A 121896-nucleotide genomic window follows, 5' to 3' on the forward strand; every position below is an offset into this window, starting at 1 on the left:
GAATGTGAATGTTTCTAATGTTTCGGGAATGTGAATGTTTCTAATGTGAATTAGATGTTTCTGCTGCAAAAGCGTAGTTGAGCACAACTGCTCTCTCAAGCTAAGATGCAGTGTATTTATTTCATGAAGCACATAAAAGGTAGAAGCTTTGATGGACAACAATTGTCTATCTATAGAGTCCAGTCCTGATACCAGTCTCTAAGATCAACCAGGGTTTCCTGGCTTCTTATTGGAAAATACCTCCCCCACTTGTTTCTGTCTCTTTCAGGTCCCCCCCCTTCTTACTTCTGTGCCAAGTGAATTTACTCCTGAGTAAGCTTCCTTCAACAAGGGAGGGGGGCACATTCTTTGCTAAAAGTACCCGACATTATTTGAGTGGGTATATCAACTGAAATAACCCTATGCTTATAAAATATTCTCTCCCAGATTCTCTTCCTATCTTATCTTAGGAAAACTGTTCTTCCTTCAGAGAGTTCTGTATAAAGCTGAGTACTTTTATTTTCCTCTTCCTTAGTACATGATAGGAGCACTGATTGTGCTCTCTTCCCCAGTAGTGCCTGTGTACATAAGTACCGGTATGTGTGTGTAGTACAAATCTTGCTGTGAAATCCTGCTATGAACACTGTATTTTAGGGTTGGACTAGATGACCCCAGAGTCCCTTTCAGTTCTCCCAATTTGTGGCTGTGTGGAGGGTAATTCTTAAATTCTGGTGTGGTGATGGAGTTGAAATTCAGCCTAGCTTTGCTCTTTAGTTTAAAGGTGAGAGGTGAAGCTGTGATGTTTTGAAGCACAACTGGTAATATCAAGCATTTGAGTAATTACAGTGTTTATCATTTTGTCTACTATTTAAAAATCAGACTTCAAAGTCAATTCAAAGTTTAAACACATACAAATACATATGGGCCTTGACCAATCCTGTACATAAAGGGGGCAGGAAAAATTTTGTCTGCAAATAGTAAGGCCGAAATAACTTAAAATGTTAAAAAAAATAAAATCCTATGAATTCTGACTCTCTGGCCATTTTTTCCCATATATAAGGGCGTGGCATTGTTCCGCAAATGGCCAGAGGGATATTAGCCCTTTCCTGTACATAAAGGAAGCAGTCGCTTTGCTTGGGCTGAAATTGCTAGCTTTTGTTGGTGAATACTTCAATTGCTGAGTTTCTCTTTTTTGTTTAAATCTAACCCTCTTTTAAAATCTACTCCTTACCCTTCCCTTATTCAAATTCTAATTTTGCCAAAAGATGCAACATTTCAATAGTATAAAAGGTTTGCTGAGACATGAACTCCACACATGCACAGAGACTAGATCAGCCAAAAAAAAAAGGATAGGAAAAGAAAAGAGAGAGAGAGAGAGAGAGGAAGGAGGGGGAACTGTGGGGGGGGGGAGGTTTATGTAAAACTTGGAACCATTGAGAGAAATCACCCTTAATGTGTCTCAAGTTTGAAATCTTAACATGCCAAATTCTTTTCACAGGTAAATATCAAAGCATTCCACCCCTCAATGGGATTTAAATCACAGACTTTGTTTGTGTGCATTTTAACAGGATATGTGAACCCCAATAACAAACTGTTTGTCCCTTTTTCCTCCCACAGCAACTTTCTTTCTGTTCTATGAAACAAGTCTGAATCCCTACTATATTAGTGACTTCTATCTCTTTGTGGCTTTGACACTTTTAGAGTTACAAATAATCTGTTTTCACTTATTTAATCCGTTTTTCCATGATGTCTATGAAGTTAATCGAAGCACAACCAAACATTGTTTGTGGAATGGTGTTTGTTTACCTTTTGCCTGAGCATTTCTTATTAATTCTGTCATTTTGGCTGGTTCAAGGTACTTCCACAACTTAAATTGCCATTAAGTCATTTCCCAGTATTTTGCTATTAACATTCTAGCTGATCTTGTCACATCAAGAAACACTCTTTTATTTTCATTGTTACTTCAGATTTCTTAAAATTCTGTGTCTTAGCATTTATTTATTTTGGTTCCTCATAGGTCATTGTGTGTGTGTGTGTGTGTGTGTGTGTGTGTGTGTTTTATTATTATTTTAACTGTGTCTTTTAAGTCCACCCTGCCCTTACAGGATATCACTTCTACAAGTGTGTTATTACAGATCCAATGAAAAGCTTCGCCACCACAACAGAAGACACCAAAGTTTTCAAAGTGGCCACAGCTATCTCTTTCAAAGGATATAGACTGTTGGGGGAGTGGGGCTGACAAAGGGGGGTGGAGTTGAATTACAAGGACATTTTCTGACTTTTGAACCTCAAGATACATACATAAAATATCCCAATTGTCTCAAGATATGCAACTGATATTTAAGTAGTTTGTTTGTATTATGTGTTATTACGTAGGAATGTTGAAATGTGTCTGACAGTGTGTCATTTCCACAAATGGGGGGGCTATTTTTGTGGCTATTTTTGTGTGTAAGTGTTTTATGTCTAATGTCTTATTCCTTACACCCCAGTGGAGGATCCTCATACATTTTATACCTTTTAACAGATCAGGCTATTATGTAGTCCAATGTTTAGACTTAGATGAATTTATAACCATATTTCGTTGTTTCACCTGGCACTCTGCCAACTTCCCTACCCATTTTAAAAATGTGCTAAAACTCACTTTACCAAGGAGAAGCTTCTAAGATACATGAAGGTGGATATGCTTTGGTTTAGCAGGAATGATCCCTTATACAGTTAAATTGACTTATTTCGACAAGTGCCCTTTTAAGAATGGTTTTCTTTTAACAGATTGGTTTGAAGAGTTGAGAACCATGGGGAAAGATAAATTCAAATTGGACTCAGTTTGAATTGGGCAAGTGTATCCAGGCTGCAATTAGCTTTTGGTCCTTAAAGTGCAAGTGAGCAACTTCCCATGACTGCAAGACTACAATAATAAAACCCCATAGGAAGCCAAGGCAAGGACATTTCCCTCAGGACGTGTCCAAACCTGTGGCAGCTGTGGTGAGTGCCAGGCAACATGGTTAATATGAAAGCCCTAAGTGGATTCACCAGGGATTGCCACTACTGTGAGACCACAGAAAAGCTACCTTGACACCTGAGAACACAAAAATGGCGGGGGACAAAGCAAACTGCATTTTTTTTTCAGTCAGTAGTGGACCTTCCTGCTAAATGTAAAGCATAGACCACATTGAACAAAATACAACAGGTGTCCTTTATGCGATATCCTATATCCAGCTATCTGCACTACTATACTTGCAAATGGCCTTAAGAGGCATGGCTTGCAAGTCCCCTTCAGGTTTGCACAAACCCACACATCTAGTACGATAGATACAAAATTATTATTTAGTGCCTATCTATATAACATACACATACATTGTATTGGTCCGTGTTGCTCCCTCCTTTGCTGCCCTGCTCAACCCACCCCCTTTTTCCATTGGGCCTATTCCCACTCACAGGGCACCCCTACATTCACTGAGATCTAGGGTGCGGAGAAAAGATTTGCAAGTTCTTACAGAACTTTAATGCAAATCTATCTCCGAATGGGGGACTGTTACGGAAGGGGGGGCATGTCTTCTTCACCTTCTTCTTCGCTACAATATATCAATTTATTTCCAATTGTGAATGTCAAAAGGGACTAAAATCTATAAAATTCATAGAAAATCAGCGTGCCAGTTTGCTCAATTACTCTAGGACTCCATCACACCTCCCCTGTCCAGCATAATCCCTCAAGCAAGGTGTCAAGACCCTAATCCTTTCAAATTGCTCTGATCAGCCTTTCCTCCAGACAATGTCAGGTGGCAGACTATGCATATTTGGGACCATTGTTTTCTCATCCCCAGGAAGTGTTTATCTGTGCATATCTCCAGCTCTGCATATTCCCCCCTCCCTCCTCCATATGTTAATCTGTGTAACCCCCCCACCTTCCTGAAGTGCTGATCTGTGTAACCCCCCCACCTTCCTGAAGTGCTGATCTGTGTAACCCAACCTCCCTTTAATATATTCATGATGTAATCTGTGTAACCAAACCTCTCTTTAATGTATTCATGACGTGTTTTGCACTGTATTCTGGGACATGGAGGGAGTTTCAAAAACTCATGTCACCCCTTTCTCACTGTTCAATCTTGCCTTGAACCTGTTGCGCAATAAACTTGGATCTTCTGCAGTTTGCTCCTGTCTCCGGCTGAGCTCATTTTCCTCCGCAGGGACCCACGGACTTAGTCCGATGAGCTGGGTGGCAGAGCAGCCTCGCACCCAGATTTTAGCCGTAATAGTGTCCATATGTTACACTTCTTCTTAGATTAAGCTACAATATTTAATTTCTTTCTTCAGGAAATTCTCCCTCAAGATTTTGGTGTATTTACATACATTCAACTTCATACGTTAAGTTCTTTCTTGACTTAAGCATTTATTCATTTACTAAGCCTGGCTAAAGAAACTTGAAAGACTGAATCTTCCTTTTGGACGCAATTTGAATGAGTTTTCTGTTTGTGGCTTCTGTAGTAGATCTTGTACAATTTTTGGATTATTAATGTAAGATTTAGAACGTAGAATGGTTTGGTAGTGTTTTGTGTGCCACTTATGTGCTGCTTATTTTATATTGGTCTATTTTGAGAATTGGCAGCATAGGTACGTTTCTTTAGTACATTTTAGCAAAGCTAAGCAGGGGCAGGTATTGTTTCAAATTGGATGAGGAGCTACGTATTGAGATTTCTGTATTGCAGAGGATTGGACTAGATGACTCCTGGGGTCCCTTCCAATTCTATGGTGAATAGCGGTTACATATGTAACACTTTTATGTATTGAATTTTTTTAGTTTATCCTATCATCCCGCAAAGATGACATCATATGTCTGCGTTTTAAAATTGCGCCACAATACACAGTGACGTCAGAAGAGAACTCCGTCGCCCGGCGGGCAGAAATAACGCGCGGTAGCTTCGGCAACGCGTATGGACGCTGTCCGACCCCTTCTCATTTTCCATCTCCGCCTCTTCGGCGAAGCGAATGCCTACGATTGGATACTCTTCATTGTCGCTCAAAAATGAACAGCCAATAGTCTTCCAAAACATGGAGGGCGGGATTTCGGTTCCATCCAATAGCGTGCCAAGGATGGAGGGGCATTTCCTTTGAGAGCCCGCAGAGCTGAATTGACTGGGAATACAAATGTAAAATTCAACCCATGATAGGGTGACGGAGGTGGGGATAGAGTATATCTAGCCAATGGCTATAAGAAAGAGGTGGGTTTTAAGGGCAGGCGTTCCCAATGCTTTTTACTGAGTGGTCTAATTATGAATGTCTAATCCAATGGGCAGCAAGAGAGAGGATGACTGATAGAAGGCGATTTCAAACAGGAGTACAGAAGAGGTGGGGCGTGCTAGAAACAAGCCAATTAGCTTCAGGAATAGTTGAGAGTGACATCCTAGGCAGCCAATGGCATTTGAGCCGCCCCTGCAAGGAGTCTGCGCGAACCCCGCGCACCCTTCAGAGCAGAAGCCGGGAGATAAGATGGCGGCCGCCGACGGAGATGACTCCCTTTACCCTATTGCTGTGCTGATCGATGAGCTGCGGAACGAAGACGTTCAGGTACGGCCCGCGTCTACGGAAGCCTCCCCGGGCGTAAGGGAAAGCGGCCGGAGTTTATTCGGGCAGCCGGGGCCCGAAAGCCGCGCCTTGGGTTACAGTAGCCAATCAGCGACCGCTTTTCATTCGAGAACCCTGCGTGTGAGCGATCAGAAGCTCAACCGGATTGGCTGTAAGGATTTTCATTTGAGAAGGCGAGGAGCAGGGTGTTGGCTAATGGAAGGGTCCGTATTATTTAGTGACTCCCCTTCGTCCGTGTTGCGAGCAGCCACGTGATTGGCTGAGCGACCTGTTTGTCTAGTATGGGGGTTAATCAAAACAATCAGGAGGAGGGTCGCCTTTTCCTTTAATAAATATATTGATGGAATGGTGGGAGGAGGCTCCTGATTTGGTCGAGCCTCGCCTATTCATTATACGGGTGTTTCTTGACCAATCAAGGAAGCGTCTTGATCTGATCTCCAGGGGAGGGGTCTCCTGCCCGTCATGCTACGGCTTTTCCAGGGGGTTGTTAGGCTAAGGACATAGACGAGGAAGTGGTGCATAGCCTATTGTCATGGAGGGGAGCCAGTCATGGGGGCGGGGAGATATCAGTAGGGGTGCCATCTTTGAGGTAGCCTTACTATGTATGTGGGGTGCGTGACTGCTCCCCTTCTCTCTCTCTCTCTCTTATCTACTTGGGCTTCTGGTTGTAAGGAATGCATAGTTTTGGAATTTGTGATTGTTAGCTAGCATGGTGCCTGCCCATTGGGAATGGCTGCATCCCTCAATACCTCCCATAATATAGTACTTTGTTTGGTGATACAATAGACGTGTTTGGGCCCCAAACAGCTTCAGTGATGGAATTGTTTGAGGGCTAGCAGAGATGGCAACCGAGGTGCATCTAAATTAGCTGTTCCTTGGTATTTTGTATGTAAAACAGCTACGCTGTAAGCTGTTGTTTGTAGAACAACACAGAACAAGGTCTCTGCCCTGAGGAGTTAACAGTCTAAAAGCCAGTAAAGGGTTGGGGGAGGGAAATGGAAAGGTTCATTGGAAGAATACGTACATGTGCTATTTCCCAGCTGTGATTTGATGTGATGAAAAGGGCTTCAGGGTGTCACTTAGGGGTTTTCTGTTTTGGATGTAAAATGTGTTTTAATTGCTTGACGGTTGTAAACCGGCTTCCCTAACTTACTTTTATCCCTTGTTATCGTTGTTGATTCTTACTTTTTAAGCTGTTGTCCCCTGTTGAATTTAGAGTGTAAGACCTACCTCTTCGTGTAAATCAGTTTCCCATGTTACATTACATTAAGGTATTATAGAAAGGTATGGGAGATGGGTGGGTGGGCGTGTGCAGTGCAGTGCATACATGTAGCATGAGATAGGTGTTATTAAGGCTCTCCATCTTTATTAATTTAGAATATTTGTGAGTTGCACTATGATACATTTTCTAGGGGGCTTGCAAGAAAAAACAAGAACAAGTTATAATAATTTCTGTTATCAATATAGTAACAAAAGCTTCAGAACTATATATAAATATAAACTGAGCAGAGGATCACAACTATGCAACATTAAATTAAATGCACCACAGAGGAATTAAAATTTTGCAGAGTTATAACAGTAGATACTAAAAGCCCTGGGAAAAAGGAAAGCTTTTCCAAGTGCTGGAAATCTCTTAAAATAGATGCCTTCTCTGGGGAAGGCACTGCACAGGTGGTGATGGTGAGGCTGCTGAGAAGGCCTTTCCTTCCTCATTTGGCAAGAGCCCTTTGAGAAAAGCATCAGATGACAACTCAAGGCATATGTAGGTACCGGTACATGTGGGGAGAGGTGCTCCTTCAGATGCCAGTGTCAAAACCAGTACTTAAAATTGGGCTCAGGGGTGGAACAAAAGTCAGTGAAGATTTTTATCATTTATTTTATTCAGTTTCAATACCACCCTTCATCCGAAGGTCACAAGGCGGTTTACAATACAAAAACAGAAAAATACGTATCATAATGACAAACAAAAATATGATGGAGTACTGGCATAATATACACACCTGCCCCAGATGATACAGAATATGGCTACAGGGGTACTAACTGAAGTTTCAGCTTCAGTTGCAGCTCCTCTACATATGATACACATTGCAGAAATAAATTCAGTAAGTTATCAGGGCTTGAAAGCTAGCCCATATATGCCCAAGGTCATAGCTAGTGTGCCAGCCTAAACAAGGGAAATTTTTTTTCTCTGTGCGATTTCTACAGTAATAATATTATTAAGAATACTAGAAAAACAAATCAATATTGTTCTCTGCTACATGGCTTGGGCCAGTGACGTGTTGGGACTGCTCTGGCTGTCTGGTCCAGAACTGCCCTTGATATGGTGGGTGTTGGGATCCCCTAGAACAATCCTGGGCACTCTCAACAACAAAGCTGAGGTTACCTCTTGATACGGGCAGCGAGACCGCTGGACGGCAGGGTGGGCAGTATAGCAGCAGAATTTCCAGTTTGTCCTAATTGTCTTGCACAACGTTCCAACACAGCAGATTGCCACCTAAATAGCCTGGAGGAAGACCACATAATTCTCTCCCCCCAGCCCTCCAATCTATTCTGATTCCAAACCTGAGTACCCAGGGGGGCCACAGCTGGGAGAGAGTAATTTCTCCAAGCTCACCTACCCTCAGTAATATAGTTGAGATCAACCGTGCTAAAGTAATAGATTGGAGGAATTTTACTACAGCATCAGCAGACCAGAGGCCAGTTTAGCAAGGTGGCCAAAGATATTTTCATTGAGGGAGAGATTGGAAGAGGGGATACGTGTAATGTACCTAATCATCTTCTCTGGTATGTCAGACACTCAACACCAGGGGTCTGCAACCTAAACCAGTGCGGAGCAGATCAGGGAGCGCCTTCCATGATGCTGGCCAGTTTCCCATTGGCTGCAGAAAGCTCCTGCCGCCAATGGGAAGCTGCGCATGCCTCCTTCGCACCAGAAGGAGCGCCAGAAATAGCATTTGTGTGTGTGTGTGCGTTCGCATACACACTCCGGCCCACCTCGACATATGCGGGACCATGAAACGGTCCAAACCCCAAAAAACTTTGCCGACCCCCTGCTCAGCACCATTCCACCCCCCTTCACAGTAGGCAATCTTGTAGGGGTATCCCTGCCCCTCTCCAGGTCATTCAAAGAGTTTCCCTTTACCCAGCAAAGCAAGAACAACTATGCTGCTTTGGGGGCTTTCCTTTTAACTATTCAAAACAGTGGGATTCACAAGCAATAGTTTAATGGTACCACGTGCAAAATGAGTGAAGAAGTAAACTGAAAGTGATGTTAATGAGAAAAAAACACCTTTTGCCCTCAACTATTACTGGGCCCGCCTAACTAAACTCATTGTTCTAGATGGCTTCATGATATTATCTCACAGTCCCCTCAGAAATGAAAATAGATCTGCCCTTTGGTGTTGCTGCATGATGATGATCTGGCACCAGTTGTAGTCTTCCAGAAATCACTTTTCTGACAAGGATGGTGGATGATTAATTGGGTGATTCATAACAGGAAACAGCCCATCTCAGCAATTGGGTGTTTTATTTATTGAATTGTATAGATAATATTTATGTTCCACTCATACAGTATTGCTGCTCCCAGGACAGCTGCTAATACTTTTTTCTTTTCAAAAATGGGCTGGAAGTTAGTGCAGTTGCGTTAAAACAGACAGATGTTTCTATTGGCTGGTTCCACTTGGCAAACTAGCAGGCATGTTTTTGGAAAACATAGGTAGTCCAGTATTCCTTGCAGCACATTACAGCAATCTAGTGAGTGCACAGCTAATTATGTTCAGGCTTTCTCTGCCCAGGAAGTGTCCCATTTGGTACCCTCAATTTGCCACACTGGCTGCATATCATAGTGTAAAAATGATAAGTACACCATCCACTTTTGTGGATTTATTTGCAAAGTACATTTGTTCTGTATGTAATCAAGAGTGTTACAGGGGACATCTCTGAAATATTTCCTCCCATTTCTCGCTCCCCCAAGTTATTGGCCTGCTTATTTCAGAGTTGGAAAAAGCCATATCTCCCATGGATCTTTTCTTGAGCATCATGCATGTTTTCTGACTACATACCACTTAAACTTGCTATTGCTATATTGATTGTAATCCAGTGGCATCTTATGAAGAATCAGGGTTGGCTGGCAAATTAGTGGCTCGCCTTTAAAAAATATGTTATTTTGATTTCTTTCTCCCCTATGCAGCTTCGTCTGAACAGCATCAAGAAACTCTCTACCATTGCACTGGCCCTGGGAGTTGAGAGGACGCGCAGTGAGCTTTTGCCTTTTCTCACAGGTAATGAAAAGACCAGGAACTCTGATTTTAGGGAATAAGAATTGAGTCTAGGGGCTGTGATGCATGTGAGTTTGAATTGCAGCTTGGGCGGTACCCCAAATCCCTTTCCCAAAGCTGTAGTGATTTCCTTTTTAGGGCTGCAGTATATACGTGCTCAGCAGCACTTGAGACTCTTGCAGAATTTTAAATCCTTTTCAAAGCTTTGCTGATGAATGCAGCCTTGCCAAAAGAAAGGGGCTGCGTCCTTGTTGAATTTAGTTGGTTCAAGATTGTGCTGATGGGATTGTTTGTGCCCAAGGTGTACTTATTTCCTGCACTGGAGGGCAATAGTTCACATCTTCAAATTCTCACATCTTGTTAGCTTCCAGATTCTGTGCTCTTGACAATGCAGATTTTAGTCTTGATTTGCTTTAATTGCTTTTCTTTCTCCCCACAGACACTATTTATGATGAGGATGAAGTGCTACTTGCTCTGGCGGAACAGCTGGGAACCTTCACAGCTCTGGTTGGGGGCCCTGAATATGTCCATTGCTTGCTGGTAAGCCCAGTGAATGACTGGGGAAGAGTGCTCTCCACAGTGGGAGAATGTGAAATGTTCTAACACCTCTGTTCCTTTCAAACTTTGCTGGGGGGAAGTGTTGGTCATTAGCAGATTTGAGGGTGGTCCTAGGTTGGATTATGCTGCCCACTAGTGAAAAGGATATGTTGTAAAATGGTAGCATGCATCCACCCTTTGCCTGCTTCTAAAGTGCAGCTTAATGGTATATGGAATGCCTTTCCCATTTGCTTCCAACAATGTTGCCCCAAAACAACAGATGCTGTAACCTTGTATTTGGACCCTTTGCATGGTTGACATCCACTCTCACACACCAATACAGGTCGCACCCCTTACTTTCCAAATCTTCTTCCTTCTCTTTATACTTCTTTGAAATACTTCTGTATTTACATAAATCGCACAGGGGCCAAAGATTGTAACAGGGGCATGCTGTATTAGAAGACTGTTTTCTTCCTTGAGGGATTTGCTGATTTATTATAAAAAATATTTATAAATTGTATTTTGGCCCTGGGGGGGGTATCCAAGGCAGTGTACAAAACCAAAATATCTAAACTTAGTTTCGTGTGTGTGTGTGTGTGTGTGTGTGTGCGTGTGTGCACACGACAAGCCTTGCGGAACCCTGCTCCTCCTGGCGACTCATTAGATGACCTTGTTGAGGACTGGAATAACCGGCTCTTGGCAGCCATTGATGAGATCGCACCTAAGCGCCCTCTGCGACCCCGTCGAAACCGGGCCCCTTGGTTTACTGAGGAGCTCCGGAAAATGAAGCGGGATCTCAGACGGCTAGAGCGAGTATGGCGACGGACTCGTGACGGAGCCTCAAGAACATCTTATAGGACGCTTATGAAAGCCTATGAGATGGCTATGAAAGCTGCTAAGAAATCTCACTTTGCAGCTTCCATTGCATCCGCTAGCTCTCGCCCGGCACAACTTTTTAGAATAATTAGGTCAATAACGTCCTTAAGAGGACAATCAAATTTAAGCACAAATTCGACCCACAGCTGTGAGGCATTCGCGAGTTTTTTTGCGGATAAAGTCCTATTGCTCCGCCGTGACCTCCCTCCCAATTTAGATACAGTGACTGAACTGGAGGCCCCTCGAATTACTTCAGGTCCAGTGTTGGACCATTTCGATCGGATACTCCCTACTGATGTGGATAGATTCCTCCAAGTTAGTAGGCCCACCACCTGCCTCCTTGATCCGATTAGGGAGTGTCCAGATGTTGCGCGGACCCCTCTGGTTGAAATTATCAATTTGTCCCTTGACACGGGGACATTCCCAGGGGAACTGAAGGAGGCAGTGATGTGTCCACTCTTAAAAAAAACTTCATTAGATCCCTTAGACCTATCCAATTACCGCCCAGTTTCAAATCTCCCATACCTGGGTAAGGTAATTGAGAGAGCGGTTGCTGAGCAGCTTGGTAGGTTTCTGGAGGAAACATCGGCATTAGATCCATTTCAGTCCGGTTTCCGTCCTGGTTTTGGGACAGAGACGGCTCTGGTTGCCTTAACAGACGATCTCCGTAGACAACTGGATCGAGGCGGGTCAGGACTGCTGATCCTTTTAGATTTGTCAGCAGCCTTTGACATGGTCGATCATGATCTTCTGGACCACCGCCTCGCAGACGTGGGGATACAGGGCATAGCCCGTAACTGGTTGTGCTCTTTTATCTCTGGTCGGGGACAGAGGGTGGCACTAGGGAGGGAAATGTCGTCGCGCCACTCCTTGGTGTGTGGAGTGCCGCAGGGCGCAATTCTCTCCCCGATGCTTTTTAACATCTTTATGCGCCCCCTTGCCCAGATTATCCGGAGCTTTGGGCTGGGCTGTCACCAATATGCTGATGACACTCAGCTCTATCTGCTGATGGATGGCCACACCGACTCGGCCCCAAACACATTGACCAGATGCTTGGAAGCTGTGGCTGGATGGTTTCGTGGGAGCCGATTGAAACTAAATCCTTCGAAGACAGAGGTCCTATGGCTAGGTCGGGATGGCATGGGGATGAGGGACCAACTCCCTTCTCTTGCGGGGGCCCAATTAGTGCCATTGCCTTCCGTTAAGAGTTTGGGTGTAATCCTTGACGCCTCCCTTTCCATGGAGGCGCAGGTTACAGCAACAGCCAAGGCGACATTTTTCCACCTTCGCCACATCAAGCAGTTGGTCCCTTACCGTTCCCGCCCTGACTTGGCCACAGTGATCCATGCGACGGTCATCTCCAGGCTTGACTACTGTAATTCGCTCTACGCGGGGCTGCCCTTGAAGCTGTCCCAGAAACTCCAGCGGGTACAGAATGCTGCAGCGAGGCTCCTCACGGGGTCTCTGCCATGGGAGCATATTCACCCAGTGCTTTTCAAGCTGCACTGGCTCCCGGTGGAGTACAGGGTCAGATTTAAGGTGCTGCTTTTGACCTTTAAAGCCCTTCACGGCCTGGGACCCTCGTACCTCCAGGACCGCCTCTCCTGGTATGCCCCACGGAGAGCCTCAAGGTCCATAAATAACAACACCCTAGTGGTCCCGGGCCCTAAGGAAGTTAGATTGGCTTCGACCAGAGCCAGGGCCTTTTCAACTCTGGCTCCGGCCTGGTGGAACGCTCTGCCTCATGAGACCAGGGCCCTGCAGGATCTGATTTCTTTCCGCAGGGCCTGTAAGACAGAGTTGTTCCGCCTGGCCTTTGGCTTGGAGCCAGTTTGATTCCCTCCCTCCCCCCCTCTCTTTTCCCCTTCTTTTCCTTCTCCTCCTGCGATGAGGCTACATTTTAATATTTTAATGTTCCATTATTTTAATTGTTGTGTTTTATTTTTGTTTTTAAGTTTGTAATCATTCATCTTGTTTTTATTATTGCTTGTAAGCCGCTCTGAGCCCGGCCTTGGCTGGGGAGGGCGGGGTATAAATAAAAAATTATTATTATTATTATTATTATTACTGCCTTGGGGACCCTTGCTAGATTATCAGTAAACTAGATTATGAATGGAGCAGAACATGCCTAGAAACCTGGAGAAGTGGAATTAACTCACATACTAAAAGCTATTAAAAACCCATGTGGAACAGAAAGCTGACATGGAGCCAGTCTTGCATTCCCTTGGGAGGAAGTTGCTTAGACAGGATGCCACATCTTTAGATGATTTATCTAGCTTTCAGAACATCACATTTTTCTTCAAATTTCCCCCCTCCATTTCTGTTATTACTTACTGTAATAAGAAACCCGCAAAAGGTCAGGCAGTAACACATTTGGTGTTCAACACTCTTTGGTATGCTAAGCGGCAGACATTGCATTTAATGTGTAATGTATCCTCCCTCTTTGTGCTGCAGCCTCCGCTTGAGAGCCTTGCTACTGTTGAGGAGACAGTGGTCCGGGACAAAGCAGTGGAGTCTCTGCGAGCCATCTCCCATGAACACTCTCCATCTGACCTTGAGGCCCACTTTGTTCCCCTTGTGAAGCGCCTGGCAGGAGGTGACTGGTTCACCTCCCGCACCTCTGCTTGTGGCCTCTTCAGTGTCTGTTACCCTCGAGTCTCCAGTTCGGTCAAAGCTGAGCTCCGACAGTAAGTGAGATGCTTTACGTAAAGGTCTGGAGTGGGCTGTTGGTTGGGTCACCCATGTCAAAGGGTGAGAGACACCAATTCAGAGGGCTCTGTATTTCCCAGCTAACAGTCCTTATCCCTTTCCTGCAGGTACTTCCGGAACTTGTGCTCAGATGACACTCCGATGGTCAGGCGAGCAGCAGCCTCTAAATTGGGTGAATTCGCAAAGGTCTTGGAGCTGGAACATGTCAAGAGCGAGATCATCCCCATGTTCTCTAACTTGGCCTCTGATGAGCAGGTCTGTGTGATGGCACCTTGCTTTCTGGGAGAGGGCTGGGCCACACTAGATCACCTGTAACCCACCTCACGTCTCTCATACAGGACTCTGTGCGTTTGTTAGCTGTGGAGGCCTGTGTTAATATTGCACAGCTCCTGCCCCAGGAGGACCTGGAATCGTTGGTGATGCCAACACTACGGCAAGCAGCAGAGGACAAATCTTGGCGGGTCCGTTACATGGTGGCTGACAAGTTCACGGAGGTTAGTACTAATCCATGTATGCCTCAGCAGTGCTTGTGTGGTATTCGTTTTATTTGAAAGATAAATAACTCAGACTTTACACACATTATTTCTTTTTTAGAAAAACCTCTCAATTCAACTTATTAAAAAAACGTTGCAAAAACTCACTTTGTGCTCTTATTCCTCTGGTCAGAAGCAGTGTCCTTTCCTCTTATTTCTACATTTCCTGGGTATTTCTCAGTTGGAGCACAATTCTTTTTGGCAGGGATCTATTTGGGATCATCATATATTTTCCCTTTCTTGCCTACAGCTCCAGAAAGCTGTCGGTCCAGAAATCACAAAAACCGACTTGGTCCCAGCATTCCAGAACCTGATGAAAGACTGTGAAGCTGAAGTGCGGGCTGCTGCCTCCCACAAAGTCAAAGGTCAGTTGCAGTCACAATGCCTGTGGTGGCGGCTTCTTCTGTCCAATTGTTTGGAATCAAAGGGAACCCAGATTCTCTGAGGGCTGCTCCTGCCCCATCCGTGTTCTCACTTATCTGAAATCCTGTAAACAGCTGTTTGTGTTTTGTGCTACAAATACTGCTATTTCTGTTCTAGAAAAGGTAAATTTGACACTCAAATAATTCAAATATTGCAAATCAGATTTTTGTTGTATATACCTTCTGTTCCCTCTACGTGGCTTTATTCTGAGCTTGTTAGAGGAACAATGTAAGTGATAGAAAATGAATGCCTATAAGAGGTAAAATGTTTAAAGGGAAAGTGAAATGGCTCTAACATTCAGAGCACTCATGGTCTGTGTGCTGGAGCCATTTAAAAATGGCACCTACTATTTTTCAAGCCTTATTTACATAGCTATGATAGCTGGACACATGCTTAGAATGTAACTGATATACAGTAAAATACAAGCCTTGCTTCCTGTGATTTGGTGTGGCTGTAGTACAGATACAAGACTCCACACATAGGTCAGGAAAAAAAGGTAGCACATGACATAGTTCTATAATGCCGCAACAACTCAACTAACCTTTAAACAGCCAAATGACAGTCTCTATAGAAATGAGAGACTTGTCTAAATTCAGTTGCAGGAAGATGTGTTTCTGGAGGTCAGTAATTTGTACATTATGGTGGGTTAGGACGTCTGACAGTGGAGTGATGATGCCTAATGGACTACTAGATTACCTTAGAGCTCATATCTTCCTGATGGGCTCCTTTGTTAGCCAGATAAACAGCATTCCCACTGCACCACTTTGGTTGTGAAGCCCTAACAATGTGATTACTGTTTTTCCTTAAGAGTTCTGTGAAAACCTGTCTGCTGATTGCCGTGAAAATGTCATTATGACCCAGATCTTGCCCTGCATTAAGGTATGTTCCAGGACGTGACAATCCCTAGTGAGTCTTGAGCTTGTTTTTTGAAGCATTTGTCAGCTTGCAATAACAGTACAATTAAGGGCTGAAGAAACCATGGAGGCAAGTGTCTCACTGTTAAAGCAGGGGGCGACTTAACTATTTGTTTGTTTATTAAATTTATATACTGCCCGTCACCTGACAATCACAGGGCGATTTACATTATAAAGTCAGCAAACTTTTTCAGCAGGGGGCCAGTCCACTGTCCCTCAGACCTTGTGGGGAGCCGGACTATTTTTTTTTGGGGGGGGGGGGAATGAACAAATTCCTATGCCCCACAAATAACCCAGAGATGCATTTTAAATAAAAGCACACATTCTACTCATGCAAAAACACCAGGCAGGTCCCACAAATAACCCAGAGATGCATTTTACATAAAAGGACATATTCTACTCATGTGAAAACACTATGATTCCCGGACCATCCGCAGGCCACATTTAGAAGGCGATTGGGCCGGATCCAGCCCCTGGGCATTAGTTTGCCTACCCATGGTATAAAGGTTGCTTGTAATAGAATAAGGAAGTAAGACAGATGTGCTTTGCAGATGGGTTGAAGAGTTACTGTAGATACGTTTGTGTTTAGTGTGTCCCATTTGCGTGTATTTTATGTTTGTCGGCCACCCAGAGTGCAGTGTTTCTGGTTGGCCTCACGGCAAGCAAGTAAATTTCTTTTTGTTTGTTTTTGTTTTAAATACTTCTTTTTGCCATTCAGGAACTCGTGTCAGATGCCAATCAACATGTAAAATCAGCTTTGGCATCTGTGATCATGGGATTGTCTCCCATTTTGGGCAAAGACAACACAATCGAACACCTTCTGCCTCTCTTCTTGGCTCAGCTCAAAGATGAGGTGAGTGGTTCCCCCCCCCCCCCAAATCATGTTCCTTTGGTCCACTTGTTAACAGTTCTGTGTCAAACTGTTCAGCATTAGGAGCATTTCCCTACCTCAATCTCCTGAAGTTGCATTATTTCATGGCTGCTTCACTCCCTTGCCTCAGAAGTGCTAAATATACCCTTCCCCAACCTGGTGTCCTCCAGATGTGGTTGACTTACAACTCCCATCATCCCTGACCATTGGCCTTCCTGGCTGGGGCTGATGGAGTTAGGATCCAACAGTGTCTGAAGGGCACCAGGTTGGATACTGGGGGAGTTGTTACATAAGATTAGCTGATTAGTTTCTGCATACTGCAAATGTAAATTAACTCTGCGGTCCCCCGTCCCCCCGGAATTCTGGGAACTCGGCTGGAGTCATAAATGACCAATTTCTCTAAAGAGAGGCCATAGAAAAGTAATAGAGTACATGCTTTATATGTTTAGGGTTCCAGGTTCAGTGCTAAGTAGCTGGGACTGGAAAGATTTGTGAACAAACTCAATAATGAACGGGATGGACCTACATAGGTTCCTACATAGTACCACCCTAGCCTTGACTTTGGTGTTCAAGGGCTTATATGACCAAAGCAGGTCCATTTAGATTAGGGTTGGTGTCTTCCATCTCTGAAATGGGAGGCTGTGCTCCCAGTATGGTCTGAAGGCGCATACTGGTGCTAAGCAAGTCTGAGTCTTGTCAGCGCCTACATAATTGATTGCCTGGGAGCCACATGTATGCCACCTTGGGATTTTTGATGGAAGGAAGCTGGGGTAGTAAGAAAATAAATCAAAGCCACCTCTCCAAGTCAAAGGTTGCAAGCCTAGGTTAGGTGTGGTGGAAGAAGATATGCAAGTATTTGCAGTTGTCTAGAAGAGTGGGTGGATTTTAGGGGTTGCATCTGGGAGGTGGAACTGCCCTCTGATGTCACTGTGTTCACATTTCTGCAGTGCCCGGAAGTCAGACTCAATATAATCTCTAACCTGGACTGTGTGAATGAGGTGATTGGCATCCGGCAGCTGTCCCAGTCCCTGCTGCCAGCCATTGTGGAGTTGGCAGAGGATGCCAAGTGGCGTGTGCGACTGGCCATCATCGAGTACATGCCCCTGTTGGCTGGGCAGCTAGTAAGTGCATCTTTGGCTTCTTGCGTATGAGTTTGACATGCTGGGAGAACACAGTGATCAAATATTCTGGGTCAGCTGGGCCTGGGTTGCCGCAGGCACATTGTTTGGCTTTGTGAAAGCTTTTGTATGTGTTCCGCCTTGTGGGAACTGCTACTTACTGCCCATTTGCTTGGGGAGTATTAACCATTCAGCTTAAAAACCTAGAACTTTTCACAACCTTTGTACTGGTTTGCTCCCTACCTGCCATATGAGCGAGACCACTTTCTCCGTGTTTTGTTTCTGACTGTGAGAATCCCATAAGCAGCATTAGCGCAAGTTAATCTGAGCTCTCTGCAATTTCCCCTCTGTAGGGTGTGGAATTCTTTGACGAGAAGCTAAATTCCCTTTGCATGGCATGGTTGGTGGATCACGGTAAGGCTCTTAAGTTGAAACATTTTCTTTCCTCCCTTAACCCTTTTTCCCCCTGTTGTTACATTTGCATTTGTTCAAATGAAGGAAGGTTGAATGCCACATTTGGACAAGAATTAGAGGTGCAGTCTCTCCGTGTTAAGAGAGGTGATTTTTATCACCCTTATTTGTAGGGAAAAGGGCTGTAGAGAGGAAGGGAGACCAAGAGCACATGCTAAAGTGGCTCTTTGAATTATGGCCCAGGTGCTTTATATCTCTTTAAATATCAAGCACTTTATATCCAACTAGTGATCTCTAACATGGAAAGTATATTTCAAAGCTAATGGGATCCATTATGAAAGCTCCTGTTCCAGCAGAGAGAATTGGCTCATCTAAGCTTTTAGTGCAGGAATAAAAGTTGTATTTTTTTATCTTGAATGGGAGAGTTCTTTTTCAGCCACGGGAGCAATTAAGCTCAAGTTCAATGCTATTATTTCACAATGATGGAGAGGCAATGTAGCTCGTTTCCCTGGTGGTTTGCTGCATTAACTCAATAGCCTGGTTTACACGTGCTATAGTTTATATAAGCCACAGAAAACCTCGTGCTTGTGGCACATCTCAGAAGCTTCTGCTTTGTTTTACATCAGATAACAGACTAAATTGTGGTTATTAATGATGGTTTTTTGAAAGCATAGTTAAGGTTAACCATTGCTTGTCCAAGTTCAGATGACACTGCAGGCTGTGGCAAACATACAAGTGGTAGAAAAAAGGCTTCTGAACCACTTTGCTGCCACACCAGAGGGGAAGCATGAGACCGTGAAGCCTTCTGAGGCTTGCTCTTGTAACACTAAACTATGGTTTAGTGCAGGTAGCCAATGTCCCAGCAACACCTGAAGAGCACCAGTTCTTCCCTTCACATCTAGGCAGCATGGCCAGTGGTTAGGGATGATGAGAGTTGCAGTTCAGGAACATCCAAGTGCTACCACATCAGCTACCCCTGGTTTAGCAATGTCTGAACCAGACAAATGTGTATTCAATAACAGACGTTCACTAATTAAAATTTATTTTAGTCATTTTGTGTGGAGGGGGAATAACGTAACTAAAATTTAAATATCTGGGGCTATTAGGGGTTGTTGAAAAACTGCGAGGCCCAAAAGCTTTATAAACAAAAGCCACTGCTTTTTTACCCATTTCCTTCTGCCTTAAAAAAACTAACAAAAAACCCTTCAGTCATTCAGTGCATCCAGAATGATTCAGAAGTGAACTTGTGCCTTTCAGTCTCGGCTCCACCGAATAAAATGTGTGACCAATGACCAATTCAAATTGTTAAATGAGCTATCAATTTATGAAATCTGTGAAAGCCTATCTTCCCTCATTTCCATCCCAGAATATCACTGCTAATTTCAAATGTTTTCGTGGAAGGGATGCTTAACAAATGCCATGTTAGAGTGGATGTAAATTGCCAGTGGAAAGATGCCTATTGTTCTTTGGAGCGGAGCTCTGAAATCTGTCGCACCTCCATCTCCTGCTTTGAATTTTAATGGGGCAGGAAACAAGTGACATGTATAAGGCATAGGAGTACAATCCCAACTCAGTCCTTGCAGCATTTGTGGTCTAAAATTGAGCAGAGCTTCTGTTGTTTTCCAATGCAAAGCATATAGGGCTTTTGACATAGAGCCGCTAAGGGCCTACAGTGATATCCACTCCTCCCATTGACCGAATTTGGTTTGGGCTCGGGACTTTAGCCAGATCCGGTGCACGACCTTAATAAGCACCCACACATGCATGAAAATCTTGCAAACTTGAGTGTGGGTGGGTGGCTTCCTTTGCCAAATGTGCTGAAGAAGTTGGACAATAGCATTAGTTCGGAGTGTTCTCACCTTTTAACCTGAGCTGACACTGCTCTCCTCTCCAGTCTACGCTATCCGAGAGGCAGCTACCAGCAACCTCAAGAAGCTTGTGGAGAAGTTTGGCAAGGACTGGGCCCATGCCACCATCATCCCCAAGGTGCTGGCCATGTCCAACGACCCCAACTACTTGCACCGCATGACCACGCTCTTCTGCATCAACGTGAGTTGGGGCAAGGGTGGGGTAGAGGAGGAAATGGGATGAACTCAGGGCAAAGGGAAGAATGTGTTCTCCACCATGCAAGAGCCGCCATACTGCATTAAAAATGTTCTCCTTTTCTCCTCTTCCATCACCTATAAGTCATTAATCGTTCTAATATTGCCACATCCCATATTCTGTTAAATGATTTAGACCTAGAAGGAACTTCAGTCCCATTTGGATGCAGCTAAAATTCTTGCTCCAGATAATAAATTGCTCTCCAGTATTTTAGTGGAATTTTCCATTTCTGCATGATTACTTCATGTAACTGTTTTCTGATTCAAAATTAACTGAGGTGCATATTTTAAATTTTGTGTGCAGATTTTTTAAAAATTTTAATTTTGTGTGCAGAACTTTAGATTCCCCCCCCCCGCCATGTAAACTAACTTCAGTGTAAACCACTGAGGAAGAGGAGGGTGATGGGGGGCATTGGAAAGGGGTGGACTTCTATGCCAGGTACAAAAGAGATACCCCACCCCTACCCCGATGAGATTTTCTGCTTTTCAAACTTGAGAGTAAAAACTTTCAGGTTCCAGATTCCCCCCCCCCCCTTAACACACAAGTTGGATTGTCTGTCTTTAAGTTCTGTTGAAATCAGTGGTCTGAAGTTAGTCCTTTCCATTCATTTTCCATGGGTCTATTCTGAGGTTGATTAGCACTGGATACACCAGAGTTCTTCTTTTTTTATCACCAAGTACTCACAGAGCTGTTTTGCATAGGAAGAAGCTGCCCAGGGAAGTCCGTAAGGAGACATTGGGTTGTCAGTTGCTTTAGATATTGGGCATCATGCTTTGAGAGGAGGAGGAGGAGAGTCCTCAAACTCCTCCTTTATTTAGTGCTTCTAGGAATCCTATGGGACAGATTAATTATGCTCTTTCTGTGAAACACGTTGAGAAAATTTAGGGGTGCTTGTTTAGTGGAAACCCCCAGTGGCGAAACCTCCCATGCTTTCTGAGGGCTAGGGCATGGTTTTAGCTCCATCGGCAAGCATGGCATTCAAAGTAAGGAGCAGCACAGACTTAGCAGCCAAGGGAAGCTCAAAGTCTCCTACGTACCCTGTGGACCCCACTTGATCATGATCCAGTTCCATTGTGCCTTTTCCTTTGCTAGGTGCTGTCAGAGGTGTGTGGGCAGGAGATCACCACCAAGCACATGCTTCCCACTGTGTTGCGGATGGCAGGCGACGCCGTAGCAAACGTCCGCTTCAACGTGGCCAAGTCCCTTCAGAAAATTGGACCAATCCTGGACAACAGGTAGGACAGTTCACTGGGGGCACCATTGCACCTGACGCCTTTATGGCAGCAGTCCCGAAATTCCTCCCAATTGGAGGATGCATTTATGGGGAGGAGGGAAGGGGAGAAGCACTTGGGGCCTTTGAAGACCTTTGGATTTACTGCCTTTGCCTTCCACTCACTTTTTCCTACTCATCCCTCTGCCACTCTTATCCCCGCAGCACCCTTCAGAATGAGGTGAAGCCAGTGCTGGAGAAACTAACACAGGACCCCGATGTGGATGTCAAATACTTCGCCCAGGAGGCGCTGACTGGTGAGTCAGGAACGTCCTTTTCCCCAACGGGAACAACCTCACTTTGTGTCAAGACAAAGCACTTGCTTCCCAGCTTCCCAACTAGGAAGGATGTGCTTGTCAGCTTGAAGCTTCTCCTCTTAACCTCTGTTCCTGAGTTGCCTTGCAGCTTGCTCCTGTCCCAGATTTGAGACAGGTACAAACTCTTGGAAGAGTGCCCAAGTGTTTCTCCTGACACTTGAATTCTTCCAGCCAAAGGGAAGAGGAGTGAGGAGGAAAAGGAATTGCTGCTGCAAGGGGAGGCTTTCTTTACCAGCTCCTTGATCTGCAGGGGTGGGAGGGAGAGGTGTACATAAAAGAGAGCTTGGATGGGGAAGCATGCAGACGTGGTGGCTTGCTTGAATTTGGAGCAAGGGCTGTGAAAGAGGAGCCCTCCTGGATGAGACTAAATGCCTATCTATTCCATCCTCCTGGTCCCCACTGTGGCGGACCACATGCCTGTAGGAAGCTCACATGCAGGACCTGGGGCATGTTGCTGCTTCCCAGTAGCCTGGAGCCACTGATCATGGAGATAGTTTATAGCCCTTATGACTACTGCTTCTTGATAGCCTTAGTGTTATATTATATGGTCATGAATTCCACTATGTGCAGTGTAAAGTATTTCCTATTGTTTGTTCTGACTCTCCCACCTTCCAGCTTCAGTAGATGGTCCTTGGAGAGGGAGAGAAATGCTGCTCTTTCCATTTTCTTCACCGCACATCATTCCATAGATTTGCTTTCAAAACAAAAAAAGGCCCAAGCATTGCAACCTTCCTTTGTTTTGGCAGTAGCTCTCACATCTTCCTTCAATCCCCACCCTCAGATAGTTTGATTTGTCCTTTTTGTAACCCTGGAGCTGAATATTTGTCAGGTTAGTTTGCACAATCCATTCGATTCCTCCTGGCTCAGTACTATTTTCTAAGTGGGTGGACTGACTCCACGGGGGGAGAGATTGGTGGTTGAGGTGACAGAGAGATTATGGCTGAATGGCTTCTGATGACTCATGAATACCTACAAGCTGCCGGCTCCTGTCGCAGCCATCAGCCAACAAGGACAAGAGGGTGGAGCAGCAGCCCTCTTGCTTCTCCTGGCTGTACAGTCACTTGTCTCTGGACTTGATGGTCCCTCACAATAGATGTTCATAATTGCGTATGGGATTGTTCATGCAAGAAAGAAACCCAACCATCTGGAAATCTGGCAGTGGAGGAATTTGTATGCGACTTTCTGCAAGTAACCCTTAGAATTTAACTCGTTTTCTTTCTCTCTTTTCACAGTGTTGGCACTGGTTTGAGCCCTAGGAGCCCCAATGCTGTTGTCTCTTCCACTTGGGCCCCAATTGGACCGATCTTTCTCTCCCCCTCCCCATTTCCCTGCATGTCTATGACCAGCCCCCACCCCAAGTGGATCCATATGGTGATATTGGTCAGTGGCTGACTCTGGAGTCCACCTCCCTCTTCCACTCTTAGCTCCATGTTCTGAAACCTTCCTCGGGCAGCTGTGATACTTCCTCCTATCTCATCTTAGCCAGGTTCCATCTTTAGTTTTGTTGTGCCACCAGGTGGCAGCAAATGGCAGCCTCTCCCTCACGTGTGCCCCCCCTCCAGTCCTGCCTCCTGGTGGAAGCTCATGAGAGGCAGAGTAGCCCCTTCAAACCTACACTTGGCATGATCAATGTGAACACTGGGGAGGCAAAGTGCTTGGGGCTTCTGTAACCTTTGGGCCACGGTTTGCATGAGAACTTCCCTACAGTGCTGTATGTAGCTGTGCATGAGGTATTGATTTGGCCTTCCTCTTGATGAACTTTGCTCAGTGGGCAGCCAGATTGCCTCTGCCACTCTCCCATCCCAGCGATTTAAAAAATCCCAGGGGATTTTAAAAGTCCCCTCCATTGAGTGTCTCTAACAGCACTTAATCAGATAGAGCATCGGTTACAAAACTAACTAGTTCTCAGGGGGTTCCTTTGTTAGCAAACTTCTCTTATGCTCTAAGTTGAATGCAGCAGAGGCTTCTCCCCTCCAGCCCCAGAGAGGGGAGGAAGGGTTGCTTAAATCCCTATTGTTTTAATTTCTCACCAAACTCACTACTATTCTTTCTCAGTTCAGGTCCCCCTCGTACCCTGTGCTGGAAGGAGTTTCTGTAGATAGCATGTTGGGAGCAGCAGCTCTTTGCAGAAAATATTACTTTGGGGCGGTGAAGGATATGAACCCAGCAGGAATTGTTGTCTTGCGTCCGCAGCATTTGGGAGACTGCCTCTAGGCTAAAAGTTTGTCAAACACACACCCGGTATCTCAGCCAGGCTTTTCAAGCTTGGCCCTTCCTAAATTTGGAGGGGTAAAGGGATGCTTTTATGAAGACATCAGTCAGCAGGAGGGGCAATCAGGTCACTGTCTCCTGCAATGCTTGGACTATCCAGTGTGGCTTATTAGCCGATTGGAATCTCCAGCATCTATCATGAAAAACCACCACCAACTTCCTCTTCCCCTCCCCTTAGTCTGCCCCGATTATGTCCTGACCCCTCTTTTTTTTTTAGTTCCCAGCTGCTGCCTCTGTGGTTCTTGCACTGAACAAGTATCTAAGTGTGTTTTCTAACCACACACCCCTTAACACAAACACACACAAACACCCTCTGTTAGTGGCATGTAATTTTAAAACTGTTGGATTTTTTTTAAAAAAATTTTTTTGGTGTACACTTGTTTTTCCCCCCTCCTCTCTACAATTAATAAAATGCTCGATCGTTATTTGGCATCTCATTCACTTTGGGCTGGGGTGACGGGAACAGAGTAAAACTATTTAAGACAGGAGTGGGGGAAACTTGGGCCTGTGGGCCTGAATTCAGTCTTCCAGGCTTCTTTATCCATCCCTCAAGATGCTTCACACACACACACAAACACCAGTTAGCCCTGCTCTGTATCCTCCTAGAGTGCTTTTGCCTGTATGGAATGTGTACTTGAACTGTGATCATGCCTCTTGCTCACCCAGATGGAGGCAGGCTGGGGGTGGGAGGGCAGGAGAGATGTAGCAGTTTCTGGCCTTTGCACTGCTGGGCAAAAGGCACATTTGCTGCTTCACCCACTGGCCCCACACAGTCCTTGCAGGATGCCCACAACAGATCGTGGCTTTCCAGAAGAAACAGGTTCCCTGGCCACTGCTTTAGTGAGAAGTAGTTGCAGGGACGCAGGTGGCGCTGTGGGTTAAAGCCTCAGCGCCTAGGACTTGCCGATCGAAAGGTCGGCGGTTCGAATCCCTGCGGTGGGGTGCGCTCCCGCTGCTCGGTCCCAGCGCCTGCCAACCTAGCAGTTCGAAAGCACCTCCAGGTGCAAGTAGATAAATAGGGACCGCTTACCAGCGGGAAGGTAAACGGCGTTTCCGTGTGCTGCGCTGGCTCGCCAGAGCAGCGATGTCACGCTGGCCACGTGACCCGGAAGTGTCTCCGGACAGCGCTGGCCCCTGGCCTCTTAAGTGAGATGGGCGCACAACCCCAGAGTCTGTCAAGACTGGCCCGTACGGGCAGGGGTACCTTTACCTTTACCTTTAGTTGCAGGAAGCCTGTCGCCTCTAGGGTATAAGCTATGAATTTGTATTCACTTCTGTACATTTCAGTTGGGCTTTGTGCAAGAGAAATCATCCTGCAGAATCGGGACCCAAGACTCATAGGTTGTGAACCCTAAGCAAATACTTCTCTGCACTTGAGAACAAATCCCTCCTCTCTATATAACAAGCTTCTGTTATCTGGAGAGCCTCAGGTTTCCTCTTGGTGTTTGCCGACTACATAGACTCAGATATCGCCACTTTGCATGTCGTCTTCTCTGGATGGCTTAATTATTTTTAGTGCCCCTTTCTTTATCCCATCGCTGAACTACAGTTGACAGTTCCTGTTGTTGGAGAGGAACTCAACAATGGAATCCAGTTAACAACCCGTACTACAGCACTATTGGAGGGCTTCATTTCTAAGAATTGCAGGCCTTTCCCCAGATCTTGGCAGGATGGGAACAGTTATGGTTGGGTGTTAGAGTGAATAGGGGCTTCTGGTCCCGCCTGCCTTAATGGAGGCAGCCCTCAGGACAGCAGGGGATTGGCAAACGAAAAATAAGGATGACATGGTAAATCACCCTTGCAAATTCCCTGCAGGGCTGGGGAGAGTGGGCTTCACTTGCAGTTTGTCCAAGTACCTGGCTCTCGCTCTGGCATGAGATGAGGGAGGCGCTGAGTGCAAAAAAAACCTCACCTGGTGAAAACCCTCCTACACCATTAAGAAGCAGAAGGTCGCTGTTTAAATGGATGTTAAATAGGCTTTAAAGTACTGGTGCATGATGGGAAAGGATTGCAACAACATACTGTGGAATATACCAGTTACATGGATCAAAGGTTTGAATTGAGAAGATTTTCTTCGGAGTGAGAGATGGGGCGAGGGAAGCCCACGTTTTCTATATTTAGGATTCGGCAATCCTCTCGGGAATATAAGATAAAAAGAGATTTACAAGTGAGGAAGGGATGTTGGAGTAATACTGGTATTAACAAGCAAAAATGGAAACACTGAAATGAAAGGGGTCAGGGAAGCTCAAGTATGACAGTATTGGAAAGGCAAGAGTAGTTCCCCTCACCTCCATTTAAAAACAACAGATGAGGAAAACTCAGATTTGTGTGTGCTACTGATGGAACGTAATCTAAGATAAAGTTTAATTAGGCCATAAATCTCTTGCTGGAAGGAAAATAATTTGGGGGCTGTGATAAGACTGCTGCAGAGTTGGAAAGGATTAAATCATCACGTTCGAAAACTGCCCGCCTTTTCCTAGGCTGAGGGAAATGGTGAAGATCTGCAGCATGTTTTACTAGTGAGGCAGAATGGTTTCTAGCAGACTGTTGCCTGCAACATTGAAGTGAGGGAGAGAGAGAAGACCCCTGAGAAACTTCGAGATTCAGTTCTGCCCCAAGTCACGATGGGAGAAAACAGCAACTGGGAAGTTAGAGACAACAGCATATATGGACACAAGGAATCTCCATGGATATAACAGTTTTAACACGCAGGGCAGAATAAAGATAATAGTTTGAGTTCCTTATTTGAAGCTTTATAAATTTATATATTGTAACATCACGAATGGAAATCATTAATTATGTAGCTGCTGACTAAGGGATTATTATTATAACTAAAATGTAACTGACATTAATTAAGATTATGGAACACAGTGACATAAGATCAGAAATGCACCCAAACCATGTAGGGAGCCACTTTAACTAAAACGTATTAATTGATAGTTGATTGGCACTTTGATAATGGTATATAATTTGGGAATTCTTACTGTTATAATTTGGCTATTGTTGGGGATATATTGGAAAACTAATTTTAAAAATATATATTAAAAAACCACAGTAAATTGGGGAAGGAGGGGGACGTTCTGTCCTTTATTTTCTGAAGAACTACCCCCTTCTATTTTCCATGTACTCAGCTCTGTGTGTTCTCTCTGTTTTGCTGAGCAAATATTCTTTGCATCTCCCTTGGGAGGAGAGAGCTCTTTTAGAGCTGGAACAGCTTCAGGAGGGGCTTTGATAACAAACAACTACTATTCCTTGGTGTCACTGCATTAAATTTTCATTTATTTAGCCCATTTTTTGTATTCTGGTCATGCTTTGGCAGAATGCTTGGAAGAGAAACCAACAGGTTTTGCCAAATGTCACTGTTAAGAGATAATAATTAAAAAAAAATCTGGCTGTTATGCAGCTGGGCTTAATTTTCAAGCATCTGGTGGCAAAATTTAACTGCTAGAGCAGTGTTTCCCAACCTTGTGCCTCCAGATGTTTTTGGCCTACAACTCCCATCATCCCTGACCACTGGTCTTGCTAGCTAGGGATGATGGGAGTTGTAGGCCAAAAACATCTGGAGGCACAAGGTTGGGAAACACTGTGCTAGAGGTTAAGGCAAACAACTGGACCTGTTGGGGGAATTATGAGAACATTCCACCAAGGAATGTGGGGTATTTTGCCTGAGAGGATCAGCAGGGGGGGAGGGTATAGGATATTTTGTCATGGGCGCGAAAAACCCCCACATTCCAGCTGTTGAAGGTGTATCTCAAAGGCTGTGCCCTAACACCCATGATTAGTGCTTCTGAGCATGCACAAAGTGCCTTCCCACTTGACCCTGAAGTCCGAAGTGAGGGGGAAGTTTCAGGGCCGACAATGGGACGTAACACAGCAGTCATTCAAGAAACAGAAGTTGTGAGTTGATGTCATAACCAGAAACCCACCAAATTCACCCCACTTAGCTTTCCAGGTGGGCACGGGTGGTGCTGTGGGTTAAACCACAGAGCCTAGGACTTGTTGATCAGAAGGTCGGTGGTTCGAATCCCTGCAACGGGGTGAGCTCCCGTTGCTCAGTCCCAGCTCCTGCCAACCTAGCAGTTCGAAAGCATGTCAAAGTGCAAGTAGATAAATAGGTACCGCTCTGGCGGGAAGGTAAACGGCGTTTCCATGCACTGCTCTGGTTCACCAGAAGTGGCTTAGTCATGCTGGCCACATGACCCGGAAGCTGTACGCTGGCTCCCTTGGCCAATAAAGCGAGATGAGCGCCGCAACCCCAGAGTCGGTCACCCTTTACCTTTTAGCTTTCCAGAGAGGAGCACAAAAGAAATCTGCAGTCTTTGTAACATTTGCTTTATTGACAAGCACACAAGCAGATCACGAGTGGAGGCAAACAGGCAAGTCTTCAAGGCAACAATCTCCAGAGCTACGTGGCCTTCAGCCTAAGGTGCTCTCCCTTCAAGCAACCCTAGCTTATTCTCTCCCTACCCCCTGCTCCTCGCTAGGACCCTTTCAGCTGTAAAAGCCCTATCATATGCAGACCACCTGTCTCTGCGGCTCGAATTGCCCATTTAGGAACATCTACAGCCATCAAAGGAACACTTAAGGCTCTCTGGATAACAATCCTTGAGTCCAATTAGGCATCACTGATAGACCATGCTGAAAGCCCCATTTGCAGTGCACAATGAGCTTGCAATATTCTAACCAGAGGATATGGGAAATGAGTGGACTCATTCTATGATTTCTAGACTCTGGCTCAGAGGGATAAGCTGTTGTCAAGCTGGAGGCATTATGGTTCTTTGTTCAAAACTGAGTTGAACTAGAGGACAGGAAATCCCAAAAAGGCATTTCTGAAGCTGCTTTCGCAAGTCTGGCCCTCCTGCCTTGTGTCACATGGCAATACAAACTTAGGCTTGTTAGCTCTTAAAATTAATAGCTGTGCTGGTAACAGGGCAAGGCCTGGGGTGGAGCTTGTGGTTTTCTCAGATCTGGAAGTAGAGCCTACTTCAAAACCTCCCTATTCACAGAGAAGTAAGCAAGCTGTTTAGATTTGAAAGCCAGTCTTGTTCCTTGCATTTCTGGCAACTTCCCCTCCCCTTTCCCAAATCAGCCAGGTCAGTACTTTGCTGATTAATGACATCAACTAATTCAACTGTGAAATGTAACAATAATTAATAAAAGTGTTGTGGATTAGGGAGCTCCGTGCAAAGGGGAAAGGCTGGCACATGTCAAATCGCTGGGCCCTCTGCCTATACGGAGATGCTGGCAAGCAGATATTCCTTTCACTGCAATGTGCCTGAACAGCATGCAAATAATGGGACCTTCGCACTCTGCCTGGAGCCAGTCCTGAGACCTGTGGGTATAGGGTGGGTTACAGACGCTTCAGGTTACAGACTCCTCTAACCCAGAAATAGTACCTTGGGTTAAGAACTTTGTTTAAGGATGAGAATAGAAATAGCATGGTGGCGGTGCAGCAGCAATGGGAAGCCCCATTAGCTAAAGTGGTACCTCAGGTTAAGAACAGTTTCAGGTTGAGAACGGACCTCCAGAACGAATTACAGTGGTACCTCTGGTTAAGTACTTAATTCGTTCCAGAAGTCCGTACTTAACCTGAATCTGTTCTTAACCTGAAGCACCACTTTAGCTAATGGGGCCTCCTGCTGCCGCCGGAGCACGATTTCTGTTCTCATCCTGAAGCAAAGTTCTTAACCTGAAGCACTGTTTCTGGGTTAGCGGAGTCTAAACTGAAGCATATGTAACCTGAAGCGTATGTAACCCGAGGTACCACTGTAAGTTCTTAACCCGAGGTACCACTATAATAATTAAAAAGGTACACTGGTGATTTTTCTTCCTCACCTCACTTCTCAACCATGCAGAGTTGGCACCAGCGGATTCTGGGGGAGGAGCCTAAGCCAAGATGGCCAAGATCCTGGTTCCTTGGGGACCACTGACCTGAAAGCAGGAGGAATCAGTGGCAAACCTATTGCTACAGGTGTCTTAGCAGCAGAGCCCCCACTCCGATGCATTTGACTTTGTCGCTGGATGCTGTTTTCAGCACCGAGAGTTCAATCTGGGTGCTGGCCAGAGTGCATTGGGCAAGATTCTCTGGGTAGGTCCTTGCCAATGTCACAGCTTTCCATTTTCTGTGGGCCCAATCCAGAGGGAAAGATGAGCAGAGGGCGCCACTCCTTTCTCGTTGTTCATGGCCTCACCAGGAGCAGGTGAGCATGCTGAACAACTAGCTTTTGCCTCCCCTTTGCCAACTCTAGCCTGCCTGCCTGCCTGCCTTGCTTAACAACCCACCCCAGGGGTGGCCCTGCCCATTAGTTTTCTCCTCCCGAGTGCTGTCCTTGCAGAACTCAGCAGCTAGGAGGAGGAATGAACTCTGGGACACTTGCTGAGAAAGCAGCAAAGTCTACAGTGTGGGCTGAGCCTTGCGACTCTTCAGACTTCCAGCTACATCTCTCGATCTCGTTGCCGCTGCCACAAACCCTGAAAGAGACAAGGCACACTTGACGCATGATGCCACAAATTGCTGCCTGCTTAAAAGCCCATGCGGAGGAAAAAAGGAGAGCAAAAACTGCTTCTATCCTTGCTTGATAGAGCCCTAATGCCCCTCGTAAGTAGTGTTCCTTCATACACACTCGCAAGTGATTGCATAAGGGGTGATGGGAGTTGTGAGGGGAAGCAGGAGGGAAACAACCTCATTTCTGGAGGGGGTATCAGAGCAGGCCCAACAGGAATGGCCCTACGATTGGGCAGAGTGAGGCATCTGCCCTGGTTGGCAGTGGCCGTGAAGCTAACCTGCTGTATCCGGCAACGGTGGAGGCTGCAGTTCCTCTCATAGCTAGTATTTCAGTTCTCAGCTGCCACTTGGGTTGAGTTCTGTTCATTGGAACGGTCAGTGCAAAGTCATCTTGTCCTTGGCAAAAGGCAGCAAAACGTCCTGGGCATCGCATGAGTCAGGCATCAGAGACGGCAGGCACAGTGTCGACAGCAATGAGGTGGGCAGTGTTTCCTGTTACAGGTACGCAAAAGTCATTTCTTTTCATCTCTGTAAACATCGGTTTTGATGAGCAGGAGCCTCAAACAATCCCACAGAGATCTTGATTGGTAATCAAAATGTGCAGATGCAAGCTGAAGAGAAGTCGTGGGGGGAACGGTGTATAGAAAGGGAAATTATACTCCTCTTGAAACAGGGTTTGCAAAGGCCACCAGCAATGACAAGGGACTGAAAGATCATTTTGAACATTCTTCCATGTTGCATATAGGGTTGCCACCTTTATCCTGGCAAAATACAGGATTGGGTGGGGGGTTGGAGGGAATTCCCCCCCCCAAGCTGGTGCTGAAGTGTCTTCAAAGCAATCCATTACAATCTATTTCAACCTAACAGGATGGCCTCTCTGGAATTTGTTGCACATACATACACATAAATTTGCAAATCTGTCTGTGCTTGGCTATACAGAGCTTAAATACATGACCTTTCACACACACCTTTCAAACAGATGTGTTTAGAGCGGATCTCTTAACTTGGCACAGATTGAGAGAGAACACCTGAAATACAGGACAAAAGTGTATCAATACAGGACGTAGCGTTTCACATTGAAATACGGGACAATCCTGTATTTATGCTGGTCAGGTGGCAACCCTAGCTGCAGGTGTTCAGTGCATCCAGACAGCAGTTTCTTCTGTAAATATCAAGTTTCTAGCCCTCATTGTTGCAAGCAAAACAAAAACAAACAAAATGCAATCTGGGGATGTTAAAAAGCTGAGAAATTGAGGTTGCTGGTGTTTCAGGGAATCCAGTTCCCCATGACCCATCACCTCTTGGTGAGAAAATCCTGTTCACACTTAATTGCCTTCCTCAATCCAGCTGCAGTAGATGTTCTCTCTACACCAGGGGTGGGAAGCTGGTGATGGTCCTGATGTTGCTGTGCTGCAGTTCCAATTATCTCTGAACATCAGGCATACTGAGTGGGGCTGATGGACTGCAATGTCATCTTGAGGTCCAATGGTAGTAATAAATAATAATAATAATAATAGTTCTCCCTGTCTGCTCTACACACACACACACACACACACACACACACACACACACACACCCAACACTCCCTTATCTTTCAGTCAGCAGCTGGGTTAGGATGAAACGGTCCCCCATTTTTGCATTCCCCCTCAATAAAAAACATTTGCAACGATCAGATAATTTGCTGGACCACGAGTTAGCTCAGCTGGTTAGAGTGTGGTGCTAATAAGGCCAAGATAAGGGTTCAGTCCCCTTATGGGCCACCTGCATATTCGTGCATTGTAGGGGGTTGGACTAGATGATGCTCGGGTTACCTTCCAACTGCATTTCTATGATTCTATGAAATGCCCCTGGGGATTATAAAGAGACACAAGTAGACCAAATTTGAAAAATGAGGAATTTGCTCAAAAATCACCAAATGCACTTTGTGTATGAGAGAGAAAAGAAATAACCCAAAACCACACAAAAAAAGCAGGTGCTGGTGCTGAATCAGTTAAGACAGACTTAAAAGCATTTTGAGTTAAAAGCATTCAGAGATAGACTGTGGCTCAGGACTGAAGCAGCTGCCCTGAATGCAGCAGCTCTCAGGTTCACTCCCTGGGATCTCTACATAGGGTTGAGAGAGACTCCCTTTCTGAAACCCTGGAGAGCTGCTGCCAGTCAGTGCAGGCAGTAGTGAGTTGGATGGGCCAATAGTCTGACACAGTGTAAGGCAGCTCCGTACATTCCATGCGAGTGATTAAAAAGCACCCCCACCCCAACTTATTGGTACACCATTAAGAAAAAAACAACTCTTTACGAAACACCTATAAAAACTGTAGCTTGCATGCACTAATTTAGAAGAGGCACACACAAGGAGAGGGGGAGTTAGGCAAGACAACTCCCTGCTGAATTATACTTCTGTGTTATTCAGTGGGTAGTAGCAATTTTGTATTCTTCGCCTCCAGCCTCCATCTTTGGCTGGCCATGGTCTGAAAGTGGGGCTCTCCTGCTGGGCCCAACTTCACCACAAAGCAGCGACATGGCAGGTTTCCACACTACAAAAAGCTGCTCTGACACCCTGTAAACTAAATGTTCTCAAGTTGTGGTTCATGAACCATTGGTGGTCCACCAGCTCCATCCAAGTAGTACATGGGAAAGTTGCAAAAGGGTCAAGAAGATGTACAGTACTTCATTTTTCCAGGGATGGCAACAGAGGCTATTTTGAGCAGCATCTTCAAGAACAAATGCAGAAGCAGGCGAATTGCTGAATAGGATCCGAGGGTAAAGCTGGCAAATGTCACACCCAACTTCGCAGAACTTTGCTCACTAAAACAGAGACAGCCGTTGCATTAGAGAGGCAAGGATCTGGTTGCCTTCCAGATGATGTTGTCCCTGCAGCTTCCATTGCCCCATGTTGGCAGGTTCTGATGGAAATCGGAGTCATATCTGGAGGGCATCAGGTTGGGGAACGCTGCCCTGGATTAAGACCAATTGATCACAGTAGGACTTAAATCTCAGTAGATATGGATCAGGGCATACCAAGGGGTTGGTAAGGACACAGGCGTGGGGCAGGGCACAAGAATCATGCCTTGCCACTCTGGCTCAGAGTGGCTGAGTCCACCTGCCCATCTATGTGCTCTCCAGGCTTCTCATCTGCTTCTCTGGGTGTCCAGGCAAGGCACATAGGCTCATCTGGGTGCCTTGGTGGAGGAATTTGGCTGCTGGCATGGGCCATCACAGAGCAGACCTGACCCCAACGGCCATGGAGGAATTCACTGGTGGAGCGAGCAAGCGTTCTGAGTTTCTGGCTCATGGTCTCTCCCAGTTTTAGAGGTGCCAATACAGCTCCTTGCCAAGGGGACAAGGGACGAGGGGATGGGCACCAAAGCAGCTCCTTGCCAAGGGAGCTTAGGTACACCTCTGGGCAGGATTACACAGGACACTGGTGATCAGGACTAAGAGGCATCAAGGAGGGCTGAGTTGTGTGCATTTAAAGCCCCAGGTTGGCAGAGTTGTGTGCATTTAGCAATGCTGACAAGACAAGGGCGGAGTAGAATGTCTTACCTTGTGTCAGGGACTAGCTGGAGAGGGAGGAATGGTGGGAGGCACCAGCCAGGGAACCCCCAAGGGAAACCCCAGAGGAAGAAGGCTCAGTTGGTGGTGGGCACTAAAGAGAGGTCAGCAGGAGAGGCAGGGCTGGATGCTGAAGGGGCAATGGAGTTTAGTGAGCAGAGAGAGCCGGTGACAGGAAGCAGTTCAGACTCCAAGGCTGAAGCGGGGGGGGGGGGGTCAAGAGGCTGCTGAAGAATCCAGAGAGTCTGCTTCTCCTACTGTGACAAGCTCTCTTCCCCCTGGTCTCCAAGAACACACAGAATAAAGAGAATAAAGAGGAGGGCAGAGACCAGAGGTGCACAGACACAGTTTGAGACTGCTTGGAAAACATCTGGGAGAGGAGGAGCCTTAGAAAGGGTGGGAGACAGGGACCTTCAGTCTGGGCAATTGCTCCATAGAGGCAAGACCTGCTGGGAAGGGTTGCTGAGTTGTCTGCCATTTCCTTGAATAAAGCGTTGACTTTACTGGCAACAGAGCCTTGTGAATTTCATGCTGACCTGTACCTGACTTCAGCCCTGACACCTTGTGAGTCTCAGCCTTATTTTTAAAATGTCCAGTTTCTAGCCCTTGTGATTGCAAAAAAAGACTTGAAGATCAATGGGCAATATCTAGGGAAATCTCAGGATTCAAGAAAGGGAAGCCTGAGCAGGATTTCTAATTGTCAGAGTTGAGCTTTCAGTACCTAATTCCTTGTCCCTCCTTATAACGAGCAGGAATAGGATAATTCTCCTCTCTTTTTAACCTTGAAAAAGACGTATGTCAGTTTTGCAGAGTTGAATATAGGCTGCAGAATGTCACTGCATGGGACCTTGCTGCAGAATGTTGTTGTATCTAAATGCACAGTATACACAGGTCTGTGTTTAGAGATCCTCTCCTCTCCAGCTGCACAGTCAATGGAGCACTGTGATGAGATACGGTGACTTTAAAAAGAAGAGTGCCTTCTCTGGTTTCTGCAACACTGGCAGTTGCTTATCTCAAACACTGGTGGCCACTGGTGCCTCTTCAAAAGCTGTCTTGAAGACCTGCAGCAAGGACCTCCTCACTGCATCCTTGAACTCCTGCCCCACAAAGACATAGAGCAAGGGGTTGATGCAGCTGTTGAACAAGGCCAGACACTTGGAAAGAGGGATGGCCACCAGGTGCACAGCATCTGGAACAGCATCCATAGAGATCCTTGCCAGAGCCAGGGCATGGTAGGGCAGCCAGCAGAGGAAGAAGCAGAAGACCACCCTGGTAACCACCAAGAAGGGCTTGCTGGACTTGTTGAGCTTCTTCTTGTGCATGGTCACCACCAGGATGGTGTAGGAGATGGAGATGACCAGCAAGGGCAGGAGGAACTGGTAGAGAAAGATGCAGATGGTGAGGACTTCTGCTTCCTGCCAGTCCTGGAAGATGTCCAGGTTGTTGCAGGAGCTCCGGTTATTCTTCTCCACTGAGATCTCAGTGAAGAAGTAAGAGCTGGGGACGAAGAAGGTGAGGGAGATCATCCAGAGGAGCCCGCAAGTCCCCCATGTGAGGCGCGGGGTCCGATAGTTCTGGCACCAGACGGGGGCCACCACCAGCACGCAGCGGTCCACGCTGATGGAGCTGAGTAGCAGGACACCGCTGCACACGCTCAGCCCAAAAAGGCAGTTGGCCACCTTGCAGGCCACTGAGCCAAAGGGCCAGTGCAGGTCCAAGGCCAAGTTCAACACTGTGACGAAGATCAGGGAGGTGGAAGCCAAGTCGGCCAAGGCAAGGTTGAAGAACCAAATGGTGTTGGAGGTCCAGCGGAGCTTCCAGCCGGTGACCCACAACACTATCCCATTTCCAGTCACCCCAGCTAGGAAGATGAAGCTGAAGATCACTCCAGTGATGATCTTTACAGTGCTGCGCACAGTGGCTTCCTCCAGGACCAGAGAGGATGAGGAGACATTGCCTGCTGGGCTTGTTGACATCTCCCTGCCAAAGAGAGAAGGAGAGAAAACCCATTAATTATAATTTTTATATAGTGCCATCACTTATGTTGGGGTGGAGAGCACATTGGTTGGGCTCCAACTCCCATCAGTCCTAGTCAGCGTGGCCAAAGGTCAGAGATGATGGGAGCTGGAGGGACACAGGTATCCCATCCCTGTACTAGTGTATCATGGATGGCCAAACAGTCGCAGGTGGAATAGGTCATGGGTTCCCAAATTGTGGTTCATGGACCACCAGTGGTCTAGCAGCTTCATTCAGGTTGTCCACAGTGTGTGGATTTGTAGTTGAAGAAAAGAGATGGTGCATTCCTTGCATTAATCATACACACTGGTTTTGATTGTATTTTTTATTGCTTCTTCCATTTCTTATGTTGTATTTTACTGCAATGCAATCTGAATTCTAGGGAATGCAATATTTAAGAAAGAAAAGAAGCAACAGTAATGCAATTTAGAATCATGCAGCATCTAGCACAGTACAATTGTTGCAAAAGGCAGAAATAGTGATCCACCAATACCCTCTGCAATTGTCAAGTGGTCTGTGGGGAAAGGAGGTTTGGAAACCACTGGAATAAGTTGTAGCGGTGTGAGGTTCCCCCTGGATCTATGGGCCCGGATGTGGCACTGAGTGGGGCGTGAGCTCGTCCCTTGCTTTCCTGCAGCACATAGTTAAAACTATGGAATGTGCAGAGATGGCCACCAGTTTGGATGATGTTAGAAGGGGATTAGACAAAATCACGGAGGGTACTAGCCATGGTGACTATGCTCTACCTCCACTGTCAAGTGTCAGTGTACGTATGAATGCCTGAAGCTGTGAATCACAGGTGAGCAGAGTCTTGATGCCCACAGGTTCTGCTTGCAGGCTTCCCCAAAACATCTGGTTGGCCTCTGGGAGAATAGGAGGCTGGACCAGAGGGGCCTTTAGTCTGATCCAAGAAGGTTATTCTTAAGTTCCTGTGCTGAGTGCTCATTGCAAAGCCACATCAAGGCTAAGGGAGCTGTCCAGGGTTAGGTGCTGCAATTTCCACAATAACAGCACTTTCTCATACTCTGGACTTGGGGTACATGAGGTCCTTGGCCATCACTGCACCACCTAAATGATAAGCACCATCAACTTCATCATTATTTTGAGCAGGGATAAAAGGGCAACAAGGTGTGTTCTGCATCCTCACTGCAGCTTTACAAACCCCCCACCCTCCTCTTTCCGTTCACAGCCACTCTATCCAATGCAAGAGTCTGCAGGCCAAAGGGAAAACTCAGCCCTCCATGCACTCAGCCACTAAAATCTAGGTGGCTTGTAAGAGTAGAATAAGGAGGTATATGGGTGGGTGGTCCTTCTAGCTTTTCCTGTAGTATGAGTTGCATGGAAATGCAAACAATTAGACACAACACACCCATGCTCTCTTATCTTGTCTTGATCATATTCATATGGTGTGCACATGGAAAAACCCACAAGAGAATTAAGATTAACATTTTTGTTTGATCCACCATGCATTCAGCATATTGGTAATTAATTGAGGGATCTTATCTCTCTTCTCTTTCTTGTTTCCCTTTTGTAAATTTGTCCTTATGATTTGAAAACTTCAATAGTATAGACAGATAGATATAGATATGGATATGGAAAAAAAGAAGGCAGACTTGTAGGGGGTGACTAAGGGCACACAGATTGGTGGGGCGGTGCCCAGTTCACCCTATTGGACTAAGCCGCCTCTAGGATCTACAAGTGAGGGGGGGGGGGAAAGGTTGCCTGACTGGAGGGGCCAGGGTTTCTGGGTTTTCATCCAAAGGAGAACCCCGTACCTTTTCAGTTCTGTTCCACCACTCCTTTCACCCACCCACCACCCTTTGCAATTACTTTAAATATATATATGAGTAAGTGAAATTCTCAAGGGCAATCTCTGTTGCTCTGGTTACAGCACAACTTCTTTCTAGCTGGGAATATTACGCAGAGCAGAGGGGAGGGGAGGGAGGAGTGTGAGCTGGAGGGCAGCTTGGATGAATGAAGCACCGTTCAAAGCAGAAAGTTGCATAAGGGGTTGTAGAGATGTTCTGTTGCCAAGAGATGGGAAGAGGCAGAGCAAGCAGAGCTGCCATGGTGGGAGTTGGTCAGTGATGACATGTGCCAAGCCCTCATTGGGGCAGTTCGCCTGCACCCAAACCCCACAGTGCCTCTCTCTCTAAATTCAACATTCATGTTGAAGGCAAACATGTAGGAATATGTTAATGTCGTAGATCGGGGGAAAGGTACTGGTGGATCTAATCTATCCTTTCAGATTTGCAAGCACAAATGTAGAAAATCGTGAGAGCTTTTTTGAAATCATAGCACATTTATTTTTATTTTCTGCATTCACAACCCACCTTTCCTGTAAGGAACTCCAGGTGACATACATGGTTCTCTTCCTCCTCACAACAACCCTGTGAGGTGGGTAAGTGTCTGGCCCAAAATCACCCAGTTTGCTTCCTGGCTGTGTGGAGATTTGAACCCTGGTCTTCCAGGTCCTAGTCCGACACTCTAACCACTGCACCACACTGAATTTTCAGCTTGTAACATTGTTACTAGCGTTCAGAGTTCAGTTGTGCAATGATAATGTTGATGGTGGCGGGGGTTTTAATATAAGACTATTCTTGAATCCAGAATTTTGGCATTTCAGATTTGGAGGAGAGAGAAAAAAACTGCTGGATTTCTATCGGATGAGAACTTAGGTTTTCGGCTCTGCTTCTTGCATCCCTGCTGGAGATCACCATCTGTATGCAGTCTTGTTATGCAACACTCCTGCGGCTGTATAAATAACATAGCTATTGTTGCGTCTGGCCTGCTGGGGACGGCTGTAACCTAGAAGCTCTCTGCGTGTGGGTGGTACACATTGTGCAACCTTTCTCAAAACTCATTCCAGCTGCTGTTTAAATGCCCAGAGACATACAACCTGGAAACAGCAAAATAAAAAAGGTGTGCAGGTAGCTGGGGGTTGCAGGACCACCATTTTTACTAACCCCCTGCTCTTCTGCTGTTAACAGCAGCCCAGCACAGAAGTTAAGCAGGGGAAAATTCCACACTCTGTGTCAGGGAAAACTGTTCTCAACCGACTATATGTATTGAGTACAAAAAGCCAGGCCAGTGAAAAGAAAAGTCACCAGTCCGCAGGAGGTTTTGAAAACGGCACCTTTCCTCCGTTTCTTGATGATACATGAAAAAGGAACTGGACCATCGTTTTGCAGCAAAATGCCCATGTTTGCATTTTGCACCCTATTACTTTAACATCGACTTCGTTGGGCTGGTCATGTTGTTCGGATGCCTGGAACAAGCACGAATTCAGGACAAAAAGGCAAAACGAGCTAAGAGGAAGGCACGTTTGGCAAATCCTCACCGTGATCAACTCCCGCCCAGAAACCTATGTCCCCACTGTGGAAGGATGTGCGGATCCAAAATTGGCCTCCACAGTCACTTAGAGACACACTGTTAAGACCTCAGGGAAGACACTCTTACTCAGCTACCAGTGATCGAAGAAGAAGAAGAAGAAGAAGAAGAAGAAGAAGAAGAAGAAGAAGAAGAAGAAGAAGAAGAAGAAGAAGAAGAAGAAGAAGAAGAAGAAGAAGACTTTTGCAACTGGTTACCTTACCAGAATTGCACTGCATGCCGTGATGTTGATGGGACTCTAGGCACAAGGGCAGGAATCCGCAGGCTGCCAGATATTGTTGGACTACAATCAGTGGCGTAGCGTGGGGGGGTGCAGGGGGGGCCGGCCGCACCGGGGCAACATCTGGGGGTTAGGGTTAGGGGACGCAAATCCACGGGTTAGGGGGTGCAAATTACTTGCCTTGCCCCGGGTGCTGACAACCCACGCTACGCCACTGACTACAATACTGTCACGCGACAAATACATCATATTCATTTAGTAAGGCCTTTAATGTCATGACACCGCTAATGTGGAGCTACTAAATTAGACAGGCACCTCCAATTCTGGTGTTTCACCCAGCGGTCTGACTGGATATAACGCACCTTCCTTCATCGTTTACAAAGGCAGCACAGAACAGAGTTAGCGGGGTGCATCTCTGTAGAGAACTAAGCAGGGGGAGATGACTGCGAAGATGCTGCTTTTGCGCCCCGCTAGTCCCTTCGTGTCAATAACTACGGCCGAATTTCCAGGGCCCCGTCCCGTCCCCCGACCCCCAGCTTTCTAGAAAGGGAAGCGAAACCCCAAGAGCACGTTTGCCCCTTCAGATGCGCGCCGCAATCCCTTTCTGATCCAATATTTCCGGCACCACCTTAAAGACCGGAATTCTTTACATTTACATGGAGAGCGGAGAGAAGTCAGAGAAGTGATCAGGCCAAGCCACGGAGGGCTTGTAGCGCGAGCTGGAACTGTTCAAAGCGCAGTGTGCCTCTTCTTTTTTAAAAACTTCCTTATTTATTAAAGCTGGGAGGAAACTGGGAAAGGGGATTCTTACTGGTGCATGGAGGCAGATGTTCAACCGGTGTGGTTTTTCTCAGCATTCCCTCCTCCATGGGGGGGGGGGTGAGCTCGACCTGTTGAACTATGCTGCCTCTTATGTCTGGATAGTTCAGTTGACTAGAGCGTGGCGCTGATAACGCCAAGGTTGCAGGTTCAATCCTCGTATGGGTCAGCCGCTTATTCCTGCATGGCAGGAGGTTGGACTAGATGATCCTTGGGGTATCTTCCAATTCTGATTCTATGTAGCCACCGGTGGTGGGTATGTGCGCCAATACTGGCGCTCGGTTGTCCAGGCAGCGGGCGGGGCGCGCCTCGCCCCTGCTATTCAGCCCGTTAGCTGCCTCCAAGCGGGCGTCTCCTTCTGCATGAGGCTCATCAATCAACCTCCCCGCGACGGGGCGGGAGATCTGCAGGCAGGCTCGCCCGCTCCCATTCCTGCGCCCTCGTCCCCGGTGGCGACGGCGGGAGGTTTGCTAATAATGACGGATTAGGATGAGCCAGCCGGCCCCGCGGGCCGCTTTGGGACACCGGAGCCGTCGGGGGAGCGCAGGGCCACGTGCTCCGGAGCCGCCAAGGCCCATTAGGAGCGCTAATTGATGCGCGCCCAGCTGCTTCAACGCACGCACAGCTAACAAACGCCAGGCGCGCCGCCGGCGAGCTGTTAATTCATTAAGCGCTTTCTCTCCAGACAAGGCGGAGGAAAGAGTTGGCCGCAGAGGAAAAGGTTTAATCGAGGCTTGAGAACACAGCGCGACGCCCTCCGATTTATTAACTCCCGCTCTGACACTGGACGCCACTCCCGTCGCCTTGGTGAGAAGACGACGAAGGGATCACGATCCTTCGGACTTTTCGTCTTAAAGCCGTATCCCTACCTCCGCCTTCCCTTTTGTAAGAAGGGTATCCGCTCCAATATCTATTGCCTAATAAAATCTAATTGTGTTATTGCACTGATCAGTGTTGCTGGGCAGAAAAATCTTGCGCTGCTTAATTTTTCCGCGGGAAAGAAAATTCCCTTTTATAAGTTCATTAGTAACCATGAGTGGGTGCCAGCTGTGAGTACAATATTAGGCAAGCTTTGTACTTTCAAAGTGTTTAGCCTAAATACAAGTAAAATAAACCTTGTTAAATTAGATTACTCTCTAGGGCAGGTAGTCAGGATAGTGCTCTCCAGATTTCACCCCCATTAGCCCCAACCAGCAAGTGTCAGAAAATTATGGGAGTTCAATACATAAGCAGAAGTAGTAAATATTTAAAGAACCAGAAGGGGAAGTTGAAGGAACTCACGGGTTGTTTTTTTCCATTTTCTTTTATATGACAAATGTTATATTGTGTTGTTTGATTCAATATAAAATTGTAAAAAAAAAAAAAATCTCCCCCCCCCCCAAAAAAAGGAAAAGAAATTATGGGAATTCAACATCATCTGGAGGGTCCACGTTGGCTAACCTTGTTTTAGGGCATCCCTCCACCCCCGATGCAAACTGGTTTGTTTCTGATTTGTTACACTATGGAAATTATCCTAATTTGCATGACAATATTATCTGGGCATTTTCCCAGTTCAAAATTTTCCTGAAAACCCATATTGCTGACATTTATATCCCTCCTTTTTCCCAAGGTGCCCAATTCAAGGTGGTTATATTGATATACAAAGCATGCCCATGCAAGTAGATAAATAGGTACTGCTGTGGCAGGAAGGTAAATGGTGTTTCCTTGTGCTCTGGTTTCCATCAGTGTTCTGTTGTGCCAGAAGCGGGTTTAGTCATGCTGGCCACATGACCCAGAAAGCTGTCTGTGGACAAACACCGGCTCCCTTGGCCTGAAAGCGAGACAAGTGCCATAACCCCATAGTCGCCTTTGACTGGACTTAACCATCCAGGGGTCCTTTACCTTACCTTACCTACAAAGCCGCAAAACAGCTTGTGTCCCAAACAACTGAAGGAGTGCCTTTGCACATACAGAGCTGCCCAAATGTTAATGTGAGTGGGGGAGACTCTTGCTGATGGTACCACAATCTTTTGGGATCCCAGGGACAGTGGTGCACAGGAGAGCCTTCTCTGTGGTGGCCCCTTGCAATGGAACTCCCTCACTTCAGCGAGCTACTTGGCACTTTCATTGTACTCTTAGGACTCAGTTTCATCTTGTCCTCTGCTTTCACCCCCAGGGAAAACCACTCTTTAGTGCTCAATTGGAGCAAACAACAGTTCGAGTTTTCTCCGTATTGACATTTGTTCTGATTTAGCGCTAAAGAGTTGATTTTCCCCAGGAAAGGAGTGGTGCGAGGGGAAAGCCACTCTGACCTCTGCCTAGAGTGGAAAACTACTTAGATATGTGCTTCCCCTCCACTTCTGCACTCTAGTAATTTCTGTCTTGTTTTAATTACAGTTCCAAGTGACGTTTTAGTGATATACAATGTTTGAGCCAGGGCTTTTTTTCAGCCAGAACTCAGTTCCAGAACTCAGTTCCAGAACCTCAGGTGGGCACCACTGCCATTATAAGAGAACAAGGAAGGCATTCATGGTGAGATTCCTGCATTGCAGGGGTTGGACTAGATGATCCTTGGGGTCCCAACTCTACAATTCTATGATTCTCTCTCCATTTACGCTGCCTTAAGTAGCAGCATACTAAACAGAGCAGAAGCTGCTCCACATACTGTAGAATTCCTATACGGAGAGCAATTTACCTGCAGGGAACAGAATTAACCCCCCCAGGTGTGAGAGTCCCTCTCCCCTACACACCCACACCCACCCACATACCAAACAGTTTCACTGCGTGAAAATGCTTTCTGGGCAGAAATTTTGTGACCTGTGAAGTTGCTCTTTAGAACAAGCATTGAAGGGTCCCAAGATCTAGGGAAGAATTGTGGCCTCTTTGCCTTTGGGTTTCCTTAAAGAAATGAAAGGAGAGAGTGGATCCTCCATATTCAGAATCAGTGTGCCCTTGTGGGATGCTAGGTGGGAACAAAGAACAAGGGGTTCCAATTACTTTCTTGCATTGATTGTGAGTTTCTCAAAGACATTTGACTAGTCGCTGTTGAAGGCAAAGCACCAGGCAGCATGGACTTTAAGTCACATCTAATAAGATGATTTATATAGAGTTCCTTTTGGCAGCAATCACATACTCATTTACCTGGGAATAGGTCCCACTGAACTTACTTCTGAGTAGACATGTATAGGGATTAACAACCCAAACACATACGTCCGTCTCTGCCTCAGTTTCCCCATCTATGAAACGGTCCTATTACCACCTGTTATCTGTGGCCACGTTACAGCACCAGATTTCTAACTCCCCAAAGCACCTCCAAAAGGGGGGGGGATACACCTGCGTGTTAAAAGGATGCATCTTATATATCCTTTTCTAGCACAAGGGAGTGTGTGCATGATCATGTATGGAGGGGGAAAAGAAGGAAGACCAAACACTGTTCCTACCCACTTTTTAATTTGGACCTAAATCCATTGAAAGAGATGGTTTTACAAAGTTGGATCTCTCCCCAGTTATGGTTTTAAAAAGGTAATTACTCTTGTAATAATTTGGTGGATAGGGCTTTAGAAAGGCTTTTGTCGTCAGGTTGTTAATTATTATCCATCGTTAGAAACAGGTGGTTTTACAAAGTTCCGTACCTCCTTACGCATGAAAAAGGCGATTATTATTATAATGACAAGTTCGTTGGAGATAGTCTTGGAAAGGCTTTTGCTGTTACACTGGTTAGTCATGTCCGCTCACTTCAGTGGGTCTACTCTGAGTAAGACTAGCATGGAATACAACCCATTATCTCTCCATCACCATCCTAAGGAGCTGGTGTACAAGAGGGAAAGGAGGAGGAGAAAATCCCTTTTGGGATCAAGCTGTCTTACCTTGCTGCAGGTGTTGCCAGTCTCTTCAACAGGTTAGAAAGGTAGTGAGTTCTGGCCGCCGCCTCCTCTGTCCATCTGCCGGCAGAAGGTGTGGGTGATTTTCTGCTAGCTCCAGAAGAGTGGAAGATGCTTTGATCCCGACCCAGTAGGATGACCTGAGCCCAGTGCTGTGGGCAATGAAGCTAATGCTCCGTCTATTACAGAAAAGCCCCCAAGTACTGAGTGTCAGAGAAGCGGATTAGCTGTTCCCTGCAAGGTGATGCGGGGCTCGCTGGCATATCTTTGTCTTCCTGTGCGTGAGGGAGATGTGGAGCGTGTGAGACACGGGGAGAGAGCACGAGAGCAAGTGCTGAAGCTGGAAGGAGCAAGCCGGTCTATAAGGTAGCAAGAAACTCAGCTGCCCAATAGAATTGATGCAATAGGGAGCGGGGGTGTCTCCCTCGCAGACAATGGATGGGTTAATGCAGCCTCCCCCAGCGCAATGTTTTGGACTACAACTCCTGTCTGCAGCAGCCAGCATGGGCAATGGTCAAGGGTGATGGTTCCTGCCTCAAAAATCTGGAGGGCCCCATGTTCAAAGGAAAGAAGAAAAACTGTGCTAGTGCACCCCCCCTTCCCAGCTCTTACTCTGCCTTTTCCTCTCCTTCAGCTGCACCATGGTGATGAACAACCCTGGACTTAAAAGAAGGATGCAACACAGGTGCAAGTGACAGTTGAGGCATTAGCTTGCTTTCTGATAATCTCAGTGATAGTTGTTGTCAGTAGCATCGCAAGGGGGGCAGGCAGTGTGCCCTGGGTGCCGTGTCTGGAGGGGTGACAAAAAGGCACCCCACGGGGTGCTTGCCCCACCACCCCTGGGCGCGGCGGCAGGAGCAGCCATCGTGCCCCTGCAGCCACATGTGGAGGATCCTCCGTTCGTGGCTGCAGTCACAAGAAGAGGATCCGCCCCCATCCATACAGCATTTGAGGGGCACCAGCACCAAACCACTATGTACAACGCATGCATGGTGCTACACACATGTGCTGTATGTAGCGCTGCAGCACATGTGCTGTACATAGCAGTTTGCCCCCGGAGCCGCCCGAGTGCTGTGCAGACGGCGCAGGATCCCTCAGTTGCACATACAGTGCATGCGTGCAACAGCAAGTAGAAGAACAAAGGACAATAGTCCCACTTCACGGAACACAGTAAGACAAAACATTCTTCCAGTTACAGATAGGTAGCTGTGTTGGTCTGCCATAGTCAAAACAAAAAAAAATTCCTTCCTGTAGCACCTTAAAGACCAACTAAGTCAGTTCTTGGTATGAGCTTTCGTGTGCATGCACACTTCTTCAGATACCACACTGAGGTCCAGTATCTGAAGAAGTGTGCATGCACATGAAAGCTCATACCAAGAACTGACTTAGTTGGTCTTTAAGGTGCTACTGGAAGGAATTTTTTTGTTTTGACAAAACATTCTGTTTCCGTCACTTCCCACTCTGTGGAGTCAAAACATATACCGTCATGTGAAAGACAACAATCCCATGACTGCAATCATGGAGCAGGAATTCTAACAGGCACAAAGTGTGTGCAGCCAGTGGTTTGCCCCGCCCTGGGTATCAGTTAGCCTTCATTTGCCCCTGGTTGTTGTTGTTGTTTTTGGAGGCATGCAGGGGAGGTGATGATAAAGATAACAACATGTCATTATCTTGCAGCTGGAGGACACCGCCCTGTTGACAATTTTATAGCCTCCCTTTCGCAAACAAACCACTTACAACAGGCATAGGCCAAACTCGGCCCTGCAGATGTTTTGGGACTACAACTCCCATCATCCCTAGCTAACAGGACCATTGGTCAGGGATAATAGGAGTTGTAGTCCCAAAACATCTGGAGGGCTGAGTTTGCCTATACCTGACTTTCAATATGAAACCACACTGAAATGCAGACAGAAAAGAAATGATAAGATGATATCCTGGATAGCTCAGTTGGCGAGAGTGCAGAGCTGATAATGTCAAGGTTGCAGGTTCAATCCCCATATGGGACAGCTACATTGCAGGGGGCTGGGCTAGATGACCCTGAGGGTCCCTTCCAACTCTACAATTCTATGATATGGGGCAAATCACACTTTTACAAGATTGTTGTAAGGGCCAGTGGGCTAACTCAGTCCAGTATACCTGAAAGAGTGTCTCCACCCCCATCGTTCAGCCCGGACACTGAGGTCCAGCACCGAGGGCCTTCTGGAGGTTCCTTCACTGTGAGAAGCGAAGTTACAGGGAACCAGGCAGAGGGCCTTCTCGATAGTGGCACCCGCCCTGTGGAACGCCCACCCATCAGATGTCGAGGAAATAAACTACTATCTGACTTTTAGAAGACATCTGAAAGCATCCCTTTCTAGGGAAGTTTTTAATGTTTGATCTTTTGTTGTGTTTTTAGTATTCTGTTGGGAGCCACCCAGAGTGGTTGGGGAAACCCAGCCAGATGGGTGGGCTATAAAGAAATTATTATTAATTATTATTATTATTACAAATTGCATGAAGAAATTGGAAAAATGCATCATCGTGGTACCAAAATACTTTTCCTTGGCTACAATAGACTAACACAGCTTCCCCTTTGAGCTGCACTGACTTCAGAGTAATCAAAAGTTGCCTGGAGGGTTCTATGTAAAACTTACCTTTTTGCCTTAAGAGGAGTCCTGGGCCTTTAACAACCACTCAGCATGCAGAAGTTCAACAGGTACAGCTTTTCCTGCTGTGGATGGAATTTTAGTGCTGGAGAAAGTTTCGGTTCTTGAAATTCTGGCTGCTTTTGAATGCTCAAGAGTTTACACGGGAGGGGGGGATGGTAACACCCACTTCCCACATAAACATTTTGCACAAACCACTTCCTGCCATTTCTTTCTTGCTCCTCTATTACCATGCTTGGGGTGTTAATAGTTTTCTCCTGACAGATCATGGTCTACAACAGGAAACAGAGGCAACCCTCTTTGAGAAAAGGGATGGCCTGTAAGAAAGGAGGACTGTTGTCTTTTCCCCTTACAAAAGCAACTTGCTCTTTTAACGGATGCCTGGACAGGAATGATCTAACAGGGCAGCAGCTTTGTCCATCTCTGCCTCTCTTTCAGGGGAAAAGCAGCACCTGTAAATTTTCTGCCTGAAATATAGCTGGTAAAAGGTCGAAGCTTTCTTTAGGGAGGGGGCCAGGAGATCCTACATGGAGAGGGAAGCAAAAGAGCAAAGAAGCATCAGATCAGCTGAGGAGGAGGTCTAAAATACTAGGGTGGTTGTTGCCAACAGATCAACAATAAAAGATACAACTAGTCTGCTCCATTCTTGTGCCTTAACAGCAGCTTGATCTGCAGAAACCTGAAGGTCGAGCTTTTCATATGACAAAGAGAAACACGATAACCTGATAATGCTTTTGGAATAAGCTGCTGTCCTTAAAGGCGCAGTAGCGGCGATTGGCAAACCAAAGGTGGCAGCCCTGAAAATACATTTGGATTCCCTTTGTTTTTGAGCCTTGGCATTCCCTTGCTGGTTTCTGCTGGTGCTGCTCAGTACATAATAGCAGTTTTACGGCTGCCTAAACACCAAGAATAATGGGAACTGTAGTTTACCCTTCACAGAACCACAATTCCCAGCATCCTTAAACTACAGTTCCTAGGGTTCTCAGGACAGGGTCCTTGTCAGCATCCATCTGTCTCAAGAGACAATGGAGTGCGCCTCCGGGGGTGAATTCAAACTGCTGGAGAATCACAACACCTGTTGTGGCTGCAGAGACTGGTAACTTGAAACGGTTGCCTCCCACGTTATTTTTGCCGTGTTTGCCTGAATCTCTGTGGTGCTTAAGCACCTGCTTTTGTTTATACCTTTCCCCCAGTACCAATTCCTGCTTTTCAGCCAACCAAACCCTAGCAAGAGCTAAGCTTGGAAGTTCAATGACTTTTCCTGTTCCTCTGAACAACTCTCTCATATTTTCAACAGCAGCCAGCGGATAGAATCTGAGGCAAAAACCCTTCCTGGTTCCAAATCGCCCAATGCTTCATGTTTAGTGTGACTCACTGAATTAGTTCCTTGAATCATTCTGAAATAAAAATAAAACATATATATTCTTATTCCTCTGGACAATTCTTTAAGGTTTTCAATGGGAGCCAAGGGGGATAGCATCTGAGGCAACATACCGGCCTTCTTCCAAATCGCCCAATTCCTCATAGTTAGCGCTACTTACTCTGAATCACTTCCCCAGATAATTTTTTAAAAGATGTATTCTCTCTGGAGTTTGTATTTTTATATTTTATATTTATTTATATTTATGAAACCCTTAGGACTTCTCTCCAAGGTACAAGACCAGGCCTCTTTTGTGAGGTAAAAGTAATGCAGTTGCCTCAGGCAGTGATGCTGGGGGGAATGTTATTTATTTAGCTTTTTATTTTATTTTATTTGAAAGGGAAGGGGGGGGGGAGCTGTTTGAATTTAGCACAACTAGAAGCCAGTTAGATCGGACCAAAGGCTTATCTGGTCCAGCTTCCTGTTTTCCCACAGTAATTGAATAGATGCATCTGGGAAGCCCGCAAACAGGACATCTGTTCAATAGCTAGAGACAAACCCTCCAAGTGTCCCTATTTTCCTGGGACAGTCCTGGATTTACAGAAGCTGTCCTGGTTTCTGATTTGATCCCAGAATGTCCCTCTTTTTCTTAGAATGTCCTTATTTTTATTGGAGAAATATTAGAGGGTATGGTAGCAGGGGCGTAGGAAGGGATGTGTGGGGCTGCTGTTTGCCCCGGGTGTCATCCTTGAGGGGGGTGAAAAAATGGCACACCGTGGGGGGAGGCACTTACCAAGGGGCCTGGCCTGCAGCATGCCCGAGTCATGCATCTCTCCTGGGAGTGACGCAGTGTGTCACAGTCTGGTTCATGGGAGATCGAAGTCCCAGCTGGGTACATCGGGACCGGGGGCAAGATGGCGGGGAGGGAGCAGGAACGGGAGTCCAGAAGCCAGGAATCAGAAAGCCAAGAGTCTGAGGGTCAGAGAGCCAGGAGTCAAGAAGCCAAGGGTCCAAGGATCAAGAAGCAAGGAGTCACGAAGTCAAGGGTTCAAGGATCAAGGAGTAAAACACAGCAGGAAACATGCTGCTGTGGCAAAGAGCCGAAGGGAAATGCTGACCTTATATCCCTTCCTGGCTCTTGCCACCAGGTGTTGTGAGTTACCAATAGGCCTCACCTGTGCAGCCGTGCCTTGCCTCTTCAGAACAAACTTAGGAAGGCCCCAGTCCTGCAAAGTCCTACTGGTCACAGGGCCTGGCTCCTGCATGCACTCCTGGGGACCCTGCACTGTCCGAAACGGCAGCGTGGGATGTGCATCTGCCAGGCAGACTCTGTGGGCAGCTTGCCACACTACCCCCCTGGGCGGATTGCCGCAGCACCCCTGTGGGTGGCACACCCCGCCCATGCTGCTCCGGGTGCCAGAGCAGCTAGCTATGCCCCTGTATGTTCTTATTTTCACTGGATAAATTTTGGAGGATATGGAGTTATCCGTCTCCCAAGCCATCGAAAGGCAACCCTATATGGAGAAGTTTAATGTTTTATTATGTTTTTATATATGTTGTCCAGAGTGGCTGGGACAACCCAGTACATTGTGTGGGGCATAAATAGTAAAATTATCATTATGGAAGAGGAAGAACAAGCAAGTAGTAGCTCCTTGGTGTGGAGAAGACAGATAAATGTTGCTGGGCGACAGAGGAAACTGCTCAACGCCTACTTTGCCTCTGTCTTCCAGACCCTCCAAGTGTCTGTATTTTCCAGGGACGTCCCTGATTTAGAGAAGCCATCCTGGTTTCTGATTTGATCCTGGAATGTCCCACTTTTCCTTAGGACATCCCTATTTTCATTGGAGAAATGTTGGAGGGGATGTAGTTATCTGACCCCCGAGCTGTTTGAAGGCAATCCTGTACAGGGAGGTTTTCCAAAAAAATGTTTAATGTTTTATTATGGGATGTCCCTATTCTCATTGGAGAAATGATGGAGGGTATGCACACTGCAACTCATGACGTTGCAGCATGGTGCATGCATGCTGGGCACCCACAGTGGGGGTCCTAATGTATCTACAGTGGTACCTCAGGTTACATACGCTTCAGGTTACAGACACCGCTAACCCAGAAATAGTGCTTCAGGTTAAGAACTTTGCTTCAGGATGAGAACAGAAATCGGGCTCTGGCAGCGCAGCTGCAGGAGGAGGCCCCATTAGCTAAAGGGGTGCTTCAGGTTAAGAACAGTTTCAGGTTAAGTACAGACCTCTGGAACGAATTAAGTACTTAACCTGAGGTACCACTGTATTCATCTTTTAAACCTCTTGGTGCTAGTAGCCTGCTTATGTCAGGAATTGTGCTTGCAGATTAAAGACCTTTCTGTGAAGTTCATTAAGAATTGCTTAAGATGCATTCACAGGTGGTGAAATTTGGTGGATGCCTCCTCATTCAGAAAAAGAAAAGTTTGAGACAGTTCCTCAAAAAGTTAGAGTTCACCTCGAGGTGGAACCACAAATTACAGTCATTGAATGTATTTAATGTCTGAAATCTGTGGACGCACCTCTCTTTTGCCACGAGAGGGCAGCATGCTTATGTTCCATTTCATCTGTAAAGAGTGGCAGAGCTTTAATGTTACATCTAAACTTCAAAATTAAACATCAAGAGGGTGGCATGTTTGCTGTTCATAGATCTGCCTTGCTCATTCATATATAAAACGTGTGTGTGTGTGTGTGTGTGTGCATGGTGCTCTAATTTTAAAAAATAAAGGCAGATCTTTAGGTATAAAAAAATGGATGTACCGTGCTATATTAGAAGCAAAAAAATTTGTTTTGATGAATTGGAAGAGCCGCAAAAAGATTCCATTGAGCACATGGGTTGATAATATGTAGATTAGCTACATACGAACGAATTGCATGTCGACACAAAATAAGAATGTATAAATATGAAGAAATCTGGAACGAACATTAAATAATAATAATAATAATAATAATAATAATAATAATAATAATAATAATTTATTTATACCCCGCCCATCTGGCTGGGCCTCCCCAGCCACTCTGGGCGGCTTCCATAAAAACCAAAAATACAATAAAATATCACACGTTAAAAACTTCCCTGAACAGGGCTGCCTTAAGATGTCTTCTGAATGTCAGGTAGTTGTTTATCGTTTTGACATCTGCTGGAAGGGCATTCCACAGGGTGGGCGCCACTACCGAGAAGGCCCTCTGCCTGGTTCCCTGTAGCTTTGCTTCTCGCAATGAGGGAACCGCCAGAAGGCCCTCGGCGCTGGACCTCAGCGTCCGGGCAGAGTGATGGGGGTGGAGACGCTCCTTCAGGTATACTGGACCGAGGCCGTTTAGGGCTTTAAAGGTCAGCACCAACACTTTGAATTGTGCTCGGAAACATACTGGGAGCCAATGTAGGTCTTTCAAGACCGGTGTTATATGGTCTCGGCGGCCGCTCCCAGTCACCAGTCTAGCTGCCGCATTCTGGATTAGTTGTAGTTTCCGAGTCACCTTCAAAGGTAGCCCCACGTAGAGTGCATTGCAGTAGTCCAAGCGGGAGATAACCAGAGCATGCACCACTCTGGCAAGACAGTCCGCAGGCAGATAGGGTCTCAGCCTACGTACCAGATGGAGCTGGTAAACAGCTGCCCTGGACACAGATTTGACCTGTGCCTCCATGGACAGCTGTGAGTCCAAAATGACTCCCAGGCTGCGCACCTGGTCCTTTAAGGGCACAGTTACCCCATTCAGGACCAGGGAATCCTCCACACCTGCCCGCCTCCTGTCCCCCAGAAACAGTACTTCTGTCTTGTCAGGATTCAACCTCAATCTGTTAGCCGCCATCCATCCTCCAACCGCCTCCAGACACTCACACAGGACCTTCACTGCCCTCACTGGTTCTGATTTAAAAGAGAGGTAGAGCTGGGTATCATCTGCATACTGATGAACACCCAGCCCAAACCTCCTGATGATCTCTCCCAGCGGCTGCATGTAAATGTTGAAAAGCATGGGGGAGAGGACAGAACCCTGAGGCACCCCACAAGTGAGAGCCCAGGGGTCTGAACACTCATCCCCCACCACCACTTTCTGAACACGGCCTAGGAGGAAGGAGCGGAACCACTGTAGGACAGTGCCCCCAGCTCCCAGCCCCTCAAGACGGTCCAGAAGGATGTTATGGTTGATGGTATCAAACACCGCTGAGAGATCCAGCAGAACTAGGAAACAGCTCTCACCTTTGTCCCTAGCCCGCCGGAGATCATCAACCAGTGCGACCAAGGCAGTTTCAGTCCCATGATGAGGCCTGAATCCCGACTGGAAGGGATCCAAATGGTCCGCTTCTTCCAGGCGTGCCTGGAGTTGTTCGGCAACCGCTCGCTCAATCACCTTGCCCAAGAATGGAAGATTTGAGACTGGGCAGTAGTTGGCCATTGTGGCCGCATCTAAAGATGTTTTTTTAAGAAGCGGTTTAATAACCACCTCTTTCAGTGGGTCTGGGAAGGCTCCCTCACAGAGGGAAGCATTTACCACCCCACGAAGCCCATCGCCCAGTCCTTCCCGGCTAGCTTTTATAAGCCAGGATGGGCAAGGATCCAGGAGACAGGTGGTTGGTTTCACTCGTCCAAGCAGCCTGTCCACATCCTCGGATATTAAAGCGATAAGGCGGATAGTCGTGGGAAGTAGGGGGAGGAGAGAGAGGTGGGAAAATATTGTTTAAAAAGGTGTAGTCATAGGTATATCAGTGTATTGAAATCTGAATTGTCAAATTGTGTTATTATTGTTACTATGTTTTTTGTTGTATGTGTTTTGCGGTTGATGTTTGTATCGAATAAACGATTAAGCAATTTTTTTTAAAAAAAGGTAGATCTGTTTGTGGGGAGCTTAATGTTCCCATGTGACTCTTCAAGCATTTTCGCTCTCTCCAAATATCATCCCCTGAAGGAATTGCTGCTCCGGTGTTTCTAAAGGCCAGGGAAATGAACTTGATTTCCAGCAGCAGGAGAGAGGAATTTCTTCTTGAATACACATTGTGTGTGTGTGTGTGTGTGTGTGTGTGTGTGAGAGAGAGAGAGAGAGAGAGAGAGAGAGAGAGAGAGAGAGTCATCAAAGCCAGAGTAAAGGCTGGAATTTGAGGTATCCTTTGTGTACATTACGACAGAGGACAAGATGGTTGGACAGTGTTCTCAAAGCTACCAACATGAGTTTGACCAAACTGCGGGAGGCGGTGGAAGACAGGAGTGCCTGGCGTGCTCTGGTCCATGGGGTCACAAAGAGTCGGACACGACTAAACGACTAAACAACAAAGTCGGTGCCTAGAACTTGTAGATAAATCTAGCCACCAGAGGGCATGGTCATGCAGTTTTTAATAGCAATGGGCAAGCTTCACATACAGAACAAGAGATTCTATATAGGGAAAGTGTCTAATTCTTACCATCGTTTTGGGTAAAGGGAGACGAATCCTATCCCACCTCATCTCCCTGTGCTCCACTGCCTCAAGTGCTTTTATCCCAACTTCCGGTTACCATCCCTGCAAATACCCTTTTGAATTATATACCCAGCACATGGAACCTTACAAAAGGACAATATGAATGGACTCTGTGCCCGTACCACAGAAAAAAGACTGATACTCATGCAATGCACGATGGCCCCCTTCAATGTTGGGCACAACTTGGAGCCTCTGCTTCTGGTGGCTGTGGAGCCTTCCTTCAGCTCCAGCTCCTGCCCCTCTTCCCTGTATTGCAACCACAGTCATTTCTGCAGAGTCCTTATCCTTAGTTATTACACCATGCATAGAACTAGGGTTGCCATATGTCGGAAACTTCCCAGACATATCCAGAACACCACAGTTGGAAACAGTGTCCGGGCGGAAATCGCTTAAAATGTCTGGGGGAATCTGAAGGCATGGCAACTAATGTTGAAAGTGTCGATTTAGGCAATCTTCTTTTAAAATAGCTGCTGCTGCTTCTTTTTTGCAAAACTGCTCAAAAAGCTCAACACCTTTTTTTGTCTGGATTTTCACTGTTTGAAACATAGCAACCCTAACAGAACCTTAGTACTGCATGCCTTCCATGTCAGCAGCTGTCCTGGGTTTCAGATGGGAGACATTCCCTGTCCTACCTGGGAGCTTCTACATTGAGCTGCAGCCTTCCTTGTGGATAGTCAAATGCTGTGGGCTCCCATTCATTTCTATATTTTCATTTGACACCATAAAATTGCCCAGCTTCAGAATGAGGAATATGAGTTGGGTTTGTGCAAAGGAGTCCACATAAAAGTCCTTGCTTCTGTATTCTGTGGACCTTTGACTACAGGCAGACTGTTTTTACTAGGCTGGTGTTTGTTAGGGTAATAATAATAATAATAATAATAATAATAATAATTTATTATTTATACCCCGTCCATCTGGCTGAGTTTCCCTAGCCACTCTGGGCGGCTCCCAGTCAAGTGTTAGAAACAATACAGCATTAAATATTAAAAACTTCCCTAAACAGGGCTGCCTTTTTAAAACAGGATAGCTGCTTATTTCCTTCACATCTGAAGGGAGGACATTCCAGAGGGCGGGCGCAACTACCGAGAAGGCCCTCTGTCTGGTTCCCTGTAACCTCACTTCTCACAATGAGGGAACCGTCAGAAGGCCCTTGGTGCTGGACCTCAGTGACCGGGCTAAACAATGGGGGTGGAGACGCTCCTTCAGGTATACAGGACCGAGTCCAAACGTTGCTGGGATTTATTTTCCGAAAGGTGGTGCTTTGCCCTGGATCTTAGGCAAGTCAATCAAAAGCTCAACAACTTTCGGAGCATCCTGGTTTTTACTTTTTGAAATATGGCAACCCTAGTGTTTTAGTGTTTGTTTTGGTGAGTTTTCCTTCCTCTATTTCTCTACACCTGTGCCTTAAGCAGCAACCCTCTGCCCTGGCTTCTGTAGCCACTTGCTTCTGTCTCTTCTGCCTCTTTCCTCTTCCCCTTTCTTTTTTCTCCTTCTGCAACTCTTGCCCACTCTCTCTGACTTTCCTCAAGATTCCTCCACGGAGGTGCCCAGAGGAGGCTACACACCTCGCCTGGCCACCCAGAGCAGCAGATGAGAGGCCTGGGGAACAAGCAGACAGCTGGGTGGATTCCTAATCCCTTTGAGACACAATTTTTGCACCCCCCAGGGGCCAACCCCTAGATACACCCTGCTCTTGATTCACAGGTGTCAGGCAGCCCATTCTCAGATCCCTTCTTCTGCAGCCATTTGTTGCTTTTGGAACCCAATAAGAGGAACCGAACTGTGACAGCTCAGCTGGTCTCTTCCCTTCTTTGCACCTGACCCTAAGGGGAGACACAACTGAGTGAGGTTTCCAGGGGTTGCTATTTAAGCTGCAATAAAGAACCACTGAGCACAGTAGGCTTTCTGACCTCCCCTTCATAAAAGAAAACGCTCAAGGTGGGTCTCCTTGGCAGGTCACCTGTCCAAGGGCATCACAGCTGGAAAAGGATGCAAGGGGGAAAGAGCTTGAAGCTTCCAAACATTTCCAGGAAGACTGGAAGTTTGGTCTCCTCTATAATGACAGCAACAATCCTGATCCTCTCCCTGCTCTGCAAAGGTAAGCATGACAAGATGGATGTGTTCTTGGTCAGAAGGGAGATAGTACTCTGGAACAGGATAGTACTCTGATTGAAGAACCGGGTTTGCTGGCATTTGAGGGGTGGGTGCTCCTTGATTCAGCCTTGCATCTAGATTGCCAGGAGGTGATGGTGGTCAGGAATGCCTTTGCCCAGCTTAGTAGAGATGCTTGGTAGGGACGCAGGAGAGGGCCTTCTTGGTGGCTGCCCCCAGACTTTGGAACTCCCTATCCTAGAGAAGTTAGACTGGCTCCCTCCTCATTGCCCTTCCACTAGCCGGTGAGGAACAGACTTTGGGAACTGACTGTTTTAAATGAAAGGACTGGTGCTGTGCTATTTTTATTTTGTTTGTGTGTATATATATATATATAGAGAGAGAGAGAGAGAGAGAGACAGACAGACAGACAGACAGACAGACAGACAGACAGACAGACAGACAGTGTTGTTGTTGTTGTTTTAAAAAATATTAATGTTGTTGTTTAATTATTTGGGATTTTCCCCCTGTACTTTCAACTGTTCATATTTTATCTGTAAGCCACCTTAAGTCCCTGTCAGGGGAAAAAGTGGGGTATCAATAAATATATTATAATAATAACAAGCTGGTGTATCAGCTATGCCCATTCCTGTGAATTAGAATTACAGCAGTAATTCTAAACATCAGATAGTCGTTTATTTCCTTGACATCTGATGGGAGGGCGTTCCACAAGGCAGGCACCACTACCGAGAAGACTCTCTGCCTGGTTCCCTGTAACCTCACTTCTCACAGTGAGGGAACTGCCAGAAGGCCCTCGGAGCTGGACCTGTGTCCGGGCTGAGTGATTGGGGTGGAAATGTTCCTTCAGGTATACGGGTCCGAGGCTGTTTAGGGCTTTAAAGGTCAGCACCAAGACTTTGAATTGTGCTTGGAAACATACTGGGAGCCAATGTTGGTCTTTCAAGACAGTAAGTCTTCCCCTCAGTTCATCCTTGTCATGCTCCAAAACTGCTGTCCCTACATTCCCTGTCCCTTTATTGGCTCTATTGATGTTCATTGGGCTAATAAGGAGCTATGGAGATTACTAGGACAACCAAGAAACGGTGTGTGTGTCTGACATCATATTCCCCTCCCCGATATCTGTGCTCTCTCTGACCTGGCAGATCGAGCTCTGATGCATCCCATGACCCCCTCAGATGCCTCCCCAAGGACCATAGGACTGTAGCCTCATGTACAGAATGGGGGTGGATGGCAAACTCGAAATATCAGATAATTTTAACCCATTAATTTCTTCCTCTGGCAGGAATGGTGAGTCAGCTAAGCCCTAGCTTTACATTGACAATTCCTGCCTCTGTCTATGTGCAGAGAGGCCTCTATGTTCACCCTCCCTGCCAGTTCACCTACAACAATCAGCACCAGAACAGTTCGGAGAAGCTATTTGGTTACTGGTTTAAGAATGCGGAGACAAGACACTATCTTCCCTCTTCCAAACGCTATGTCAAAGGTGATCTTGTGGCCACCAACGATGAGAGCCGGAGAATCGACCCCTCCATCAAGAACCGTTTCCAGTTAGAAGGGAACCCAGAGCAAGGCGACTGCTCCTTCAGCATCAATGATGTCCAGTTAGAAGATGAGGGGCAATACTTCTTTAGAATTGAGAAAGGACAGGAAGTCCTCTATAGCTATGTGGATGCTTCATTTCAGCTTCTTGTGACAGGTAGGTGGGTTTTCCATTCCTCCTCTGCTTACTGCTCCTTGTTGTTCAGGGGATGGTACAGGGCACTCAAGCCCTAAGCCTTTTGCAGTGGACCTGGTACTGTAGCACCCTGCTTGTGGTTAACGCTTAGCTGGAATGAAATATTCAACGCAGCAATAGAGAAATTAAAATAATAATTTATTTGTCAGACAAATAAATGATAGGCACAATGGTATATGGTTACGAAAGCTCTGCCTGCCCTCCAGCCCTGATGGCCAGCACTTATATTTCCTCAGCCCAGCCCCCTTGCTCCTCCTTTGGCTGCCTCTGTCCAATCAGCCTGGTTGAAATTCCTATTGGCTGTTTCCTAGAACCAATCATAAAAGATACACCCATTTCCTATTACCTTTTATGGGAGACAAAGAGCTATATTTCCTTCTATCCATAAATGGCAGACAAGTAGCCATATATCTTACATTTGCCTCGACAAGGCACCTTAATTACCAGATCACCTTTTGCCCCTGCTGCCCCTGCATCCCAAAACAAATGGCTAAAACAGATGGCTCATGGTATTAAATTGATCTTGGGTTCACATTCTCACACACCATCAATGAAATAAGAATCTAACATAAGAATCCAACATTTCTTGCTTTCTAAATCCTTTGCATAATTACATTAAGCCAACAAATCTCATACATAACATAGATAGCTTTTTAGAAGAAAAGGCCTTTGCAAAGTAAAAAAGGAACTCAGTAAAAACAGCTTCAAAAAGAAGCCTCTTCAGTTTACACTCCCCTTTCCCAGCCAGCTGCTTTTCCCGTTAGCTCTTCCCAAAATTTATTGCCCTTAGGAAAATATGGCTAGAGTCTGATGAGAGGCACATGGTATTATTTTCTGTTAAACAATAAATCTTACTATTTACCAACTCTTAATTAGTGTTTTTGCAGCTTGATTGTATTCTGTAATATGTAGGGTCAGTGTAACATTTGCTCCCAGCCTGTAATTCCCTTTTACAACTTTGAGAAACTTGTCTCCTGCTACTGCTATAAATCAGGGGGGCCCTTGCTCAGGAGAACAGGAAGATAAGCAACTGCCAGAGTACTTAGCCAGCTGGTTTCTGCCTGGCATGAAACATACAAACATTTGCAAATATATCTTTAAGCTCATTTTAAAATACAGGCCTTGATCATATGCCTCAGTACCTCTTGCTCCCTTAATAATTCAAATTATTTTGCTTATTGGTTGGTTAGATGCAGTGTAAAACATGATGCTGATGTAAGTCCAGCCAGGCACCGTCTTGATTTCCCAGAGCCAGCTGGGAATTTGCACATGCAGGTTTTATTCAAGTTTGTGTCATGTACCTGTGCCTTGCATCCCATAAGTTTCTCACAATGCCCCTGGTTCCTTGACTAGTTTGTTTTTATTTGATGCTTCGTGGTTAGAGAAAAGTCTTGTATATAACTATGTCAGGTACAGCCTCGCCTCTCCCTGGAACCAGAAAAGAGAGAGAAAAATGCAAATTGGTTTGTTTGCATAAGATGCTTACTTGATTTACAGTGGTACCTCGGGTTCAGAACTTAATTCGTTCTGGAGGTCTGTTCTTAACCTGAAACTGTTCTTAACCTGTAGCACCACTTTAGCTAATGGGGCCTCCTGCTGCCACTTCTCTGCCACTGCACGATTTCTGTTCTCATCCTGAAGCAAAGTTCTTAACCCGAGATAATATTTCTGGGTTAGCGGAGTCTGTAACCTGAAGCATATGTAACCTGAAGCATATGTAACCCAAGGTACCACTGTATTTTGGTTCATAGAATTGTAGGGCTGGAATTATCATGATTATGTCATGATTATGCAGAGCTCTCCACAGAGTAGAAGGAGACAGGTCTCTGCCCCTAAGTGCTTGCAATCTGTAACTCCCTGGAAGAAGGAGGACAGCATAATGGAGTCCAGTTATCAACAGGGGAAGAAAGAATATGCATTATTTCAGTTACAGGAAGAGTAAGATGTGAGGACTAGGGGTTGGGCCGAGGACTTCAGAGAAAAGGTGGGTCTGGGGGAAGCTTCCAGAGTAAGTCAAGAGAAAGAGGAACCTGGAATCGCTGGAAAGAGGAGGGAGTGCTTGGAGACCCCATCCAAAACCTCCTGGTCAACTGAGGCCAAAACATAGAACAGCTCTCCATGGAGTCATCAGCGCAGCGTGGAAGCTGGGCTTGCAAATTGCCATAACACTCTGCTTAGCTGACATGGGCAAAGCTCTCACCTGCAAAATCAGGCATCCTGCATTGCAGGCAAAACACTTGCTATTTGCAAGTGGACTAAACAGGACAAAAGGGTCTCACAACCTATATTCCTAACACTATACCGCTGCTTGAATTTTGTGTGTTTAAACTCCGCTCTCGGGGGGCTCTCTCCCGCTGGAGTGTGCAAAGCCCCATGTTTCAAATCAAGGTGCCCAGCCAATTCTTTCATTATTTGCCCCACACACGTCAGTCACAGGGATTCATATTTTTCTTCCCACATAAGAACACTCTGCTGTTTCACATCCTATTCAAACACTATGAAGTTGGGGGTGGGGGTAGAGGGAGGAAGGGAGTTTGGTGATTCTACAGAGGTCCCTGAAAAGTTCACCACAGTAAACCCTCTGTAACAAAAAAAGAAAAAGAAAATTCTCATAAAAATTAATCAGCATCCTAGGGTGAATTTCTCCTAATAAACATACTTTTGTGTGTAATATTGACTAGTATAGTGGGTTTTTTTTTTTAAAAAAAAATCTCATTATTTTTCTGTAATATTTCCATTTTCTATACATTAGTTGGCTGGAAAGCTTCATCTCGAGGATTGGAGAAGAGTAAATTTTGATGGGCAGCTTAGTTTCAGCTTGTGGGTTGGTTCAGAAAGTGTGAATTAGGTAGCTTGTTAAAATACCAAGAAAACCAATCCCCTCCTCAGCCCTAGTTCCAACAGACTCTCAAGGCATCATCTCCTTAAAATAATCCCAGCAGCATCTTATTTACGGGATCGCCTCTCCTAGTATGCCCTGCAGAGGACCTTCAGGTCCATGAATAACCATAGTTTAGAGGTCCCGGGCCCTAAGGAAGTCAGACTATCCTCCATCAGAGCCAGGTTCTTTTCAGTGATGGCTCCGACCTGGTGGAATGCTCTGTCCCATGAGACTAGGGCCCTGCAGGATTTAATCTCCTTTTGCCAGGCCTGTAAGAGTTATTCTGCCTGGCCTTTAATTTGAATTCAGCCTGATCTTCCCCCCCCTTCTCTTCCCTCCCCCTCCCCTTTTCTGAAGATTACCCGCTCTGAGACCCCACAGCTAATTCTCCCCTGGCCTCCTCGCTGGCCCAAGTAGGGCTAATTCAGCCAGCTAGCCCTGGTGATTATCTCATGCTTCTTAGATGGATTTCCCCTAAATTGATTTCTGAACTTTGAATTTTATTGTTATTCATGTTTTTATACTGTATTTTATGCTGCTATTACAATTAAGTGTTTTAAATTTGTTGTTAGCCATCCCGAGCCCGTTTTTGGAACCAGGAAGGGCGGGGTATAAATACAAAATTATTATTATTTTATTATATATTATAATCTCTGTGTTAGATAACATTTTCAGCATTGCTTGTTGTCATCTGCAGTGTGCCCTCTACTGCTCTCTTGCGCCATCACAGACAGAGATTCTGTCAGTGTATATAATTAATTCTCCCTTACTCCGCCCCCTCCTTTCCAGATGTCCTTGGGCTCAGCAGCACCCGGACAAATGCCACATGCTGGCACGAACACAATGGCTTCCTCTGTACCTGCTCCCTGCACCCCAGCCCTCCAGGCCAGCTCCAGTGGCATTTGGGTGGGGAGGTCCTCAGTGGGAATGATACTAATGGGAACCTGCAGGTCTCTTCCTGGGTCCGAGGGAAGGAGGCCACCAGCTTCTTAAACTGGACAGGAACCCTAGATGGAGACCTTACCATCATCTGTCTTGGGATAAGCCCTTTTGGAATCCACGCTCTGCAGTTTCTGCTAAATTCCACTACAACAGGTAATGAAGTGGACGCCAGACTTTAGAGGTTGCATCCAACTAAGTTCTACTCAGAGAAGTCCCATTGGATAGACCTAAGTGGATCAGGTCCATTAATGTTAATGGCTCCACTCTAGGTAGGACTGGTCTTAGATACAACCCTAGGAATTTTAAGGACTGCTTAAGCACAGTGGGGGTACAAATGACTATTTGTGGGTACAGCTTGTCTAACTGATGCAAGAACCTTTTAATGAACACATACAGGCCACATTTGATCATCTGATCGTTGTTCGTTCCTTCCTTCCTTATTTTATTTGTTTCCCTCTTTTCCACAAAAGAAATCATGCTCAAAGCAACTTGTAACAACGGAAACAGGAATATAGTGGTATCTTGCTTCCTGAACTCAATCCGTTTTGGAAGTCCATTTGACTTCCAAAATGTTAGCAAACCAAGGTATGGCTTCTGATTGGCCCCAGAAACAATGCCGACAGACGAAAAGGACATTTGGCTTCCAAAAAAAATCTGCAAACCGGAACACTTATTTCCAGATTTGCGGCGTTCGGGGGCCGATTTGTTTGGGAGCCAAGCCGTTCAGAAGCCAAGGTACCACTGTGCATCTCAAAATCAAGCGTTACAAGAGCAATTTCATAATAAAACTGCAACATAATAGCAAATATAACAGCATATTTTAAAACCACAAAATTCCAATACTATAAATATAGCAAGATTGCATTAGCAACATTACATCTCCTGGCAATAGGAAAAGTAACAAGAGAACACGACAGTTTCACCAGTTTCACTTGCAACTGTACCTTCAGCAAAAGCACAATTTCAAAGAGTCTATTTACTCGGGCTACTAAAGGCAACCCAGTTTACCTCGGGATCAAGGCATTTTTCTGGGACCCACATTAGCTTCTGCATTTGCATTGCAAATTACATGGCTAGTTTAAGCCAGTTGGAATATTGCTTTTTAAAAAGAAGTTAAACCAGGAAAGTGAATTGGAGATAAAACGAAGGATACTGCTTCTCTGCAGGGATTCATTTGTTTATTCTGTTTATGTGTTTATTCTGTTTTAACCAGTCTTCATAAAAATAAAAATAAAAATCCCAAGAGCAGTTTCTACCTCCCTCCTGTTAAATTAACAAAATACACAATAAAGCAGTAAAACGTATACTGACAATCAAGTAAATAGTCCTGCCATTACAGAATCCAAACCATTAAAGAAAACTAGGGCAGAAATCCTAATAGAAAACCAAACTGAACCACTCTGGCTTAAAGAGTTGTGTTTTCATGGTATGCTATGCCTGAAACTCAACAAGGAGGGAGCCAACTGTATCCTTAGGGGGAGACAGTTCCATGGATGGAGTAACACAACTGAAAAGGTCCTCTGCACATTACAGCGCCATGAGCTATGCTCATCAGTGGGATCAGAGGGTCTCCTCTGCAGATCTTAAAGCGCAGGCTAGCGGATAGTGAGAGAAGAGTTCCTGCAAGTATACGATACTTGCTAGAGTGCTTCTCTGGCTTTTTGGAACCAGAGCACAACACTTGGCTTTTCTATTTGTTGTGATGAGAATGAGAGTCTGAGCGTTGGGCTTCTGCACTGCTCAGGCATCTTTGTATGGGAGAGAAGGAAGCTCAAACCTTTTGTTTGGGGCTTATAACAAAACCACAGTTTCCTGTTTGGAATATGAGGAACTGTAGTTTGTACAAACCACAATCACCAAGATCCAGATTCCCAGATGCTCTCATGGTGGTGATGGTCTGTACTGGAGTCCTGGGGTTCTCTAAACACTATTGTGCTTCTCTGATCTTCTATTCAATCTTTCTTTATCCTCACAGGAGCCCATAATGAGGGCCTGACTGTAGAGTCTGGACAACTGAACGATAGTCTTCTCTCCCTGTTAGCCCTTTTACTGATGAAGTAAGTGGTTCTTCTGGCTTTGATGCTTGCCTTGGCAGTCAGTTTGACTGAAAAACAAGACAGATATTGAGGAAATGACAACAGCAACAATCAGTCAATCAATTCATTACAATCAATAGGTTAGAAATAAAAAAGTGTACTGTACACAAGAATCTCAGAGCAAAACAGAATTCCACATGCAACATAAGAGCCATCACATAAAACTACAGTAATTTTGAATTAGTCTCTGAACATGGTCGTTCATTGCTACTTGTAGAAATTTAGCTACTGCCAGTGACTTCTCTGGGTCTTAATCTTCCATTAGGTATTTAACATAAAATGGAACTGACCTCCCTACAAGTTTGGTCAGCAAAGGGTCAATGGTATGCTGTTCATCTCCAGCAAAGAAATTACAGAACAGGAAGACATGTTGTATAGATTCTACTTCCCAAGTAGGTGACACAGGTGGCGCTATGGTCTAAACCACTGAGCCTCTTGGGTTTGCCTCTCCGAAGGTTGGTGGTTCGAATCCCCACAATGAGGTGAGCTCCTATTGCTCTGTCCCAGCTCCTGCCAACCTAGCAGTTCGAAAGCATGCTAGTGCAAGTAGATAAATAGGTACCTCTGCATCAGGAAGGTAAAAGGCGTTTCCGTGCGCTCTGGTTTCCATCACAGTGCTTTGTTGCACCAGAAGCAGTTTAGTCATGCTGGTCACATGACCCGGAAAGCTGTCTGGACAAATGCCGGCTTCCTCAGCCTGAAAGGGAGATGAGTGCCCCAATCCCATAGTTGCCTTTGGCGGGACTTAACCGTCCAGGGGTCCTTTACCTTTACCTTTACCTTTTACCTTACTTCCCGAGTACTAAAAGGGAAAGAAGGATGCCACTGTACCTGTCCTGTAGCACAATAGCAGTAAGAATTTACCAACCCTCCTCCTCAGTCCTCAAAGCATTGTTTTCCAAGCTGGAAAAAAGTATAAATCAGCTGCATATTAGCAAAATATTGGAGTATGTCACCTATTGAGCTAAAATGACAAAGGCTGTGATTGTAAGTTCAGTTAACTAGAGACTATGTTCTTAATTAGGGGATGCGGGTGGCACTGTGGTGTAAACCACTGAGCCTTGGGCTTGCCGATCAGAAGGTCGGCGGTTCGAACCCCCACCACGGGCTGAGCTCCCGTTGCTCTGTCCCAGCTCCTGCCCACCTAGCAGTTCGAAAGCACATCAAGTGCAAGTAGATAAATAGATACCGCTCTGGTGGGAAGGTAAACGATGTTTCCGTGCACGGCTCTGGTTCGCCAGAAGCAGCTTAGTCATGCTAGCCACATGACTCAGAAGTTGTCTGTGGACAATCCCGGCTCCCTCGGCCTATAGAGCGAGATGAGCGCTGCAACCCCAGAGTTGTCTGTGACTGAACCTAATGGTCAGGGGTACCTTTACCTATGTTCTTAATTTGAGCTTGGATTTTTGTCACTGTTCATTGAATATGTTGTGAGCCACTTTGAATGCAAGTGTGAGGGAATGGGGCGTACAAATACAAACTGATGATCCACACCCGGCTCTTCTTATATTCTTAATCTCTCCGTTGTTTTGTTCTGTAGGGTGTTGATATGCTGTTTCTTCTTTTTGACACTTTTTGGGATCCGAACAAGAGGAAAGCTCCACTGATGCAAGAGGTTCCAACGAAGTGCTAAGAAGGATGCATGTTTTTCCTCCATGGGAAAGGCAATGCGATCACATGCATATGTGGCCATTCTTGAATTCTGCTGCCTCAAGGAATGACATCATGCCAATGCAGAGAGAAGCTCCAAGGCACACGTACAAGGTCACATGCACCCAAGATTAAACCGAATGAGCGGCAGCTTTGGGGGCTCATGCCTCTTAATTACAAATGTAGATTAGCCTTGCATTTCCATACGCAGCCACGTACTGGAATAGTTTTTACCAGACTTCATGCACTCAGCTTGTAAATATAAAGGTAAAGGTAAAGGTACCCCTGCCCATACGGGCCAGTCTTGACAGACTCTGGGGGTTGTGCGCCCATCTCACTTAAGAGGCCAGGGGCCAGCGCTGTCCGGAGACACTTCCGGGTCACGTGGCCAGCGTGACATCGCTGCTCTGGCGAGCCAGAGCCGCACACGGAAACGCCGTTTACCTTCCCGCTGGTAAGCGGTCCCTATTTATCTACTTGCACCCGGAGGTGCTTTCGAACTGCTAGGTTGGCAGGTTGGTTGTAAATATAGCATTGGTTGGTTGTAAATATAGCATTGGACTATTATGTGACCAGCCCACATGAGGTCATTCCAGTGCCGGATTTACGTATAAGCTAAACAAGCTATAGCTTAGGACCCCACTCTCTTGGGAGGCCCCCAATGTTTTTTTTAAAGGAAAACAAAACTGGATGTACATTTCCAAAATATAAGATAAAAAACAAACAAATTAAAACCTACATACAGCAACAGTGTTTTGTGTTGTGTAGGCTCCTATGAGACTCTAAGTTATTGAAGGTAATGGGGGCCCTTATATGTCCAGCTGTCCTTTGTCAACAACAAATTGTCTCTGTTTTTTCTGTTGAATATATGCTATATTTATGGACCTAATAGGTATCTAAAGCTATTTGCACATGCAGAATGTAGGCACCCTATATATAGAAATGAGCAAACCAGTGATATCAGGGAGCAGGCTAGCAGGCGGGGCCCATTACTTACATCATAGGAGCCTACACAACACAAAACACTGTTGCTGTATGTAGGTTTTATTTTATTTGGGTTTTTTATCTTATATTTTGGAAACGTGCATCCAGTTGTTGTTTCTCCTTTAAATTTTTTGGGAGGCCCCCAAGAGAGTGGGGCCCTAAGCCAAAGCTTGTTTAGCTTACATGTAAATCCAGCACGGACTGTGGTACACTTCTGGTCATGTCACCTCAGGAAAGATCATGCAAAGTTGAAAAGAGGAACCAGAATGATGAAGCGGTTTTGAGAAAAGATGTGTAAGACGGGATCTGATGTAAGTTTACAAAATTGCACGTGACATGGAGAAAAGTGGGAAAGGAAAAGCTTTTCTCCCACGCACATAACACTTGAACTTGTGCACATGCCTGGATAGCTCAGTTGGTTAGAGTGTGGTGCTGATAACGCCAAGGCTGCAGTTTCGATCCCCATATGAGATGGCTACCTATTCCTGAATTGCAAGAGGGTGGACTAGGTCATCCTCAGTGTTATGTATTGAAGTTCTCACCCTGGCTACCAGGAGTATCGTGTATGTAGTTTTCACTCAGGTCCATGTCAGTTACTTTAGGCAGGAAACCCTGGGTTGTTGTTGCTACAATGTTGACAGCCAGCTGCCTATAAAAGCAAGCCGGCTGAGCTGTTTGCTGTTCAGTTCTGTTCCAGCTTACAAATAAAGAGCTGCTTTGAAGAAATCGCTGCGTCGTCTGATATGTTCACCCACAACTTAACACTCAGGGTCCCTTCCAACTCTGAAATTCTATGGTTGTGTATGCAATGAAGTTGAATGTTGAAAGATTCAGGAAAGATAGAAGAAATTATTTTCTGCTGTTAAAGTTGCAAAACATCGAAGCATGGGATGGAGCAATGGAGAAATTTCTGAAATAACAATGGGATATCAGCTCCACCCAAGGCATGATGGAGAACAGCAACAACTGGGAAAAGATAGACATAACATTTTACAAAAACCCTTGACAGTAAAGATGCATTTTAAATAAAAGGACACATTCTATTCATATAAAAACATGCTGATTCGCGGACCGTCCATGGGCTGGATTGAGAAGGCAACTGGGGTAGATCCCAGGCCTTAGTTTGCCTACCCATGGTCTAAAGTATGTAAATCTTCCAAAAGTACTTAAAAAACAAAAAAACAAAACTAGAGTCCTTTTCATTGGGAATAATTCAGATGGAAATTCCCAGGTGTCAGAAAAGGTTCTTTATGTATGCCACTACTGTAGTCCATGTTTTGTTAGCCCCCAGAGGGAAAATGAGCGAGGTCCCAACCAAAGAAGAATGGCAACTTAAGCTGATGGACTATGCACAGCTTGCAGACTCAAAATACAGTCATACCTCATGTTACGTTTGCTTCATGTTACATTTTTTCAGGTTGCATCCCATGGCGTCCCGAAAGTACCAGAAAGGGTTACTTCTGGGTTTCGCCATTCGCGCATGCGCAGAAGTGCTAAATCGTGCTTCGCGCATGCGCACAAGCACCAAATCACACCACACACCTGCACAGATACAGTGCTTCAGGTTGTGGGCTTTTCATGTTGTGAACAGTCCTCGGGAACGGATCCTGTTCGGACCAGAGGTACCACTGTATAGGATAAGAGAACAGGAAGAACATACTTTTAGAGAAGATTGGGAAATGTTGGAAGATTGGAATATATGGGGGGAAATTGTGTACACTGGAAAACGTTGGCAGCATTGAGATAAATTCAACAGTGTAAATAAGTTTTGATGGATGTAACAATAGAATACCGAATGGTTTAGTTTATGTAAAATATGAAGGGATTTATGATATGCAGAATGGACCATGGAAAGAGAAGAAGGGAAGTCACTGATATCTTAAGGATGTTTATATGAGTCTTCTAAATTGTAAAACAGGAAATTTAATAAAAATTATATATAAAAAATAAAGTATGTAAATCTTCCAGATGGGGTCTAAACTTCAGTGGAGGCCCTGACCAGTCAGGTGCTATGTACTTCCCAGTTGGAGTCGCTCTGTTGTTATTCCCTGGAACTCCCAATCACTGAATGGGGGTAGTATCTTATCTTGCTTGTCTTACGTTATTCCGCTTTAAGACTGTTTCACTGCTTTTCATTCTGTATTACACCCGCTACTTAATAAAAGCACTGAACTTCTCTCCACTGTTGTCGTTATTGCTGCTGAATTCAAAAGAACCCTTGCCTTTGGCAAAACTTTCAGATGGGTGATTTGTCATAACATCTATATTCTTTTGTTTCCTATTTATTATTTCCTATTAAGATCCTGCCTAGTGCTTATTTTGTTTCCTTTGCTTGAAAGGACATGGTCCTAGTGAGAAATGACCCAAAAAATGATCTTGCTTGTTTCCCAAATTCTAAGTTTCTCTTTCTAGCGTTTATGCAGAACTCATCCTTCTTATAGGAGAAGTTTATTAAATTTTGCTGACAATACCAGATTGCTGTCCTAATCTTTACATAAAGTATTAAGGAAGTTTTAGTTGTGATTTCCAGGACACGTCTGAGATAAGAACTAGTACCGGGGTCAAGAAAATTAATGGAGGGGTATATTTTATACTAGCTCTTCTGGTGCCATGATCTACAGAAATGAACCACACCAAAAATTCAGATTGACACACGCTATTACACAGGGACCAGCCCTATTTTAAAATTAGGGGTTCCCTCCCTGATCATCGAAAAAATGTTGTTTTCACGGCTGCATGGATTTCACTGGCCCAGAGATGGAAAGAAGATAAAGTTCCTACCAGAGAAGAATGGCAGATGAAGCTAATGGATTATGCTGAAATGGCTAAAATGACTGGAAGAATCAGAAATCAGGAAGACCAAAATTTAAAAAAAAGAATGGGGAAAATTGATAACATGTCTTAAAGATCACTGTAATCAGTTAAAATCGTTGGTAGCGTTGGAATATCACTTGTAGCCTAAGATCGAATTCTGGACATAATGGAAGAGGTGAAGGTTTGGATTATTATAAAAGATGTGGGAGGAATTGATTAATAATAGGACCCACAAAGGGGAGGATGGAAGTCCAGGAGATTCCTTGTAATCTTGTTTTTATGATTTATGCTTGATATATCTCTATAAAATTTTAAGTTGAAAAATCAAATAAATATTTTGTTAAACAAAAAATTAAAAAATTATTGTTTTCATTTATTTATACAAGAATAAACAATCAACCCTATTAAACATGTGGTTGCAGAGGTAGATTTAGGGGCGCAAAAGCAGAGTAGCCACACTGGGTGCACAGACAATGAGGGTTTCTTCTCAAAGCCCAGTAAGCAAGTATCTACTTGCTTAGAGAATAACTTGCACCTAAATATTAGTAAGACAAAGGAGATGGTGTTGGACGTCTGGAGGAAGAGAGGGGAACCTGCCCACTGTATATTGGGGGCTGTGTGGAGAGAGTCTCCTCCTTTAAATTCCTGGGAGTTTACCTTAGTAAGGACTTCACTTGGAAAATCAACATAACTCAGGTGGCCAGAAAGGCCCAGCAGAGACTCCATTTCCTCAGGGTCTTGCAAAAGAATAATGTTAAACAACAACTGATGAACTCCTTTTACCAGTCCACAACAGAAAGTGTCCTTTCTTATTGTATCACAGTGTGGTATGTTGACTTGACAGCCATGGACAGAAAGTCTCTACAGAGGGTGGTGAATACAGCACATGATATCATGGGCTGTCCCTTGAGTCCGCTAGATGCCATTGCAAGGGATTGTTGCCTTAGGAGAGCGAGAAAAATTCTCAGGGATGACTCACACCCCAGCCATCACCTCTTTAATCTTCTACCCTTGGGCAGGACATATAGAAGCATAATCAGCCGTACCAACAGGCTAAAAAATTGCTTCTAATTGTGGGCTATTAGGCTGTTGAACAGAAAATAACAGCGAAATTGACTTGCGAGGTGGTGTGTTGTTCAATAAGAGATTGAGTGTTTGTGGGGGGAGGTTTGTACAATGATTGTACAATGACAATAAAGGTATAATTATTACTAAGTGCTCGCTTTGGGAAGGAGGTAGGAGGGTTCTGGGACCCTGCCAGAGCCCCGTGCCTCCTTCCCAAAGCTTATCTTAAGCCAGGGCCATGAGGGCTGGTGGGAGGGCATCAAATGTTGGCCTCGCAACAGGGTGACATATTACCAAGGTGGTTGGGTGGGGGGGGGAGAGAAGAAATGCTGTATCTCCTCCCACCCTTCTCCTGATTATACCACAGAGAGCAGGATTGAACCTTGGTGAGAGGAGAGTTCAGTCCTACAGGTAACACACCGGCAAAGTAGACCCTTTAGAAGTGGCCACCTTCTCCTCCTTCCTCCACCATGGCTCATTTGCCCTGCCTTTTGACAGTGCTGGATCACTCTGGGTGGGACAGCTTGTGGTGATCTGGGGCTAAGCTTTCTCCAGATCCAGTGTATCGTCCTAATTAAAAAAGGTAAAGACCCCTGACAGTTAAGTCCAGTCACAGACAACTCTGGGGTTGTGGCACTCATCTCGCTTTACAGGCTGAGGGAGCCGGTGTTTGTCCCCAGACAGTTTTTCCAGGTCATGTGTCCAGCATGACTAAGCCACTTCTGCCGCAACGAACACTGTGACGGAAGCCAGAGCACACGGAAATGCTGTTTATCTTCCCACCTTAGCGGTACCTATTTATCTTCTTGCCCTGATGTGCTTTTGAACTGCTAGGCTGGCAGGAGCTGGGACCTAGCAACACGAGCTCACCCCATCGTGGGGATTCAAAGCGCCGACCTTCTGATTGGTAAGCCCAAGAGGCTCAGTGGTTTTTAGACCACAACACCACCCACGTCCCTATCGTCCTAATTATTAATGAACTAATGCCAAGATTTCCTTGGATAATATGTTAATTGCTTTTCCTGTCCTTCCCTCAGTCTTGAAAAAAGGTATTGTTCTATATTACAGCATTTCTATATATTTTATATTCAGACTTTTGCTGAAAAGGTTTGCTCATAGCAAAACAGCTTGTACATTTTATCTTTTTATAGCTTTGTATGGCCTATCATTCCATAGTTCTGTTATAAATGTATTTAAAAATGTGGAATAACCTCACTTGACTTCCTTATAGAGAAACGTTTATGTATATATTTTGCAAACACAGCAATCCTATGTGACATAATATGATTCCCTTCATTATGCAATATTAAGAGTTCCAACAAGATGCTTACAGTGCAGTTGACTGCAGTATTTGGAGATCTAACAACTAGCTTATGTATAAAATTGCACATGAATCAGAGCACTGGTGGCTAAGCAACTTTGTAGAAAACCCAAAAATTACCTAATTGACCCCTTTTCTCCACTTCCCACTGCGGCTTTCCGGGACAAAAACTGAACGGTGTGTCCTGTACTTAGTTTTAGCATTCAATTTTTACTGAATTGCACAACAATGTAAATCATCTTCCTCTTTCCTCTTTCTGCTTCTTCCTCCTGTTGCCCGCAATATTAAAGCGTGCTGTTGTAGCAGAATCCGGCCACATTTCCAGAGTACAGATAGAAGTCAGAGACACGGCAGAACTCATCATCCTCGCATGTAACGTAAGTACATCAAGGTGGGGCAGGAGGGTTGCCATCTCCCGTTTTCCTGATGGGGAAACAGTCTTAGAATAGATGCACAACAGGAGAAATTTAGTAAGTGCAGCTTCGCTCATCACTGTATTCCCTTCGAGGGGGAAACTGCCTCTGTCCCAAATGCAGCTGTTAAAAAAAGCACAGGTTGGGGAAAGAGAGAGAGAAAGGGAGCGGTAACAGTTCTACACAGAGAGTAGAGTAAAGGCTGGAGGACCTGAGGTAGGTAGTTCAACTTTGGAGAAGAACAGCTTTGTTTGTTCCTGACTCTGGTAGATTCCACTAGTTAAGCCCATTCTCTTCGCTTTCCACATTGATCTGCAATTTTCTAAAGGTCCTCAGAGAAAACACATGTACGTACATATTTTTGAAAGCATTTCCCCACAGAATAAGGCATGGGCAGAATTATTTTCTCTTAAAATGATTACTTTTAATTTTTTTTATGTGTTTTGGTGGGATTTGATATTTTCTTGAGGTGGCAGCCGGATTGCAAAAATCAGAAGTAATGATGCCCTTTTCCAAAGCATCAACTCAGGAGGTGCAGAGCTGGCCAGTTGCCATTGGAACTGACAAATAGCAAACGACTCTAGCGTCTGAGGCCTAAATCACATCCATTTCTGCTTCTAGTCTCTCTTGACCCTTAGCACCAAGACTATCCTAATGTGTGAGGGAAAAAGGACTCTGAATACCAGTTGCTGAGAATCACAAGAGTGCAGTTGTGATCAGGTCCTGTTCTGGTTATCTCCCACTTGGACTACTGCAATGCGCTCTGTGCGGGGCTACCTTTGAAGATGACTCAGAAACTACAACTAATCCAGAATGTGGCAGCTAGACTGGTGACTAGGAGTGGCTGCCCAAACCTACATTGGCTCCACAATTCAAAGTGTTGGTGCTGACCTTTAAAGTCCTAAATGGCCTCAGAGCATTTAGGAGCATCTCCATGCCCATCGTTCAGCCCAAACACTGAGCAGGGCCGTCTTACCCATAGGTGCTAGGGGTGCAGGGCATCTGTGCTCTGGGCTCTCAGGGGCGCCAGGCCGAGAGCATGGGGCCTGAATGTTGTCTGGTCTTTATTACACATTTGTTCTGAATGTTCATGGAACTGTTATATGACAATGAACATTCACCCTGGGTTGCTTGTGCAGTAGTTACACGCCTTCCTGAAAAAATCATTTGTTCATCCCATATTTTTCTGTATATTTTCCTAACCATGAAGAGTCTGTTGTTTTTAATTCAAAAAATAGATTCATTGCCCTTAATGCTTTAATTCACTTTAACTGTGCATATCTAAGTTTCATGTGTTAGAATTCCTCCTGTGAAAGTACTGAGAGGACCATAGATTCCAAACCCATATGAATGAATGATAAGGGAATGATCTTTTGGATCCTTAATATCTCTACAAAATAGCTTAGAGCTAGAATTTTTGACATCTTCGGGCTGGGAGAGATTTTCACCAGGGAGAAAGAAGCTGTGTTTTATAAAATGGCCCCCTTTATACCACTGTTAAGCTAGAGGAGAAGCCTGCCCTGTGCTATGTACTTTGAAGGAAACTCTGCTCCCCCCAGAAGGATCTACCTCACCCTCCCAGCTTCACGTTCTTCCACTGTGTAATCTAAACTCAGTTTGTGAAACAGCATTTCGTCATCCTTGGTTATGTTTCCACCTCAAACCAAGAAAGAGCTTAAGCTAACCTTCTTGAGGCTTGTGGACATCTTTGGCTTTCACAAGGCAGAAAAAGGACCTGCCTTTACCAAAACAGCTTAGCTGGAGGGTTAATTTGATGGGTAAAAAGAAAGAAAACCAAACCACAGGAAGATGTGGAAATGTGGAGCAATTCACTTGGAAGAAGGAAAAATGGAAAAAAACTGAAATCGACCGATTCACTTGTCTCTAATGCAGAGCCACATTCTCCCCCTCCTCTTCCGCTCTCCTCCCAATAAAAAAAATAATTATTATTATTTTATCAGATGTTAGGAATTGTTTTCCCCCCTTTTCTTTTCGTTGCCATTTTTACAGGGGACCTAGGCATGGTGTCAAGTTAAGTGTGACATCGTTTGGGTGGCTGGAATCTCAGTTGGCATTATATTTTGCAACACCCCCAGTGGCTCTGCTGGAAAAGAAAGTTAAGAAACAGTTCAAAAGCAGGCAGAGAGCCTCATGGGCATGGCAGCAAGTCTTCTGACATGCCGTCGTGCCCATGGGTGTCACATAAGTGACCGTTGTCCTAGATCAGGGATGTCCAACCAGTCGACTGCGATTGACAGGCCGATCCCTGGGTGATAGCGGGGTAGAAAGAGCATCCGGCCCTGCCCCCTCACTCCGTCTTTTAATCGTGCATGATTGCAAAAACAGAAGATGGAGACATCGCTGCCCGGTTTAGTACCTGGGCAGCATTTTATGGTGTGCCGCCCCCTAAAAAAAGCTCAGTAACTTTGGGTCCCCCCCAATGGGTAGATCACTGCTATTTTTTTCCCCCCGGGAGTAGATCGCAGTCTCTTAGGAGTTGGACGTCCCTGCCCTTCATCAACTTGAAGAAGGCAGCATCTCTTAAAGCCAAGTTTAGAACTGACATTTTTAAAAACAAATTCTGGAGAATGGATCATAGGCACACAGGAAGTGGTCTTGTACAGAGTCAGACCATATCTAGCTCAGTATTGGCAATGGCTCTCTAGGGTTTTGTGTAGCATTCACTACCAACCCAGATGGCTGTATAATCCCATGCCCTTCTAAAATGTGTGGTTTTGGGCTATTGGGTTGTTACTTTTGTTATGTATTTTGTGGTTTTATATCTTGATTTTATTCTGTGAATAAATTTATAAATTCAATAAATAAACATAACAATAAAAACCATCCTAGAAGGGCTGTGACTATAAGGAGGATGACTGAGGAGGCATGGCTGTGAGGTGACATGGCTGCAAGTATCATAAAGGGACCCTATACTTTATTAATTTAGCACTACACTCCTGTGCAAACACCCTTTTGACTGAGCCAGGTTTCCACCAGCCACATCGTTGGTGTCTTATGGGGCACGTGGATGTATCTTGGATAAAATGGGCTGATAGGTGAAATTGGGAGGCGTGGTGAGTCTAATTAGTGCTAGGGACTAGAGGCTGCCCACCCCTTCTCTAGAGACATTTGACTGTCTTCTGTGGGAAATGGATGGATATTAATCTGATCCAGCCAAGGAATAGGGACCTTGGAGCTCCTCTGGTCCAACCCCTTGCTCAGCTCCTTATGTTCTTCTCAGTCTCTCTCTCTCTTTTTCCAGGTAGGAAAAGAAAAAACAACACGACTGCCGAGTCTCCGTTGGAGGGAATGGAGTACACAACTCTACCGCCAGTTTTCACTGTTCCCGACAATGCTTCTAATGCCTCGATTGTCCCCTTTCTGGGGAAGAAGGCCAATGGAGGGACCTATGACTTGTACAAGTGGATCAATATTATCACCATGATCATCTACAGCCTCGCCTTCCTGCTGGGAGTCATCGGTAACGGGCTGGTCATTTTCATCACCGGCTTCCGTATGAAGAAGACGGTCAACACAATTTGGTTCCTCAACTTGGCCATTACTGACTTCACCTTCACCTTCCCCCAGCCCTTGACTGTTGTCTATATTGCCCTGGATGCTCATTGGCCATTTGGCCTGGTGATGTGCAAGCTGATCAGCACTCTTGCTTTCTTCAACCTCTTTGCCAGTGTTTACCTCCTCATGGTCATCAGTATCGACCGATGCATTTCTGTGTGGTGCCCTGTATGGTCTCGGAACCACCGGACCCCCCGGATGGCTTCCTTTGTGTCACTGGGTGTTTGGATCCTGGCCCTGGTGCTGTGTTCACCCTACTTACATTTCAGGGACACCGCCCCATCCCCCAATGATCAGAATGTGATCAACTGCTTTAACAACTATGGCAAGACCAGGGAGGAAGTGAATCTCAACCGACAAGCTCTCATCATCAGCCGGTTCATCTTTGCCTTCGCCATTCCCTTCAGCGCCATCCTCGTTTGCTACGGGGCCATTGTCCTGAAGCTGAGGAGGGACAGTTTGGCTCAATCGAGCAAGCCCTTCAAAGTCATCACAGCTGTGATTGTGGCCTTTTTCATCTGTTGGTTCCCTTATCACGTCTTCTCTTTCCTCGAGACAAAACTTCTCATGCAGCCTGAGCTGTTGGGGGTTTTGCGTATTGGCTACCCCTTTGCCTCCAGCTTGACGTTCATCAACAGCTGCCTCAACCCAATCCTGTATGTCTTCATGGGACACGATTTCAAGGAGAAGCTGAAACACTCCCTCTTCTCTGCCTTTGAGAATGCCTTTTCTGAGGACAGCAGCCAGAGCACTTCCAGAACCAAGGACAAGTCCTCGATTGAGTTCGATGCCCAGCCATGAATACTGTTTTTTTCAATTGTTTTTATTAAAGATTTTCTTGAATTAAAAAAATACATAGTGTCTCTGTTTTTCCAACTAAAGCATTCATGACAGATGGCTACCCAACCTCTACTTAAAAACCTCCAGTGGCGAAGAGTCCACAACCTTTCAAGAGAGACCTTTCCGCTGTTGAACAGCTCTTTCTTTCAGAAAGTTCTGGTGTTTAGTCAGACTCTCCTCTCTAGTTACTTGAAGCCATTGGTAACTGTGCTGTGCTAAAGGTGCTGAGATGTGTAAGGAGACCCCTATCCTACTGGAGCTTCAATTCCCAGAGCTCCCTGTGATGAGGAATTGATTGTTAAATCAATCTGGCAACTGTAGCTTTGTGAAGGGAAGAGGTGTCTCCTATGAACTCTTAGCACCCTTAAGAAACTACCACCCCCAGGATTTGTGTAAAAGATATACCTGCTGTGTATCTCTCTGTCATTCTTCTGTTAAAGAAATGTTAGGTGTCAATGTAGCCTCCCCTTCCAAGCAAGGTGTGCTTACCTTATAACCAAAATAAGGAATCCTTCTGCCTCTGTTTCCCTCCTGTAGGGTGGGATCTTGCAGGATTTTGCTAGAATATATGTCTCGCCAGAGTGGTGCATGCTCCAGTTATCTCCCACTTGGACTACTGCAATGTGCTCTACGTGGGGCTACCTTTGAAGGTGACCCGGAAACTGCAAGTAATCCAGAATGTGGCAGCTAGACTGGTGACTGGGAGTGGCCACCGAGACCATATAACACTGGTCTTGAAAGACCTACATTGGCTCCTAGTACGTTTCCGAGCACAATTCACAGTGTTGGTGCTGATCTTTAAAGCCCTAAATGGTCTCAGCCCAGTATACCTGAAGGAATGTCTCCACCCCCATCATTCATCCCAGACACTGAGGTCTAGCTCTGAGGGCCTTCTGGTGGTTCTCTCACTGCAAGAAGTGAGGTTACAGGGAATCAGGCAGAGGGCCTTCTCAGGTAGTGGCACCCACCCTGTGGAACGCCCTCCCATCAGATGTCAAGGAAATGAACAACTATCTGACTTTTAGAAGACATCTGAAGGCAACCCTATTTAGTAAAGGTAAATGTACCCCTGCCCATATGGGCCAGTCGTGTCCGACTCTAGGGTTGTGCGCCCATCTCACTTAAGAGGCCGGGGGCCAGCGCTGTCCGGAGACACTTCCAGGTCACGTGGCCAGCTCTGGCGAGCCAGCACCAGCGCAGCACACGGAAACGCCGTTTACCTTCCCTCTATAAAGCGGTACCTATTTATCTACTTGCACTTAGGGGTGCTTTCGAACTACTAGGTGGGCAGGAGCTGGGACCGAAAGACGGGAGCTCACCCCGCCGCGGGGATTCGAACTGCCGACCATGCGATCGGCAAGTCCTAGGCACTGTGGTTTTACCCACAGCGCCACCCTCGTCCACCCTCCCATCAGATGTCAAGGAAATCATACCAAGAACTGACTTAGTTGGTCTTTAAGGTGCTACTGGAAGGAATTTTTTTTTGTTTTGACTATGGCAGACCAACACGGCTACCTATCTGTATCTGACTTTTAGAAGACATCTGAAGACAACCCTATTTAGGGAAGGTTTTAATGTTTTATCATGTTTTTAATATTGGGGTTTGAGCCGCCCAGAGTGGCTGGGGAAACCCAGGCAGATGGGCAGGGTATAAATAATAAAGTATTTTTATTTTTATATAATCTGAAAGGCATTTATATAAGCATAACTTTACAGGGAACAATGTGTGTAAGCTCATAAGAATTCTTAGAGGTATCAGTAAATACACTAAGGATTCTTAGAGCAAAAATAGATAAGTGGGACTGATGGAGAATCAGTTATCAAGAAGAATGACTGCAACATACTAGTCATTCAGTTTCAGCTAAAGTACTTGGTGCCTTTGCAATCTTTGAAGGTGTCAGAGAGTTCGAAAAGCCCCAACAATTTTGAGATGAGTGAGGTTGCTAGTGAGTAAGGGTGGACCACACAGACTGGGCACCAGAGGCAGCTAAGGTGTGCTTGGACACCTGGTCTCCTAGATCAGCGTTCTTCAACTTTGGGTCCCCAGATATTGTTGATGTCTATCCAGGCATCCCTGGCCAGCCTAGGTCAAGGATGGTGGGAGTTCTAGTCCAACAACATATGGGGACCTGCTTGAAGTAATTCTCTTCTCAACTATGGAAGATGTGGTCTTCAGATGGGTAATGGTGGAAGTTGAAGCATCGCTGATCTAGGTCAGGGTGGGGACCTGCATCCCTTCAGGTGCTGCTCGACTACAATGTCCCTCTTCCCTGACAGGTGGCTAGGCTGACTTGTGTCAATGGGAGTTGGTGACTTTGGTAATCTTTGCACAGCTGCAGGCGCTCCACCTCTAGCGGGACTACTTGATAGAATGCTGGATAGGCAGAAGAAAGACCAAAGCCTGGTGATAGAGCATCTACATTGCAGGTGGGTAGTCCCATTCTGTGCCCCTGATTATCGCCTTGTGATAGAAAGTGGAAAGCAAGGGAGATGAGTGCATCTACAACAAGAGGGAATTCCACAATTGGGGGTGGGGAATGACCAAGAAGACCCTGCTACAGCTGTTACGGGGCTCTATCATCTATCTATCATCTATATCTATCTATCTATCTATCTATCTATCTATCTATCTATCTATCTATCTATCATCTATCTATATCTATCTATCTATCTATATCTATCTATCTATCTATCTATCTATCTATCTATCTATCATCTATCTATCTATCTATCTATCTATCTATCTATCTATCTAATCTATCATCTATCATCTATCTATCTATCTATCTATCTATCTATCTATCTATTATCTATCTATCTATCTATCTATATCTATCATCTATCATCTATCTATCTATCTATCTATCTATCTATCTATCTATCTATCTATTATCTATCTATCTATCTATCTATCTATCTATCTATCATCTATCATCTATCTATCTATCTATCTATCTATCTATCTATCTATCTATCTATCTATCTATCTATCATCTATCTATCTATCGTCTATCTATCATCTATTATCTATATCTATCTATCTATCTATCTATCATCTATCTATCTATCTATCATATATATATATATATATATATAATCTAGCTATCTAGCTATCCTCCCAAGAAAACTTTGAGATATGGGCTAGCAATACTGGAAGAGGCATTTCTACATGAGCCATTGTGAACCAGGGTTGCCAGCGTTTCCTCCCAGGGTGGTGAAGTTTCAGCATGCTGGCCACAGATGCATAATAATATTTATACCACACCCATCTGACTGGGTTGCCCCAGGCACTCAAGTAGAAGAAGAAGAGTTTGGATTTGATATCCCGCTTTATGACTACCCGAAATAGTCTCAAAGCAGCTAACATTCTCCTTTCCCTTCCTCCCCCACAACAAACACTCCGTGAGGTGAGTGGGGCTGAGAGACTTCAAAGAAATGTGACTGGCCCAAGGTCACCCAGCAGCTGCATGTGGAGGAGCGGAGACGCAAACTCGGTTCACCAGATTACGAGTCCACCGCTCTTAACCACTACACCACACTGGCTCACATTGGAAGTCTGCTTCCAATGTATATAAAATCATAATAAAACATCAAACATTAAAAACCTGCCCTATACAGGGAATGTATAATTACTTATTTCCTTGGTTTGGGTGGTTGTATAATTCCATACCAACTGATGAAAATAGGGACTGGACTTAACAGTCGGGGGTTCCTTTACCTTTACGTTTTTAAGGGAAAGCGGGACATTCTGGGATCAAATCAGAAACCTGAACGGCTTCTGTAAATCCGGGTTTGTCCCTGGAAAATAGGGACAGGGTCTGCAGATGCCAAACCCTAACATTGGCCCTACTTCAATATCCTTAGATTAAATATGCTTCTGTCTCCTTCTCCTCCTTTTATTGTGCTTTTTGTAGTTGCACGTGCAGCCAGAAATTCAGCAGGTGAGGCTTTTACCTATTACTGTCCGCCACCTCTGTCCGAATGTCAAAGTCAGGATTCCATTGACCAAGAGACAGCATTAATCCATTTACTGTCACAAATATACAGCTCATCTGTAAGAGGGAGCTGGTGTCACGGTGGCATTGCTGCATAGGACCATCTTGTCACTGATTAACACTTTGCACTGCCCTCTAGTGAGTCATAGTGGCACTGTGGGCCTATATTTATATTCCAGAGATGGTGCCATCACTCACCCTGGCCTTTTGTTCCATTCCAGATGGCCCTGGGCTCAGTAGCAGTCAAAGAAATGCACTGCACTGGCTTCCACTGCATCTGCCCCCCCCCCCCCGCGTTCCAGTCCTCCACCCCAGCTTCAGTGGCAAGTGGATGGAGAGACCTGCTATGGGAATAGCCCAAGAGGGACCCTTAAGGTGGCTTGTTGAGTCCAGGCAAATGATGGCATCAATTTCCTGTGCCAGGAACAGAGCTTGGATGGGGATCACAATACCACCTGCCTTGGGGCAGATCCTCTTGGGGCCTACAGAGTAAAAGTTCTTGCACAGCAAACCTACTTTTCCAAAAGATTGGGCTTCTAACATTAAGGCAGGCATGGCCAAACTTGGCCCTCCAGCTGTTTTGGGACTACAACCCCCGTCATCCCTAGCTAACAGGACCAGTGGTCAGGGATGATGGGTATTTTATTCCCAAAACAGCTGGAGGGCCAAGTTTGGCCATGCCTGCATTAAGGAAAAGGAGAGAGATGACAATGGTTTTGTTGCAATGTTATCTATGCTTTCAGGATAGCTATAGAGTCACTCACAGGCGAGCACAGAGATGCTGGCACTACAGTGTAAAGTTCCTACTCAACAAAATTGCAATAGGTAAGCCCCCCAGGGCTGAACCTGAATCATTGCCTGCAGCATTTGGAAACCTCAAAGAGGCAAATATAGGTTGCTGCTCCAGACTGAAGGGAACCCAGGAATCGTTGCATTATTAACAATAAAAACAACAACAAAAACCATTTTATTATTTATTCCCTGCTCATCTAGCTGGGTTGCCCCAGCCACCCTGAGTGGCTTCCAGCACATATAAAAACATAGAAAAGCATCAAACATTATTTATTAGATTTATATACTGCCCTTCATCATAAGATGTCAGGGTGGTTCACAGAATAAAATACAGGATAAAAACAAATAAATAAGTAAGACAATACCAGCAAAACAATAACAATAGCATCAAAAGCTTCAGTATACAGGGCTGCCTACAGATGTCTTGTAAAAGTTGTATAGTTATTTATCTCCTAGGTTTGGGGGTCAGTTCATTTACTATCTTGCCTGATGAAGAGTTCTGAAGAACTCTAAACCTTGCACACTATTTCATTTTTTTATTTTTTACATTTCAGTGGGCCTAATAAAGGTCCCACAATCCCTATTGTGGGATTGAGGATTTTGTTAATGGGCCAACATGGCTAACTCCCCCCCGTATAATAATAATAATAATAATAATAATAATAATAATAATAATAATAAATAAATAAATAAAATTCTATTTATATCCCACCCTCCACAGCCGAAGCCGGGCTCAGAGCGGCTAACAACAGTAAAATAATACAACATTCTAAAATCATTTCATTATAAAATGATTCCTGGATCAATAACTGGGGCTAAAATCAAAGTAGAAGCAATTAATTCAGAATATGGGGGAAATGCAGAAGAGCAGATTTGGAGTGAATGTGCTGAACACAACAATACAGTGGTACCTCGGGTTAAGAACTTAATTCGTTCTGGAGGTCTGTTCTTAACCTGAAACTGTTCTTAACCTGAGGTACCACTTTAACAAATGGGGCCTTCCGCTGCTGCCACGCCGTCATTGTGCAATTTCTGTTCTCATCCTGAAGCAAAGTTCTTAAAGCGAGGTACTATTTCTGGGTTAGCAGAGTCTGTAACCTGAAGCGTCTGTAACTCGAGGTACCACTGTATTTATTTACTGGAGCTCCAGTGAAGCTGATGATTTGATATTGGAGCTTCCTGTGTTCTGGGCACTGTCCTCAGCAAAGGCATTTTCAAATGCGGAGAGGAGTGAGTGCCTCAGCTTCTGCCTGAAATCATAACCCATGAAGGCAAACAAGATGGGGTTGAGGCAGCTGTTGATGAAAGCCAAGCAGTATGCCAAACGTTCACCAATAATAAAAAGCTCTGACTGCGATTCCAGGCTTCCTGGTTCTTTCTTGTAGAAAGAGAGGATATGAGAGGGTAGCCAGCAGACAAAAAAGGTCGCAGTCACTGCTGTGATGACCTTGATGGGCTTGTTTGATTGGCTCAACTGGTTCCTCCTCAGTTTCAGAACAACTGCCCCATAGCAAACGACAATGACACTGAAGGGGATGACAAAGGCAAAGATGAATTGACTGATGGTCATTGCTTTGTGGGTGAACTTTTTTTCTTCCTGAGTGTTGCCATAATCAGACTCACACTCCTTCTTGCCATTTGGATATGGAACCTTTCCGCTGAAATAGAAGTGTGGTGAACATAGCACCAAAGCCAAGATCCAAACTCCGAAGGCTACAATGGAAGCTCGCTGAGGGGTGCGGTGATTATGAGCCCACACCGGCCACCTTGTAGAAATGCATCGATCAAGGCTGATGACCATGAGGAGGTAAATGCTGGCATAAAGGTTGAGGTAGCTAAGGGTGCTTCCGATCTTGCACATCTCTTGGCCAAATGGCCACTCTTCCAGGACTAAATTGGTAATTATCAGGGGCAGGGAGAAGGTGAATGTGAAATCAGCAATGGCCAAGTTGAGGAACCAGACAGTGTTGACTGTCCTCTTCATACGGAAGCCGGTGATGAAAATGACCAGCCCATTCCCAGTGACCCCCAACAGGAAGATAAGGCTGTAGGCTACTATAGTGAAAGTATCCATCCTACTCCTCACAAGCTCATCATTTGAATCGCTATGAGCTGTTGGTTCAGTTACACTCATCATTCCGCTCTGTGTGAGAGTCTACTCTTCTCCTTCTTTTCCTTGCTGAAACAAAATAATAAGAAAATAAGAACTAATGTGCTGGTCCATCTTTCTCATCCTTCTGTTTATCGCAGTAGCCCAGCCAGATGCATGTGGCAGCTCACAAGCAGGGCAGATAAGGAACTCGCCACGTTACTTGTCCCCAAGAATATGGAATGGAGAAATATCTTGCCTCTAAATATGAGGTCCCCATTTAGCTATTGCTAAAGATGAGCAAATCTCTCCATCTGGATTTTTTCAGTTTCTCATTTTTTTCCTAATCTTAAATTCAGTTCCCCACATTTCCAGATCAATTTGCAATTAAAAAAAAAAAAACCTCATGAAAATTCATCAACATTTCTGTACAAATGTATCATAATATACACCTTTTTGCAAAGCCATTTCTTTTTGTATGCTTCTCCCTACATGTTTTAATGTATACTTTATCTCAGCACATGCATTTTTCAAAAGTATTTGGCTGAAGGAAATGGCGAAGGATAGCTGTGTTTCAGTTCTCTTGTTTCAGAATATTCAAATTATGTAGGCTTACCTTTAAATGAGAAATTAATACAATTTCTCCCCATTCTTAGCTGTTGTGCTTAATAACAACTCTCAGCCCCTTTAGCAAAGCTAATTCCCAGGACTCTTTGGGGAAAGCAGATTCAGCCACAAAGTCCTGTGCCTTTGACACATGCATTCCAGAGAGAAATCTAGCTCATGTAGCTTTCCCAATTTAGAGATGCAATGTTTGTAAAGGATACACCTGATAGATATATCCTGTTCATTTACATGCTAAAGAAGTGAATCCAGTGTTAGGGAAAACTGGACACCCTCCTCTCAAGCTATGTGTGCTTACCTTCTAAGCCAGACGAGTTGTCCTTCAGTCTCTTTGATTTCTTCCTGCAGACTGTTGGAGGAGTTTTCTGGAAGATATTTATATAGGCAGAAAAGAGTTTACTTTCAGAGAGTAACGCCTGCAAGACATTTCAGCGTGTCTGCAAGAAGGAAATTGGATTGGCAGAGAATCCGTTATCAGGAAAAAAGAGTATTGCGTAAGAGTCGTTTAGTTCCAACTAAAGTACTCTGTGCCCTTCTGGTCTTTCTCCACATCAGTTCAGTATGTTGAAGTTCAAATCAGAATGTTAAAAAATGAAACCTCTCCTCAACTGAACAATTTTTGAGACAAAAGAAGTCACCTAGTGAGTAGGGGTGGGCTACTCAGGCTGGCCAGCAGGGATGGCTAGGGTGTGAAATCAATCTTTGAACGAGTCAGACCGTTCACAAAAAACCCAACAATGGATCACACAAGTTGGGCACCAGAGGCAGCTAAGATGTGTCAGGTCTCCTAGATCAGCGTTCTTCAACTTTGGGTCCCCAGACACTGAATTGTCTTTCCCAGGGTCCCACACACATAGCCAATGATCAGGGATGGTGGGAGTTGTAGGCTAACAATACCAGGGGACCCAAGATTGAAGCTACTCCCTTCACAACTATTGAAAGTGCAGCCTTGAGATGGACAATGGTGGGAGGTGAAACAGCACTGAACTCAACCAGGGCAGGCGTTTGCCGGACTACAGCTTCCATCATCTGGTACAGCTGGCTATGCTGGCTGAGGCTGATGGGAGTCGATTATTCCACAGGAATAAAGCATAGAAAAGCTTCAAATGGCCACCCATCTCTGACATGTGTGGTGGATGGAATGAAAATGTTTTCAGCAGGTGCCAAAGATATGTCAGTAAGGGGGATGAGTGCATACTCTCCAACGTTTCTCTGATGAAAATAGGGATGTCCTGTTCCGTAACAATATAAATAATAATAATTTTACTATTTATACTCCTGCCCATCTGACTGGGTTGCCCTAGCCACTCCGAGCAGCTTCCAACATATATGAAAAATCATAAAACATTAAACCTTAAAAAACTTCCCATACATGGCTGCTTTCAGATGGCTCAGGCGTCGGATAACTCCATACCCTCCATCATTTCTCTGATGGAGAAGGAAAGGCAGGACATTTTGGGATCAAATCAGAAACCAGGATGACTTCTGTAAATCTGGGAGTGTCCCTGGAAAATAGGGACACTTGGAGGGTCTGCGAGTGTATCTCCCATGGGAGGGAATTCCACAACCAGAGAAATATGATGGTGGGCAGGACTATCAATAGAGCATCCTGAGCAGATTTTGAGGCATGGGCTGGCAATAAGGGGAGAGGCACTTCTCCCTGGTGAGTCAAGATTGCCAGAGTTCCCTCCAAGGATGCTGAGTTTTCAGCATGCTGGCTACAGATGTTAAACCCTGACATTGGTCCTGCCTGAGGAAACGTAGAATAGATTTGCGGACTTCTTTAATTGTAGGACTCTTGTACCTTTTACAGTTGCATGCACAGGCAGGAATTAAGCAAGTGAGGCTCTTATCGATCACTGCCCAGCACTTTTGTCAGTTTGAGGGAGTCCACCATCCTGTTCTCTCAGTGCCCAGACAGATGTTTTTGGGAATCCTGCAACCAGGACCTGAGCACAGTAGCAGTGATCCCCACTTGTGATCCCTAACAACTGGTACTCAGAGGCATACTGCCTTCAACAGCGGAGTTAGAAAAGAGCCATCATGGCTAGCTAGCCACAGATTTCAAAATGATTTCACTTGCATAATTGTGCAAGTCATATTGAGTTAAACAGAACATGCACAGGCAGATTATTCAGCGAAATAAGTCAGTGGGGAAAAAATATGATATGAATTTCATAAACCCATTTCATTTCTAATTAATTCAGTAGCATTCTCTCTTCCCAAAGGAAGAGAACACAATTGTTCAGTGTGTTCAAATTTGCCTCTTCTGCATTTTTATCATATTCTGAATGAATTTCCTCTACTTTGATTTCAAGTCTGGTTCTTGGTCCGGGAAGAGGGAGGTGTGTACATGAAAATCATTTATTCAGATTTATTGCGATTTATTCAGAACAAAAGGCTAAATTGATAGTCAACAATGTGGTGACAGAAGAAGTCAAAATTGAGAAAGGGACACGGCAAGGCTGCCCAATTTCCCCACTGCTTTTTATTTTGGTCCTGGAGGTCTTGCTGAACATGATTAGAAGGGACCATCAGATCCAAGGTATCCAGGTCGGAGTCAAACAATATAAACTTAAAGCTTTTGCAGATGACCTAGTATTGACACTGCTGGAGCCAGTTTCTAGTACTAAAAGGGCCCTGGAACTAATCCAAGAATTTGGTCAGGTGGCAGGCTTTAAATTGAACAAGTCAAAAACTAAGGTTTTGGAGAAAAATTTAACGCTGATTGAGAAAGAGAGGTTTCAGAAGGAGACAGACTTAACATTAGTAAAGAAAGTAAAATACCTAGGGGTGAATATGACTTCCAAGAATGTTAACTCATTTAAAGGTAATTATGAGAAGTGTTGGTCAGAAGTGAAAAAGGATCTTGAAATATGGTCAAACTTGAAGCTTTCCCTACTTGGTCGAATTGCTGTTATTAAGATGAATGTATTACCGAGAATGCTGTTTTTGTTTCAATCATTGCAAATCATAGACAAGATGGACTGTTTCAAGAAGTGGCAAAGGGACATTTCTAGATTTGTCTGGCAGGGCAAAAAGCCCAGAATAAAATTTAAGATACCTACGGATGCGAAAGAAAGAGGGGGGTTTGCCCTGCCGGACCTTAAATTATATTATGAATCAGCAGCATTTTGCTGGTTGAAAGAATGGCTGCTTTTTGAGAACACAGACATCTTAGATTTAGAAAGCTATGATAATGCTTTTGGGTGGCATGCATATCTGTGGTACAGAAAGGAAAAAGTGCATAGGGCTTTCAAAAATCATATTGTCAGAAAAGCTCTGTTTAATGTCTGGATTAAATATAAAGACTTTTTGGAGAACAAAACCCCAAGGTGGCTATCACCTATGGAAGCAAAAGCTCTGAAAAAACTCAATATGGAGACTAACTGGCCAAAATATTGGGAAATTTTGGAACAGGAGGGTGATAAATTGAAATTGCAGAGCTATGAGAAACTTAAAGATAAGGTGCGGGATTGGTTACACTACTTCCGAGTAAGAGAGGCCTACAATTCGGATAGAAAAATTGACTTCCAGGTGGAAAAATCAAAATTAGAAACAGAACTGTTAAACCCAATGCTAAGATATTATCAAGAATGTATAACTCGCTGTTGAAATGGAATACTGAGGATGAAATGGTAAAATCTGCTATGATAAAATGGGCACAAGATGTTGGACATAATATTATGTTTGCTGACTGGGAACAGTTGTGGACCACTGGGGTTAAATTTACGGCATGTAATGCCTTAAGAGAGAATATTATGAAAATGATGTACAGGTGGTACATGACCCCAGTCAAGCTTGCAAAAAACTATCACTTGCCCGACAATAAATGTTGGAAATGTAAAGAAACTGAAGGTACATTCTTTCACCTTTGGTGGACGTGCCCAAGGATCAAGGCTTTCTGGGAAATGATTTACAATGAAATGAAAAAGGTATTTAAATATACCTTTCTGAAGAAACCAGAGGCCTTTCTCCTGGCCATGGTCGGCCAATTGGTGTCAAAGAAGGATAGAACTTTCTTTATGTATGCTACAGCAGCTGCAAGAATACTCATCGCAAAGCATTGGAAGACACAGGACTTACCTACCTTGGAAGAATGGCAGATGCAAGTAATGGACTATATGGAAATGGCAGAAATGACGGGCAGAATACGAGATCAGGGAGAAGAGTTGTTGGAAGAAGATTGGAAGAAATTTAAAATCTACTTACAAAAATATTGTAAAATTTCTGAATGTTGATGACATTGAAATGAAATGAATGGGTTCTAGTAAAAAAGGTAAAATATAAATATGAAAGAAGGGATAGATATTAGATGAAAATTAGGAACAAACAATATGAGAAGAAAGATAATTAAGGATAAAATTAATAAGAAAGAATTTGCTAATTAATTTTAAATTGGAATACAAGAAAGGGGGTGTGAGGAAGTCAAGAAAATAGGTTTATGAATGGTAAGAAATTAAAGAGAGGGATTTTCTTTTTTTAATTTTTTGAATTCTCTTTTAGTGTTTTAATTTTTTCTTTTTTTCTTTTCTCATGTGTTTGTTTTATTGTATTCTGATGTTTTTTGTATGTTTATATACTACACAGAGGTGGCGAGAGCAGGAGAAGATGACCGATGTTGAAGCCATAGAAGTGGAATCATTGGCTCTTCAGATGCCATTCAAACCTACCTAACCTTAGCTCCTGCCATCTTGGAAAATGGCCAGGGGGGTGAAGAGAGCTGAAGTCCAGCAGCTTTTGGAGGTTCAGAAACTCACCATCCCTGCCACAGTCTCAATTTAATTGTGATCAAATTAAGTTCTCCTAGGCACAGTGCATATTTCAGTTTGCTCCCAGTGTTGGTTGTAGGGCTGTTGGGATAAAGAAGCTTACAATAGTTGACCCTCCTAAATGGGCCTTTACTCTGGTACAGTACAAAGTAGTATTCTCCACTAGCTTATGCTAGCCATCAATCAATGTTGTTGTGTAATCCCAAATCACAGCATCATCACAGGAAGGAAAAACATTCCTATGTTTCTGTTCTCTCCACAGCATCCAGCATGTTCCCCAACCCATCAAGTCATCATTCCAGAATGCAGGTTTGGTTTGGTTTGGTTCTACTTTGATTACAATGAGACAACTGATGTTCCCACACTAGGGCAGAACTACCTGTGGCTCTGGCAGACCCATTTCCCCCCAATATAGGTGCTTGTTGGCAAATCTTTAAAGGAGCTGGGAGGGACCTTTCTAGCAGAAAACTGATGGGAGAGCAATCCTGAACCTTTCTTTCTTTTCCAACCACCATTTCACCTTCAATCTGTAATAACTTCCTTAAACATTAGGAAGAACTTTCTCTTGGTAAGAGCTGTTCGACAGTGGAATGGTCTCCCTCAGGTTGTGGACTCTCCTCCCTTGGAGGTTTTCAAGCAGAGGTTGGGTGGGCACCTGCTTTGTATGATTTTGTTGAGATTCCTGCATTGCAGGGGGTTGGACTAGATGCCCCTCAGGGTCACTTTCAACACTATAGCTCTGTGATTCTGTGATTCTAGGTTTCCCTTTCAAAGAGGCAATGGAGGAATCCAGTGCCCCCTTCTCACTGCTTCTTTTCTGATGGAACTCATTCACTGAGCCCACTTTCTAAGCATTTGGTTTACTCTTGTAGACTGGTATCTTAGAGGATTTCCTAGAAGATATGTTGACAAGATCAGCCTAACACACAGGAAGTGAGACTGCAAAACACTTGACAATTAAGACAAGAGCTCAGATGGCCTCAGTGGGTTTTGGAGAGATGCAATCAGGGTTGGGAAACCTTTGGCCCTTCAGTTGTTGCTGAACTACAACTCCCATCAGCCCCACCAAGCGTAGGCAATGGCCAGAGATCATAGAGTTGTAGTTCAGCAACATCTGCAGGGCCAAAGGTTCCCCACACATAATGGAACCAAAGTCTTGCTCGTATCATGTTTGATGTTATATGTAACATTCTGCAGAGTTTGCTACTCCAGCTGTATTTCAGATCCTCCAAGTGCCCCTATTGAAGTTGCCTAGTGATTAGGGGTGGATCACGCAGGTTGGGCACCAGAGGCAGCTAAGGTGTGTTCGGAGACCAGGTCTCCTAGATCAGTGTTCTTCAGCTTTGGGTCCCCGGACATTGAACTGTCACTCCCAGGGTCCCCACCCAGCCAATGATCAGGGATGATTGGATTGCTTTTAGCATTAAGGAAAGGGACAGGGATATGCACTGGAAAGGTTGGATGACAATGGTTTTGATGCAATGTCATCTATGCTTTCAGGATAGCTATAGAGTCAATCACAAAGCGAGCATAGAGATACTGGCACTTCTGCGGCAATCAGTATCTCCTAGCCAGAGATGCACTGCCTCTGATCATTTAACTATAATGGCTAGGAACAATGGATAGATTTGCCCTCTAATTTGTCTTGACAGTTCTGAAGGCATCCCCCGGTTCTCCTTTATATTCTCCTACACCTACCATCATTCTTTCTTGCCACTAAGAAAGCAGTGCAAATGTGCACAATTAATCTGCCACACCAGATCTAGAGTTTAGAAACTTATCTTCTGATTCATGGCTTCCTTGATGTACTCTCTCATTTCCTCTAGAGAGAGGGAAATGGCAATGCAAAAATGGAACTTTCAAAGCTGCCTTATACCAAGATTTATTATTATTATTATTATTATTTCTAAAATATCTATAATTTTCATTTATATACATAATCCCATCAATGTCTTAATCCGTTTACAGTTTGGTTTTAAATATTCAATAAACCACTTCCATTCCTTTCTAAAAAGTTTGTTGTCTTGATTTCTTCTTCTTCTGGTAAGCTGCCTTATGCCAAGATTGGTGCGTCTTGCTCAGAATTGTCTACAAAGTCAATATTGATACTACGGATGAAGAAGGTCAGAGCCATCCTCTGGACTTAGTTGTAGGGTAGAATGCAGGCAGGTGGGAAATGGATGAGGATGGGGTAGAAGCACATCACACCCCCTAATACTTTGGTTCTCAAACTTTTTCCTCTGGGCTACACTTTAAGAATAAAAACCTGTTCTCACCACACCAAATTTTTTATTGATAAGAAATACATTGGAAAACAAAAAGGAACAACTCCTTGCAGTGTTTAATTTGTAACACAGAACACAACTACTTTATAACACGATCATGGGATGTCTGGAAAGAATAAAACAATGCAGCTACATGTGAACATGAATCATTCCCAAAATATATTGATAAACAAGCCTCTTACACATGTACCTTAAGCAGGGCTATTTTTCTAGAAAAAGAAAAATGGCACTGTGTGCTCGACAAAACAGAGAATTGGGCATTGCCAGAGAGCCCTTCTACGGTTGCGGGTTTTCAGAATTCTGGTCACAGATGCTAAGTCCCAACATTACCCGAGGACATGTAGGACTCAGCTATACAGCTGCAAATAAAACATTTTAAGTCTGTTGTAAAGTGAAATATACAAATGTGACACTAGATGGCAAAATTGAACCATGACAAATTCAATGTATTTTTCAAAACATTTTTTTAAAAAGCATTTTCACAGCGTTTTTTATATGTGTGTAGATTCTACCCTAGATTACATTTGCTGGCCTCTTCTTTTTGTAATATGCACACCTTACAGTTTATTTTGTTAAGTCTCGTATCAAAAGACTTCTGCCTCCACCTCTCCATGGTTCCTTATTTATTTTGTTTTTTTGCTTCGTATCCTTTCCACACCACCCAAATCATTCTGTAGATTTACCACACTGCTCATATTTCTAACCTTACTTGGAAATTTATTTATTTGCACCTCTGGACAAATTATTTCTGTTTGTCATCACAGCAAATGGGGCTAAATTGCTACTCTTGGTCCCACCATGAATGCAAACTCTTCCATATACAACCAATATATTGAAAAGTGATTACCACTCTTTAAACACTGTGTGTGTGTTTGTGCATGTGTAGCGTTTTTGACATGGACTTCTAAGCTCTATTGCAAAGAGATGCCTTGGTTTTACTGCATGAAACCCTCTTCCTTTCAGTGTCCAAGTCTACTTAAGTGAATGTCCTCATTTCAAAATGCCTGTTTGACAACATAAGATGCTTGGCCTTTTGCTGTTCAAACCAGAAGAAGGCTCAATTCACAGAAGAGGGCAGAAGCAAGCAGTAAGGATGATGTTGCCTGGATCTTCTGTAGTTCTTTTGCTCAGTGGAGGCTGCAGCATCATGCACATGGCTGTGCACTCCTGGATGCAAGGGAAGAGCAACAATATGTTTATTTCAAATGAAACAGGAAGAACATGGATTATTAGCACTGCTATTCCATACACAGACATCAACTAGATTTATTTATTTTAATACAAAAAAATGTTTGAAGTACTCTGGATGTGAGTTTGTGGTGTAGTGGATGTAATGGACAACATACAGTGAAGAAAAAAGATGCTTTTAATGTCTGAATCCTTCTTCCTCAAGTTGACAAAGACTGCAGTACTTGATTACCTTGTTTTGAAGTATTCCCTTGACATTATAACAAACCAGGCTGATTGTTCCTTGGACAGCTTTTAGGATTATAACTGGGATGAAAAACATTTGACCCTCTAAATCAGAGTTTCCCAAACAGGGGTCTCCAGCTGTTTTTGGACTACAGTTCCCATTATCCCTGACCACTGGTCCTGCTAGCTAGGGATGATGGGACCTGTAGTCCAAAAACAGCGGGAGACCCAAGTTTGGGAAACCCTGCTCTAGATGTTCCTCGACTGCAACCCCTATTGTCCTTGATCATTTGCTATGCTGGTTTGGAGCTAGGAATAATGGAATAATTTGTCCAGTTCCATGTCTCACTTTGCCAGTCTTATATTGAGTTGTCCAGTTCTTTTGGCATCAATTGGCTTCTTCTTCTTTTTAAAGTCTTGTGGAAATGTGCCAGTAATTTAGAGTGCATTCCTCCTTTTGTGCGCCATGTGGCCTAATGCACATTTTTGCAAGGGGTCTCCTTTAATGCTTTCACATCCACATTCAGCTGAAGAACTGCATTGCAACATTTGGGGAAATAAGAATTTGAAGGACAGTTGCATTTCGATTTGCATATTGTTTAGGAAAGTGCGAAATTGGCAGTACTCAGTTTCTCTCCCATCCTTGCCTGGGGATCCTCCAGTGCTTGTTTCTTGCTGGCTTAGGCCAGCAGCTGTCACACTTTGCCATCTTCTCTCAATTCCTCCCAGGAGGCATGACTGCGATGTGCAGAGAGGCAGCCAGCCCAGGCCATGCAATCCCACTGCCTTTCTACATGCCAGATCTACTCAATTGATACATGCTGGTGGAATTCTTTTGAGTATGTAGCCAATAGATGGCAGGCAGAGCAGCAAGTGATGCTGGAGGTAAAGCTTCCATGCAGAGGAATATAGGAAGCTGCATCATATTATTGTTCCAGCAAGCCCAATATTGTCTACACAGACTGGCAACTGCTCTGCAGTGAACACAGACAGGGAGCATTCCCAGCCCTATGGTGAAATGCTGGGGACTGAACCTAGGACTTTCTCTATGCCAAGCAGATGTTCTGCCATTCATCTAGGATTCTTCTCTGAAGTGTCTCCTATGCTCCTTAAGTTAACCTGCTGCTTTCAAGTGCAGTCATACCTTGGGTTACAGTCACTTCATGTTGCGTTTTTCTGAGCTGCGGACCACCGAAACCCAGAAGTACTGGAATGGGTTACTTTCGGGTTTTGGCAGTCACTCATGCATAGAAGCGCCAAATCACAACCCATGCGTGCGCAAACGCGGGTTGCGAACATGCATCCCGCACGGATTACGTTCGCAACCCGAGCATCCACAGCACTGGGGTAGTTGCTGTCCCATCCCCAGTGCTGAAGTAAGACCTGACAGCCAGTCAGGTCAGCTTCTGTATGTGGAACAAGAGCATGGGGTATGGGTGGGGAAGAAATCTTGCTCTTTGCTTCAGGCAGACAAATGTCTTGGGGCAGCCATGGATGGCAAGGTTAGAGGTTGTTTTGTTTTACTTGACCCTGTCTGTCTTGAAGCAGCTATATACAGCAAGGGGCAGTGGTGTAGAGTGTGTGTGTGTGTGTGTGTGTGTGTGTGTGTGTGTACCAGTATGGAGACTCCCTCAGCTCTCCCACACTCCCTCATGGACAAGCTTCCTGGGCTCATATGCCGGCACTGGGCAAGATCAGAGTGGGTGGAGCAACTGACAAAATTCTTACCTTTGTACAGCAAAAAAAAAACAGAGGTTTCTATAGCCACTACCATTCCATGCACATTTCTCTTCAATCCAGGAAATCAAAAGGGCATCTCACCATCCGGGGGCACATTCCAGGCAAGCTATTTCTCAAGAAGGATGCGGAGTGAAAAGGTGTGGAGCCTAGTAAGAATTTCAAGGGCCGGATACAGAGGACTGGAGGGCCACATTTGGCCCCCTCTCGCCATGGCTTGAGGTTTCCAACCCCTTGGCTAATTTAACCCTGCATTATAAACAGGAAAAGTGAGTCTGTGGCTAGTGGCCCTTATGACCCTGGCGTCTGAATTCACAGTAGATGGTTGAATTGGAATAGGAGACTTTGTGGCGAACACTGCTTGCATATTTTTATTCTTCCAGAATCTATGAGTTCCAAGCACCCTCCCTGCTTCAGGCAGCACTGCTCACTTAGTGCCTCATGCTCCTCTTCTCTTAATTCTTTCCCCCAAAGCTCCATCCTCAAAAAGAAGCCTCCAGTTCAGAAAAGATGCCAAAGGGCAGAAGGACCAGAGGACTCATGAGCCTCACCTGGGAGGTGAAGAACCCAGCCTCATCCATGGCGACGGTGACACTGTTGATTCTTGCCTTTCTCTGCAAAGGTAGATATGGTGGCTGGGGAACCTGCAGCCAGCACGGCCAACCCCCGGCTTTTGAAGGTTCACATATTATCCATCCCTGGTGTGCAGAAATGAGAAAATTTGCTCTTCTGAGTGCTATGTCAAAAGAGGGAAGGGCCATGGCTCAGTGGAGGAGAACCTCCTTTTGGAAACTGACAGTTTTTTAATGAAAGGGATGGTGCTGTGCTGTTTTCATTGTAATTATATGTATGTTTCAAGTGTATGTGTGTAGTTTTGATTCTACCAATGTTTAATCGTTTTTTAGTGACTATTTTCCCCTCAGCTGTTTATACGGTCATACCTCAGGTTACAGATGCTTCAGGTTGAGATTTTTTTGGGTTACGGACCTGCCAAAACCTGGAAGTACTGGAATGGGTTACTTCCGGGTTTCGGCTGTCGCACATGTGCAGAAGTGCTGAATTGCAACCCGCGCGTGCACAGATGTGCCGCTGCGGGTTGCGAACATGCATCCCGTATGGATGACGTTCGCAACCTGAGCATCCACTGTATTTTTATCTGTAAGCCAACTTGAGTACCTGTCAGGCAAAAAAGGCAGGGTATAAATAAACAGCAGCAGCAACAACAAACAACAACAACAACTTGCATGCAAAAAGATCCAGGTTCAACCCTGAGCATCTCCAGAAAGGGCTGGCAGAGGTTCCTGTCTGGGACACTGGAAAGGCACCACCCATCAGAGTAAAACTAGATGGACCAGTGGATGGACTCAGCATAAGGCAGCTTCTGATCAGGTCCACGTTTTGGGTGGTCCTTGAACAAGACACCCTCCACACATGCCCCTTCCTCACTGCAGGAGCTCCAGAGGGTTCTTATCATTGAGTTCCCGCTGGGATAAGGGCTCTTGACAGACACCCAACCATGCCACCTCTTGAGGCCAACCCTGCTTCCTATGTCCCTTCTACATTTTGCTCACTTCATGGTTTAATTTAAGAGTGAAGAATTTGAAAACTTGGAAATGATGAGTCCTGAGTACAAATAGCAGGAAGAGCTCCAGTGTGAGGCCTAAGGAGCACCGGAATATCCCTGGGTTCAGGGTCCTTGGTCAGGGGGGCTTGAGAGCACCTTCCTCCTTTTGACCAAGAGTGTGTGTGGCACCTGCTAGACACTCACACCTGAATGTCCTCCTCCTTCTTGCCCTGGCCCAGGAAACGCTTCCCCCTGAGGTCCTGCTACTGTGGTGGGTGGTTGGGAAGTCCTGGGACTGGAGACCCACCACAATCCCCAGGCACTGCTGCTCCAGACAACCCTTGATGTTTTGGTGCTGTTGACTGTGCAGAATGTTCTTCTCGAGGTGTACAGTATTCTGGCAAGAGGGTCAGCTGCAAAACTGGTCTTTGCTAAGCATCAGCCCACAAACCAGTGAATTCCTTCCTTCTTTCCTTTGGCAGGTCTGCAGAGTCAGCTCCCGGGATATGATCTTAAAGCACTAAAGGCTGTCACCGTGCAGAGAGGCCTCTGCGTTCACATTCCCTGCAACTTCACTTATCCCACTTCTGAGGATCGGTATCCTGGGGAATTATACGTCTACTGGATTAAGGACAATAGTGCTGGGTCCTATACTGGCAACATCTGGCACCAAAATCTTGGTAGTGTTGTTTCCAGTAGTCACAAGGTTCAAAGCATTGCCTCATTTGCTGGGAATCGTTTCCAGTTGACTGGAAATCCATCAGAAGGTGACTGTTCCTTTAGCATCAATGATGTTAAGTTTGAGGATGATGGGCAGTACTTTTTTCGATTTGAGAAAGGAACCTTAAAATTCAGCTATTCTCATTATATTTTACCTCATGTTTCTGTGACAGGTAAGAGGTTTCCTACTTCTTTATTTGCTCCCTCATTCCCTGTTTTGTGCTCTTTTGTGCTGTAAAGGGGGGAAAGGCTCTGCCTACAAATATCCCTGGATCTCTGGACGTTATGCTGATGCGAAAGGGACAGGAGATACAAGTGCTCCACGCTTCCTGTTCCTCTCCATTGTTGTAACACCAAAATTAGATCATTTGCATCTCCAAATGTCTGAATATTTTACACAGCTCACTAGAGGGAAGAACTCTCTCGTGGATTCTATGCTGACAGTCTGGAGAAACAGGAAACTGGAGGCATTTTCTCCTTCACTTCCAGCTGCATCCCATCACCTGCTTCTTCTCCTTCCCCCAGCATCTCTCCACAGCTTCCTCAATGGCCGGAGAAGCAGAGAGGTATTCTTTTGCCACCTTTGAAATCAGCCTCAGTGCAGATCTGGAACATTGTCCTAATCCACTGCATCCTGAATTCTAGGACCAGAGGGTGCTTTGGGTGGGGGACATTTCTTTCATTAATGAGCCTCATTCCAGGGGCCACATGCAAGTGGTGGGCAGGGCCAGAAGCACACATGGAGGGAGCCTCAAGCAAATGTGGGCAGAGCAACAGGCGTGCCTCTTATCTCGTTCAGGCCTCAAACCAGGTCACTTTCCTATAGCTGATTGGTTTTAAGGTGAGTGCAGAGGGGGTTTGAGGCACAGGGCTAAAATTGGGGGCACTTTGCTCCTCCCCTGTTTCTCCTGCTGCTGTTCTGCACAGAGCTAAGCCTTGATTTGGCTAAGCATGGAGGTGGAGAACCTTCCCCTTGCTGGTGTGGGGCAGGTGGTTTTACAGGAGATTAAGCCTCAGCTTAATATCTGAGCCCCAAACAAACCATGAGCAGTTAGCTAAAAAGCAAGCCTATGCTACAGCTCATGGTTTCTTTTGGAGAGAAACAAATCATGAACCTGAGTTTAGATCAGTGGTTCCCAATTAGGAGTCCATTGACCCCTGGGGGTCTGCAGAATATACACAGGGCCTCTGCGGCCCCATCCCTTGCCTTTCTCCCAACTATTTTTTTGTCATTTTTGCATGGTAATATAACAAATTTTATGATCTGTTTTAGCACTGTGAAATTTTTCAGTAAATTGGAAAAAATCATTTTTTAAATCACACCACAATAACAATTTTGACCCAGTAATATGCAGCAATATATCACTCTTTGCTCGAGGAAGAGCAAGGCAGCCGATTTTAAGGCAACACCAAAATCTCACGATAACACTGCTGATCTGAGCTGCCTTCCCTCACACCGAGGGAGACCAGGGCAGCCGATCACTTCCTTCTCCTCTCACTGATGGAGAACAGGGCAGCTGACTGCTCTCACTTCAAAGAATTGTGGCACTACCTTCCCCTGGCACTGACTCAGAGCAGCTTTTCTTAGTCAGCAGGAAAGCAGCAGCAGCCACAGTGGATGTGCATCTTCACTGGCTGCCCCCCTGATTGTGGCTTGATGCACCCCCACCCCCTCGCACTCAAACCATGTAATTGGGGTGACTCCGCTTCCTCTCCCCCCCCCCCCAGCCATCCAGTCTCTGTGGCTGCTCCTTCCCTCATCCCCATGCCCAATCTCCAATTTCAGACATCGTAATATATGGGAACATGGTGATGTTTAGCTGCTGATATATCACAATGTTGAATACCAGATATCTCTCAGCCCTAGTTTGGTTTTTTTAGTATACCTAAAATCATTTGCTTATTAAGGCTACCCCACATTTTGTTCAAAATATTGCTTTGCAGAGGTAACTACCATAGAGCTATCAAAATGTTCAAAAGTAGGGGTACTGTGGCTTGGCTTTTGGAAAATAGGGGGTCCTTAGTAATTAGTTAATTGGGAACCACTGGTTTATATTAACATTCTGTCAAACCATGGCTTAGCTCCTGGCAACATGGCAGGAGCAAAACACCTTTGATTTGGGTCCCCTGCACCAACACAGTGTGCATTCACCTTCAAACAATAGTTTATCTAGGTTTAAGGTGATATGAAAACCAGGCTAGTGTCGGCTACATGGCATTCAGGTAAATTTCAGCTGTTTCTACATCGTCATCCACCTCTTTCCATTCAGACAAGCTAGACTCATTATCACAGTTCAACAACCCATTCCTGGAAGAAGGTGTGTGTGTGTGTGTGGAGGGGGTGGGGAGTGTGGCCAGGGGAGTTCTGGATTTGTTCCATGTCTCCTAGGTGGAATCTACACACATATAAAAGAACGCTGAGGAAATGTTTGGGGTTTTTTTAAAAAAAAAATCCACTGAATTTGCCATGGCTCACCATTACCATCTAGTGCCACATTTCTATATATCACTTTGCAACACACTTGAAAGGTTTTATTTGCAACAGCATAGCTGAGTCCCTAGAAATTGCCCTCTCCAAGCTCCTCACCCCACAACAAAAGATATGCAGGCCTGCTTCCTATTCCCCTGTATGCAAGTGAGCAGTTTGGGTGGGTGGCCATTTGCTCCAGAAAAAATAGTTCAAGGGTTAAGTGACCCCTCCTCAGCCTGCGCTCCTCTTCTGATGAAAGACAGATCCCTCCTGTGGCTGCTGCATTCAAGGTGTCATTTCCCCCCCTCTTTTCTTCCTTGTCTCCCAAATCACATCTGGCTTCATCCTCCAATTCCAGGATCCTGAGTATCAAACATCATGTTCAGCAGCATAGAGGCAGCCATCAAGATTTCTCCCTCTCCAGGCTGAGTCCACAGTGGGCAGAAACACTGACCAACATAGGTAGAGAAAGCAGACCATTGCATGGGGAATCAGTCTACTAAGGGAGAGACACAAAGCTATTGTTGAAGGACAAACGAAAGAATGGCAGGATTTGCCACAAAGTGGGGGGTAAAGTAGTGCTGGTGACCACCCATAATTCAGGACTCCTGTGTCCTGTTCCCTAGTTATTTTAGTCTGTGAATTTTCTTCTGATCCCATCCTGGGGACTTTTGTTTTCTCAGAGCTGACAGAGAAGCCAAAGATCCTGAACTCTTCGGAGGTGGTTTTGGGGAAGAGCATCACCCTCATCTGCCAGGCGCCAGGGACCTGCCCATGGAAAGAATCACGGAGCCAGCCTGAGATCTCATGGAGTAATTTGCCAGGACAAGCAAGTGCACAGAACCATCAGCACAGCAATGGGAGCTGGACCTTTGCTTCTGGCTTCACCTTCACACCTACTTTGCAGGATCAAGGAAGAGCCATCACTTGCCGTGTCTATTACCCTGCGGTTAGGAGAACAGTTGTGAATACACTCTCTCTTGAAGTGGTCTGTGAGTAGCTCCCATAGCTCAATACTGCTTCCCCCTCCCATGAACGGCCAACAGTTCTTTCTACCCCATGCAAGCTAATTTACTCCTTTCATGCTCCCCTCACTGTTTTCTTATGTTTCAGACCCACCTCAGGACATCAGAATCACAAGGCCTGGACACCCTGGTGAGATACAAAACTCTTAAGTGTTTTTGCACACCCCCATCCTCACTGAGCTCCGCTGGACAACCAATAGCTGCTTCGGGATCTCAGAGTGGGGATTGTGCAGGAGGAAGGGTTTTAGAGATGGCTGGGAGTTAGGGCAGAGCCCAGGATGGTGGTTTGGGGGGAAGCTGAAGACAAACTGGACGGTAACAGGGAGGAGCTGGGCTCACTGGGTCTTTCCAGCAGCCATGCCATGCCATGCACACATCCTTGCACCTGAACCAAAATTCACTCCCCACCGTAGCACCCTTCCGGCTTTTGACCAGAGTCTCTTTTTTTAATTGTCATGGGGTTTCTATTTAATGGGACTGTTCTATTGCATATTTTAATTGCGGGTGTTTATATTTTAATGTTTGTGTAACTGGTTTTTGTACTTCGTAAGCCATTTAGAATCAAATGTTGGCATTAAGTGGTGTATTAAAGTGGAATGAGAAGGAAAAGAAATGGGCCCAAGTTTTCCCAGTGGAAGGCAAAACAGGGGATATTATTATTATTATTATTATTATTATTATTATTATTATTATTCTCTTGCCAGTTGAACTTGCAGAGAAATGAGGGAATCATCTCTCTTTTTGCAAAACTATGGCCCAAAGCTGTCTTGAACCAATTATAATTAATAATCATTGTAAAGATTTGAATCCCCACTTCTGCAGACCTGGTGTCAACCATCCTTCTTCAAAATACACAAGTACATCTCAGCACTGAATGAGGATTCCTTAGCATCAGGCATCCCAGGACCAATTGTGATCTAACTGCATTTCTCTTACAGATTTCTCCACGCAGAAAGAAAAGCTGGTGGTCCGAGAAGGTGACACCGTCAGCCTGCTTTGTGAAGCTCAGGGCAAACCTATTCCCTCCGTGACATGGATGAAGAAGAACAAGCCCCTAAAGAACCATATGCAGGGCAGTAAAGAAACTCTTCAACTGTCCAACATTAAGTCAGAGGATGCTGGGATTTATCAGTGTCAGGCAGAGAATCCACATGGCTCAATCAGGAAGAATCTCTCAGTAATTGTGCAATGTAAGAGATGGGGAGTGGGAAGTTCCTTGGGGGCATGAACCTGGGAAACTCCATTGTATGCTAAGTGGCTTGACCTGCAACTAATACCAGCATGCTTCCACTAAGGGGACCTCTACAAATGTACACGGCTGTGGCTGCATTGCACAGTGTGTCAGCCCAGTAGTGTGAGATGCAGCTTTTGACAGCTTCATCACAAGTTCAGGAGCCCCATGATGAGCTTACATATTTGCAGAAGCTTTCTAAGAAGTTAGTTTCAGGATGCATAAGTGCAGCCCCAGGGGCAAAACCACAAATTCAAATCACTGAACATAACCCTTGTCTGAAATCTGTGAGAGTATCCTCATTCACCAGGAGAGGGCATATTTATGCAACCTCTCATCAGAATGACAGCTCTCTAATATTAAATACAAAGGCCAAACTTAGACATTTTTGTTCACGTATCTGTCCTGCCCATAAAGCAGGATGTGTAGGATGTGGCTCTGATGCTTTGTAAGAAAAGGTCTGTGTGGACAATGGAGGAGAATGGCTGGATGTCCCTCTCCCACCTCCCCATCTTTTGTTGCTTCAAGACCTTTTCGTCTAATGAGCATCTCATGAAGGAATATCCCCAGGTGGCAATGGTCTCACTGTTTGCTACCTGGAGATGCAGAACATAGTTCCTGTGTTTATCCAATGAAAAGGCTGCCATAAGGATGCTGCTTGTGGGGACCTAAGTTGTTTTGCAAAGTAATTTCTCTTCCCCCTCTTAGGTACTATGTGATAGCCTCATAGGTGGGCCTTGTGTTTAGCTGTTGGGGTGTTGCACAACCCAATACTCTGATATTCATTTGGCATACCGAGAATCTGCATTGTCTTTTTCTTTTTAGAAAGTAGCTGCATAGAGTACAGTGGTACCTCAGGTTACATACGCTTCAGGTTACATACACTTCAGGTTACATACGCTTCAGGTTACAGACTCCGCTAACCCAGAAATAGTACCTCAGGTTAAGAACTTTGCTTCAGGATGAGAACAGAAATCGTGCAGCGGCAGCAGGAGGCCCCATTAGCTAAAGTGGTGCTTCAGGTTAAGAACAGTTTCAGGTTAAGAACGGACCTCCAGAACGAATTAAGTTCTTAACCCAAGGTACCACTGTACTGTGACTATTTAGGGAGGCCAACTCCCTTTTTCATTAAGGGGTTCCTGAGCCTCTAATAGCAGCATGGGCAGAAGAAACCCATTCAGTGCCTCTTTTGCTATTGTTGCTGCTCCGTGACTGGAAAAGCCCAGGCCGCATTGTTTTCTCCCACGAGAGGTGGTGGATTCTCCTTCCTTGGAGGCTGGATGGCCATCTGTCATAGATGCTTTAGTTGAGATTCCTGCATTGCAGGGAGTTGGACTAGATGACCCTTGGCGTCCCTGCCAACTCTAAGATTCTATGAGACACAGCTCTTAAGTTCTTGTAAACCATTCCTGTAAATTCTGCTTTTATTTTCAAACTGGACACAAGAGGGAAAGAAATTCCTTGCCTTCTGAATCCAAGCCGAAGCAGGATTTTACCTTATTCAACAGAGTAGGGAACTAGGGTGGCAGCAGTGTCTGCTCCCGGGTGCCTCTAGTGGATGAATTGTGGTATTGCAGCTGTTGCAGTCATTAGCTAGATCGGAATGTGTTCTTCACCTTGGCTACTTGGTTCTCTGCAGATGCCCCCAAGCTCAGCAAAACTCCCCAGAAAAACACTGCCTGTTGGCGTAAGGACAATGACATCCTCTGCAACTGCTCCCTGCACTCCAGGCCTCCACCTCAGATCCATTGGCAACTGGACGAGATGACTGTAACTGAGAACACCAGCACGACAGACCTGAAAGTCTCTTCCTCAGTCCAGAAGAATGAGGTCACCAGCTCCCTAATTTGGACAGGTAGCCCGGATGGCGACCTCAGCATCATCTGTCTTGGGAACAATTCTCTGGGAGTCTACACCATGCAATTCCACCTTAGTTCCTTGAAAACAGGTGAGACTCCACCAGACAGAGAAATCCTGACTTTTGCAGCCCTGCTGATATTAGAAAATCCCCTCTGTTGCCTCTTTCAAAAAATGCAGCAATCTGATTAGCAATGACAACAATAGTGATAGGAACAGAATGGTGATGTGGGGTTGGGGGAAATCTGGATCCAAGCAGGGGTAGAAGACACACAGCCTGGATTTCAATCACAGCCTTGCAATGTTTTGTTGTAAAATGCTTTTAAATCTTGCTCTGTCTGCTCTGTCTGTCTGCACACAGGGGACTCAGCTACATTAGTCAAAAAACAGAATTTTAAATGTGCTATAAACACCTAACACCAGATGGCGCTGGAGAGCACAAAACTGTAGGGCGATTTTACATAGAGATTTTTTCTTTTGTTATAATGATTTAATTTATGACTTACTTATAGCATCCCCCCACCCCCCACCCCCGTGTGTAGATCCACCCTGGGATAAGGAAGAGCCACCCCCTCTGGGACAGTCATTGCTGACCCTACATTCCCAGCAGATGGTGCAGGCTGGTCCATTGGGGCAAATGGGGCATTGCCCCACCTACCGCAATCTGTCCTCAGACAGTCCCAATTGGCAGACTTCTTACTTACATGGCGGTGGCCCAGACTGCCAGCTTTCTCCTCCTTAGTCTCCATTTTACCCTTACAGAACTCAGCAGGGAGGAAGATAGGACTATAACTGGAATAAAAGCAGCAATACTCTGCAAGAATACTCTTTCTCAAAGACTCATTTGTTGCCAACTAAGGTCTGAGAACTAGGCAAAGGAGTAAAAAGGAGGTCAGAACCTTTTATTTTTCAAACACTGACACCAATCAGCCAATAGGTGTGGTAAACCTATCAGCCAATCACCCATTCCCACCACTCTTCTGAGTAATACCCCTCCCCACCCTCTCACTATATACAGTGGTACCTTGGGTTACATACGCTTCAGGTTACATACGCTTCAGGTTACAGACTCCGCTAATCCAGAAATAGTACCTCGGGTGAAGAACTTTGCTTCAGGATGAGAACAGAAATTGTGTGGCGGTGGTGCAGCGGCACTGGGATGCCCCATTAGACAAAGTGTTACCTCAGGTTAAGAGCAGTTTCAGGTTAAGAACGGACCTCCAGAACGAATTAAGTTCCTAACCCAAGGTACCACTGCATAAGGATCTGGTGACTTCTGTTTCAGTGTATGTGAAGAAGTGTGCATGCACACGAAAGCTCATACCAATAACAAACTTGGTTGGTCTCTAAGGTGCTACTGGAAGGGATTTTTTATTTCTCCCAATATTGTTGGACTCCAACTCTCAACAGTTCCTGCCAGCATGGCTCAATGGTCAGGAAAGATGGGAGATAGAGTCCAGCAGCATCTGGAGGGAAACAGATCAGTCATCCCTGTGTGAAATAATCTTGTCTCCTGTTTTATGTCTCTTGCTTTATTGTGAGCCGGTTCTGCTTTGTTCACATTGACTTTTATTTTTGCTTCTTTTCAGCTTCTTCTGAGTTGATTGTTCCCTTGGTGGTAGGCCTCATCCTGATGAAGTAAGTGATCTTCCTTCTTCTGGTTTTTGTATCTGCCCTGGGAGCCAGATTTGGCTGAAATGTGGGGGTCACCTGTGTGAAGTGGCGATAGCAAGAAGCCCACCCAAATCCCCTTTAGCCTTTGTTGATCTTGATCCTAGGGTGTTCCCTCCTCCCCTCTTGTGGCTAATGGCTCTCTTATGTCACCATCTGCTTCTAGGGTCTTGTTTTGTTTCGTGTTCTTTTTCTTGGCCTTTTGGCATTTGAACTGGAGGAAGGCTGCATTGACTCATGAGGGCAGAAGGAAGCAAAAAGAATGATGGTGACTGGATCTCCTGTCGTTCCTTTGCTCAGTGGAGGGACGGCATCACACACATCGCTGTGCACTCCCAGGTGTCATTGGTCCAGGCAGTGAAAGAGCATAAATGAATGTTTATTTCAAATGAAAGAGGAAGAACATGGATTATTAGCACTGCTATTTCATACACAGACATAAGATGGATGATTTCTTCTTCTTCTAAGAAAAGTGTTTACAGTATTCTGGTTGTGCATTTGTGGTGCAATGAATGTAGTGGGCACCATATTGTTTTTTATCTTTATTTTGATAGATTTCATTAATTTATTGCAACATATTACCAACATCATTCATACATAAAATAAAATTTCCCACCCTAGCCTGGGCAATGGAGTTCAGGCAATACATCAAAAATAACAACCAAATAACATAGTATCTTCCAGTCGCAGAAAAGCATATGTATGAAGGGCGGTGTACAGTTAATGCTAACCAAAAAGTTTTATTATGTGACGGCAATCCTGTTTTCATTTTTAGACATGTAGACAATAAAGCTGTACCAATCTTGCAAAAGAGTATTTACGCTTCAAACTTCTTGCCAATTTTATTTGTCCGTTTTTCCATAATTGCTATTTGCCACACTTTATTGTACAGCTGTTGGTCTAAGGCAGATATAGGATTACATGTTAACTAAGACTGAAGACCCCCCCCCATTTTTTTCTTTTTGGGCAGAGTCCAAGAATAATTAAAATGGGATAAGGTCCCTTAATGCCTACATGTCAGCTTCTTATGTTACTAATTCTTTTTTCTTTTTTCAATTTTTATTGGAATTTTATTTACAACATAACATAAACCCCCACTCCCACAATACACAAATCTACCCTCATTAAACATGAACATAACACACAGTGAGCATAACATACAACAATACAAACAACCAAATAAAAGTTCTTCCTAATCTTTAGTGGAATCTCCTTTCTTGTAACTTGAAGCCATTGGTTTGAGTATTGTTTTGTTTGTTGCTGTTAGGCATCTTTGTGTTTTTATACTGTAAGCCGCCCTGTGATCCTTGGATGAAGGGCATTATAGAAATTTAATAAATAAAATAAAATGATTGGCAGGTGGTTTGCCTCTCCCACCTATCAAAGTTAGCTTGCAGGTATGGGGCCAGATAAAGAGCTGGCCCCAAAGAGGCCAGAAAGTTTCTCCACCCCTGTTTGAAAAAGAAGTTATCCCTTTCACCTGAAAAAAAAACTTACTGGACTGTTATCTTTAAAAGATAAAAGACCTCTGCAATAAATCAAGATGCAAAGATTTGGTCATCCGTAAAAGCCACCTGGTGAAGTGGGGAGCACGGTCTCTGCCTCATGAGCCCACTAGGGGAGGGGACCCACCAAAGGTCATTTGACACAACCCCCCACCCCATTCTGAAGAAACCACCTTCCTCTCTACATGTGGTCCAAAGTAGATGCTTCAGGAATATGTTAGATTGCTCCCCTAAATCACTTTCAGGTTTTGGGTACTTTCCCCATATATAAGAAGCTGCCTTAGTGCTGGACCGTTAGAGTCTACATTGCTGGGCAATGGCTCTTTAAGGATCCAGACAGAAGTATCTCACAGTGCAAGCTGGAAATGCTAGGGACTGAAGCTTTGGAACTTTTGCATGCAACATTTGTGATATACAATCAAGCTACAGTCTTTCTCTATAGGAAGCTGCGCTATGGCAAGTTGGTCCATGAGGTCCAGTGCATGGACTGGCAGTGGACCACCAAGATTTCTAACACCAGTCTCTCACAGATTTACCTGGTGATGCTGGGGTTTGAACGTGGGACTCTCTGCCTGCAAAACAGATGTTTTTCCCATTGAGCTCTCTGAATGGTTCTGGTCAACCGTCTTGCCAGTGTGGATATTGTCCTCTAGACTGGTGGGGTCGTCCACAAAAGCTTTACTAAACGCTGCAAAAATGGATGTCTTGAAGACCTCCTGGAATTTCTCCCCAACAAACAGGTACAGAATCGGGGTGAAACAGATATTGAAACAAACGCCGGTGGCTGTAGTATCCCATAGAACCTGTATTGTTGCTTTGGATACTTCCTTAAACAGCTGTGAAGCGTGGTAGAGATGGTAGGGGAACCAGCCAATGAAGAATGATGCTACGGCAGCCACCAGGACTTTGGAAATCTTCCCCGTTCTCAGTAAACTTTTTTTCTTCATTTCAAAACCAATTCGACAGTAGCATGTCATGATGATGATGAATGGAAGCAGGAAGGCTAGCAGAAAACGAACCAAGAAGAAAGCCAGATGAACGTGGAAGTCATCTTGATTTGGGGAGAAAATAAAATAATAGCTGCACTTCATCTTCCCCTCCTCTTCTTGAGTCTCCAGAAAAGCCAGGTTTGGGGTGCTCAGAGCTAGGGAAGCAAGCCAGACTCCTGCAATTACCTTCCGTGCCAAAGGTATTCTGCGGTTACGCTGGGACCAGACAGGATAGCAGGTGAAGAGGTAGCGGTCCAGGCTGATGGTGGTGAGTAGAAAGACCGTACTGAACATCCCCAGAGAGAAGGAGAAGAGTAAGATCTTGCACATGATTGGGCCAAAGATCCAGTCAAAATTGAGGAGGACAAAGACAGCAAAGAAAGGCATGAGTGAGCTGGAGACTAAGTAGGTGAGGATCAGGTGGAGGAACCACATAGTATTCACAGTTCTCTTCATCTTCATCCCCAGCACCCAGAGGAAGAGCCCGTTCACAGTTATCCCCACCAAGAAGCATGTGAAGATAAGGATGGCAACAACCAGATTTGTGTCTGCTGGAAGGTGGCTTACATCCATCTGTGTGTTGCTGGAATTCTGCAAGCTGATAGTTGTGTTATTTTTCTCCATAGTGCCCTGGAAGAAGAAGGAAGAGATTTGAGGTGGAGGCAGGTGAAAGTTAGAGGGAACACAGGGAGGTTGGGGGAGAGATCAGAACACTGGAAATGGGAAAATGTGTCTATCCAGTCAGGCTTATGCACTCTGAGTAAGCACATTTCAAAACTAAGCAACTTAGCACTCTAAGCTTCAAAGAAACAACATCAGCAACCACATACATTAATACGGTTTCACTAGGACTGATATCAGGTTTGGAGTTCAGACCTAATTCATAGCTTCCCTGCTCAAACCCATTTCTCATCAACAGCTGGAAACTAAGATTGCTGAATCTCATTCAGTTTAGAACTCTGACCCAAGTCCTCATGAAGGTCCTGTGGACTTCCAGATGTTGCTCAACTCTAGCTTCCATCCATCAGTCTCAGCCAGCAAAACCAACGAACAGAGATGATGGGAACTATAGCTCACCAACATCTGGAGAGCCTTGTGTTGCCAATCACTTGTGTTCCAAAACCCACCCTTTTCCAACTGAAGACATCATTTTCCATAACTACAAAGACAATCAATTTTAAAGATTTTAAACTTTCCTTCTCTTCCCCACCCACCCTGCCACCCAGTCTTCAGAGCATGTCCACTCACTTTATCTGCTTGTCTAGAATAGTTGTCCTCAACGCGTTCCACTGTTCATTTCAGCATTCAGAACTGAAGAAGTCCTCCAAGGGCACAGCATATTTATGAGAACTGAAAGACTTGTGAGTCACACAAATTATTTCTGCAAGTGGGTTCGCTGTATAACCCATTTCCTTCTTCTCAGTTTTTGGGAACAGAGTGCCCATGAATTATATATTGTTAGCGAGTTCCATTGGCAACGCTGCCTGTTTTAGAGTAACACCCTCAGCATGTTGATTCAGAAGTAAATTTCACTGTCTGCAACAAGGTTTACTACCATTTTTTGTTTCGTTGTTATTTTAGTTTTTGGCTTTGTTTGCTTGCTTTCAGCTTTCTGAAGAATTGCAGCCTCAAGTCCCTGTAGCTGAAATATCATTTGCATTCACTGCTCCAGTGGGCAAATGAAGTGGGTGGTTTCACTTCAATTTTAAAAAAGGATGTGGGGTGGTTTCTATTTCAATTTTTTGGGAAAAAATGGGATGGTATTAGGTCCAGATAATATCTCACCCCACGCTGAACTCTCATTATCATGCCTTTGTGACATTGACTATATTTGGAAATATACAAGCAGAGGATAATGAAGGAAAGCAAAGAGTGAAGTATCAGGCAGCAAATGCACTGCATCACTTCTCTTGCATCAGAGTCCCATGAAGCAGCTTTTCCAACACCTTCCTAGCTTCTCTGCCAATTTCTGGCTATAAAGTGGAGGTACGGAAGCCAGGAGATCAAGAATGATGCCACAGAAGTGACAAGGAATCTGATAGGTTTCCAAGCCCTCACCAACTTTTCCTCTTCATTTTCTGACCTACCTGATAAGAGCAGCCCATGATTATTATGAAAAGAACCAGGAGAAACCAAATGAGAGCCAAATGAACATGATAACTTAGGCCTTTGTCTATATATCATCCTAGTCTCAAAGAAAGCATAATTCTTTTTTTTCTTTTTAAAAAATATTTTTATTTTGCTTTAAACAAATACAGATAAATATAGACAACCAAAATTACAATAGAAAATTCCTTAATAATAATAACAATGAAAAAAGCTTTAAAAAAACTACAAAAAATATCAAAGTATATGGCATGGAACATAAGCCATTATGGGAAAGAAAAAGGAAAAAAGAAGGAGGAAGGCGGGGGGAGAGAGCTGCACTTCCTTCAATCTTCCAGTGGCCAATAACAATGGGAAGGAAGGGATATTACCCTTTGCTCATGATCACTTCCATTTTTCAGGGGACTTGGAACAAGTGGACTGTTCCCTCACCATCAAGGATGCCTACAAAAGTGATGAAAGAAGATACTTTTTCAGAATATAGAAAGGTTTTAAAGGCTTAAAATATAGTTACCCAACAGAACCACATCTGAGACTGCAAAGATGCCTGGCTCTCTGCTGCACACTCAGGTGAGTACCTGCAAAGATGCCTGGCTCTCTGCTGAAGCCTCTGTCTGCCTCTGAGCCTTGGGATAGGGTGGTCGTATCAACCTCCTTCCTCCTCACTTCTCTTTCCCCTCTAAGTTCTAGCCTTTTCCCTTCACTTTCACTTTCACTATTCTCTTCTCATATCGAAACCCTAGAATGCCCTTCTCATCAGTTGTAAGTTTCACTGAGCACAATAGTGTTTTCTCCAAAGAACAGCTGGGAGGGGCAGCCCCCTCAAATATTTTATTGGGGGACTGAAGTCCCCACAGCCTCCAGGAGTTGGCGCCTATGCTTGGAAGTACTACTGAGTTCAACAGTTCTTGCTCTCAGGTAAGTGCTTAGGAGTCCTGTTCATAAGCCCCTGGTGACAAGTTTCCAGAAGCTGCAGTCAGCTAAGTAGAACTGGTTGTATAATACTTTATCATTCCCTGTTCTATACCTCTCTAAGTTTCTGAACTTCTACCTTACCTAAATCCATTAAGCATTTATCAGCAACAGTTAAGATAATAATTCAATCCAATAATTCCTTCCATAACTTAGGAGCCGTCAAATGTTACACACAAACAAACACATACCATTCAGAACTTAAAATATTGAATTCTTTAGTTTTGAATGATATGAATGCAGAGTGGAGTGGGGATGGGAGAGAAATACAATCCAGTCTCCATTTAAAGGCAAACTTACCCAATTCTCACTTTCTGAAACAATATGTGAACTGAAGCACAGCTATCCTGCAAAATTCACACGTCTCACCATTTTACAATGCATTCCTCTGACCAAGCTATGTGTCCAAAAACTACATATAACAGGGTAGAATGTGCATAAGATTTAATATATTAGTGAAAATAACATACACAATGTATTATATTAGGGAGCATCGCTTGGCGAAAATGTGAATTGCACACAAATGTGTGCCTTAGGAGGCATTCAGAGTAACAACAACAACCCACAATCTGATGTTGAAAAGTGGATAACTGATTGTCAGATTAGGAAAGTGAGAACCTGAAATTTTCCCATCATTACACTGTTATCACCAAAGGCTGGCAGCAGCAGGAAGAAGAAGAAGAAGAGTTTGGATTTGATATCCCACCTTTCACTCCAATTCAGGAGTCTCAAAGCGGCTAACAATCTCCTTTCCCTTCCTCCCCCACAACAAACACTCTGTGAGGTGAGTGGGGCTGAGAGACTTCAAAGAAGTGTGTCTGGCCCAAGGTCACCCAGCAGCTGCATGTGGAGGAGTGGAGACGCGAACCCGGTTCCCCAGATTACGTGACTACCGCTCTTAACCACTACACCACACTGGCTGATCACATCAGATATATTTATATGATCATATACGACCAGTGTAAAAAAACAGCTGGGGTAATAGACTCCATAGAACACAGAATGCTGCATGCAATATAAAGACAGGCAAGTCCTGTAATATTTTCCATCTGTGCAACTGTCACTGAAGCCACATGAGCTCTTGTCTTGATTGTGGCATGTTTTACAGATGTCATTTCCTGTAAGTTATGCTTATATCTTTCCTACTTATATTAATATATTCTAGCGATGTCCTGTGAAATACCAATCTATGAGAAGAAGCCAAAAAGACAGAGGGACTCATTGTCCTGTTTATATGGTAAGTACACCTAGATTTAACAACAACAACAACAACAACAACAACAACAACAACAACAAATTTATTATTCACATGCTGCCCAGCTGACTGTGTTGCCCCAGCTGCTCTGGGTGGCTTCCAACAAATTAAAACACAGTAAGAAATCAAACATTAAAAACTTCCCTAAACAGGACAGCCTTCAGATGTCTTCTAAAAGTCAGAAAGGTGTTTATTTCCTTGACATTTGATGGAAGGGCGTTCAACAGGGCGGACACAGCTACTGAGCTTTAGGGTGAAGGCCACCTTTCCTCCTAATAGTGGATCTATTCCTTTAGCATATGAATGACAAAGAGATATTGATCAAGTGCATCTTTCACAAATAATGCGTCTCCAAGCTGGAAAAGATGCATCTGTTAGATTCCTGGCTGACATGCATGTGTTAAAGGAACCTTGTTCAGGGACAATGGGGAGTTAGTTGGTAGTATTTATTATTATTAATATTATTATTATTTAAAATTGTATCTCGCTCTTCATCTTTCAGAGAGCAGTAATGCTACATGAAGAGAGAAGGCAAGGACTGGGAATTCAATGGCACTGGTAACAAGAAGCATAGGTGCCAACTCCCTGGGCCCCTGTGTGCCCCAGCACCCACAACATTCCCCATGAAGGGGATGGCCACCCACAAATTTCATTTTTGAATTTTAACTTTTATTGGAATTTTATTTACGACATAACACAAACCCCCACCCCCACCCAATGCACAAATCCACCCTCATTAAACACAAACACAACATACAGTGAGCATAACATGCAACACTACAAATAATCAAATAAAAGACTTCCTTCATCCTATATCTGGCCTCCTTATTTACTTCTTATGAACTGTTTCCTTTATGAATAATTATTAACATTTTTCTAATTATAACTTAAATATCCACAAAGTCTCCTACAGACATTCATCGAAACAAGTCCAGGTATTTTCGGGCACTGTTTTGTGAAGTATGCTCTGCATTTCCCCCATGCTTTTTGAAACTCTTGTCTAGTGTGATCTCTAATTGCCTCTGTTAATCTAGCCAGTTCAATATACTCTAACAGTTTATCTTGCCATTCCTTTTTTGTTGGCACAGTTTCTTTTTTCCAGTTTTTAGCAATTAGGATCCTTGCCGCTCCTGTGGCATAGAGGGATATTTTCTGATCTTCTCTTGCTATACCTGTGTCTGTTATCCCTAGTAGAAAAGCTTCTGTATTCTTCATAAAGTTAAACATTTTTTTAAGCTCGTCATACACTGTGTTCCAGAAGCTTTTGATTTTTTCACAGGTCCACGGGCACCCACAAATTTCAGTGCCTGCTCAGGCAAGGAATCCTTGGTGCAGCGGGGAGGTCGGTACACCAGAAGGAATCCTGTACTGCCCCTATTAAGGGACGCGGGTGGCGCTGTGGGTAAAACCTCAGCGCCTAGGACTTGCCGATCGCATGGTCGGCGGTTCGAATCCCCATGGCGGGGTGAGCTCCCATTGTTCGGTCCCAGCTCCTGCCCACCTAGCAGTTCGAAAGCACCCTTAAGTGCAAGTAGATAAATAGGTACCGCTTTATAGCGGGGAGGTAAACGGCGTTTCCGTGTGCTGCGCTGGTGCCGGTTCGCCAGAGCAGCTTCGTCATGCTGGCCACGTGACCCGGAAGTGTCTGCGGACAGCGCTGGCTCCCGGCCTCTAGAGTGAGATGAGCGCACAACCCTAGAGTCTGTCAAGACTGGCCCGTATGGGCAGGGGTACCTTTACCTTTACCTTACTGCCCCTATTGCCCAGCTTCCAGAACATGCACTCAGAGAACTGGGTCTTCCCAATAGGATGCCCAGTGTAAACTAGTGACTTCCTAAAAATCACTACAACACCCCCCCCCCCCGGCCACCCATATGACCTGGGTTGCTGTGCGTACCAGAAACCTGGTGGACAAGCAGGCACATTAACAGTATCCAGCCTGTTTAACAAATCTCAGGAGCACAAAAACAACACTGAAGTTCACTATCATGTATGTGTTTATTTCTGCGTGTAATTTCTATCCTGCTCTTCCTTCAAAAGAGCCCAGGGTGGCAAACACCAAAGTAATAAAATAATACGATTTTTAAAATGCTTAAAAAATATTTAAAGCAATGAAAACATTAACAGCCCTTTAATCTAACAGTTTATAATTTCAAAGATGGCAGGAAGGCACAGTATGTTTCAGACATCAAATGCATGGCTGAACAGGAACGTTTTAAAATTCCTCCTGAAAATTAATAATGAGAGAGACAGATGTGTTTTACTGCGGGGAGAGCATCCCACAATTTTTAACTTGCTTTTTTTTTTGAAAATTTAACAAAAAGAAGGAACGGGGGTGGGGAGAGAAAGGGGAAGAATAAAATTAAATGAAAACTAGAAAGAAAAATAGTACACAAATAATGCTAATAATGGTAGTAATCCACAATCAGTGCATGGATCCTAAATTAAAGGAAAAACTTAATATAAGGCATCCAAATATTCAAACAGGGGTCCAGATGAAACTGATGCTGATATGAAATACGTTTGAGTATAGCCAAATGTCATGGACTGGTTGGCCGCAAAGAAATGGTAGAAGGAATCAGCTGGGGAACCCCCAAGGGAAGAAGGCTCAGAGTCCAGGGATTGGTGGTGGGACAAGGATGAGCGGTCACAGGGAGAAGAGGGAGAAGACTGGGAAGAGTCTGTAGATCCCCAAGGTTACTTCCTCAGGAATCTGGGCAGATTACTGTCTTAAGTCACTGTCAGCACCAAGCTGTTCCTGTCAACAGTTTCCTTCCCAACCCCTTCTGTCAAATTTATATTGTAGGCAGATGTGATGGGTTCATCTAGAAAAGCTTTCTGAGCTAGAGCAAGAATCGATGTCTTAAAGACCTGCTGGAATTTCTCCCCAACGAAGATGTAGAGGATGGGTGTGAAACAAAAATTGAAACAGGCTCCAGTGATGAAGATTGGCTTCAGTACATTTCCCACCATTCCAGATCCCTCAAGGAGCACTGAAGCCTGGTAGAGGTGATAAGGAAGCCAGGAGATGAAGAATGATACCACAGAAGCCACAAGGATTCGGAAAGGTTTCTTAGTTCTCCTCACCAACCTTTTCTTCTTCATTTCCTGGCCTATACAATAAGAGCAGCCCATGATGATCAGGAAGGGAACCAGGAAGGCCAGGAGAAACCGCGTCACAAAGAAAGCAAAATGAACACGATACCTTAGGGCTTTTGTCTTCTCATCATCCCAGTCATTTGAAAAAGCATAGTTATTGTCACACACAAGCCTGCCATTCTCTACCTCTTGTGTTTCCCGGAAAGCTACGTAAGGGGCACTCAGGGCTAAGGACACGAGCCAAATTCCTATGACCAGTCTCTGTGCTCGAGAGATTGTGCGGTTATGCTGGGACCAGATGGGGTGGCAGGTGACGAGGTAGCGGTCCAGATTGATAATGGTGAGAAGAAAGACAGTGTTGAACATCCCCAGAGAACCCAACGAGTTCATGACCTTGCAGGTAACTGTGCCAAAGGCCCAGTGGAAACCAAGAAGAATGTAGGCAACATAGAATGGCATGTTCCAAGAGGAGATTAAGTGGGTGAGAATCAGGTGGAGGAACCAGAGGGTGTTCACTGATCTCTTCATCTTCACACCCAGCACCCAGAGAAAGAGCCCATTCACAGCTGTCCCCACCAGGAAAGACAATGAGATAAAGCAGGCAATGGTTAAGTTCATGGGCTTTATGGCTACCAAGGAATGGTTGGCATTTTTTCGTACTGTTGATGCATTCTCCAAGATGAAGGCCACTGTGGTTGTTTCCATGAAGCCCTGGAGGAATATAGAAAACAGTAGACTGAGATAATAGCAGAGGAGGGGAACAAGGCAACAAGAAGAAACATCCTTAACAGTTTTTTGTTGATATGGAAATTGAAAACATTATGCCCTAGGATTATGATGTTGGACATAACATGTAGACAGCTGGAAATTAAATTAACTAGTCAGGTGGGTAATTTTTTGGAGTGGAAACAGGCAGCCCACAAAAAGAGAAATATTTTCTCCAACTGTTGCATAGCTTTTAAAAATTGAATCGAGAACCACAAGGTCTCCCAGGAGGAGCTGAAAACAGAAATGTTCATGATGACAAGCAATGTTACATTTGGAGGAATAGGGATAGGAGAAAAATTTGATTGAGAACGTCTTGGCTATGAGTTCTAGAAGACCTGCTGCCTGATTTATCATAGAATCATATATTTTAAAGTTGGAATGAACCCCAAGGGTCATCTAGTCCAACCCCCTGAAATGCAGGGATATCAACTAAAGCACCCAAGACAAATGACCATCCAACCTCTGCTTAAAAGCCTCCAGTGAAGGAGAGTTCACAACCTCCCCAGGGAGATGGATCCACTATCAAACAGCACTTGCTGTCATAAAGTTCTCCTGAATCTCCTTTCCTTTAACTTGAAGCCATTGGATTGGTTCCTACCCTCCAGAACAGGAGAAAACAAGCTTGCTCCAGCTTCCATATGACGGCCCTTTAGATACTTGAAGATGGCTATCATCTTTTCTCTCTGTCTCCTCTTTTCCAAGCTAAACATACCCAGCTCTCTAAGTCATTCTCCGTAAGCGTTGGTTTCTAGACCCTTGATCATCTTGGTCACCCTCCTCTGCACACGTTCCAGCATTTCAATTTCCTTCTTAAATTGTGATGCACAGAGCTGGACACAATACTCCAGATGTGGTATGACCAAGGCAGAATAGAGTGATACTGTTACTTCCCTTTATCTGGACATTATAGTTCTGATCAAGGGGAAAAAATGCTTAAAATGTACATTAGGCAAAACTGTATACAGAGATGAATTTATCAGGAGAAATTCACACTAAAATAATGATCAATTTTCATGAAGAATGTTTTTAAAAGTATTTGCAATAACAATTGCAAACTGATGCAGAAATGTAAAGCATTAAGACTGGAAAAATAAGAAAATGAGATAAACAGAAACTGAAAGATTCACCCGCCTTGGTTATTGCATGCCTTAAGTTTAAGAATGCGTGTTGTTACCCACAAGTGAGGGTGTTAGTATGTCAGTTTCATTTTTTCTCATTTTTGCAATCCTAAATTCAGTTCCCCACATTACCATATTAGTCTGCAACTCAAAAAAGAAAGAAAGCCTTTATGAAAAATCATCTTCATTTTATGCAAATTTCACCTAACATACCAATTTTTGCATGCAGTTTCCCCTAATATACGAATTGTTGCAAACCATTGTTCCTCGTTATAATGCTTGTTATTTTCCCCGATTCAGGCATTTGCATGCACATTTCACACTGGTCTGTGGATTTTTATTCACATTGCTTGGCTCCAGAACGGCATCACAAAATTCAGAGCAGTGGAAATTTCAAAGGATGGCTGAATTTCAGTTCACGTATCTTTTTGGAATGTGCAAATTACTTTTGTTTGTTTTTTCTTTAAATGGGAAATGAATAAAATTTCTTCTCAATAATCTTTCTTGGTTTAGATTAAAAACATAAATACATAACGAAGTTTAGTACAGAAACAGAAAAAGGAAAGAGAAGAAAGAAAAGGGACAAAGAGATGTAAGGCATTATACATTTCTTCTACATAAATACAGTAACATATTAACACTTAAATTCATATAAATACAAACTCACAAAAAGAACAGGAAAGGTTTCTAGAAATGAACTAAAAAAGACTTCCAAATATTCTCATTTACTATATCTATTCTTTCCACAGTCTTGTATTACGCTAGTTTATCTTCATATGTCCACACAGAATGTCATTTACAATTTTTATTTTACCAGAATCACTCTAATTCTGCCAAGAGATTCTTGTTCATACAATAGTTTTTAAAATATTCTTTAAATATTCTCCATTCCTTATAGACTCTCTGTTTCGGATGACTTCTTACTCTTCCTGTCATCTTTGCCAGCTGGAGGTATTCAATCATTAGGGCTTGCCACTCTGCTAATGTAGGGATTCTTTTGTTCTTCCAGTTTATTGCCACTAATATTCTGGCTGCTGTTGTGGCATCCATGAACAATGGTCTCATGTTTTTTTTTTTTCTTATTTCTATTGCCAATATGCCTAGAAGGAAGGCTTCTGGTCTCTTTTTGAAATTGAATTTAAATATTTTTTTAAGTTCATCATAGATGTTATTCCAGAATTCTCGAATGACTTCACAATTCCACCACATGTGCAAGGAAGACCCCATTTCTTTTTTACATCTCCAGCAAATGGGTGATCTATTTTTATACATTTTTGCTGGAGAATAAAATTTCTTCTCAATGTGTAGCCATAAGGAAGACACAAAGGCTGCAATGCTTCCCTGTGTTTGCCTCCAGCATATGGTAGCCTATTCAAAGATACATTGGGTCCCTGAATGTGGACAGGTGTAGACAGAACAGCGGTAGATGAATTTCCAATTCTCTCCTCTCTATTTTTTCCCATGTGATTTCTCCAATTTTATCTCCAAAGACCTCACTCAATTTTAGCTGGCTCTCAATTTTCCATGCTTCCTCCCCCACCCCACAACACATAATATCCTTGCTCAACAACAAATTACAGCAATGCAGTCTTTTGTCCACCACAACAGGCTGCGAATTCAGTACCCCAGATGTTGTGGAACTCCAACTCCCATCAGCCCCAGCCACCATGGTCAATGATCGGGGTGATGGGAGTTGTGATTCAGCCATACCTGGTGCTTGCATTGCCTGATGTAGCCTCTAAAACCCCAGACTCCTGAATCTCCAGTCATCCAGAGCTCACCCAAGCAGTAGAACTTCCATGGCCCAGAATTTTGGCATTCTGATTCCCATCTTCCCCCACCTCAGGCTGAACTGGGGGCTATTGCTATCCAACTATCCCTTCTCCATTGCACCTAGCCTGGGAGTTCCACTCACTTGATACCTTTGATCTTCTTTTCTAGAAGTGGTTATCATCCGAACTGTCAGGACAAATCGGGGGGGGGGGGGATGCTTAGAGAATACGGGGTATTTCAGTGTGGGTGCAAATTAAACCACTTCACGAAATAGATTTTCTGTAAAACCCACTTCCTGATTCTCATTTCCTTTTAGCAAATCATCCAGAATCTGTCATGCCTGCTCCACTTCCCTGAGTGATAGGTAAAGGTAAAGGTAAAGGGACCCCTGACTATTAGGTCCAGTTGTGGCTGACTCTGGGGTTGAGGCACTCATTTCACTTTATTGGCCAAGGGAGCCGGCATACAGCTTCCGGGTCATGTGGCCAGCATGACTAAGCCACTTCTGGCGAACCAGAGCAGCGCACAGAAACGCCTTTTACCTTCCTGCCGGAGTGGTACCTATTTATCTACTTGCACTTTGATGTGCTTTTGAACTGCTAGGTGGGCAGGAGCAGGGACCGAGCAATGGGAGCTCACCCCATCACAGGGATTCGAACCACCGACCTTCTGATCAGCAAGTCCTAGGCTCTGTGGTTTAACCCACAGCACCACCCGCGTCCCTGGGTGATAAGAGATTGCATAAAAACACAACAATTCTTGTGAGGACTGGGGGGGGGGGATGCTGGAAGAACTCTCTTCTGAGATCACTTTGTCACCCCTGACATGGATCCTTGCCATCCCCTCTTTTCTCCAGTATGAGACCTTACCTGTCTACAGTGACGAATAGAGCCGTAGCCAGTTGGCTTCTGACCAGCTCTTCTCTTCCTCCCACCTCCCCACAGCAAGTCCTTGAGAAACATCCCACTCACTTAGTGCCTTTGATCCTCTTGTCTAGAAAAGACTGTCCTCCAAGCGTTCTATGATTTGCTTCTGTTTTCCAGGCTCATGTGGATAACTATAAACAAATGTGAAGAAATAGAGTGTGATGTATTTTTAGTATAGGTTGAGGGTTGGGTGGTGGGAACACAAGGCCTGAACTTCCCATGAATTCTCCGTGCAAATAGACTCTTTGCAAACTGCACTTCCTTGTTTTCAGTTCCTTATAGCAGACTTCTAAAGATTTGCTACACATGCTTGAGGGCACCAGTCCCAAAATAGCTGCTATGGGGCATAGGCACAAGCACACATAAATATACTGATGCTCTTGCTGTCTAATAACAACAGGGAGCATTCCTCAGTACCAGGAAAAATATACAAGGTGGTCAAACTGTGTGGTGATGTAGTGGTTAGGAGCGGTGGACTCATAATCTGGTGAACCGGGTTCGATTCCCTCCTCCTCCTTGGGCCAGTCACACTTCTTTGAAGTCTCTCAGCCTCACTCACCTCACAGAGTGTTTGTTGTGGGGGAGGAAGGGAAAGGAGATTGTTAGCCACTTTGAGACTCCTTCGGGTACATAGCTGTCAAGCGTCCCTTATTTGGAGGGACAGTCCCTTATCCCAGTGCCATGTCCTGCTGCTGTCCTTTATTGAAGGATGTCCCTTAAATTTCCCGGGTTTCAAAGGAAGCAGCTCCTCTCCCTCCCTCCCTGCCAGCCAGGGAGGAGGGAGGCTCCAACTGTATTGCTTGGCTGCCCGGCCCGCCCCCCTCCGGCCTCCTCTCACCAGCCTCAGCCCCTGGGAGCCCCTACCCACCAGGACCTGTTCCAAGGGCTAACCATAGAGGGGGAAAGCAGAGGAAGGACCGCAAGCACTTCTCCCATAGATTTGTAGTGGTAGACTAGCACAGATGGTCTGATCTGCGGGTTTACTTCGGGTGCTATTCCCCCCCCTCTGCCTCCCGCCCCACCTGATGGAACTGAGAGCTGCAGATGGAGCACGAGAGAAAAATACAGAACTGCAGCAGCATCTTCGTAGCTTGGACTTTGTTTTACGCGAAAAGTGGTTGCTGCTTGTAGTTATTTAATTGCAGTGTTTAATCGGCTGGTGTCTTGAGCAGCAACCTCTGGAAACGAAGGGCTAAAAACTGGCGCTGCTCTCCAAAATTATCTGGTTGTTTTTAACTTTGTATTTCAGCTGGTTGACTAAAATCCCTTATTTTGGCTGCTGGTCCCTTATTTTCAAATCTGTAAGTTGACAACTATGTTCGGGTAGTGATAAAGCAAGATATCAAATCTGAACTACTCCTCTTCCTCCTCTTCTTCTTCCTCTTCCTCTGAACTCACAGAGGTCGCTTAGAAGTTAGCTGCACATTTTGTCTCATAACTTCCCTTCTAGGAAAGCTAAATACTTACATTACAAAAAAGAAAGAAAATGAATGCTCAGAGTGTGGAGCACCAGTGGTCTACACTGACTGCCAGTGTCTTAGACAAGGAGACAGTCCCAATCCGACTAGGAGGTGCTGAGGATAGAACCTTCTACCTGCAAAGCAGATGCTTGAACACTGAGCAACAGTCCTTCAATTTAGTCATGTACCCACAATCATGTCTCCTTCCCCAAAGTTTCCAAATTGTAAAAAAACAAAAAACAAAAACAGGAAATGGATAAGCACTGCCTTCACTTCTTTTTTCTTCTTTTTTGTATAAAATAATATTTTATTTAGAGTTCAACAATAACAAAGGGGGGGGGGACCTGCAATAACTATTACATCAGTTCATTACAATTGACCAGCTTTAACAATAAATAAACAATAGTTGAAGAATTACAAAACATCACTTTTAACTTACCCAAGTTTTCATATTTAAGTTTTATCTCTTTATTTCTTTTTAGCAGGTCGAAGAAGAAAAGAGCAAAGAAAGAGGTACAAGAGAGAGAGAGAGAGAGAGAGAGAGAGAGAGAGAGAAGAAAACAAAATATAATAAACACACCTGACTTCCAATTAGACTCATTGTGTTATTATTTCTACGAATTTTTCACACACAGTTCCAAATTATTGTATTGCATTCTTTGTTTTCCTCAGATACCAAAAAACATTATATTTGTTGTTTTACAAGGATCATTCTATTTCTGCCAGGAGATATTTATTATTATAATACTTTCCCAGATACTCTTTAACATTTTTCCATTCTTTCTATACTGCCTTCACTTCTACCATGCTGCCTTGAGCCCAGAAGGGTGCAGAATATGATACATGAACTCCTTTGGGACCTTTCCCCCTTTGAAATCTTACGATTACAGTTCAAAAATAGTCATACTCAGAATAGACTCATTTAAATTAATGGACATGATCAGAATAGACCTACTGAAGTTAATGGGCATGATTAAGTTCAATGAGTCTACTCTGAGCAAAACTTGGTTGGATGCCACGCAATGGATTTATTTTAAAATACGAAACAAAACAAAAAAATAGTTTTCTTAGCCAAGACAGGTTATAGTCACCAGATGTGATACTTACGCTCCCAGAGAGGTACTGAGTCCTTCTTTCAGGCTGATTCAGAGAAGATGAGCCAGAGGAGCAATTCGCTAAGCCTTTTTTATGATCTCAGACCACAATAACTAATTTCACACCTTTGGACA

The 121896-nt window shown here is 44.7% G+C and overlaps 4 protein-coding genes and 4 pseudogenes across 8 annotated transcripts; 4 read left to right on the top strand and 4 right to left on the bottom strand.

Annotated features, from left to right (window-relative positions):
* Nucleotides 1-5053: 5053 nt before the first annotated feature.
* PPP2R1A (protein phosphatase 2 scaffold subunit Aalpha) lies at nucleotides 5054-24614 on the top strand. Its single transcript, XM_083753924.1, has 15 exons — nucleotides 5054-5541; nucleotides 9749-9839; nucleotides 10276-10376; nucleotides 13704-13936; nucleotides 14066-14213; nucleotides 14297-14452; nucleotides 14742-14856; nucleotides 15723-15793; nucleotides 16547-16681; nucleotides 17647-17820; nucleotides 18171-18231; nucleotides 20123-20277; nucleotides 21424-21566; nucleotides 21767-21858; nucleotides 23151-24614. The coding sequence occupies exons 1-15, from the start codon at nucleotides 5389-5391 to the stop codon at nucleotides 23165-23167; spliced, it is 1845 nt and encodes a 614-aa protein (XP_083610050.1). The 5' UTR covers nucleotides 5054-5388; the 3' UTR covers nucleotides 23168-24614.
* Nucleotides 24615-32219: 7605 nt separating this feature from the next.
* On the bottom strand, nucleotides 32220-47310 carry LOC310851599 (chemerin-like receptor 1 pseudogene; annotated as a pseudogene). The gene is made up of 3 exons (XR_014568734.1): nucleotides 47185-47310; nucleotides 44537-44611; nucleotides 32220-36226 (listed from the first exon to the last, which is right to left on the bottom strand). The product of XR_014568734.1 is annotated as a chemerin-like receptor 1 pseudogene (transcript).
* Nucleotides 47311-55935: 8625 nt separating this feature from the next.
* Nucleotides 55936-65679, top strand: LOC310850094 (sialic acid-binding Ig-like lectin 14). The gene is made up of 4 exons (XM_083751199.1): nucleotides 55936-56120; nucleotides 57417-57830; nucleotides 63668-63749; nucleotides 65329-65679. The coding sequence occupies exons 1-4, from the start codon at nucleotides 56012-56014 to the stop codon at nucleotides 65393-65395; spliced, it is 672 nt and encodes a 223-aa protein (XP_083607325.1). The 5' UTR covers nucleotides 55936-56011; the 3' UTR covers nucleotides 65396-65679.
* Nucleotides 65680-75309: 9630 nt separating this feature from the next.
* On the top strand, nucleotides 75310-76463 carry LOC310851580 (chemerin-like receptor 1 pseudogene; annotated as a pseudogene). Its single transcript has one exon. The product of its transcript is annotated as a chemerin-like receptor 1 pseudogene (transcript).
* A 5504-nt stretch (nucleotides 76464-81967) lies between these two features.
* Nucleotides 81968-84383, bottom strand: LOC310850156 (formyl peptide receptor 2 pseudogene; annotated as a pseudogene). The gene is made up of 2 exons (XR_014568736.1): nucleotides 84250-84383; nucleotides 81968-83417 (listed from the first exon to the last, which is right to left on the bottom strand). The product of XR_014568736.1 is annotated as a formyl peptide receptor 2 pseudogene (transcript).
* Nucleotides 84384-93911: 9528 nt separating this feature from the next.
* LOC310850491 (sialic acid-binding Ig-like lectin 14) lies at nucleotides 93912-105104 on the top strand (the record flags this gene model as incomplete). Its single annotated transcript, XM_083752012.1, has 9 exons — nucleotides 93912-93923; nucleotides 94633-94780; nucleotides 96205-96615; nucleotides 99596-99904; nucleotides 100026-100067; nucleotides 100876-101127; nucleotides 102808-103116; nucleotides 104615-104663; nucleotides 104863-105104. The coding sequence occupies 9 exons, from the start codon at nucleotides 93912-93914 to the stop codon at nucleotides 104960-104962; spliced, it is 1632 nt and encodes a 543-aa protein (XP_083608138.1). The 3' UTR covers nucleotides 104963-105104.
* A 632-nt stretch (nucleotides 105105-105736) lies between these two features.
* LOC310850140 (putative G-protein coupled receptor 33 pseudogene) lies at nucleotides 105737-108552 on the bottom strand (annotated as a pseudogene). Its single transcript, XR_014568737.1, has 2 exons — nucleotides 108439-108552; nucleotides 105737-107820 (listed from the first exon to the last, which is right to left on the bottom strand). The product of XR_014568737.1 is annotated as a putative G-protein coupled receptor 33 pseudogene (transcript).
* Nucleotides 108553-113606: 5054 nt separating this feature from the next.
* Nucleotides 113607-119329, bottom strand: LOC310850147 (putative G-protein coupled receptor 33). The gene is made up of 2 exons (XM_083751268.1): nucleotides 119253-119329; nucleotides 113607-115333 (listed from the first exon to the last, which is right to left on the bottom strand). The coding sequence occupies exon 2, from the start codon at nucleotides 115325-115327 to the stop codon at nucleotides 114254-114256; it is 1074 nt and encodes a 357-aa protein (XP_083607394.1). The 5' UTR covers nucleotides 115328-115333; nucleotides 119253-119329; the 3' UTR covers nucleotides 113607-114253.
* Nucleotides 119330-121896: the final 2567 nt, after the last annotated feature.

The sequence above is a fragment of the Podarcis gaigeae genome (genome assembly GCF_964106915.1).
Source record: "Podarcis gaigeae genome assembly, chromosome: 8".
Lineage (NCBI taxonomy): Eukaryota > Metazoa > Chordata > Lepidosauria > Squamata > Lacertidae > Podarcis > Podarcis gaigeae.

Excerpts from the sequence above, each read along its gene's own strand:
- PPP2R1A (XM_083753924.1), top strand. The coding sequence starts at position 5,389 with ATGGCATTTGAGCCGCCCCTGCAAGGAGTCTGCGCGAACCCCGCGCAC. Across the intron at positions 9,840-10,275 it reads GCTTTTGCCTTTTCTCACAG|ACACTATTTATGATGAGGAT; the intron begins GTAATGAAAAGA and ends TTCTCCCCACAG. Across the intron at positions 14,857-15,722 it reads TGCCTCCCACAAAGTCAAAG|AGTTCTGTGAAAACCTGTCT; the intron begins GTCAGTTGCAGT and ends TTTTTCCTTAAG.
- LOC310850094 (XM_083751199.1), top strand. The coding sequence starts at position 56,012 with ATGCAAGGGGGAAAGAGCTTGAAGCTTCCAAACATTTCCAGGAAGACT. Across the intron at positions 56,121-57,416 it reads CCTCTCCCTGCTCTGCAAAG|GAATGGTGAGTCAGCTAAGC; the intron begins GTAAGCATGACA and ends TTCCTCTGGCAG. Across the intron at positions 63,750-65,328 it reads TTAGCCCTTTTACTGATGAA|GGTGTTGATATGCTGTTTCT; the intron begins GTAAGTGGTTCT and ends TTTGTTCTGTAG.
- LOC310850147 (XM_083751268.1), bottom strand. The coding sequence starts at position 115,327 with ATGGAAACAACCACAGTGGCCTTCATCTTGGAGAATGCATCAACAGTA.